The following is a 144179-nucleotide window of genomic DNA, read 5'->3' as shown; positions in this document are numbered from 1 at the left end:
AGGACGAATGTCTCTTCTCCCAGCGATTTCCAATTATGATTGCCTTGCGCTAGCTGATTCCAACTTGCATCTGCAGAATTCCTAAATTCATCACCTCACCAGATTTTCTGCCGTCCTCTACTGCACTTCCCTTTCCTTGGCACCAATTCTGTAACTCTAACGGCCCACTGGTTATCTGCCCCACGCATTACATGGCCTGCCCGGCTCCATTTCCCCCCTCTTAATGTCATCTAGAATATGGCCTGTCCTCGTTTGCTCTCTGATCCACACCGCTCTCTTCCTATCTCTTAACGTTAGGCCTAATATTTTTCATTCTATCGCTCTTTGCGCGGCCCTTAACTTGTTTTCGAGGTTTTTTGTTAACCTCCGAGTTCATGCCTCATATGTTAGCACCTGTAGAATGCAATGATTGTGCACTTTTCTTTTCAACGGCAGTGGTAAGCTCCCAATCATGATTTGGTAATACCTACCGTATGCGATCCAATTCATTTTTATTCTTCTGTAAATTTCCTTCTCATGATCAGTGAGTAATTGACCCATATAAACGCACTCATGCACAGACTCTAGAGGCTGACTGGCGATCATGAATTCTTGTTCGCTCGAATGGCTATTGAACATAAGCTTCATGTTCTGCATATTAATCTTCAACTCTACTCTTACGGTTAAAGGCCTCAATTATTTGTTGCAATTCATCCCCATTATTACTGAACAGGACAATGACATCTGCAAAGTGAAGGTTGTTGAGATATTCGCCGTTGATCGTCACTCCTAAGCCTGCCCAGTCTAAAAGCCTGAATACTTATCCTAAGCATGCCGTGAATAGTGTTGGAGAGGTTGTGTCTGCTTGCCTGACCCCTTTCTTGATACGTTATTTTCTACTTTCCTTGTGGAGGAACAAGGTAGCTGTGGAATCTTTGTAGATATTTTCCAAGATATTCATGTATGCCTCCTGCACTCCTTGATTACGCAATACCTCCATGACTGCTGATATTTCTAATAAATCAAATGCATTTTCATAATCTATGAAAGCCACACAGAGAGGTTGATTGTACTTCGCAGATTTCTCAATTACCTGATTGTTGACATGGACGTGATTTATTGTAGAATATCGCTTGCTGAAGCGATCCTGTTGTCTTGTATGATTGAAGTGTTGCCGTGATTTTATTGGAATTTATCTTGGTGAATATTTTATGCAATATTGAAAGCAAGCTATTGGACCTATAATTGTTGCATTCTTGAACGTATATTGTGCATTTCACATATTTAACAGATTTTGTGGATATATTTTATTCTTCATCTGCGTTCCACTGAAGGTCTCGGCCATCTTCTCGGCTGCTCCGGATCACGCAGTCTTTATTTTCGATCTAAATATTTCCGCGCGGAATTAGGCGGCGCTAAGCCTGAATACTAACAAACCAATGTGATATGTCAGTAATTACTGCGATACTTACGATCTTATGATACTTACGATACTTACATGTAGGGCTGATACATTGTTACTGCGGGGGTCTTATGTTTGTCCTTATCTGTTCCAAGCAATATACATGTGATAATTAAACTAACTTCGACGAAGCAATCGTGGCCTGTCATCGTGAACTTCATAGTGCTGGTTTAATTATTTAAGTAAAATAAAATAGGCGTCTGGCCGATATATCAGCCCTTAACTTTGGGTCCCCTATTTCTAAACGGCCTAGTAAATAACAAAACAAAACAAAACAAAACAAAAAGCAATAAAAGAAAGCAAACGTGGGCTTAGTCACTGGGTTTCGTTACTAGGCAGAATACGTTTGAAGAGCAATTGATGAAAATGCAGTATAGAACTCAAGTAGTACCATTGCGCGTCGAGACAGCATGACGCTAGAATTCGAATAAAGTGACTTTGAATAAGAAGGCTTTCTGTATGTTCAAAACGCATCGTAGAATGCATTTGTGTCCATGTCAGATTTTAGATATATACGAAAGCGAGCACATGGTTTGAGCTACAACTTTTCGAAGCTAGGGTACACGCCGTTTATATGAGAAATTAATCGCCTGAAGCACTTCACGAAAACCTATGTGAATTTAGCTGACGCGTGAGTTGGTCTGTTTTTGCCATTATTTGATAAGCTGCCTTGAAATTAATGTGACTTGACAGTGCCTAACAAAATTAGGAAATCGCCCGTTCATGTATGATCGACGTCTCTAAAGGCAGGGCGCTGGCATTGCCTAACTAGGTTCATTGAGTGCCTCCACAATTAAGGTAGACTTTGAAAAGTACACTACTGTGAGGAAGCACATGCTAGGGAACTAGCACATGGAAACTTGTATGAACTGTAGAGCAGGACAAAAGTGGAGTCCCAGGTGGGTTTACAACGTTCCAACCGAGGCACTTGTGCTCATCGAGTAGGCTTCTTCGGACCAATACATGTACCACTTGCAAAAGTTTAGCACCAAGCTGAGACTGCACCACGTCTTATCTCTATGCTTGCCAAGAGAAGCTTGTAAGACTGTACGCTTGCATCGAGGTTCTCAAGTAAACACGTGCCATTAATTTCAGCAATTAGCAGTTTCGGACACTTCAACATGGCATTTTAACTGCCTGTTGAATTTTAATTTTCATTTAAACATACGTCTAGAGAATGTTGGGTGGAAAAGAAGAGGTCCGATAGCTTTTGAGATGTCACGTAAAATAAGTTATCTGTAAAAAGAACCATTGCACCATCTTATGTTAAAGTTACAGCCGTAAACACAGCTCCGTTTTAAAATGGACTGCCTGCTCCCGACATTTTTGCGTATCAGCGCGTAAGCCTATAGATTGATTACAGTTCTCTTTTGTATGATCGTAAGACTTCACTCACGGAAGAATCCAGTCGGTACAAGTATGTAGGTGTGGCCCAATACAACCCAGAATGCCATAATGACTTTCAGGCCAGCCATAAATTTGAGCGGTTTGCGCTCTGGCTTTACATCCATCCGTAGCAGATACCACGTGTTCGTGATAGCTGAGAAGGACAAGATGAGTCTCAGAGGCCCGCCTGTTAGAAACGAAAAAAAAAAAACGTAAGAGGCACAGCGAAAATGAAGGTTATCAAGCAACAATCGGCTTTCGGCAGTTTGCTCTTGTCAAATTACGTCAAGTTATTTATGAGGGCTGCAAACATCCCATTCTTGGACTGTAGCGCGAAGTGACAGACACAGAAACTAGAAACAGACAGGGCGAGCGCTCGTCCTGTCTGCTTCTAGTCTCTGTGTGCGTCACTTCGCGTTACAATCCAAGAATATGTTACCGTACCAACTCGCCCAACTTTCCATCCTTCCACAAACATCAGCCTCCACATCGACAAAACTGTAGCTGATTCGAATATTTTTTAGTGTCGAATGGGTGAAGTTGGTTGTCTATTGTTAGCTGGTTGCCCGTTAGACGTGGATGTTCTGTTTTAACTTACTGATAACATTAAGAAAACAGTACTCTATGCGAGTCTACGCTTAGATGGTAATGTACATTGATTTGAGTGGGGCTTTAAACTAGCGCACGTTCATAACCAGTGGAAACATTGTGAACGCTACACACGAACTTTGAGAACTCGCAGCGTCGGCTAAATATCATAGGTGTATACCGGTCCGCGATCCCTCGATTCTTTCATTCTGTAGTCTAATTTATATCCACTGTATATTTGTATACCCCCGCGTATCATGTGCATTGTGGCGAACCGTGGACGTACAAGCTGTTCTCTTGTTTCACGAGGATCACGTCACGCTAGAGACGAAACAGAATGTCAGGTCACATTTTACTGGAATCTTTGCTCCAGCTCTTCGATAGCATATTTTCTAGACTTTTGTCGCCTAATTAGCAACAAACAACACCTATAGTGTTACCCGCGTCAGTAGAAGAATAATATATGTCTCACTTTCTGCTTTAATTTATGGCGATCATTGTGAAAACATTTGAATAAATTGCAATGCAAAATTCAACGGCGCACGGTTACTGCAGGTTTATTTGTGTTTGCTAAATTTGGGAGCACTACGGTCCGCAGAAAAAGCATGTTTTCAATAGGCAGTGTTAAGAGGTGTCCAACTGGAGGTACTGGAAGGAGTTCGCCTCTGGCTACATAGTGAAAGTATATAGATTGGCTTACAGAAATAAAGGAAATAAAATGAAATCAAAATAAGAACTAGGATAATTTTAATATTATTAGCACATGCAGAAGAGAGCGAGAGAAAAAGACAAAACAACAACAAAGGCATATTCTTTTTAGCACGCAATGAAAACTGAACAGGGATATTGGAACAACTTCAGTATCACCCTGAAAAAATGGGAAGCAATGAAAACAAAACAGCGCTTACCAGCAGAATGTTTCTTTTTTGGGCATCTTTTCATAATTATGAGCTCAGTCCCTGTGCCGACAAAAACTAGCAGTAGTAGAAAACCAAGGATTGATCTGAAATGTGCAGAGAAAACAATTAGTCTAGAGGTAGCACTCTCGAGTAAGTATTAAAAAAATGAATTGCGCCAATATTCGCAGTGTTGACATGAATGCGGAAGAGTAGCTTTAGATGGAGTATGACAATACAGTGTGGACAATGAAGCAGCGCTTGACGAGAAATGGGACTCTCTTTGTTCTGTGAGCTTATGATTGATCCGAACATACCATTTAAACTAAGTATAACTGTGTGCGTATGACCGTATATAAAACACTCAGTCGTGAGCACATTTTTGCAAAACTGTCTATATTATGTAACAATGTGAGCATGCGTATGCCATTAGATCTGTTCATTTAACGGCGCGTAACATTCATTTTTGGATGGCTTCCGTAAGGAGTACATTCGTTGATGCGCCGCTCCCCTAAGCAGTACATTGTGCTGATTCCAAAGGCAGTAATGGCTCAACCTTACAAACTGTCATAGTGATGAGGCCGAATAATCCCACAAACTGTCAAACGTTAGTGAAAAAATAATGCTGAGTGCAGAAGCTGTCTTTCATGTCATATATTTAGGGTTTCCTGCATCCGCGTGCTGCCATTGGTCTTGCTTATGTGTTGTACTGCCAGTATCGTGCATATTATATGTACTGAAAACAATTTAAAATGCGATTGCATTGTCAGTATATTTAAATTAAATTATGGGGTTTTACGTGCCAAAATCACTTTCTGATTATGAGGCACGCCGTAGTGGAGGACTCCGGAAATTTGGACCACCTGGGGTTCTTTAACGTGCACCTAAATCTAAGTACACGGGTGTTTTCGCATTTCGCCCCCATCGAAATGCGGCCGCCGTGGCCGGGATTCGATCCCGCGACCTCGTGCTCAGCAGCCTAAAACCATAGCCACTGAGCAACCACGGCGGGTCATTGTCAGTATATTGTGAATTCAATCTTGCACTTGATTCTTGCAATGTTTTGACAGTCCATTCTGCTTTAGCATTGTCTATATCTGCATATATTAAGCAAAAATATACGTGCGAGAAACGTATAACGAAGTTATCGATACCTACAGGCAAATGATATGGACTGTGCTCAGTGATTTTGGGTCGTCTGTCCGACAGTGCATCACGGTGGCGTTTCCACCATACAGGGTCAATACTGAAACAATAAAAAAAGAAAGACCATGAGAAAGAAATGGCTGAAAGTTATTAATCAGCATGTGCCTGTGACGTGCTATATTAAGTCTGTTACGCCCTTAACAACGCCGTGTTGAGGAATCGAGCAGAAAACGTCGACAACGCGAGTAAGCCATTACGTTTATATGCAGGCATAGAAATACTCGCACTTCAGCATACGTTCATGTCCTTTCTATTTGGCTGTACAAGAAATCAGCTATATGTATCGGTAGCGAACAAGCAACATGAGCGCAAGTTATCAGGCGGCTAGCCACGGGTATCGACAACGATTTGAGAGCTGCTTATGCGTTTGTATATTGACAGTTTTTGTATACTGTACGTAAAAGCCTTGAGTGCGTACTGCGCGCGTGGAAGTTGTCGAATGGCGAGCGAGATGTCCAATATAGGAGAGAAGATAAAGCGGATTGGTCGGTTACCAGGAGTTCGCCCGTCAGCTGGGTTTCGGTAGCGCGGCGAGAAAGTTTGGGTGTGTGTAATGTAGTAGTATGGGACCTGGCAGAGCGTTGTGAGCGCGCACGGAGCAGACAGATGGAAAGCCAAGGTTTTCAAACTTCCTGCGGACGACGACTTGAAACGGAGGGTAAGTTGGCGGCACGAACGTCCTACAGAAGAGTGAGTAGCTGATGACATCGCTTTCAATTCACAGCGGATGAGGCATGCCGCGCTTTTTGTTGGTGGCTGCTGGTGTGGCGACAGTGGGTCCAAGCATGACTATATCGCAGCAGTATTCGGCAGCATGGTGAACTGGTGTGTTACGTGACGGTTCTTGGCTTGCTCGCTACGTCGACATTCGGTAAAAATACATTGAACTATGGCATAATTTCTGAAAACCGAGAGATTGAAAACGTTGTCTACAATACTCTTGAGTATGCACCCGAAATTCTCAATTTTCGCCACCTTATCGTTAGCTTTCCTGCAAAGAGCCAGCACGTCATGTATATATGCTATGTAGGGCTCCATCGATGTTAAACAGGAGACGCACGATAGTGCTTAGCCGCCGTCTGGATGTCCAACGCGCTTCTGTATCAGGTCGAGGAATTTCTGCTTGCAAGTCTCCCAGCTGGTTCAGTCATTTTCATGTTTGTCAAGCCAAGCATGAGCCGTTCTTCGGAGATAGAATATTACATTTACCAGCATGAACGTAGCGTCCCACCTGTTGCGACTGCTTACATGTTCACACATGACAAACCCGTCTTCCACGGCCACACCACTAGTTTTAGAAAACGTTCGTGAGTCCTGGGCATGTGGCAGGATGATGGAGCCAGGGAATGGACTCTTCATGCGCCAACATGACAGGAGCAAGGCGTCAACTACTGCGAAGTTTCGTGCCTGGTTAAGCTGGCGGCGGCAGGGTTACCAGTACCTCGAGAACAATGCGGTGTAGAGATTAACTATATACAAGATATATTAAAGAAACCCTAAAGTGGTTTGTTGTCATTTCCTATTGAGCATATTTGTTTTGTCTTTGGTTTGTTTTCCTCTAAACTTATGGCCCATATCCACAAGGGGAGATTGGCCAAGACTCAAGCAACTGAGGTGGATAAAGCTACTGACCATAGATTTTAAATTTCGCTTAGAAATTTGTGAGAAAGAATAAATCCAATGTTACAGATGCAAGAAAATTATTCACGTATTATGAGCACTGAAAATAATGTAAAGAAATTACAAAACTAACATTTCCCCGAATTTATCCCCCTCGTCGCTCACCGAATGCCTTCGTCTTCCGCAAGGCCGGTTAGCTGAATTGCTCCGCGACAATGTTCTCTGCTGGCGTAGACGATCATTTGGCGTGCTAAGAACGTTCTGCAATTGTTTAGTGCACGCGCAGGTTTAATTGTATACGCAAGCGTTTTTTCGTACGCTGAGTCGAAACTGTTAAACGAAACATGGTTTTATTGTTTACTGAATCCATAAATAATAATATATGGGGTTTTACGTGCCGAAACCACTTTCTGATTATGAGGCACGCCGTAGTGGAGGGCTCCGGAAATTTCGACCACCTGGGGTTCTTTAACGTGCACCTAAATATAAATACATGGGTGTTTTCGCATTTCGTCCCCATCGAAATGCGGCCGCCGTGGCCGGGATTCGATCCCGCGACCTCGTGCTCAGCAGCCCAACACCATAGCCACTGAGCAACCACGGCGGGATACTGAATCCATAAATTGAACGCACAGAACAGGAAAAACTTTGAGCTTCACGCGCATCAATGCAACTAACGCCTAGTGTTGTAGGTGACTCGGACCTAACCAAGAGAAATGGGGCTTGCGAGTGCTGATTTAAATGAATGTCAATTCTTGAATCGTAATGATTTCAGCTCACGAAATACGTCGTCTCAAGATATGCTGACGCAGACGCCCATAGGTCCATCCTCAACGCTGTATCTCATAAGCCTGACGCGTAGAAGGCCCAGTCTATGAGTCTTACTTTATTTACTGTGTTGTGTCCGTTTTTCTTTCTGGCGTCTCTCACAAGGAATCGTACTCAAAGGACGTTGGTTTAACGCTTCGCGCAGCGAAAGAATAGCGCAAGCCACGTCGATGTTTAGTCAGCGTGCCTTACTGGATCGGATAATGAAAGTCATGTCTTCTTCAGTGCAGGTTGAGGGTGTACAGAGGGCGCCTCTCGTGTCGACACTCTGAAATTCATCGGCCGATGTTGCTGTGAGAGGATCCTTCCGGCCCTGTGGTGGTGAGATGAAAAAGCAGACGGTTACGCACTAACAGGCCCGAGGCAGTCACTTTGATGCACATTATTAATTATCTCCTTGGTGGCGCTGATGATGATGCATAGCTCTCTCACGAGGTTTTCTGTATTCTTACACTGTCTGGAACATGCGTTGGTGTGGTTGTTGCTTCAATTTCATATATGACGCAAATAAACGCAGTTGAAATATTTTCGGTGTATTCCTCATCGTGCCACTTTTTTTCAGTGTTCCCACTGCTTTGCTTAGCTCTAAGAAAGGCTGTTAAATTATGCTAATCTAAATTTAATATCTTCTTTTTTGCTTGGTACAATTGGTACTGCGGAGCATGTTTGCGCGATATTCTGCCTTATTTTTTTTCAAGTGCGCACTCTGCAAAGCTTGCACTCTGGGTCCTGAAAAAAAAAGAAAGAAAAAACACTTGGTTCAAACCGACTACGGCGCTGAAACAGCATAACACCGTTTGTGTCTAAAGCTCATGGGGCAACCTAACCTCACAACGAAGGTAATTGACAAATCGAGCTTTCTGCCCCAAGGCAATCTTAAAAGCACCGTTGACGAAACAGTATGGAATCATTCGGCTGAGATGTCAAGCGCTTGCGTATGTACCTTTAGCAAGATCCCTGGCACGTAGGTATTCTTTATAAGTAGAACAGGGGCCGAGTCACTGTAGTAAAACGTCACTCCTAATATTGCAATGACTTCGGAGCTGTTACAATGGAAGTCAGAATTCCCGTGGTTGAATTTCGCAATTTTTGTACGATTTCCAGTGATAGGAGAATGTGAGATTTATTCCGCCAGTGCATTATCTAGACGAATACAAATAGGAAAACTTCATTCCTAAATGGGGTTTTCTAGTGTTCAAGAAGAACAGAAGGGCTCTGAGCGACGCCGGAGGGTTGGGCTCCGGATTAGTCCTCACCGTGCGGGGTTCCTCATCGTGCACCCGAAGCACAGTACATGGACATTCTTGCACTTCGCCGCTGTTGGAGGGCGGCTGCTGCGGCCGGAAGTGGAACCTGCCACCACGTGCTCAGCATCAGGACGCCACATCCACTGAGTCACGCTGGCCGGCATTAGGAAAACTTATACATGTTTAAGTAGGACAGCCCAGTCTTCAGTATAATAAAGAAAGCATGTTGCAGGTTTATTTTTTTTTACGTGCCAGAACCCCGATTTGATTACGAGGCATGCCGTAGTGGGGGACTCCGGGATAATTTTGACCATTTGGGGTTCTTTAAGGTTCCCCTAGTGCACGGGGCACCGGTGTTTTTTGCATTTGGCCCCCCATCGAAATGCGGATGCAGCGGCCGGGATTCGATCCCGCGACCTTGTGCTTAACAGCGCAATACTATAGCCGCTAAGCCACCGCGGCGGGTATGATGAATAAAACGCGTTGACTAACGTACAGTGTGTCTGTAATTGCTAAAGGCAACTTTGCGGCAAGACACAATTGCTTCTTTCGGGTTATCAGAACGTGTCACCTAGAGAAAAGCAACATTTTTTTACTTTGAATGGGCACCACTTTCTGCAGTAATTGAAGGAAAAGCAAGAGGGACTCTATGCACACAAAAGTGTACTGCTGGCGCCACTCGCCTTCCACGAGTTGCTTGCAGTGGCAGGAGTTTTGTACAAACTTTGGCTGAAATCACGCCGGCGCTACTTCATTATTAGCTGTCAATATTTAGTGTCAGTCTCCAAGACTAAGAATCTCGTGAATCACGCTGACCGTATTATTAAGTTCTAGATAATGTAAATTGGCTGTCGCAAATTGTTGCGCGATTGAATGTCCACAAACAGTACTTACCGTCAGCTCTCCAATCTCGTGGAAGCGTTTGATGAATGTCTCGAAGTACGCTGGCGGCAGCATGTAGAACAGCGAACAGTACTGACCCTTGAAGTCCAGCTCACCGTCGGACAGGTAAACGCGCGTGCGCAGGCACTGGTCGTAACCTCCCATAGCCACGTACGTTCCCTCCAGAGCGTTGCTCGACAGCATGGCGTTGGACAGGATCACTGCGCAAACAACGAGCGGCTGTCCCGTAAACTGATATTTCATTGTAACGAAGATTTTAGGATTTAAAAAAATTATAAAGGGCAATCAAAAAGACAACCTCTGTGACTTCGTTAACAGCGGCGCCTGTCCCTCTCCGTCTAACAGCTTCCACAAAGACTCATTTAGATGACTCGGTGCTATCCCTTGTCGTTGTGACTTAGTTGTAGTACCTTAAAGCTGCTGTTAAAGTTGTCTTTGAGGTTTTACATACATATGTCTGTGTGCACTTCTATTTCACTCTAGCATAGTTGGATTGTTTACAATGTCCTTTATAACCACTACCTCTTATACAAGATCTATCTAACATAGAACCAAGATTTGTTGTAACGACGATCACAAGGTGAAAGAAATACGCTCGCACTAGAAGCCTTTGTCCGTGTACATACACATATTAACTACGGAGGTTGTGTGACGTGGCTGGGATTAGGGAATAAATACCATAGCAGCTACCATTGTACATTCAACGGCTGAACAGTGCAAACGGCGTCAGACATTTCCGTCTGCCATACGGGACGCGTTTTTCATGCGATGGAATTTGTCGTACCATATTTCACGACACTGGAACAGAAAGGAACAGAGAGACCAATGTGATCTTCTTGTCAGCGTAACAGACATGAATCTATTTCTGAATGCTGCTGGTGTTTCAGAAGCTGGGAGCAGCTGTTGAAGCTTCGTGAATAATATACACAGGATATCTTTCGTATGCTTTTACGAGCACGCAACTCTTTCAGAGGCAGTTATCTTAAAACTGCGTCGGTATATAGTTTCCGACATGTACTCCAAGTGGGAAATCCTACGCCGGTGCATTAGTAATGAGCGTCTTGGCTGGCGACAATTTACGCGCATAGACCGGGGGCTTCCCCGTCCGGTGAGCGAGCTCTTCAAATTGCTTTATGTTAATACAGGGCTGCGGCGGCATAACATGAATCCAGAGTCGAGGTATTCATTATTCCGGGTACGAACTTTTGTCCCCTCTACAAGAAGGCCCTCAGGTGTTTTCTACTCGCTTGATTTCTCTGACGTTCGTTATGACCCTGGGTACGCCACTTGGCATGAAATATGGCGTGAAGTTAGAAAACAAAATATCGCATGCGGTAACTGCATGTACAAAAATAAGTAGCGGGCTGTTTGCCGCCGACGGAAGCTTCATGCATTCAACTATCAAGTGGCAATAACCGGAACCTCGTCCAACGGCGATGAACAGATGGGTCCCGTCACACATACACCGCCATATCGCCTGCCTAGCTCGTCATTTTGAAGAAAGCGGATATCGTTGGAGGTGACACCGCAAGCGACGTGTTGCCTTCCCACCAGATGACAGAACGTTTGAATGCTTGTGGCGATGGCTCGTGTATAAAAGCCCATGCGCTTGATCGGCTGGTCAGATTTCGACGATCGCCAACTGTGTTCGGGGCTATCGTAGTTCTTTAAGTGTAGCCTGTTCTTGTGGGCACAGGCTCGCCCAATAACAGTTAGTTTTGTCATTGACAGTATTGATACAGTGTTCTTTACCGTCACTACCACGTGACAATATGTTATTAGGTGATACAGTTTAGAATGTTGTGATATCATTCTCATTGCTTAGTTACAACGTTGTAAGTTCGATACTGCATTTTTCATTATTCTAGCAATATTCAAAAATATTTATTAACAAGTCAGCGGCCTCTATAAAAAATCTCTTACAGTCCCTAGACGTTAACTTTTTCTTTTAAACGCAATAATCGTCATCACGTTTGGGGCAGTGGTTGCCGAGAAAAACGACATATTCTTTCCCATGTATTTAGATAGGAGTCCCGCGAGCTAGTACTTCCTTTTAAGAACATTTTACAGGCTCTGGAGCTGAGCTCACAAAGCATTTTGTTCATAAAACCTGTTCGCCATTTAACGGCTGCTTTCCCTCATGAAACTCATGATTGGGGGGAGCCTGCTCTTATGAACCTCTTACCCTGAGCTTGTACTCTCGCAGATATTCTTACGGTAGAAGTAATCGCAGGAGCACTGTCACTCTATCAGATGTCAGAATTATCCAGCTTTACGACTGCCGCCTGTTTGCACAGATCGGACGCACCACCCAATGCTTCTGGGCATCTACGTATCGCAGGTCCGTCTGCAGCTCTGTGCCATTATAAGACGTTGTCCCATGCATCATTATTACGCCATGCCCAAAATACTGACATGTAAGGATTGTGCCTTGCGGAGAACAAGACCTGTTCTTCGCGCAAAAGCAGAGGGAACGTTGTCGCCCGTTCACGTTGTCTAAAGCTAGATTCGCAACTGATTCGCATTCTGAAGCCCGTCCAGCCCTAGTGCAGAGATAATTCAATGCATTCAGCACTTGCATTTGGCGTAGAACGAGTCCTTGAGTTCTCGAAATTCCTCAAGACCAAGTGTATATACGATGTGTACGTCACCTTGAAGGCGACAGAAAGTGATATACAAAAAAGTCATGAAGCCCGAGTCAACGGGCTGGTGATGCGCACACAGCGCCCTTGGAGCAACTTTATTTGTGATTTCCACTGCGCGGACACAAGGTCTGCGAAAAATGGCTCCTCTTCGTAGAACGACAAGCCATGGTGGTGTTGGCCGCGCCACTCGCGCATATGCAACCCCTTGTATTTTGCACGGGAGTCCAAGTTGAGCTTGGAATCGGCGCCTCCGATTTGCGTGCACCATTCTTTTCCGTGCGAAGGCCGGCATTGTCAGATGGAACGCGAGATTTCCCCATCGCGTTTCGTTTGCTCGGACGGCACGAATTATGAAACGAGTCGAAACAATGCGCAGTCCTAAATCACTTCCTTCTCAATTATCCTTAGTCCGAAATTTCTGCGTCGAGTGCTTCGCTCTAAAAAACAAAACAAAACAAAGCAAAAAAGAAGAAAATGAAAAACCAGCAACAGGTACCTTCACCGAGAGCCACATACACTTAATGCGCAGTTTTGTGTGCTACGTGAGACTCCAGAATGCTGCGTTAACTGACTCGGAGCACCTACGCTTAATGACCTTTAATAATTTCTGCGCAGCCAGTTATTGTTGCTTAACTTTAGTTCAAAGCCATTGTCGTCCCTTCTTCGTAATCTCAAGTGGTCGTAATCTCTATATAGCCAGGCACTCACACAGTAGTGTGAAAAACAAGATGGCTCGCCATTGGGATGACCAATTTTAAAATTTTCCATATTACGACTAAAAAAAGTTTCAAATGATCAGATGACGGAACTCCGGGAGAAATATTCATGTAGAGTTTTCGGCGACACATACTGCTGCCTGGGCTCCTCAAGATTGTACGATTTTTCGAGTGCTTAATTGTAACACCGCGTAATAGGCATATTAAAAACTACACACCCACTATAGTATCAAAAGCAAGGAAAAGGAAGAAAAACGCAGGAAATGGCCATTAACAAACGCAAATTAAGAACTGTCACACAGGTTTTGTGGGTGGAGGCCATAACCTTTAGCAAACAGTGAAATTATTTAAGGAAACTTGAGGTCGAATTCACGAAGATGTTGTTCCTAAGTGCCCTTAACCATTCGTCAGCTGCCTTCGCTACTATATATCCAAGAAGACGAATGCATGAATTCGATATTATCAGCTGTTACAGCGACTGTTTGTGTCGATCTGGGCTCCCCATTGACACATATAGTAAGATGACTTATGTAATGTCAGTCCAAAGTGCGTTGATTTGTACATATCTGCGCAGCATTATAACAAAATCTGTTTTGGATGTTCGGAGCTTCTCCTTTGTCACAACATCTGTGTATGCGCTGGCTTTCCAAAAAAGGAAAACAGATAATTTCAGCGACGTTAGTTTAGAAAACAACCACTAACACGCTGCTGCGTATCACCTATCAGTTCTTGCTGCTCTGCTACCAGAATCCAGGCCCAGAGAGAAAGAGATAAAGACAGGATGGCAAGAACGTTAATCTTTTCAGACAAATGTTGACTGATGAACTTTGACAAAAGCTGTGCCAGTGACTGTCAGTTCATAGCAGAATGCAGACAGATGCCTGGCAGACCTTTCTGACAGACAACCGGCTTAACGCGGTCTGGAGGGAGACGGGCTGAACGTCGCACCGAGGACAGGTACACAACAGGGCCCGTATTCAAACACATTCTTACGCTAAACCTGTCAGATACCAGTCGATAGTAATGTCGGAGATGTCAGTGAAGGCGGCCGGTCAGTGGCACAGAGCCCTTACGAATTAAAAAGCTTTGTACATTCAGCGCCAGCTTGATGCTCTCTTGACATCAGCAATAGTCCCACATCGTACTATCAGCCATTACAATACGGAAAGAACAAGCGGCCGGAAATGCCACTTGGTGTACCGCCAGCCATAAGGCGGTACTGAAATGACATTGCGCAGCGGGAGAGGTCAGCTGGCACTTGCAGCATATTTGGCATACTTGCCATATTGTCTTCATTGGCAATGACGAGCGCCGAGCCGTTTTACTGACCGATCTATCTCAGGCTTATGTAAACTGTTGTGATAAGTCATTTTCTTTTACAATGCCCTACTTTCAGCCGTTCTTGCTTCGAGCTTCTGAGCAAGTTTCAACACATTGGTCTTCTATGTTCTTTACATCCTCTCATACACTCAAAAGCGCAAGCTTCAAGTCGACACGAGGCCCACAAAACTGCTGTGGAATTATTTTTCAGCCATGGGCCCGGGTCTCGTCTGTAATGTCTTCGTGATGGGCTCAGTCTTCGTGATGGGCTGTGCTGTGCCCGCATTACTAATTTCTTTTCATTCTTTTGTCCTCTCCGAGTAAGCGAACGTCCTGTACCTCTCAGAACATCCTTAGTGACGCTTTTTGTCGGTGATTTTCAGCCGGGTTCTTTGTTGTCGGGTGTTTAATGTTTCACTGAAAAAAAAAAAAAACACTTGATGATGAGAAAAAGACTACTGTGTTGAGCTGATATTTACATTATTTTTTGTTCTTTCCTCTGTTTCACCGCAAGTGGTTACTTTAAACGCCCTGGTGCCCGATGTAGCTTTCTTTTGTAAAAAAAGAGCCATCTTTTCAATTTATAAATGAATAAAGAAATTTGCAAGGAGTATATAACAGAATTCAACTTGTTCAGTCGTATTACCTGAATTGGCGGACTTTACTTACAGTATATATTGCAGTTTCGAGGTAACCTGTGACCAATGTTCACTAATAACTTTTTCATTATTCACCTTAGGACACAGAAATTGCGAAATCGAGGCCAAGCAATTATGAAATTACGTCTGCTTAGCAGAAATCATAAGACTATCAAGCCTTTCGGGATAACGGCCACATAATCTGCCAGAGAAGGCATCGGCGTTCCAGTTAAGATTGTTCTGAACTGCTAAAGAAACGCCTTTAAAACGTTAACTGGAACGCCAGCGTATTCACAGGCGGACGGTAACCTGTTCTTTTCTTTATGGCTGTGGCTACTTCGACTTCCTTCAACTTTTTAGAGTTCAGTTCTTAATGGCCTGTTCCTGTGGCGAGCGTCGGCGGCGGCGTAACCAAGCGAACGAGTACAGCAGCGAAAGATGAAAGAGCGAACGCGGAGCGGCAGATGAAAGACGCGAGCCGGGAACGGCGGAGACCAATGAGAGCGGCCCCTGCGGTGACGTGGGCGCGGGAAACTGATTTCATGCGGACCCGCCCAACAGCTCGATGCGTACTCGTATCCGGTCTCAGCCGGACCACTTATTTCGTACTTTGATCTGCTCGCGTCAGCTGTCACTCCCGCTTGTTTGGCTTGCTTGGTGTGGTCTCGTTCGCTCTTGTTTCGATTTTCATGGTTCGCAATTGTTTTGTAATCTGCTTGTATACGCGGCGCGAATTGTGTAGTACTTTCCAAGTGGCACCAGCGATTACACTGGAACCTTCGACGAGTCATATATAAAAAGCGACGCGCTATATCAGCAGATTTTCGATGATTGCCAACTCTGCTCCCTGTCTCTCTTAAATTATTTGCCTCAGTATATCGCGAAATGGAAACACCTATAGGGCTTCGTTCAAATTTCGCATTAGGTAGCATCGTAATCGTCGGTGAATTGTTTACAAGTACATTAGATAATAACCTGTTCTTTTATGAATGGTTGTGGCTAAAGGTTTGTTTGATTTATCAGTTAACTTTTTTTACAAGTACATTAAATGGATCCGGCAGTTTTCCTTATGAGAGTATGTCCGACGTATCTCGTGGATTTCGGCCTGTCTCAGCAGACGTGCACGAGAACATTTATTAAAGATTTGTCCAATGGAAACCTTAATATGTCTTTATGGTGCGCTCGGCCATCTCAAAGATGCGGCGAATCCATAAGGAGAAAACACTTCCACAAAGCCCACAACGCCGTAGCTTCACACTACATTAGGAATACAGTGGTGAGAACACGCACAGAGCTGTCCATCATGCACGCATATCTTACCGTCATCACGACATTTGGGCAGGATTCTGCGCATAGAAATGGGAGAATCCACGTGCAGTAGCTCACTTCGATGGCACTCAGTGCCAGCGCTGCTAAGGCTCGCTTTTCTAACGGCGTTTAGAAGTAAGTCTAGTCGTTAAACACGTCATAGATATATAGTGTGTGCGCCAAGCGCATAAAGATTGTCCTTCAAAAACACCGAAATCAACAAAATTCGTGCGGCCCAAAGAGTTTGCAGTCAGTGGTCAATATTTCAAGAAGCAGCTGCGCATTGCCCCTGCTGGCGTTTCGGCACAACTTGGTGTCCACTTATCGAGTATAAGGAACGCAATAAAGAGTCGCAAGGAACAGCGCATCTACTGTTGTAGTAGACAGTTTCTTTTTTTTCGTGAAACAATAAAAATGCACTCCATGCTGAAATGAACTTAAAAAAAGGGAATGTCTCAAAAACCTCTTGAAGAGAACCCGAAGAGGCATCTGGTACGCGCGCAAAAGTCGATCTCACAACCAGGTCGAGAAAGTGTTGAACAAGACGGAGCTGCAACATTTCAATAGGATGGATATGTGGGCTAGTTGGTATTTCAGTCACGCAAAAAAAAAGAAAGAAAACGTTGAGCGCAGGAAAGACGAGATACGAAGGAATGAATGAAATACTAACTAGCCCACCAGTCCATCCTATTGCAATATATTTCTGTTACACAGCACTCTTTTCCACGTGAGCGCTGGTGTTGTGTGTCACTTTATTCGTCTCCCGTCTTTCCGGTGCTTCAAGTATTAAAATGTGTACTTGTTTAGCTTTCGACGGTGACCGCTTTTCACCGGCTAACAAACGTTAAACGTTATCGCAGGGCGCACATGCATAGAGAAAGATTGAACAAGAGCGGACACTCCCATAGAGTTGAGCGGCCGAACTGACTGTAGCGCACCAAGCGGATGATATGAGCTCCTTCCGGTTTCCGTTTGGGGCGCGCGCGTTTTGAACGCCAGCTGGTACAAGCCACCCATGGCGTGTACCAGCTGAACGGCGAGCGGGAACCCCAGGCACGGGGAGCATGCCTCAAAAGTTTCCAAAATGTTACGAAATTAAAATAATTTTGAGGGTCAGAGAATGCGTCACGAACTTGTCCCAGTAAGATTCAGCACACGCGAAACTGCGGCACATAGCCGAGCTGCATTTCGCTAACTGGGTCATGTAGCCGGATGGGTGCGGCAAGCGTGCCCAAAAACTACCTACATAAGTTACAATAATGTTGGGGCTCATGGAAAGCATCGCAAACATTTCCCAGTACGGTATAGTCTCGGTTTTGTGCCGTAAACCTATATTTGCTTGAAATGCGTCGCAGACTGTCAAACAAAATTTCTTACCTTGCCGTAGTTCAATAGTGCAGTGGTGCCGTGTCGAAATGCAGAAGGAACGCAAGAAAATGCCGGGAGCCAAAGAAACGGGCTACATCCAAAAGAGACGGGTCGCCAAAAAGACGAACTTAAGATGCGCAGCCGGCCTCGCTCGCATCGGTGGCACGTTTGGCGATGACGCATCATATGGCGCATCTGGCGTGCCGCTAGATTGTTGCTAGGTAACGCAAGAAAAATAGGTCGCGAAGTATAAGTTCATTTATACGCAAAGCTTTTTAGTTTTAGCGGGAAAGAGTAAAAAAAATAAAACGTTCTCTGTAAGTTCATTTCACTTCTTTTTTCTCGATGCTTGCGTCAACTAACGGATGGGATTAGCGCTAGGCGTGACGTGTTTCCGGTTGCCAGCTTTCGCCGAGTGTCCCCTCTTGTTGAATTTCTTTCTCTATGGCACATGCATGTATCGGAAATTTCGCGAATGTTTTCGATGGCGCTATCCGTTGTCTCTTGTCGCCGAACTTTGTGTAGTCAGATTGTATGCACGGCATCAATTGTGTAGTACTTTCTGGAAGGTACGCGGGCACCAGCGATTACGCTGTAACGTTCGACGAGTCACATATAAAAGCCGTCGCGCTTGACCCCCAGATCGGATTTCGACGATCGCCGACTGTGCTCGCCGCTATCGTTGTGCTTCGAGTGTCACTTGCTTTTGTGGGAACTGATTCGCCCAATGAAGAATTAGCTTCGTGTTTCACAAATTTGTTGCTGTGTTCTGTACCATCCCTACAACGTGACTGTATGCAGCATCTCTCGCAAGAACGGATGCTCAGCATTACGTAGGAAGGACAAGCGGGAAACTAGCGGCTTGACAAAAGATGGACCAAGCCTAGGCCACCGCGTTCAACCGGGAGAAAGAGATTGTCCCGTCTCATTGCTTCACAACGACAGCTTCAAATGAAGGTGGTAAAAACACGATGTAGCGTCTGTAACTTCAGCCTCGAGCAGCGCAACAGTTGTAGCACATACGAAAGCCGAACTACTATACTCGCGGACACATTTTCTTGGCTATGAAGCGAAGGCTACGGAAGCTAAGCTCGCCTTTTTCACCGCTGCTGGAAGTAGTCCAGCAGTTTTGTTCACGTTTTCTTACGTGGGAAATAGAAAACAATATTCTTTTTGTTTTTTACAGCACCTAATTTCAAACGACACGTAACATTCACCAGTCAGCTATTGGTATTTTATTGTATTTTTAGTTTGCTCTTTCGAGTTTTCGCACAACCCAAACTGTCGCACGTTTTGCACATTCATCAAACGCAAAATGGCGCCCGTGTCTTTTGGTCTGTTTGTCGCTTGCTGTCCCGCCAATCAACTCCCCCGAGAGGCCTGTGACCAACTTCAGTAACAAAAGGATATTGGAGCACGCAAAAAAGTGTTTGCAGCGTCTGCGTGGAAACGAAGCGAACCCATCTGGAAATCGCAACCTTCGGCATCTACAACCGAGTGAGCGAGCTGACTGCTGCGCCTGCTCTACCGACGCCAGCATCGGAACACGTGGCACAGCTGCTCACCATCGCCGCGCGGACACCAGTCTCGCTCACCACAAACACGTCGCCATCTTCCTGTTCGCCGTAGCCACCTCACCTTTCGTCCCTTGTGGCTTTTGGTGGCACCTTTTCGGAAAACTAGGAAATGCAGCCCTCGGAGGTGGTGCTGCATCGCCGACTACTGCAGCAAATCCTCTGTCTGTGCTCACAAGGAGAAGTGTAATTGACGTGAAAACAGACGGCGTACCTGTCCAAGCACTCGTCGACACTGGAGCCCACGTATATGTTATTAGGGCTAGCCTGCGTAGACTTTTAAAGAAGGTCCTCACGCCAGCAGCTGCCCGAGTGCTTCGTATGGCCGACGGCGGCATCTGGTTGTTCTTGGAATGTGTACTGCGCGTTTGATTTTAGCCGGCCGCCCTACTTCTGTTCTCTTTGCTGTAATCGACAACTGCCCTTACGACGTTATCCTTGGATTGGAATTTTTATCCACTCATTCTGCTTTCATTGACTGCGCGACCGGCGTTCTTCAATTAGCACTGCCTCAACTCGCCCATTCTCCGAGTACCGCTCCACCGCGCTTGTGCTCGCTTCAAGGTGTGCGTCTGTCACCCGAGGCAGTTACTTACGTCTCTTTGACCGCCCAGCCACAGGTTCCTGACGGTGAATATATGCTTCACCCCATCATCGACGTGCTTTTGAACCGGAACGTTGCTGTTCCGCATATTTGGGCCACGGTTACTAATAACGACGTCGTTCTACCACTTCTGAATTTCAGCCTGTGCCCTCACGTGCTTCCGGGCGGCATGTTCTTTTTTAGTAGTTGCGAATGGAATGTTCTTTTCTAGTGGTTTCTAGTGTTTCTAGTGGTTGCGAATTTGGCATTGAGAGTCTGAATGCCGAGAGTGGCTTATTAGCCTCAATTGCAGCTGACATCTCTGGTTCCTTAACGGCTGACTTCGGGATAATGATTGCCCCTGAACTCACCTCTGCACAAGCCACGGACATACGACTCCTGCTTGAATCGTACAGTGAAATCTTCGATTTCGGCGACAGGCCTTTAGGCCAAACGTCTGTTGTTCATCACCGTATAAACACTGGAGACACGAATCCTATTCGTCGGTGTCCCTATCGTGTATCACATGCTGAACGTCGAGTCATCCAATCAGAAGTGGAGAAAATGCTCCGCAAAGCGGTCATCGAGCCATCAGCTAGCCCTTGGGCTTTGCCTGTCGTCCTTGTGAAAAAGAAAGATGGCACCTGGCGTTCTTGCGTCGGTTATCGCCACTTAAAGAAGGGGCGGTATAACGTAAAACTATTCCAAGCTTTTCTATTCCAATTCTGCAATCAGCCCACCGCGATTGGTCAAAAACTTTTTTGGACCACCCCCACTGCACCTGTCTGTCACGCGACGTCACGAAAACGGCGATACCTGCCCATCTGATATGACGTGTACACACTGATTATGCATAATTTGACTGAACAAAACAAAAATAGTGATTTCTGATTCGACGCCTTTTTTGCCATTAGCCCTCGGCTATTGGTCAAAAGTTTTTGGGCTGCACCCACTTCACCTGCCTCTCACGCGACGTCACAAAACCGCAAAAACTTACCACGTCAAAGCGACGCGTATGCGTTAAAGATGCATTAATATGCCGAACAAAACTGAATTTTCTTCTGAATAGCCGCAGGCTGCCCTGTTCCGAAAAGAATAAAAGATGGCTGCCGCCGATCGCCCCGGCACTGACTACTCGCCCCTGCCGGAAAGCATGGGTTTATTTGCGTGTAATAAACTTTTTGCGTGGCCGTGTAACGTTTTCGAGTACTTTCGGCACGTTTACGACCTCGTTCTGCCAACTCTTCTTTGATGAGGATCCGTTTTAGCGTCATACTTAAGCTTCCGTTGCATGCCGCCGCGATTGTCGACGAGCCACCGCAAGCTAAGTAAGAGAAAGCGGACCAATCGCAGATGCCGGCACCACCCCCTTCATCCGGTTATCGATGTTCAGTGCAGTGGCTCGGCCCCATCGAATCCCTCTCCACCTGAACATGCTCCTCGCCTTTTGTGAGTCAATTAGATAAGACAAGCAGCTCAGTGCAGGCAATGTTATGCTCAGGAGCTCAGGAGGCAAAGTGACCTCCTAGCATTTGATTGGTTTGTTCAGACAACCCTGCGGGTGACCGCCCGATGCTTGCGTCGGCGGTTACGCAAATTTGACGTCAGGAGATTGGAATAAAAACATATTGGAATAGTTTTACGTTATACGGCCCAAGATCATGCGAAAAGACGTCTACCCACTACCAAGCATCAATGACGCCTTGGACTGCTTGCACGGAGCTAAATACATCTCGTCCACCGATCTTCGATCCGGCTACTGGCAGATTTCAGTTGATGAAATGGACCGCGAGAAGACGGCCTTTATCATGCCGGATGGATTATATCAGTTCAAAGTCATGCCCTTTGGCCTATGCAATGCTCCTGCGACATTTGAACGTATGATGGACTCTCTTATGCGGGGCTATAAATGGACCACCTGTCTTTGTTACCTTGACGACGTTATTGTTTTTTCTCCTACATTCGGCAGCCACCTTACCCGACTCGCTGCAATTCTTGCGGTCTTCCGAAAAGCCGGCCTTCAACTGAATTCCACGAAGTGTCAATTGAGGCGCCGTCAGATCACCGTGTTGGGACACCTCGTTGACGCATCTGGTGTCCAACTAGACCGGAAAAAGTTCGCGCCGTTCTCAGTTTCCCTGTGCCACGTTCTGCTTCTAACGTGCGCTGCTTCATCGGCCTGCGTTCTTACTTTCGCCGTTTCGTCACAAACTTCACCGACGTTTCTCGGCCTTTGACAGATCTTCTAAAGAAGAACACGCCATTCTCATGGGGTCCGGAGCAGGCTCACGCTTTCGCCGCTCTCATCCTGTTTCTGACCGCCCCTCCCATACTTGCCCACTTTGATCTGTCTGCACCGACCGAAGTCCACACTGACGCAAGCGGCTATGGCATCGGCGCCGTTCTTGCCCGACACCAGAATGGTACCGAGTGCGTGAGAGCTTACGGCAGCCGCCTGCTGTCACCTGCCGAGAGAAATTACTCCATCACCGAGCGGCAGTGCTTGGCATTAGTTGGGGCTATCGCTAAGTTCCGGCCATATTTGTACGGCTGCACGTTTTCGGTCGTCACAGACCACCACGCACTCTGCTGGCTGTCTTCCTTGCAGGACCCGACAGGACGGCTTGGTCGCTGTGCTTTGCGGCTCCAGGAATTTTCATTTAGTGTCCATTACAAGACTAGACGCCTCCACAAGGACGATGACTGCCTCTCGCGTCACCCCGTGGATCATCCCGGTCCTGTTGCGCATGTTCCGAAGACCTGCGTGATGTCTTTGACTCGCATGACCAACATGAGCGCTGAACAACAACGCGACGCATCCTTACAGTCCACAATCGCCGGAGTGCAATTTGGCAGCACCGACGGCACGTGCTGCATGTTCGTGCTGCATGACGGCATCCTCTACCGCCACAATATCAACCCTGACGGCCCTGAGTTGCTCCTCGTCCTTCCTCGTCATCTGCGATCCGTCGTTCTCGAACAACTTCATGATGCACTGACCGCGGGGCACCTTGGAGTTTTGCGTACATACGACCGCGTACGACGCCAGTTCTGTCCGGTATCTACCGCTCTGTGCGTCGTTATGTCGCAACTTCCGAATTGTGTCAGCGCCGGAAGAAACCTCCCCTGGCACCTGTCGGACGACTCCATCCCTTTGAAGTTCACTCTGAACCGTTCTTTCGCGTAGGCCTTGACCTGCTTGGCCCTTTTCCGACAACGACTAGAGGGAACAAGTGGATCGCCGTCGCTACTGACTACTCGACACGCTACGCGATAACAAAGGCGTTGCCGACTAGTTGCGCAACTGACGTCGCCGATTTTCTCCTCCACGACGTCCTTCTCCAGCACGGTGCACCTCGACAGTTACTTACAGACCGCGGCCGCTCGTTCTTATCTCGAGTTGTCGACGACCTCCTCCGCTCTTGTGCCACTGAGCACAAGCTGTACACCGCCTACGACCCACAAACGAACGGTCTTACGGAACGTCTCAACCGAACAATCACAGAGATGCTGTCGATATACGTCTCCAACTATCACCGCGACTGGGAGGCCACGCTGGCTTACGTGACGTTCCCGTATAAGTCATTCCGACATGACCACCGCAGGATATTCACCTCTCTATCTCTTGTATGGTCGCGACCCCACACTGCCGTTTGACACCATCCTCCCTTCTATGCCACGTGTTGCAAAGGAGTACGCTCGTGAAGTCATCGATCGCGCTCACATGGCATGTCAAGTCGCCCGATCTCGGTTATTAGCCTCCCAGCATATACAAAAAGAACGTTACGACCGCTGCCATCGCGATGTTAAGTTCGCACCAGGTACTTGGGTGCTCATCTGGTCAGCATGTCGTCGGGTTGGCCTCTCCCAAGAGCTTCTCTCTCGCTACACAGGGCCTTATGAAGTCCTACGCCAAGTTAACGACGTAAATTACGAGATTTCGCCGCTACACTTTGATGCATCCTCAAGTCAGACGCCTGTTGATGTCGGGCACGTTTCGCGGCTGAAGCAATACTTCGCTGGCAATTATTCGCCTGCCATGCGCCGAGACGGCGCTTCGCCACCCGGGGGTCCTGTTACGGAAGGATGAAAGAAGAGAGAGGAAGAAGATCGGAGACACTGGCTGCTGCGTGTTGTTGGTGGTCAGCCATCTTAACCACTCTGACTCATCCTGTATATATATTGTAAATATAATTTTTCTATACTCGCAACGTCCCCGTAAGAGTATTTTGTTGATTTCGGCGTTTTCGAGGCTAATTGTTGCGCACTTTACGCATATTATACAATAACGTTTTATCTATAATGCATTGAACGCCTACAGTTACTTATGAACGTCTGTTTTGTTAGAAAAGCGAGCCTTCAGCTGCGCTGGCATTGATCGCTATCGAAGTGAGCTGTACTGCACGCAGACCTTGATTTGTGCAGAACCTTGCAGCATTCCCTACTAACGAAGGAGCATCAAAGCATAAGTGTTTACGAACACGTCCGAGTATGCTTTTAAACGTATCCAATAACACGACGTCTCACTCGACGCCATATGCACGCTCTACCTACCAATTTTATAGTTTTTATGAGTGGTATGCCGAGAGGTCTAACTAAATCACAGTTTCTCGAAGAAACGTCGCGGAGAAACTGCTTGTAAGCTTCAAAGCAAACGGTACGACAAGGGTCACTCGCGCCTGTTCGCGAACGAAAACTAAAAGGCGACTTGAAGACTCGGTCAGCGGAGCTAACTGTTCTGTAAAAAGGCTCGCTTCGCTCCTTCGGGTGAGTTAATTAGTGGATAGCTGTGTCAGATTGAATATCCCTGTGATTGCAAAATGTAGGAACAACAGTTTGAACACGGCCGCGTTCCCAGCAATCACGCAAGCGGATTGGTACTAGAGCGTAATTGCATCATTGGTCAATTTGCGATAAGCACACCGCTGTTTTAGCATCGCGTCGAAGCGCGCCGAATGGAACTTCGTCCTTTTTTTCTTTTTTCTTTTTGAAAGCGTGCATCAACTCTAGGGTAGCGGATGGCAGATGTTGCACCAACGATGGGCAAGCCTGTGTGCGAAAGCTGCGCTCACCCCAGGCGCACTCCACCGCAACACACATAACAGGAACGTTGATGTGAAGGAAGCGCGTATTTAGCTGTTCCTCTTGCATATGCCCGATGTGCCTTAAGTGGAGGCTGTAACTGAAGGTATCACCACTTGTTGCTGCGCTAGATGCTTCATACGCATTCCATTGTATTCCTACGCGAACCAAAGTAAAAAAAAGAAAAAGAAAGAAAAGGACACGGACAGGAAGCGCGTTCTTACCCGTCCTTGTCGTTTTTTCACTCTGGTTCGCGTCTTAACACATCAGAACAGGGCTAGAGGTGCCTGCGACATATTCCTTCATCTTTTTTACAGGTACGTTAGAGGTATCTGGCAGTTCTTTATGGAAGTACGTCCTAGGTATCTCGTTCGTTCCGCCGTGTTTCACGTCAAGACACGCAGAACTCATTTGCTTACTATGTTTATGAAGCTGATAAACTCAATCAAAATGATGAGAGAATTAAGGGTGCAAACGCAGGACGAGCTATATACAGAAAAGCACACAAGTTTCCGTTGGGAATAAAAAATACAGCTTAATGGAATTTCATCCGGCATTATGAGTATTATCGCCGTTCGGAGTCAGAAGTTCTAATAGGATCCCACGGTGTCGCAGTGTTGCATTATCTCTAACGATTAATACATGCAAAAATTTGGGTCGTATGAGAGGTGTGTTCGCAACACAATCATGCCCCTCACTGCGCTCAGCAACCTGTAAAAGCGGCTTTATAACAAGGCATAGAGGGAAGGAAAAAGAAAAAGATCAATCGGCAAATGACACAAACTGCGGCAACGACTGAACGAAGCTAGTGAAGTATAACTAACCATAAATTCAGCCTTGCAGGTTTTCTACACTTTTATTTTTATATTACGAAGAACGCAATAAATCTACTGATAAACCATGATATCTGTTAATTCTCGCATCGATGTCATCGAGAGCTTGCTTCTGTCGCGACAGAAACTGAGAAACGATAGCTTGACCTTGAATTGCAGTTTTGTTCCTTCACAGTCCTCCTCCCTTTTTGCTCGCCTTACTTTCGATCAAACGTTGAGATGGCTCCAATAGCGTAATGTTCCAGTCTATCATGATTTAGTGTTAGCGTTTCGCTTCTCTGTAAAGCGGCAACGAGGCAACTAGATGGGATGCGTATTTTAAATGTGCTTTCATAGGGGGCACAAATCAGCGTTGTCATATCCACTTAAAGACCAGTTTTTATTGCGATAGCAGTTATGTGGACACTCCAGGCCCATTTCCGCCGTCGCCGTCACCCGTCGCCGTCACCGTCGCCGTCGCCGTGATGTTCCGTATAAAGACCAAGGGCATTAAAATATTGGAGGACGCTTAAGCTTCGCCTTCAAGAGTGGAACGCGATAGCGTTCCCGTCGACCCGCCAAGGGGTGTAAGACATTGCGCTACGGCGCAGCGATCACTTATGAGGCGCTCCACATCGGACTTTGCACCCACCAATCACGCGGTGAGCGCCGAGCAGCGCAGCGTTCGGCGCGGCAACGAAACGTGCGCCTGAGCAAGCGGAACGAACCAAAGAACTCGGTGTCTCGGAGGGAGAAACGATCTACGCGAGCCAAACGTCGTGATCGGCACGGAAAGCCGGGCCGCGACGTGCCATGAAGGCCGACGCGATAATGAGGCTGACGCCTCGATGGGACCGTCCTCTATCTCGCTTGGGAGCCCCACGCAGACGCATGACTCCTCGGAAGCAGCTCGGCATACATCGCAGGGGCATCGCAGGGGACGCTTTCCCACCAGACGCGCTACGGCGCAGCGATCACGTCAGACGCGTCCCGCATCGGACGCTGCACCTAGGAATCGCGCTGTGAGCGAAAAGAGGAGCCACGTCGCTCAAACACGAGGGTTCGATTGACGAGTGAAGTTAGAAGGGGAGAGAGCGAGAAAACTTATTAAACGCAAGGGTAGTGGGGCATCCTCGCACCGGTCCCCGCACAGCCCGAAGGGGAGAAGCGGGCGAGTGGCGCGCCATGTGTCGGGGCAGCGCCGCAAATTGCGAGGAGGGGGTCTTCTGTGTTTGCCGCAAGATGGCTCTGCGTGTGCGCAGAGCGCAGAAGAAATGTAGCGGAAACGTACTTCGCTACTCGTGTAACTGCGACTTCTGTAAGTTACACGCTCATAATTACCGATATACACCGCAGTATAACTTTCTACGGCACGTTTCTAAAGCAACACCGCATTCACTGGAGGTGCTTTTGTACCGCTTTGAAGCATCGAACTCGTGGCTGAGTGGTAGCGTCTCTGTCTCACACTCAGGAGACACACTCAGGTTCAGGTTCTCACACACAGGTTCCATTCCCACCCGTCCCATCTTGCAAGTTGTTTTTTAATCATGAAGTGCCTCCCGGGATTTATCGCTCACGGCCAACGCCGCCTACACCGACGACACCGGCTTTTCTGCGACACGAGCTCCTTAACGCTATCGCGTTAAAATCGTCGCCGCGTGCCGTATGCTGTACGTGCGAGTGAAAGCGTGCGAGGGTAAGCTGGCGAACGCGGCTCAATCTAGCGTGTGCTAGCGAGGAAGGCGGGCTGCCAGAAGCGCGCTCGCTCCTGTCGTGCGCGAAAAGCGATTTGCGATGTTTGCAGAGTTCGCGTAGTGCCGGTTGCTTCGTACGTGCTGCGCTTTCAATGTTTTGTTCGCGTTAAAGCGAGAGATGCACGATGGTCATTTCGATCGCTGCTGCTGCCGCGATTTTTCACTCCAGCATTTTGACAGCTGCTTTCCGCGCTCATCGAGCGAGATGTGTTCATGTTTACCTGTGCGCGCGTGACACCGTGCTTGTTAATCCAGTTAAAACACGTTGACGGGCTAGTTGGTCGGAATACATGATAGATGTGTAAGCGCGACTGAACGAGGACGTAGAAAGAAATAGAGACACAGAGACAGCGCTGTCTCTATGTGTCTGTTTCTTTCTACGTCCTCGTTCCGTCGCGCTTACACATTATATCATTGTTCATTTAGTTAGTAAGCAAATCTTTACCATTTTATACGGTCGATAGAACCGCTATCCTTACTTCGTACAGCCATCTACAAATTTGTTATCGCAATCGATGCTTCGCATTTCGGGCGACACTACGACTTCTTTTGTCAGGTCCAGTACACGTGTTAGTTCTTTTTGATACAACAGATTTTTCTAAATGCATAATCACTCAGACCACGTTCCGGCGTTAATTGCAGTGTCATCAACGCGCGGCTGTTGCCGTAAGATGCCCGTGTCGAAAATAGAAACGAAATGAGTCGCATATGGTTGCCATTTTACCGACGCATTCTTAGACCCAGGGTCCGTGCTTTTTCGTCCTTCCTGCTATGCGGCCTCGGCGGAGTGCCGGTAAATCCAGACTAAGCTGGAAGCTTTTATCCTTCTTGCTTTTTTTGAACGGTCGTGTCATGTTTGTGAAGGATTGCACACCTTCCTCGTGTATAAACGCATTAAAGAAACAACCCAAGCTCTCACCCTTGTTCCCTCGGCCCTCTATACTTTCACATAGTACACAGGAAAATTATTTTCCAATTCCCATGCTCTAGTCTAACACAGCGCTCGGCAAATGTCTTTGCGCGTTAGCACGCGCAAAGACGTGCCGCGCCTTTCGCCATTAGAAAGTATTTTATGAATGCATGCAATGAATACTAATTGCCTGCTAGCACTTTCGAAGCTGCCGGCGCACCGCTGTGGAGTCGGGGGTTAATGCTGAGGCTCTTGAAATGATCGTTGAGGCGTAGAAATATTCAGAAACGACTATATGTTGGAAAGAATATCTGGCGGCCAATTACTCCAGATGTCCTATTTATGGATACAATAAAAATTACCTTGTTGGTCGCCAGGAACAAGTATCTTTCAAAAATTCAAATGTTGGCCACTATCTCCAAATGTACCCAGGCCAGACTCGATTATATAAGAGAGCAGCGAAATATAATGGAAGCCTTGAATCCGCGGCCGGAGTCCATCTCGGTCAGTGGGCGAGATGGGCGTTCGAGAAAGGTGCCTTCAAAGGTGACTCTTCAAAGCTGATGCACCGCGTCGGCGGCTTCCTGTACCCTTGAACATTGCTCACGGAAGCCTTTCTTCTTCTTTCTCAGATCCTTGAGGTCGTTGTCTCCATTTTTTGACGGTGTTTGGTGTGAGGGTGGTAATGGTAACCCAACATCGTGAAATGAGGGCACACGCGTGTCATCGTGTCCTCAGTTGGCTTTTTTTCTTTTTTATTCTCTCAGCCGAATCAATTCCGGGAAGAGGTTGTGTCCTCGAGAACGTCCATAGACGCACATAGGGCGCCCACATGTGGCGCCCAGAACAATTTCCACAGGTGGCAGCCAGAAAATGCTGACCATGCCAACGAAACCTTATAACTACGAAAAACTTCAGTCGGGCAATTCGATGTTGTTTGCGCAAACAAGCTTTCGAAGTGAATTTGGACGTACACACTCCTTATGCGAGCCCTTGACTCCTGAAGAAAGCCAAATGCCTCACTGGCAGCGCCTACGTATATTTGTCGGCGGGCGACCGGCAGCTACAGCCGAGCTATGCCGTAGCCGAGGAGTGGGGCGCTCAACTATGAGGACATGGCTTTGATGAAGCGAAAAAATACAAATTTTGCACACCGTTAACTCCCAGGGCTCGTAGTTGTGATTTCGTCTATTCCCGCCAGTGCTGCTTTATCGATGAGCCTTTGGGTTAATGGCCTCTGGCGGTCACGCTAGAATTAACAACACAAACCTGCCCGGTACGTTTATGCTCTAGCGCGCAACCCCAGATATCGAGAACCGCATCTCTCTGCGTCGCTTCAAGAAACTACAAGGGGCAGACTATCGCTGTAGTTCTACTTTTCTTTTTAAGCTGTCTGTAAAAGTTGTCTGTCCTGTCCTGATTTATCGCTTTTGAATACATACATTGTCGTTGACCTGTTGCTCAGCGCGTTATGCGAGTGGAAATGCCGCGGACGTGGCACTGAGAGCGTCACAACCGGTTGCATGAACTTAGTGCCGTTCAAACAGGTGAAGGTCAAGTTACGAGGGAAACGAGATTTTGATTGGTGGACGTCAAAGGAAGGCAAGGTTCAGCGCGGAGAAAGAAAGGGCACCCACGTGCTACCCGTTCTTTCTCATGCGCGATCTCCATTTTCGCTCCGTCAAGGCACTCAATTAAGTGAAGCACTAAAACAGAATGTGTTACTCCAAGCATCAAATAAGAAAAAAAGAGAAAAAGAAATGTAAGCATGCGCGACAAAGTGGTCACAACAAGATGGGAGCTTCAATTGTTGTTCAACAGTGGATGAACAAGTGAAACCTTAGCCAGGAGCCAACGTTTCAACAAGGGTACCTGTCTTCGCGAGAGTCTAAAAGTAGTCTCCAGGCTACGCCTTCCCCTGTTCTCCCACTTTCCAGCAGGCACAGAATGACCAGGCAATGCTTATAAAATAAAATCATTCGTGCGGGTTTTACTCACTTCGATAGGCCCACGCTTTGTGTTGCCGCAGTCCTGAGAACGTCTTCAGTAGACTCGACGAGCAGTCCACGGATAACTCGGGGCTCGTCACGAGCTCCGAGACAATGGGAAAGAACTTTTTGATCACCACTTGCCCGATGTCTCGCAGGTCCTCCTCGTAGTTCCTCGTGGCACTCTCTTGACTCCACACACCGAGTACGAGAACGCTGAAAACCAGCGCTGTCAGAGTGGCTCTCCTCCCTGATGCGTGCATGTTGTACAGCTTTCTAGAGTGAAATTCTCCGCTTGCAATAGAGAATAAAGTATTCGAAATGAGTACTGGAGATAAATCTATGCGAGGACCAGCTCGTGCAGCATGAGGCGATCGCTTCCAGCCACGTTGCCCCTCGAGTGGTGCGGCGTCCGCGGTGTGGGCTGGCGTGCGAACACCCGCGGCTCACGGCGACAGACACATTACTTTTGTTCCGGCCTCTTGGAGCGTCAGGGAGCGGACAAGTATGACGCCGATGTGATTCCTCGCTTTCCAAAGAATCCGCATCCACGCGCGCGCCCTCCGCTTAATTGGTGTGAGTTGCCGGCCTCCTGACTTAGTGGAGAGCCACCTTTTACAGCGTCGAGTTGTTTGAGAGGGTTTTTATCCCAACCAGCGCACAGCGCCAAGGCGGTATGCTCTGCATGGAGCGAACGCACCGTCACTTTCACTCTTGGTGCACTGGCTGTGTGTACGTAGTGGTCACCTTGACCTGGGGGTACTTTCCACTACCGCAAAAACTCGTTTCAGCGAGCACCTGTGAATGCGTTATTTACTGGCGCGTTTCGTAAGCGGCCAAGAGCTATCGAAGTGTTCATTCGCCCTCAACACATATTTCACCTTTCACCTCTTTCATCTTTGATTACTTGATTGATTGAGGGCGTTTATCTTTATTTTTTCAACGCAATATATGAGTTCCTAGGAGTTATCTGCGCGAGATAAAAGAAGACAAAAAAAAAGGTAATAATGTTGAAAAGAGTGTGTGCTCTTCCAAGGACATGTATACGTCATTTGTCGTTTTGCGTAACATTACTTCTTGCAGCAGCGCCTGACAGGTTGCTTCGCTCTGCATGGTTATACAGAAACTAATGATCATCTTGAGGAATCTTGATGCTGCAGATTTCCTTGAAGAGGCTAATTTCTTTTTCTCGAAACAATATGTATAAACTGTTGATTTAGTACTTCGGTGTTTTAATAGAACGATGCCACCATAACGACGTTACAAAATGTCTCTGTGATTGACATACACCATTTATTCTTGTCTGATGCGTTTTCTTCTGGGTAACTTTCATTGCTTCATTTATAAACGTACAGAAGTCAATGCGATATATTTTAATTTTTATGTGAATTGAACACGTACAAGCGTCCAAGGGTAAGAATTTTTTTTTTTTTTGCTCACATCATTTTTTTCTTTGTAGCACTAAAAAAAAAAAATAGAAGTTTCGCCAGACATGTGAAAAAGAGAGAGAATGGAAGAGACCAATCGAGTGATAGATAGGGCAATACCATACACAGTATAACTTACTGTGGGCATTTGTATCGCCAGGTGAAAAATATGTACTTTAAAACGGACTGAAGTTCATCGGATGTCGTCGTCCTATCCGAAAACAAGGAAATTTAGTCCGAAGGGGCGCCAAACCTGAGGCAAAGGCGAGTTGGACGACCTGACTTCAGCCCGAGTACGAGGTACGGTCTTTTGGTTCATACTCTTCAGTGACACATTCCTACATCCTGAATTTTCCTGTGCAGTAATATGTATTTCTTAAACGTGGGATAAGCACAATATATTTGCAGCAAGGACAAATAATTTGCATCTTTGGCCAGTGCCACTTAGCCTACTTTTCCTAATACAAAAAATCTAAAGCTGCAGATAGGCTATTGTTTACTGAGAATAAACGTTGCAAAGTCTCTCTTTCCTTTTTTTTTTGGGGGGGGGGGGTAGGGAGTGAGGGGGGGGGGGGGGCGGGGTTCTAATGGCTCCGCTAACTGCTCCGCGAACGCTGCTCGGAAGTGCCAGCAACAGTTGTCGCTATAAGGATATTTATGTTCTCTAAATCGCTGTTTCCAGAAATAACCTATTTAATTCTTTTCTGGGGGCGGGCGGTACGGCCGCAGATTCAGAAAGCCGTTTGCTCACCGCGAGGGCTTTCAAGAACAGGCGTCAACAAACCGCCGTGGTAAATCAGACGATTGCAAATACATGGGCCGATCACAAACTGACATCCCGAACTGCAGGCTCTGTTGCCGCTCAAGATCTGGACGTTGCGTCGAAATGCCCACTAGAGGTGTGCAGAAAACTTGACGAAAGCATTCACTGCAACAGTGTATAACCCATACGCTTCGAACGTAAGCTGCGTTACCAGGATGGTAGTGCTACTCGCGGTGCGGTGTTAATTGCAACTCACGCATTAGCGAAAAGAAGGAAACATTATTTACATCGTTCCTTCTCACAGGCCCATCAAACTGATTCGGCACAGAAGCAGCAAAGGTAGGAAATGATCACGCACAGTCGACTTGGTTAGTCCCTGAGCTAACGTGCGTCCCACAACTATATAGACTGCCAGAGGCGCCATGCTTCACACAAATGATAGTACGTCGCATCCGCAGATGCGTAGCTGGTATACAGCCACGTCCGATCCCGGTGAGCAGCGGACATAACGTCGCGGTTGCAAGGGCTATACCCTTCCCTGCACCTCCACCTCCCCCGTGGCACGCTGGAGAGGTCGATCGCAACGCAACCTTCACACTCTCACGCACCTGCGTTCAGCGTACCATTGGTTCTTTGCACTGACTCCCTTTTCCTCTTCCGCACACAGCGCAGACACGCGCACACTTACTACGCTTACTTACGTTAGCCCACAGCGCAAGGCCGGCCGCTTAAGACAGAGGGAAGGCAGAGAGAAAGGGGAAAGAGGCTGCGCGGCCACTGAAGGTTGTGTTTAACACCGCGTCTCTGATTTCATTTTCGCGCAGAGAATGGAGCACACAAAAACACCGCGCAAATTGGACATGGATTTTTCGCGCATAAGCGCCCGACCCCGTTACGAGGGAAACAACGGAGAAGGCGGGGATGAGAAAGCGCTATTTAGAAACGTAAACCACCCGCGACAGGTTGGCTTCTCAATACGCGTGTTGTGAAGAACAAAAATAATAATAGTAGGAAAAGAAAATCCCCTCGGGCGTAGTTGGCAAGAAAGGCGCTTGGTAATGACCCGAAAAGGAAAGCGCGGCTTTCTCCCGACTCCTGTAAAAGCCACGGCTCACGCGATGCGGGGATCGCGCGAGAAGATAAAGTTGTTGCCTGCTCGCTAGGAATCCAGCGTTTTGTTTGTAACCAAAAGCTCGACGAGTGTAGCTCTGAGCACCTTGGAAATAAGTTTTCAGCTAAGAGCTTGTTTGATTATATCAAAAACAAACCACACGTAAACGACATATCAGGTAATTGCATAATAACATTAAGGAAAAAAAGCAATGTTCGGGGCACGTATGTGTGACATTCTCGATCGACGCTAACGAAGAGCATATTGCATTCGACAACTTCGTCTGTATCCCTGCACTTGCTTTGTCTGCAATTCGCAGTAATTGGGCTTGTGCACCTGTATATACTGCATATCGTGGCAGGAAATTATTAGGAAGTTATTGGAAATAACTAGGAATAATTGGAGGTGACTGAGCCATCTCACTCGGTATTTTGCGCCTGTCATGCCACCGCTCCATATATCGACAGAAAGCGTTAGGCGGCGCTGATATTTGGAACCGACTGCAACCATCGAGGGGAAAAAAAAAAAAAAAACTAGGAGGGAGCATTACATCACGCTGCCCTATTTTGCAAGCCAACTCTCCGTGAAGCCATCCCCTTCGCTTTTTTTTGCCCTCAGAAAATCGGCCCAAGGTCACGCTGCTCGGCTGACTTACCCATGCAGTGAGCTTGGTTCGTGGCAGGTTTCAATCGGCACGCACTTCTTCAAGTGTCTTGCGAACCACTCTGTAAGGCATGGGGAGATGGTATACTCTACTCCTCACATTTAAGAGTTGGGGAAAGGAAGCAGTACCTCATCCCCCCCCCCCCCCCTCCACCCGGTAGGTACGCCTATGATCCTAGTTCATTCCTTCCTCTATGGCTGCAACACTGTAATGAACGCACCATGAAAACTATTTTTTTTATCCTTTTCACTACCTTTGCTACAACTAGCTCCTCTTTTTCTCTTGCTGACACTTTTACATTCCTCTCCGGCCTTTTTGTAGTTTTTTCTTGGTTTTTCTTCTACAAGACCGGTTTCGTGCATTAAAGACGCCTCTGCTTACTGTGAAGATCATCGGCGCTTGCGCAGTATTCAGCCATTTCCTCTGGCCAAATCATTGTAGGCAGCAAGAACTCCAGGCATCAGGTGAACCTGTCGGTTTTCTTTTCAATAAACTCTCTCCCTTTATATTGTTACGTGTGGAAAGACACAGACGAAAGAGGCTATTTACAGGCTATTTACACTGGAGCCAAACATCCAGGCCGACACTCGCTTGCGCCAAGGCACAGACCAACTTCGTCGTTCTCGCGGCGGCTCGTCTCTTGAGCATCTCTCGATAATATCGTAATACTACCCCCCCGGCGGCAAAAGCGCCGTCATGGTGCTGTTAAATATCCAAGGCGCGTGGAGAGTTGCAGGGCTTGAGTCGGGCGACGTGGACAATGTCACTGGTTGTCACAGCGGAGGACGTAGTGGGCGTGGCTAGAACGATTTCATAGGTGACATCGGTCACTTGGCGGAGCACGCGATATGGGCCTGTGCAAGAGGAAAGCAGTTTTTCACAAAGGCCAACTTTACGCGATAGTGACCAAAGCAACACGAGGGTGCCGGGCACAAGATGGACATCACGGTTAAAAAAAAATTAAATTATGGGGTTTTACGTGCCAAAACCACTTTCTGATTATGAGGCACGCCGTAGTGGAGGACTCCGGAAATTTCGACCACCAGGGGTTCTTTAACGTGCACCTAAATCTAAGTACACGGGTGTTTTCGCATTTCGCCGCCATCGAAATGCGGCCGCCGAGGCCGGGATTCGATCCCGCGACCTCGTGCTCAGCAGCCTAACACCATAGTCACTGAGCAACCACGGCGGGTGGACATCACGGTGACGGAGGTCGTAGCGTTGCTTCTGTTTGTCTTGAAACACTTGTAGACGAGCGCGCGCAAGTTGACGAGCATGGTCAGCACGGGCGATTGCATCACGGGCATAATCGCTAGTTGAAGCTGTGGTGGACGCAGGCCCAGTGTCTGGTGGTAGTTTCGGTTCTCGGCCATACAAGAGGTAAAACGGGGAAAAGCCAGCAGTTTCGAGACGAAAAGAGTTGTACGCAAAGGTAATGTAAGGTAGAGCCAGGTCTCAGTCACGGTGGTCGTCTGAAACGTATTTCGATAGCATGTCACCAAGGGTGCGGTTCAAACGCTCAGTGAGGCCGTTCGTTTGAGGGTGGTAGGAGGCGGTAAATTTATGCTGTATTGAGCAGGCACGCATGATGTCGTCAATGACTTTGGCCAAAAACGTACGGTCATGGTCTGTTAGCAATTTACGCGGAGCACTGCGCATCAAAATGATATGTAGAAGGAAGTCCGCAACAGCAGTTGCGCAACTGGTCGGAAAAGCGCGGGTTACGGTGTAGCGGGTTGCGTAGTCCACCGCGACTGCAACCCACTTGTTTCCTGATGTAGATTCCGGAAATGGGCCGAGAAGGTCTAAGCCGACACGATGGAAAGGCTCGGCAGGGATGTCGAGCGGCTGCAGGTAACCAGCAGGGAGCTCGGAAGGCTTCTTGCGTCGTTGGCAAAGTTCACAAGCGGCGACGTAACGTCGTACGGAACGGGCAAGGCCCGGCCAGAAAAAACAGCGACGTACACGCTCATATAGGTTCAAGATACGCCGAGGTGTCCTGCCGTTGGTGCGTCGTGAAGCTCTTCTAGAACGGTTGAGCGGAGGTGTTTAGGTATGGCAAGTAGGAACTCAGAGCCGTCTGGATGAAGGTTACGACGGTACAGAGTACCGTCGCGGAGGACGAAGAGGCGTATAAAGTAGGATCGGCCGGATAGTGTTCAAAACGGTCGATGAGTGCTCTGATGTAGGCGTCACGACGTTGCTCGTCGGCGAAATGAGGCAGCTGTGATACAGAGAATACGCAAGCAGCACTGGCAATATTGGTGGAGTCAGAGTCATCAACATGGCAACGCGACAAGCTGTCAGCGTCTTGGTGCAGGTGGCCAGACTTGTACACCACGGAATATGAAAATTCTTCTAGCCTCAAAGCACATCGACCAAGCCGGCCTGTAGGATCTTTTAGCGATGAGAGCCAGCAGAGAGCGTGATGGTCAGTGGCTACGGAAAAAGGGCGACCGTAAAGGTAAGGACGGAACTTCGCAACCGCCCAGACAACAGCAAGGCATTCTCGTTCCGTAATGGAATAGTTGCTCTCCGATGGTGCTAAGAGCCGGCTCGCATAAGCAATAACGTGATCCTGGCCACGCTGACGCTGGGCTATGAGGGCACCTACGCCATGACATCTGGCATCTGTACGCAATTCTTTAGGGGTATCAGGGTCGAAGTGGGCGAGAATGGGTGGTGAGGCTAGAAGAGTGAAAAGACGAGAGAAGGCGGCGGCTTCTGAAGTACCCCACGAGAATTGTACGCCTTTCTTCAAAAGATTAGTTAGGGGTCTAGCAATTGTCGCAAAATCTTGAACAAAACGACGAAAGTACGAGCATAGCCCTACAAAACTTCGAGTGTCTGCGGCTGTCTTCAGAACCGGAAAGTCTCTGACAGCGTGAGTTTTGTCTGGATCAGGCTTTACTCCGGAAGCGTCAACGAGATGGCCCAGAAGATTAATTTGGTGGTGGTCAAAACGACATTTGGACGAGTTAAGTGGCAGCGTCGCCTTTCGAAATACATCAAGTATAGTTGTTAGACGCTCAAGGTGAGTGTCGAACGTTGGCGAGAAGACGATGATGTCGTCGACGTAGCAGAGGCATGTGGACCATTTGAAACCTTGGAGCAAGGAGTCCATCATACGCTCAAAGGTGGCAGGGGCGTTGCATAATCCAAACGGCATTACTTTAAATTGGTATAGCCCGTCAGGTGTGAAGAACGTGGTTTTTTCTCTGTCCATATTGTCAACAGCAATCTGCCAGTATCCAGAACGAAGATCAATAGAAGAGAAATAGGTGAAGAAATAGCCGTTGCAGAGGCGGTCTCATCACCGGGAGGCATGGTGACAAGCTCTATGTACCGACCACTTCGGAGTTCTGTGGCGAGGACGGGGATAACTAACCTCCACCAGAATGTTGCGTGTGAAAAGACACAGACGAAAGGGGCTATTTACGGGCTATTTACACTCGAGCCAGACAGCCAGGCCGACTCTCGCTCGCGCCAAGGCACAGACCAACTTCGTCGTCGTTCTCGCGGCGGCTCCTCTCTTGAGCATCTCTCGATAATATCGTAATAATATCATTAAGGGCTTCAAATTGAATTGCATTTTTATTTAGATTAGCGACATGATGTACGGGTTATCCTGCAGGTGTGAGTCCCGCGAAATCCCGTGCGGCATGTATCACTGCCTCTATTCATCATGACCAAGAAAAGTGTAGTGAGCTTATTCCAATGATATTTTATTGCCGTAGTTCATCAGCGGTCCGAGCCCTACCTACCGGCTTCGGCCGGCCATAGACGACGGACAAAAACAAAGAAATAGAATCGAGCAGAAGGAATTGATCCTTACATACCGACCCACGTGTCACATGGTGCGCACCATGTTCGACAGATTATGACTACTGAATGAAGTCACCATTTCATTTCGCTTTGTTCCTACGCGAACAGTGGTCAATGACGGACGCATTACGATGGGGCTTCTTCTGGGTGACATTCAGACGTCAAACGAAGCACACGATTTTTCTTTTTTTTTTTGCTATACAGGCTGTTCAAAATTAAGATTTATGGTTTTCTTAAAATTAGGCACTGGGAAGCACGCGAAGACCACCTCTGCAGATAAGTTATGTGGCCAGGGGGACACAAAGTGACATTATAGTTATCGCTGTCTGCAGCCGAATTAACTAAAATTGAATAATTAACTTTTATTGATTGCAGCAAGTGTGCAGGTTTGTACTCAACTGTTTGAGGCAGTCGTGTTTCTACACAGTTTCACTTGGAAGAATTCTTCTAGCATGTCTATGCTCCGAGATATACGACTCCAAATTTTGATTGTCGTTCGCACAATTACGCATGCAAGAGAGTGAGGATCGGCGCAAAGCTCCTCCCTGGTGTGACGCGGCTGTTGCGTGCGGCGTTTGGTTTGACAACAGGGAGGAGTCATAAGCAAAGATGATAACTGTTCCCCTTCCCCTCTCGGCTGGCGAAATCAAGATATGATAGCGCGGTGTGCCGTGCACTTGTTGCTCTTGATTTCAACAAAACTTGCAATACTTGGAAATCAGGACCATGCCTGCTCGTCTAGTAACCATTACGCAGGCGCACTGCCCTGCGGCTTCTCCGTTCGCGCCATTATCTCGGCGTGGCAGCTGCCGCCATTGTTACAGGCTGCGCGGTCGCGTGTTACGACAGCGGTTCCGGGTTCTTCGATTTTTATTTCGGCCGCCGAGAGGGGAAGGTGGAGAGTTATCATCTCTGCCAATGCCTCCCCCCCCCCCCCCCCCCCCCGTTGCCAGACTAAAAGCCGCACGCAACAGCCGCGTCACATCAGGGAGGAGCTTTGCGCCGATGCTCACTCTCTTGCATGCGTAATTGTGCGAACGACAATCAGAATTTGGAGTTGGATATCTCGGAGCACAGACACACTAGAAGAAGTCTTCCAACTGATACTGTGTAGCAACACGACTGCCTCTAACTTTTCAATGAAAACGTTCCCACTTGCTGCAGTAAAAAAAAAAGTTAATTATCCAGTTTTAGTTAATTGGGCTGCTGACAGCGATAATTATCATCTCACTTTGTGCCCCCCTGGCCACAGAAGTTATTTTCACAGGTGGTCTTTGTGTACCTCCCAGTGTCTAATTTTAAGAAAACCATAAAGCTTCATTTTGAACACCCTCTTTATAGAGCGCTGGACTTACACGCCTCCATCTGTGATTGGCGGACCAACTCGCTTTCGAATAGCTTAGACAAATGGCCTGTGAACGAGAGTAGAAGAGTATTGCATTGTCTGAACGAATATCCGCGAGAGAGAAAGAGCTATGCAAATGCACTGTGCACATGTTCTGAGCACGAGCCCAGAACCGATGGCCATTGTAGAGTCGTTGGGAAACACATCGCTTTCGGCTTTCGTTGGTATAGGCTGCAGGTCGACCACAAGATTGCGTAGTGTAGCTCAATATTGCACCTGCCAATCGCCAATTCTTTTGGCCAGCGGAACCCGCTGCAATGTGTGTTCTCACTCGCGAATGCTTTCACCACGCACGCATTCATGAACTCGAGGCCGGTCTGCCGACTTCATTGTTGCATTGCATCAGAGGCCTACAGCGCACATCAGTCGGTAATTATAGTATAAGCGAGGCAGCTTCCATAACGCCTTTCTTTTTAATTTCTTAAATGCAGCTTGCGCAAATGTCGCGGGACGAGTTGCGTAGTGTATATATATGGATACATCTTAAAGAAGTTAGCATGAGATTTAACGCGGGTTAGCTTTGCTTGCGGCCATTGCAACCTGACGGGAATGTGGGGAAGTTATGACCGGCTCATGTTACCCAAGTATGAATGTACGGTTCTCGTTGCTGCTGCCCATTTACAAAACTAATTCCAAAGTGAGAAAGAAAGAAAGAGCAGCGGGAAACAAAACGAAAACGCCGATTTATATACTGTAGTGCAAAGTCACGCGCACTGAGTGAGTACATTTGTTGCCTCGTTTTTCGGTCTCGTAAAATTGGCGCCGTCTTCCTGATACGACAGAGCTCTTACTGTTAAGAAAATGACTAGTAATTGACAAACCACCACACACATTAAAAAAAAAAAAAGATAAGGCAATATCGTCTAATGTACGGGACAGCGGCGAAGGGCCCATTATTATCAGCCTCTTGCACAGTGGTTGAAGCATCACTTTGCAGATGAGAAAAAAAAAAAAAATTGTGGTTTTACGTGTCAGAGCCATTACCGATGAGAAGGTAGGTGAGATTAGGTGCAACTCAGGTTGAAGTGCCTTTTATTTCTTGAAATCTTTATAAATATAATAATTCATTATTGTCGCGGCCACGGGGCGTTGATTATTATCGGGTAGCTACATAGGACCTACGACAGGAACCTGCGCCGCCAACACGAATGCGGCTCGAAATTCTTTGTAGCAGCTATCGCTGTAGCTGTTAAGCACGTGACTCCAGTTCTGGCTAAACCACTTTTTCACGTAAACTTGCTTCGAGCATCCACGAACTTGGAAATTATTCCAAAACAGCGCGCAATACGCGTAGGAAAAGAAAGCGAGTAACGAGGTCAAGGCGAGGCAGAGAAAGCGATCGCAAGACGTGTGCCCTTAGGTTTTCTCTTTTCTTCTTTTCCCATGAATCAGCAACCTTAGAAATAAGCCGAGCATTTCGCACGAACGCAGATTAGTACACACTACACGAAACAACGCGTCGCCGCTTCCACGCGCTGGTACTTCGTGCAAGATCGCCTGCATTCATACTTAGAACTACGAGATTAATTCCAATCTTGAGAGCAGGATAGAGATGTAACAGCGACAACGACGAGTACGAGTAATCCGTACATGTGACGACCCCTTTCTTTGTCGCTCGGCGCTGACACGTTTTTCCTACTCCATTTCGCAAAACTGGTGTTACGAGCTAGTCATCAGCAACCATGGTTTCCTTTTCCTGCAGTAAAATACGCCTACCAAAACTGCGCGGTCATTGTTTTCGTGAGAGGAGGCACCATGTTACACAGAAAAAAAAAAACAATATAGCAAGAAAAAAAAATGTGATAAAGAGGAATGACGGATCTTTTAAGTAATTGCGCTCATTCTTGCAGGGCTTAGCCACGTGCTCGCTTCCTCCAACGATAATGACATTCAGTAGGGCTTAACAAGTAGGCTAAGATCCGGAAGGCCGATTATATACGCCTAATAGAGGAGTCAAGTTGTTACCGTCTTTCCACGGACGAGTTAGCTCCTTTGAAGCGACATTTGAAGGAAGCGAACCGTTGCGCCTACGCAACCCTTTGTTTTGACGGCCGCGTTTAGAGCCCGTTCTCGCGCGCGTGTGCGAGAACAGAAAGCAAAAAGAATAGAAAAAAAAAACGAGTGCCCTCCTCTGCAATCTCATTTGCCATGCACGAATCTCCGACGAGCACAACATGTTGCGCAATTATCGCTTTCCGCGATTTGTTTCGTACGCAGTTAGCTTCACGCTCTCTCATCAGCCCCCACCCCCCTTTCCTCTCTCTGTTCCTCCCTCCTCGTTTGCGCGATCGTATTACCATACATTCATGGCCTTTGGTCACACCAGGAAGCGTAGCCGTGAGTTTTTTGTCACGCGGTTTTGCTAAGACGCATTCAATGCCTCGCGGCAGCCTGTGAAGGCCACTCGAATACGCGAACCAACTACCTATAGTCAGTTACGCGTAACCTTTGGGGCTCATGCGGTAGACTAGTCAAAGCAGACAATAATTATCTATTTTTTATAGCAAGAAAAGCAATATGTAAAAAAAAACAAGAACAAAGCTGTATCTGCATATTGAGCGAACTGAGGCGTTTCGTTGCGTGTAGTTAGCGCTCATAAACGAGGCAGACAGCTAAGGCCGTCTGCTTATCCCAGGGACGAATTAAAGCTTAACAATATTTTGCAACCTGCGATTAAAGTCACTCGCCTTAAAGGGCCCCTCACCAGGTCTGGCCATGTTGAGCAGACAAGTGCAGAGCATACGTTGCTCGATAACGATCGCGTCTGCAACATATTACATTGCTACGCGCCGCCGAAAGACCTGAAATTTCAAACCAAACGCAGTTTTTCCTTCTCCACGCGGCCGCCGCGCTCCAAGCCGGAGGATGACGTACACGTGCTAGTGCGCCTACGTACACGTGTTTACACTGTGACATCGCTCGTGCTGACACGCGACTTCGAGAATTATTCAAGGCAACATCTATTATTTGTGTAATATGTTGCTAGAATGGACGAATTAAAGCTTAGAGAAATAGTAAAACACACAAACCGTATGTCTGCTTGTATTTTGTTTTACTTCGCACCGCAGCAAGAGAGTTGTACTTCCGTCTCATCTGTTCCCACGTCATGTAGTCGCGCGCGCACATACCGAAACTATGTCATTTTCTACCGTGTTCCAGCGCGGAATCATTCTCTGTGATCCGCTTGTGTCTGCCTCGGTATTCGTGTAGCACTGACTTATACCGCTAGTTGTGTACCGTCGTGCACATCGCGCAAAATCGTGCACTGCGCGAAACTAGACAATCACAACAGCTCGCGCGCGATGCCCTCAGCGGAAGTGAACCGCGCCGCAACAAAGCGAGGAGAAAAAATATAATGAAGGTGGGGCCTGTGACATATGCGTCACGCGGTCCTCGAGGTCCAGTATGGGAGAACGCAGGGAAGGAATTTCGCTTGCGGAGGCTAGACGGGGCAAGTGGAAAGAGTGTCTCACTTGGCAGTGGAGCTCACCTGCTGAAATCATGGGTTCGCGGCACTGAAATATTTCTATCTCTACTATTAATGAGCCGATTTGAAAACTTTTTGCAGGAGAATGCTCCCTAAAGGGTACGTAACAAGTTCCAGCGTATAACCAAATTTGCTTTGGGGCCTGGTGAGGGGCCCTTGAAAGAATAGCGTAAATGGCTTGTTTTCGCCGTAGGCGTACGTTGTGGCGCGTTGAGCATTGCAAGGAGAAGGCACACGGTGGCGGTTTCAACGTCTGCATGTCGGCAGTTGAAGTGATGCTCATTGCTGGTGCGCGTGCGTCTACTCTAGACGGTTGATATTGCAGGCCCATTTATTTCTTTTTTTCTGTACAAGACACGTAGGAGCAAAACACACATCATGGCCTATACACCAACTAACCATACATACGCGTAGAAATAAAGAAAGGTCAGCAGAAAAAGGCGCAGATTGACGCAGCTTTAAAATCTTTTTTTGTCTTTAGCAAAACTTAATGCGTAACGTTGATAACGTAGTCATGTACAATATAGAAGTTCAGATCGAACGACAAAAACTATGGGTAGTGAAGATAAGGCCACTATTGGACGCTAAGGCAATAATTATACTAAATAACTACATATATACCAGACGTTCCAAAGGGTGAACTGCCCATAACCAAATAAATATTTAACTCTATGACACCCTTATGCTCAACAAGTACTTACAACAGTGTCGTACCAACTAGTTCTTGAGTTGGAGGGGTGATGCCACAAGCCCATTAGGAACCACTAAACTATAATACTTTATCCGGACGCGTATTCCGACCTTAAGTCAAAAACATCAACGCTGCTTTTGTGTTTTCAGAGATGGTTAGACGGCCCCAAGGAACTCCGAATGTTGCAAGTGGCGCAAGCTGAAAATTATTTTGGCGGGAACCGTTCCTCGGTAGCCTCCTCGGCAGTGCAGGCATGCAAGACGCACCGCGGCGAGGTACGTAAGGCAATACTTGTTGCCCAAGCAGGAGATACGTAACAAAAAAGCATTACTTACGTATCCGCTGTTCTAAATCGAAACTTGGCATCATTGGTTGGTTGTTTTGTTGGATTTGCAGGTGCGCAGCCGTCACTGCCAGCTTTCAAAAGTGGGGAATGGGGGCGGGGGCAAAATGGCCTACTTTGCCCCTCCCCCCCTTTTTTTTGACAGTAGAGGGCACAAGTGCACCCCCCCCCCCCCCGCCCCATGCCGACTCTCCCCTCCAACGGTAAATACGCCTATGTCTTAAGAGAAGTTTGTGAAATGCAAATGAGGATAATCGCAAAGATCTTGAAATATGTTCACGCGGCAGGAACCTGTGATCACGACGTCGCATTCCGGCTTCGGGTGGTGCGGTGGCGTGTGCGGTGTGGGAGAAGAGAGGGTGCCTTAGCCATCGGGCTTTTAAGGGATGACACAAAAGAATAGATTAATTAAATGACAAAAAATGTGCCCATAAACTCGGATATAGCAATGTGTCATTCCACTCACAGCCACATTGTTAGAAACGCTAAAAAAGAAACTTTCGGTAGAAAAATGACCAAAGTAAGGGTCCTCCTCCGAGGCAAGAAAAAAGCTATATTTTATTAAGCTATATACGTTAGAGGGCAATTTAGCTCCATTTTCTCGTTGCTTGTGAGTCGTGACTTGGTACGGCTTTCACAAAGAGCTATTCGTTCCTCATCAGGATGAGTGAAACACCTCCACGCGACAGTTGCGCGTGTGATCAGTCTATACTGTCTCTTCTGCATCTGTCCCCGCCATGCCAACGAGCGCCTTCTACACAGCACCATGTTAGATCATGTGGATTCTGGGACACTATTCACAAAAAAGCTCATGCGCTAAAATTGTTCGTAAGAGGAAATTCCAGCTACTCCTGGTGCTGACATATTATTAGCGAGGGTACACATGATCGGCCAATGACAAGAGAACTTACGAACGAAAAGCTGTGTTAGTTCGGCTCCTGGATCATTCTCGGTTACAAAAAATACTTCAACGCGGGCCACAAGCCTCACAAGCCCAAAGTGATACGTGTGTTACTGCAGTTCCTGAAGTAGACGGACCCCACTGAGCGACTGTGGTTTCGATGTGCCCCTCTGAACGAAGTGCTTTCTCTGATTTCCTTCTTTCTCTTCATTCTTCAACCAGCTTCCCCCTGTGTTGCGTAGCTAACCGGACGTGCCTTTGGTTGTTGGAAATAATAATTTATATTTAAATCAAGTTAATTTACTGACATAGACATAAATGTTCAGACGGGGCAATGACGAGAAATTTCTTAGTGTGCCGTTTCCAACGTTTCATGCTATTGAAACTGAGCGAAACACTGCGAAGCGTGCGCCGCCCAGTATACTGTGCGTACATAAAAATGCAACTTTCTCCTTTCCGTGTTTTAATATTTTCCTTTCTTTTATATTTCTCCTTTCTAGCTGCTGCCTACTGTCTGCTGGCTGCTGCTGTCTTGCACATTGGGCCCACCCTGGCTATAGTGCAAAACCAGTCGTCTGGGGCGGCAGCTGATCTGTTACGTAAGCGCAGACAAAATATCCAACACTAATACGCATTCGTCGTCAAGCCGTGAACGTAATTCCGTCGTCGTCATTTCGTAGCCTTCACTCTGGCGTCGTCATTCAATCGTTGTCGTCATGCCTTGGTCATTAGGCCATCGTCATCGTCCCGTCATCGTCACTCTGGCGCCGTCCTCCCGTCGTCGTCAATCGATCGTCGCAGTGACCTCGTCATTATGGCGTCATCATTTTCTCGTTCTCACGCCATTGTCGCCAAGCTGTCGTCGTCAGGCAGTCACCATCATTTCGTCGTCATCTTTCTGTCGCCGTCAATCCGGCGTCATCATGCCGTTGTTGTCGTGCTGTCGTTTTTGTTCCTTTGTCGTTATTCTAGCATTGTCACCCAGATGTCGACGTGCCGTCGTCGTCATCCCTTCGTTATCTTTCGTCATCATTACATCGCCTTCATTCCTTCGCCATCCCGTATGGGATCCTCTTGTTGGAGTTCCACAAGGCTACGTTGAGTGAGGCGCTTCGTAGTGAAGATGTGTCGAACTTACTCGTGTGGTTTGTATTAGTAAATGATCCTAAAGAATAGCAGTGTTCTTATTATTATTAGATCTGAAAACATATATTCACTTGACAGGAAAAGGAAACCGAGGGCAGGCTAACAACTGCCATTGGAGGGGCACTACGCCTGCCTACACTTCAGAAAGGAAGAGACAGAAACATAGAAATTGAAGGTAAAATGAAGGGGAAGAAAGAGGAAAAACTGAGCAAGATGAGAAATCTTAAAGAATAAAGCAGGACATACACAGTGCCGGTCACGCACAGTAGTTCACGCTACTAAAGAATGTTAAAATAGAAGAAATACCATGCGAAGTCTTATCATAAGAAACCAACAAAGACACCAAGGACAGTTTGTCGCCTTCTTATGATGTGACTAATAAAAATCGGGCCGCTCGGTTTCCTTTCTTCTCGTTCATTATCTGAAGTCCATTATTCATTATCTCAAGTTCATTATCTGAAGTCTTGTCATTTGAAAACAGAACTAAGCTACAAACGTGAATTTAAGTTAGTTACTTCTACAAAAGTAAGGAGAGCGCGATGAGCCTGATCGCGTCGAGCCGCACAACCACTGGGGTACAAACATTCTTCGAGTGTCGTACACCGCAGGCCAAGGAGATGATAGTCCCCCACTAGCGACGCGCGCTGCGCAGTGAAAGTGGGACACTCCAATATCAGGTGCTGAAGTGTCTCACAGCAACCGTAAGACGTACACGATGGACTGTCCACACGTCCCTGCCGGTATAAACATTCGCACACGTTCACACAGCCAACCCTAGCTTGCGTAGATGTGCTCTAGCGGGACGAGGTGTACGGGGCGGGAACGTTCCATTTGTGACACGCTGGTCTGGATTATGCTTGAGTAGGTGGCGACGAATCAGCCGACGAGTGTTCCTCGCAAACATCGACGAAAGCTTCGCTTAAACTGGTTCTCACAGTGCTTGGGATATATATATATATATATATATATATATATATATATATATATATATATATATATATATATATATATATATATGTGTGTGTGTCTGTGTGTGTGTGTGTGTGTGTGTGTGTGTGTGTGTGTGTGTGTGTGTGTGTGTGTGTGTGTGTGTGTGTGTGTGTGTGCTGGAAAGAATAGAAGCACGTAGGAACAATAACAGGACTTTACTGACGTTTCGGCCGCTCCTGTTATTTTTCCCCACGTGCTTCTATTCTTTGAACTATTTCTGTGCCGGACTCTGTGATTCTATGCTTCTCTGATATATAGTCACAACTATATGAAGCCAAGTAAGACATAGGGGAAGTTATTTATAGGTTTCATTGAAGTGTAGAAATGATAAGTTAAAGGAAATGAAAGCGGTCCAAAAAAGAACTTGCTGCCGGTGCGGCGGTAGGCGGCTGTGGCCATTTTTGTTTCCCTTTAAGCTTATCATTTCAACAATTCAATTAAAAACCATAATTAACTTCCTCTATGATTTCCTTGGCTTCATAATATGTTGGCTTCATATGGTGGTGCCTAACAAAAATGGAACTCCTCGGTTCACCTTCTTCTCTTTCATACATACGTACATGTATATCGTTTGTTGATACAGTAGTTACAGCATTTCTGTGGTTTGTTCATTCGCTTGGTTAGATTTTCTTGGGCTGCGCTTATGTTTCTGTTGACACTCAATAAGGTACAAGTCGCATTTACCTGTTAGCAACGCAGTCGGGCATTACCAATGTGCGTTCATAATGGTTCTCTTTTTAACCTATAGCACTCTCATCCTCATTTGAAGAAGGCGCCACATCGCCAGAAAGCTATACATCTTAAGGCTCGAAAGCAATTCTATGTATCTTCTTAAGAAGGACATTGCTTTAGTGTGACAATGCCAGTTGCCACGGTGCGTGAGAATGAGATAAATGAACTTCCAAACTAAAACATTCCCGAGTATTGTTGTCTGGCGCGGTTTACAGTCATGGTTCGACGGCGAAACGGGTGAACAAGATTTTTGCTGGCTGTACAAACGCCGATCCAAGGCAAAAGTCTAACTCTATGCTTGTCTTTGTTTTATTTTTTTTTCCGTAATGGGCAATTGCCGAACTACACTTGTTAGTTTGCCTGATCACCTTACATGCTACTCCAGATGCTATGTGTGACACACACGCACACACGCACACACACACACGCACACGCACGCACACACGCATGCACACACACACTCACACACACACATGGACACGCACGCACACACACACACGCACGCACACCCACACGCACGGACACACACGGACACTCACGCACACACGCACACACGCACGCACGCACGCACACACGCACACACTTCAAACAACGTTGCGGGTTACCGCAGTGTTGAAGACGGAAATAAAAACAAATTGGAATAGTTTTATGTTATAGGGTCCCTTGTTTCAGTCCTCGGTGAATTTCCACAACTTCATTGCATTTCCTGCCTTCCCATACAACTTGTACTCGGCTTTCCCTCTATATCCTCTTTTGCTGCTTATTGAAGTCCTCATCTATGTTCTCGTTCTTGATAATATTCCATCGCAATTCCCTATCTACGTTGTTATAAGCTCCCTTAAGGGACACTAAAGGCAAATACTAAGTAAAGCTAGAGTGATAGACTAGTGCTCGAGAATCTCTAAAGCGTCAATGTTATCGCGAACAGAGCCTTAATAATCGAGAAATCGAGGTAAATGCAGGACATGATTAGAGACTCCCCCGGGACATTCAAGCACTTGCCCGATGACGAAAGCACTCCTCTGTTAAATTCTGTCACTAGTACTCAACTAATCGTTGCAGAAAACACCCTCGCATTGTATTATAACATCAAATACATGCTATTCGTCCAGTTCCATTTCATGTTTGGAAAAAAGAACTCAATGAATTTACCCTTGACAACGACGCGGGCGGTCGATAGGTTTCGTTTTCACTCGACTCTGCGCCGATCACGCTTTCGCGTTTCAGTACTTTCCTGATCGCGTACTGCTCCAGTGGTTTTTCTGGCTCGCGAAACTCGGACAAACTGCAAGTAGCAGAGAATTCAACTTCCATGTGATGTCGCGGGATGCCTGACCGGTCTACGCCACTTGACCAAAACGCAGCTGCAGCGGCGAACCCGCCGCTGTCTTGGCTCGGTGCCTCCGTCTGTCGGGTGCCGTTTTACTCACTGACGGCAGCAAAGGGCGGTGATGGCGTATGGAACGTCACCACTCCCCGGGTCGGGTGGCGGGAGATTTGAATTTCGAAAAAGGTATTCGGACCCTTCAGGTACAATTTTCTCGTAAACTAAGTCTTTTAATGGCCCACAACAAGCGTTCCGAGGTTTCTGGAAAGGTATCTAAACAGTCCACGTCGACTTAGTATTTGCCTTTAGTGTCCCTTTAATATATAAAGAAGTTTGAGTGGCGCCTTCTCGGGTGTGACGTCAGCTCGGAGACATCGCTGCCATGTCGCGCTCGCTCGCTGCGTAGGCTGCTTGACACGGTTGGTCGACCTGCCATCCCGGAGTTTTTAAAATCTCGTGAGGCTACAGTCTTGCAATAAAGTTCGGAATATTCTAGAACGCAATTCAATGCGAGATTGAGTGAAATTACCACCCGACGGACCGTCGGAATTAAGTTTAATGTGGATCGTCGTCTGCTAGCCATTAGTGTGTACAAGTGCGTGTGCGGAGTAAATATCTTGTAAAAACATTATTTTCTTGGTTATTACGCACTTATTATAGCTTGGCCGCCCTTTTTGACGGCGATCTGCAGAACTGGGCTTGCGCCGCCGTGTTTTATATGTAATAAATTCAGAGTTTGCCTGTGTCCAGCGCACCCTGCGTGGTCGGTAGCATGCTTTCATTTTGGTGCACAACTGTGGCGTTCATCATGTCAGTATTGACACTCGCATTGATATATCCTACAAGAGTGTCTTGTGTGTCGTCGGTGCAACTGAGGCGGGCGACCAGTGCCGTTGTCTGGCGAGAGACCGGGTGATGGAGAAGGCCAAGTGGCTTGTTGTCCGTGAGTCGTACTCGATGCGACGGAGGTACAAGAGTTGTCATGGTAGTGGGAGTAAGTACTGCGCATCCCATGTAGTGAGCTAACGCAGTAGCGGTGTACAAGGTTGAAAGCTTGAGTGTGCGATAAGAACGGCGTTGATGCGCCAGCTCATCAATCGGGCTGAGTTGGAACTGCGTTTGTAAAGTCGGAGCAGGAGTTATGCATGTGCGCCCGGTCATAGCACACGCAGCCTCCCGATTAATGAACGCAAGACGTACCCATTCTACCATCGTGATATGGTGCAACTGAGCTTAGCACAAGAATCGTAGCTGGAGCACAGACTTGACAAGGTGGCGTGCTATTGCGGCGCATGCTATACGCCCGACTTTCTAGCAATCTGACGTATCAGGTGTATCGTCTCTGCAGCATGCTGCTTCGCGTTCTTGACCCACGGGGACGCAGAACCAGTCTGAGAGATTTCGAGGCCCAGCACACGAAGAGTTCAGACCTCCTGTATAGGTTTCTGACTCAAGGACAGGCGAATGGCCGTTTTGAAAGCAGACGGCGCCCATACTTGTTTGCTACAGCCACGTGTGCTGCTTTGTCCTTCGATATTTCTAATCCTGTATGGCCACACCAGCCATTACCCACACATAAGACACGCGTCCCAATTCCATGAAATTACACGTTGCCTTCCGTCGAGTCGACCACGTACTTGCGTGTCGACTGTTTTCCAATCGCGCGCAGCTTTCCGCGCGAGCATGTCGCTGTTTAATTCTTAGTATATATGTTCCTATGCATTTAAATTATGTGCCTACAACTCGTACTAATTTTGCGGAGGCAGTACAGGCAGTCCGTGTTGCCCGGTATGTTTTTGCGCCCTATCCCTTCTTTTGTAACCCGTCCTTAGCTGATAATGATTAGAACAAGACGTCACAGGAAGGTTAAGTCACCGAAGTCAAACATTCACTTTTTTATCACCCTGTACGCACTTGAATACTTTTCTTAGGTGAAAATATTTATACATGCCATAAGGTTACTGGGCTTTTTTTTTTAATGTGGCGCCGCCCCCTGCTTTCGTCTTTGTTTTTGCTGGTTTACCGGGCCTGTGGGTACATAACCATGGCGTTTTATTGTTGTTTAATTGTTTCCTGTTGCATACTTCGAAAGAGACGAGTAAATGACTACAAAGCGACACCGTCCGTGCCTATTTGCTGCCCGGTATGCCGCACCACATGGTTCGTACACCTTATACGCGGAAACTGACCGTGAACTTAAGCTAAATCATCAGGACGACAATTGTGGTGAGCGTTCCTCTTAAAAGAACAGCTCTTCGTTATGCAAAATATCAGTCAGCGAAGTATCATCGTCGCCGTCGTTGCCGTGTCATCATCATCGTCATGTTACCGTATTCGTCGAAGTCATTTTCGTGCCTTCGTCGTCGTGCCACAATTGTCGTCAGTATCGTGACGTTAACTGCTTTGCACGCTAAATGACTTCAGTGTACCAAAGGTGCCTAACCGCGTAGTTTTTCGTTTTAATGCGTCCTTTGTGAATCCTTGCGAGATTATAACTGCGAAACACATGACACGCGCCTTAACTTTCATTAAAGATAATATTTTTTTAATGTGCTTCGTCGGTCATCGCATCAGCACTGTTGAATGATGTGATCATTAATATTGTTACGGGGCGTTTGGACCGGACGGTGCGCGCACGAGAGACGAAGAAGTGGTAGACTCTCCGCTAAATAGAGAGAGAGAGAGAGAGAGAAATAACATTCATTAGTACCAAAGGAACAAAGGCACCAGTGTGGGCCTCCTGGTAGGCCTCGCACGTTATTGATGTGCTACGCCAGAAGCAACCACTAGCGTTTTGACAACTTTCGTGCGGGAGTGGTCGACTCTTCCCGGCTGCGGGGACGCTGGGAGGGCAGTAGTCTCGAAAGAATTGTTTTTCCCAAGGTGGAATTGGCGGGGCACTCCCACAAGTGGGAGTGTTTATATGATGGGTAGGCCCCGCAGTGTTTGGCGGAGCCGGGGTCACTGTTAATATAACGTGTATATGGTGGTGTGAGTATTGTGCGTGTTTTTGCTTTTCGTATGGTTGAGGCATCTTCTCTCGAATTCGACTAGGGTCGCTATAACCTAAAGCTATTCCAAACTTTTATATTCCAATTCTGCAATCAGCCCTGCACACTTGTTAAACATTTCAGGCCAACACCCTTCGCCTGTCTGTTATGCGACGTCACGAAAACACCGAAAACGCCTCATCTCATATGATGTGCGCCCTCTGAGTATGTGTGATTAGACCAAACGAAAGAAAAGTAATTACTTCTGATTCGAGGCCTTTTTCGCCATTAGATCTCTGCTATTGGTCAAAAGTTGTAGGACCATGCCCACTTCGCCTGTCTGTCACGCGACGTCACAAAACCGCAAAAGCTTACCACGTGACGTGTACGCCGACAAGTGACGTGTACGCGTTAAAGATGCATTAATCTGCCTAACAAAACTGATTTTTTTTTTGTTAATAGCCGGAGTCTGCCTTGTTCCGAAAGGAATAGAAGATGGCTGGCTGACGATTGCTCTGGCAATGGCAACTCGGAGCTGCCGAGGAGCATGGATTTATTTGTGTGCAATAAATTTTTTTTTGCTTGGCAGTACAACGTTATCGAGCCCTTGCGGCACGTATACGACATCGCTCTACCGACTATTCTTTGCTTAGGATCCATTTTAGTGGCATTCTTAACCTTCCGTTGCACGCCACCGAGATTTTCGGCCAGCCACCGCAAGCTAAGGGGAAGCGGGCCAATCGCAGACGCCGGCATGCACCACCCTCCTTAACCGGTTATCTACTTTCACTACGCTGGCTCGGCCCCTTCAAAACCCTCTCCACTTGAGCGTGATCCTCGCCTTTTTTCAGCAAATTAGATAAGAAAAACCGTGCAATTTAGGCAAAGCTATTCCCTTCGAAAGCAAACAAAAGTGACCTATAAACGAGGAGCGCATTTGATTGGGCTTCTCAAACAGCGCTGCAGATTACCGCCCGATGCTTGCGTCGATGGTTACGTAAATTTGACGTCAGAAGATCGGAATAAAAGAAGCTTGGAATAGTTTTACGTTATAGGGCCCTAGGTTGGTCTATTGAGAAGTGTCGATGTTGCCCCGCGAGACTTCAAAATATGCAGCCTTTCGTTCCGCTGCACCTTCCTCTTTTTCTCGGGTTGTGGTGTCTTCGACCGGCCACAGGTTAGCAGGTCCCGAATTCCCTGCACGGGAGAGCTGGTGTGCTCCTAAATTTCCTCGCAATCCTTGATCGCCTAGAATCCATTGTATACGTACGTGTAGAAGGAGGTGAGCATGCATGTCCATAGGGAGCTTTGTGCGTATATGTAAAGTCATCATCCGGCATCCAATTATAATCGTGCCAGATGCATGTGTCATTTCCCTTCTGGCAAGCATTATCACCACCAATTCCCTCGTCATGAGGCGTTGAGATTTTAAAGTAACTTTTAGCTGTGAGCGCTGTTAGCTGTGTACCATCCTGGCGCGTCTACTGGTAACCTTTAGATGTAAATATAGCTGTATATATGCTAGTGGCATACGCTTCCTCGTCGTGACGCAACGATATTACCCCAACAAAATAGACACTAAAAGCATCCTTTGTAAAGAGAAAACAAATGTATGTGGCTTTTCCTTCCGTCGCATCGAGTCGTTCACATGATCCACAGTTTACATCTCCGCCGCGCCTATACTTCGGTATAGATGCCAATGTGACCAAAAGCGACTGCCTAGCTAGGAAGCCTTTCCTTTTATCAGCGATCATGTAGATCCCGCACCGCCGCGGAAGGCTCTGACGGCCAATCTTAAATGCTACGGGCAGCGCTGAAAAAAAGTTATTAATACATATATATATATATATATATATATATATATATATATATATATATATATATATATATATATATATATATATATATATATATATATATATATATATATAAAACTGGCACGGTCACTCTAAAAGGAAGAACAGGCCCGCGTACTTTTACAGATGTGACAGCCACAAGAACTCCAGTTCCTGGGATGACCTTAATAACATTCATTGCTATTGGTAGCTGCATCTACAAATGAATGTGGCAGTGGCAGTTTGTGCATGCTGATAATTGAAGATGACACGACGCCTCGCAGCGTTTGCAGGGAATTTCTATGGGGGGGGGGGGGGGGGGGGGGGGGGCGTATCAAGCTTTCTTTCATATGAACATATCACTTATTTGCTCTGATGAATGCGTTAAATATTCAATGAACACCCAGCTCCCCACTTGCGGCATCTTGTATGGTGCTCAGCACACAATAGACGTCTGCTTCATGCTATGCTGTAGAGAGCCGTCTATTCGGAGATTCCTGTAGTCATGAGACCTTGAAATATCACCGAAAACGTGCGCTGTTTTTGCTTTTGCAAAGCGTGGCGTCAAGTGCTGCACGTCTAAGCTGGCAGGCAATCCCATATGCTACATTGAGGGACAAATTATTAGGCATCATAACCCACAAAATTATCATCAGGTCACCGCATGTGCGGAATTGAAAGCAGAATAGCTAATGGCCTCCAAGTACCCAGCGTGCTAGTCCTCCTTCTGCGAATGCCGACACCACGACTTCCAAGGCAACATTTGGCGGACGAGCGCTGTCTTCTACATATACAATAAAACCGCGCTGTTTTGCCGTGTGATGGCAGTGTTCGGACTCATTCCTGCGCTAAATCATATTCCAAGAGTGAGTGCTGTTTCAGCGCAAAACTGTGAACAGTGTGTACATGCTGCAGCATATTCGGATTCGCACGGTGGAGGAATGCATTTTCGTTCTTCTACGGAAATCAAGATTTTGTGGGAAAGTGGTGCTCGAAAAAAAAAAGATGATGTCTACAAACTAGAAAATAAAAGTCAATACGCTTGCTTGGCCTGCTGTTTCCACTCCTCGTGACAGCTCTCACGTGAAGGACTACACGTGCAAGTGGGAGCTAAACCGAGCTTGTCGCTGAATTTTCGGTAACAATAGTGTATAATACAGGCTGGTCGCGCAACTGTAACTGAGTGGAGCACAGCCTGTGCACTGTTATAGACTGCGTTCGTACAATTTATTCCATGTCAGGACGTACGCTTTCACAGAAGAAGTCAGCGATGTATAGATGAACGAAGCTGATGTGGCTTTCGTTGAAAGTGTTAAAAAAAAAAAACTGGGAAAAACCTCGGCCGTTAACTAGCGTCTTGTCAATTTTTATTACAACTATTAAGCTCGTCTATTTTCCTAGTTTACTTGTTTCCTAGTTTCCCTAGATGTTTTCCTAGAAGCTTTGTATAGTGCAAGGTTTCTGAAAGAGTGGCCATAAATACACTGTGAAATGGGAATGAGGCCGACGGTCACGTTTACCACGGCGGTCCACAAGGTACAAGAAGCTGTTTCACTGTAATGACGGCGACACAGATGGTACATTTACTTTTTTAGCAAACACGTACACATCCTAATATGCGCGTACTTATATCGCTGTAACAGATCCCCACAAGTTGAGCAATGCTCCATAATTTTTTTATGGGCATTATTAATTTGTTTTGCTACCTAAATATGAAAGCATGTGGTAGGGAGATGAATGGGCATATTAGATCCATGCAGCATCAGATTCGCTATAGTGCAGTGTGTGTCTGTATTCGTTTAGTAAATTACAGTGTAATATTGTCCTAACTAAATGCTTTATAGTTATCCTCTGTAATATTATTAGTTTTGGGAGCCACTCGATCTTGCTGGCACTGTTTTATTTTTTTTTATCAGTGCTAAGTGCACCAAGCCTAACTTTTCAGAGAAAACAAAACGCAGAGTTCAGGTTCAGAAGTACGTTTATTTACAAGACGAAATGGCGTACACAAAGATTTCATTGCACAAGTTTTAGGTGCCTTGTTAAAATCTCGTGAACTGTCCATTTAATATTATGTAGAGCATTTACGCACGCATAGGGCTAGTTGTGACACTCAAGTGCGACGAAGATTCCAATATACAAATAAAATAGGTTAGTGGAGACTGGTCAAACCGCGCTCTGCGATTTCAGGCGCCACACTTCACTCGGCTCTAATAAAACTTCTTCCCTTTTAACGTAGAACGTTGCTGGCAGTGAAACGCCACGTTTAGCCAACCCGAACGAGTGAGCATAAAGATCTACCATTCGCTTATGCTGAAGTTTAGGCAGAGGTGTTGCTTTCACTCGCATGCAAGCCTGGTCAAAACAGGTTACCATGAAGTAGGCGCAGCGCATTCAAGTGTAAATTGGCCTTACAGCCCACAGACAGCTGCCAAGAGTGAACACACTACTTAAATCGGTGTGATTCGTAATGGCCGCTGCCCTCTCGCAGCGTTCGTGTTTGCTAACCTTGTGCACCTATTTGGCATGTATGACTCTATGAGAGCTGGTGTGAAACAGACATCGACTGGTCAAAGATGACTCCTCTGCGTGCTTTCTTCGGTCGCACCATTCCTCATGGGTGCGGCCACACTAGCCGGGACTTCGCACATGCTGGAGCTGGTTTGCGCGTGTTGATCCGAGGCCTTGGGAACGACCACGGTCAGGGCCGAGGTGGCAGATGAGGCATCGCGGCGAGGGTTCCCGATGCCTCCCAGCAGTGTGCGCTCGAGCGTCGCCACGGGAGCTTCGCAGAAAAGGTACAGCAGGTAGGCGCACAGGTACGATGCCATTACCACCGCCAGGTAGTTCATCGTCTTTAGAAAGGAGGGATGGTGATGCTTTACACGAGTGGGCGGAACTGATACGGCACACACACACGCGCACGCACGCACGCACAAATGCACTCTATCTTTCTCTCTCTCTCTCGCAAACACACTCACTCACTCACGCTTTCTCGCTTTCACAAACACATACACATAAACTCACTCTCTCTCTTTCACACACACACTCACTCCCTCTCTCTATCTCTAATTCCCACGCACGTGTGTGTGTTAAAGAGAGAAACAGTGAGTGTATATGTGTATACACTCACTCTCTTCCTTTAACACACACACAGATACACACACACTCTCTCACACTCACTCGCTCACATTTGCTCTCTTTATCTCTCTCACAAGCACACTCTCTCACTCACTCTCTAACACTCTAACACTCATTCTCTAACACACACACACACACTCACTCGTGCAGCAGCACATTGGCTTAGCAGATTCACCAGCCGTACTAACGCCTGCCTCGATTTCATTTGTTGAGAGAATCAGAGCTCCAGAACTTGTCAGAAAGGTAGAGTTCTTACACACGACAAGGGAAAATACGAGCGTTGTCGGGTTAACATCCGATATAATACAAATAATAGAGGCCTATGAAATATGTTTCCTTTTTTGAATACTACGCAGTGAGAAGGGAACATGTAGGAGTGCTAGTCCTCCGTCTTTCGTATGCCCCATTTCTATCTGCGCAGTATTCTAAGATTCAAATTTCTTACGTCGCCCATGTGTTTATCCTTTCTCTTAAGATATTACCTGTACCTTTGACGTAGTTTCTTTGCCGCTGTCTTGACGCGCATTACTTGCATTTGTCTAGGAGATGCTGGATTCAGCCAGCATCTAATTATGTCAGGTGGCCCAGGAACAGTGGGGAAATGCTTGGATTGTTTTATTGTCCGTGTGGAAATATCGTCCTTTGTAACGCGGCTTCAGAAAGGCGAAAACATGAAACATCATACCTAGCTGAGGCAAGGTGTGGCAGCGTCAATCCCTTAGTTACTCAATAACTTAACAACTTTGATGGCCTTGGAGGCGTTACGTGAATGTGTTGCTGAATGGCGAAATGACAGGACGTTCTTTCGGTCATTCATTTGTGAGTAATTTTTTGTTACTCAAAGGTTTGCAAAACAATATCTACGCTGGTAGTGTAATTCCGTTAAGGTTACCTCTTCCGTGCATGTACCATCAGTGGTTTAAAGAATTCTCTCCTTGACTGACTTTCTGTACTAACAGGGTAAATGCTGAATATTTATATCCTTCAGTATATTTAGCTCAGGCGTAAATGAGGTAACTTAAAATATATGGCTTATGAACGCCGATGCAAACTACATTTTAATAAGTGTAAAGCATAATATAATAAGCAATTTCATCATCTTCACGGTAGTTTTTTTTGAACTTACGTCTTTAGGTTTTCATTGTTTTTCCTCATGTCGTCAGTTAGCTTCCAAAACCGGCGTCATTTAAGAAATGCAGTTGGTAGTCTGTCCATTTCGTGTTTTTTTTTTCTAATATAATAGATGCGGTAGAAAATCTTCTTGAGCATTGTCGACCTTTCTATGGCCAGAAATTTCTTGTAGGTCCCTTTGCAAAATCAAAAATGGGGCTGACAGACGGAGTAAAAAAAGAAATGGGGCTTTACGTGCCAAAACCACTTTCTGATTATGAGGCACGCCGGACATTTTGACCACCTGGGGTTCTTTAACGTGCATTTAAATCTAAGTACACTGGTGTTTTCGCCCCCATCGAAATGCGGCCGCCGGCGCCGGGATTCGATCCCGCGACCTCGTGCTCAGCAGCCCAACACCATAGCCACTGAGCAACCACGGCGGGTACAGACGGAGTAGAACATTGTGGTATAAAGGGTATAAACAGGGATAAGGTTCGTTATCCCTGTTTATAATCTTTACACCACAGTATAGATGCCTTTGGCACTCATACGCGAACAAAGGCTGGTGGCATTGATAGAAATGCACCGGCTTTGCTAGGATACGGGATGGGATAAAAGGCGCAATTTCACGTATACGTCTAGTTACGGATTAAATGCTACAGAAATTCCGAGAATTGTCTACTAATGCGTAAGCATTCTTTGGCTCGGCTACTATTTGGCTTTTGCTTACTTATTTGGCTAGCTTGTGCATGTCTGCCGATCGCTACTAATCATCTACTATTACACTATTATGAAGATTACATGTGTTCACTTCTTTATTTCCATTTTTTGTTACGACCTTGACGCGGCGATGATGACGTAAGCAGATTTTTTATTCTTCTATTTTGTTTTCTTTTCTAGCGCAACCAATAATCTACTATTACACCATTATAACGATTGGACGTATCAACTTGACAAATTATACATCTATTTTGCATATATAAGTCATCACGAAACGAACAGACTTTGCTGGGGTACTTGCCAAAGAATGCTTACGCATTAAAAGCTTACAAAACTCTACTGATATGATTCACAGCGACGTTTGAGGCATCAACCCTTGTCCAGTCATGGAAGAAGCGTGATAATCATTTGAAAGAGGCAAGAGGTACCCATAGATACACCGACTGAAGAATTCTAAAAGTTAACCTGAGAAACACCGTTCAGTTTGCGTTCAGAAGTCAACAGCTGCAAATGTTCGCCTTCGGCAAAAACGCGCGGCCCGCGCCACGGGTTAGGCTCGGCGGGACTCGCATCCCGTGCGTCTCGGTGGAGCACCGTGGAGCAGCGCACCTTGACCGCATAGGTGAAGGCGATTCTCTCCCGGTTGGTCATCGCCTGCGCCAGCAAGATCACCACGTGTGACAGGAACGCTCCGTACGACAGCCGGCTCAGGGGCACCAGTGCCGGCCACGACAGCAGCGACATCACGATGCCTGCACGAGACCAAGTTGGAAGTGAATGTACCGCCACCTGCTTGCACAATGGGCACATCGCAATCAGCGCAACGTTAATGAAATGTGTAGTACTTCTTTATTTCTTTTCTCTGTCTTCGTGGAAGTGAACGAGATAGAGCAGCCGGGATGTTCGTTTACTCAACCTAAGAAAAACAGCGACGACGACACGGAACGTGTTCCGCAGAAGAACTAATTATAACTGTCGTTAGTGACGTCTGTGGGCAATCTGGCCACGGTGGTGCTATACGGTGTGATCGTTTTTAAGATATCGAGAATTTTTAAATATAGTCTCTGGCAGACAGCATAATTTTTATCCTTGAGCTAGATTATTCAGAGTCGGACATTACGAGAGAAATCAAAGCTTATATTCAACTAACTAAAAAATTTTAATCAATTAACTTCTTAATCAGTTCGATTACGGCACATATTGCAATTTACTGATTGCAATCGGCGAGTTTGCAAGACGTATCCACTTGAAATGAGTCTCCAGCATGATCCCAGTTTCGAGATATTATTTCCCAAAGTATGGGCCAAAATAAATGGGCATTCCATTTATTTTTGTGCATCAATGCATACGAGAGCGTTTTGTTAAGAAAGTAAATTGAACAACAGTACATTTTCACTGTGAATGTGATGGCGCATGTCTCGAAACTGGTGTCATTTGGGGAATTCATTCAAAGAGGACACGTCTTGCAAACTCGTCGGCTGCAACGTATGAATTGCAATATGCGCTGTAAAGTAATCAATTGAGATAATTAGTGATTTAAAAAATTACTTGAATACGTGTTTCAATTTCTTCGTGCAAGTAATCTTCGCCTCTCTGAGTAATCTAGCTGAAGAACTAGAATTGCGTTAGCTGTAACAGGCGATTAAAAAAAAAATGCGTAAAGCTTAAAAGTAATCACCCCGTATACTGGCCTTATCTTCAAAAGCGCATCGCACTAGCTCACATGAGGGGTTGCGGTCAACTTGGCACATCGGCTCATATTCAGACGTCTCTGTAGAACTTGATGTGCTCTACTCCGCCAGTTTATGAATAATTTGCAGTATACCCTCGAATAGTATAGAACACGCTTCGCCAGTATGGCGTCCGCATCACTCCGCATTAGTGTAGGAGTGGAGGCTGTCTAAGAAGTAAGAAATCGTTACGCCCGTTCATACGTTAGCGAAGAACCCGCAGCGTTCTCAAGAGGCGTCCGTGGATGCGTATCATTCATAAAATACATTGTCATAACGCCGCTGCCCGGCCCTTGCTAGTTCATCTAGTGCCATTCCATTCGCTCCGTCTCAATAGCCCCCGCAAGGACACGGCACCGCCTTTGCGGGATCAGATTGGACAAGTCTACCCGCCTACAGCCTCATGTAAAACACAAGAATCAACCATTTCATAAAACCGTTGAACCAGTTGGAATGAAATATCTTTCATCTAGGATTAAAAATAAAATGTTACTGATGAGAAGTAATTTGCCATTGAAGCATTTAAAGCGCTGAAAAAAAAAAGAATGATGGCAATCGCAATAAAAGAATGATGCATAACATTGACATCTATGCAACCGCTATAAACTTCGTAACTGTTTGACAACTGTGTAGCAAGTATGCAACTCTATAAAACGCACGTATGAAAATCTTGCAAACTATCTCTGTTGGATATTGCAAAGCGGCAAGAGTGACGAAGGATATGCGTCGCTAAAGCACTCAGATATTCTGCCATTACAACTTTCGCAAAACTTAGGTAACCTAGAGAGCAGTTTGATGCAAATTGCTTGTCATGATGGTTATTAAAGGATCCACTTGTAGAACTTAAAGGATTCCGGTGTGTACTTTTGTTGAAGAGCCATCGAGTTGGGAGTTTGATGTAGGAATATTTTATTGCTTTTGTGTTTACTGCGAACAAAATTATGCTCGCAAGATCGACGGTGAAATTGAGTAGTCTTTTTTTAAAGTTGATACGAATTTCGTTCCAATTGCTTCATTGAGTTTACAGTAATAACAGTTATGCGCTTTACGTGTATTTGTATATAGGAACGACCCATGATAATGTTCCTTTTAAGGTTTTTTTTTAACCTACAGCAGTATTTTTACACTGTGAAAGCGACAGAGTAGCCTCCGGCACTCTCTGAAGCTGCGTCTGCGTTCCTGGAAAACGAACCAGCGATACTTTGGATCGTAACCTATATAGCACATTTACTGACACAGCCGCCAAAATTTGCGGCGTTTCAGTAAATTAAGCGTAATTAAAACTTTATACAACCCAATTCGCAGTTTTATTTCTGTTGTGCATGGGGAGCCTGGCAGTTCTGATGTTTACGACGTGATACATATCGAAAAATAGGTCTGCTGGCTATCCTAGAAGTTCATCTGTAGTAGTGTAACACGCAGAAGAGTGATCGTTTGACGAAATCAGCAAAGCAAAGGGAAAACGAAAACAAAAATTATGTACTCGCATAAACAGGCACGCACGATACATGAACGTAGCGTAGCTGTGAACCAACATCTATAAATTTTATCATACATGCGCAACCAACTGGGACAATTTGCCGTCGAATAACGTATGGCCGCTGCATGGATGAAATAAACACATTTTCAAGAATTGGTCCAATATAGTGATCGCTGCTCTTGTTCAGTAATTTCGGTGCACAATCGTGACAAATTCGTATTTCCTAGCTTCACACGAACTCATGACGTTAATACGCTTCTCACTAATTTTCAACCACATTATTAATTGCGATACGTGGTGATGCCAAGCGTGTATTTAAAATTAATCGTGATTTAAACGCTTTTTCATACCAGGAACGATGTATTGTTACGAAACTGTTTAGTGGGTTTCTTGTATAAAATAACTGAATCTTGCCTCGCAAGCGCATTGCCGGCATCTGCTCCACCAGAGCACTATATTGTAGTCGTGTTATTTTTACCACTGACTATGAAGGCTAGTGTAGCCTAAATACCTTAACAGGTATGCATGACCAGATCATTTCGGAAGCAGCTTTAGCATTCACTGGTGGTGTGATCGCGTGCTGTGATCATGTACTCTGAACGTGTGCGCTGAACGGCTGCGATCGCGCGTGTGCTCTGCGTCTATCCACTTCTTTCTGCTTTCTGGTCTCACGTTCCCCAGTGTAAGATAGCGAACCGGAGTTTTTGTTCTGGTTGGGCCTCTCTGCCATTTTGCATCCCTTCTCTCTCTCTCTTCCTTCTCGAACCACGAGTGAACAACGAAAAGTGCAGCCATATAATGGTTCTCGTATGGACTCGTTCCGTTCCACAAGGCGAGAATATATCAGCAGTGTGCGCCCTAGAGTACGTGCGGGAAATTCACCCAGAAATCTCGCTGGAACGCCAGCGTTTGCGTTGCAGGGTCAGGAAATCGCCCTGCGCGCGAGACAAAAAAAAAAAAAAAAAAGCACAGCGTGGGCGTGTATACGTACCTCCGCGCCCCGTGGCGCAGGCGAGCACAAGCCAGGCGACGCCCATTGTCCAGGCGACGCGATGGAGGGCGGCGAAAAGCAAGCACTCGGGCCGCTCGATGGAGTACGTGTGGTCCGTGTACCACTTGTGTGGCGCGAACACGATGGCCAGGTTGCACGCGATGGCCGCGCACCAGCACAGCGCCTGCACAGGCTGCGGTCCGGCGGCGCAGCCACGCGGCCTGTGTTAGCGGCTGAAAGGGGCCGTCGGTCACTTCGCACCCTTTTTCACGGAGTTTTTTCCGCGATACTCCAAGGCAGGAACCTCGATTTGGAGACGGGATGTTTGGGTCGCGGTATCGACTAGATCCGTAATAGAGAGATATGCTATAGCTGATTCAACATTTTCAGTACACATACAAGCAGGCCTGCATGCTTAAACCACTATAAGGCTTGAAAGACAGTAACCAGCAATGGTAAATTATTCAAGGCAGAAAACAGAGGTTGGGCTGATGTAAATCTGCCAAAGTGCAAGCTTGAGCGAGTTCGTACAACATAGTTCATTATTTTCTGCCGTCGTCAGCTGCTTTTGTTTCCCTTGGCACCCATTCTGTAACTATAATGGTCCACGGATTATCTGCCCTACACATTACAAGGCCTGCCCAGCTCCATTTTTTTTTCTCTTAATGTCAACTAGAATATCGGCTATCGCCGTTTTCTCTCTCATCTAGACCGCTCGCTTCCTGTCTCTTAACGATTTTCGTTCCATCGCTCTTTGCGCTGTCCTTAAGTTGTTCTCAAGCTTCGTTGTTAACCAACAGCAGAAAATTAGATGGGGTGATTAAATTAAGGAAATTCGCGGGAGCAAGTTGGAATCAGCTAGCGCAAGACAGGGGTGGTTGGCGATCGCTAGGAGGGGCATTCGTTTTGCAGTGAACATAAAGATAGGCTAGTGATGATGCTGATGATGGCTGCATTAGTATCTACAGCACGACAAAAAGATAAAGAACATGAACGAAGTGAACGCACAAAGCGTTGTTAACAATAAGCCCATATAGTCGCCCAGTCCACCAAGTATGTCAACGTACTTGGTCGTTTTGCGCTCTTTTAAAATACAAAAGAATTAGCTAGACTCCTCTCGTGTTTCGTAGTCATACACAGTAACATTAAACAGCGCTGTGGTAGCGGAAGGGAAGAGGATAACGAGGATTGGTGATGAGAACGGAAAGTAGGCATGGAGTAATAGAGCGCATATGATTCATGGGCGTTATCGCGGCCGCGAGTCAAGATCGGTGCTGTTCAGGAATTCAGGTAGTGGCTTTACAAATTCCACCACACGTCCACAGTCGCCAGCCGATTACCAACTAATGTCAAGGAGGGAGCGAACAGCTGCGTCTCGGGAGCATTTTGGGCAAGCACAAAAAATGTGGTGCATATGTATGGGGCATGCCACTCACATGGCAATCTAAAGAGTTTACATGTTATTAAATAAAATGCACAATTCTTTTTCTGAGAGTATAGAAGTCACTCCCGATCGCAGTTTGTGTACAAGTCGCCCACTGCTGCGAAAGCTGGCATTGTTGCATCCGAAAATTAATATTAGGATCAATAAGGGGCTATTTTGGCCGGTTGGTGATCTATTACGAAGCAAAAGACGCAGCGCGTTGCGGATGAGGAAGAACGAAGGTGCATGTCCGGTCATTTCTTCGTCTGTCCTCGTCCTCAACGCGGTGCGTCTACTGCTCGTACTAAGATCAGGCCTGCCAAGACGGCTGCGGAGAGATGAACTCGGAGATGAATGAGTTGGCGTCTGAGCTGGAGAGTAGCAAAAATGCACGGATGTTATAACTTAGCCTTTCTTGCAGATGAAGCTGTGCGGTCGCTCCAATGCAACCCGTAGCACGGCCGCCTCAATCACGCGCGCACGGCGGCCCCGCGGTGCGCGCCTGATCGAGGCGGCCGTGCCCGTAGTGTCGAGGAATCCAGTCATATCTTGTATGCGTATGAATAATTTTGATTTGCGCAAAAGCGTGCTGCAGTACTCAATATTTCATGTACGTGCAGTACATCAAAACTACAGTTTTCACAAATTTTCCATTCTTATGAAAGGTTATCGAAAAGTATAGCAGAAACGCAAAGACGTAACCGTTTTGTGGCGCTTTTGCGCGCCAATGTAAGAACATCTATTATAGCAGTGAATGGCTGATGACAACGAAAAAAAAAAAAAACACGGTTGGCCAACAGGCTGCTGAGTCTGGCAAAGTGAGTGAATCCGACATTCGAAGGAGTGATTTCCTGTTCTAAGCCGCTCTGGTACTCCTTTAGGCTCCAGACTCGCCCTTTTGGTGTGCGCCATAGTTAGCAACCAAATAAATTGAAGCCGTCAGCAGTGGAGAAGTGCCATAAAATAATACGTTTCTTTAGTTGTGCGTAACACATTCATAGGAAACAAAGCACTACAGTGAGCTCGCTTATGAGAAAGCTCAAGTTTCGTTATAATTCAGAGGCCAAGCTCGCTTCGTGAGAAGAGGGCGAAGTTTTCCAAATATGTTTTCTTTTTTTTCGGTTTTGCGATATCATTATTCCTTGTTGCGATGCGCGCCTTGTGAGCACAGCGTAATGCACAGAGCTCTGCCGGAAGGTTCTGAACAATGCCGCGCTTTCGCTGAAACACCCAAGCGAAAGGTCAGTGGGCGGCACACCCGTGTTCAAGTTTTTCAGCGGTACTTAGACCCTCTACACCACTTTGTCCTCCACGGTCCGAATACGACGGGCGCTTCCTTAGGTCGAGGGCAGGGCCTTCAAGGATGACAGTCATGTCTCAAGAAACGCGCGCACCGCGTGGTGCCTTACAATAGTAGACTTAACAAAGTGTTCATGGTTAAGTCTGTAGAGTTACAAGAACGCCATTGTTTTTCCTTTGTTTCTTGTTTCGTGTAAGGCAACTCTTCGAAGGAGAGTTCCCGTTAGGACAATATAAATAACAATAAAAATGAGACACATTTAAAACGCCCAGCCTTTCGATTTTTCGATGTCATAGTGCAGTGATCTGACACGACTGTGTCCAGGGTACATTTCTACGCAGATATTACTAGAGATGAGATAAATATTGCTGTGGTAATCGTTCATCTACCATGTGCATTGTGCATTGTATATAGACTTTTCTGCTGATTGACTATAGGTTTTTTTATTAGGTCAATTTGTATTGCTAGCTTGAAAATCACGGGTTTTGGTATGCCAAGTCAACCATAATAACCCAAGGAAACGGAATATGTGCTACATCACAAGAGGACAAAACAGGTGCTGCAAGCCAAAGAGGACGAAAAATATTGCGCAGCAAACACAACGACTAAACTAAATTTCGCGACACAATACCAACAAGTAACGCTTACAAACAAAAGATATGGGTGACTTAAAATGCATTTAGAATGCACTTAACGATTATCTTAACACTTAACGATTAAAGTATCTCGTTGAGCTTACAGTTAGAAGTATCACTTACGTTTGCAAAATGAGAAAACGTCTTTCCCTATGGCTTCTATTTTGGTGAATGCATTTATCAGAACATACCATTCAGGACGTGGCTCTAAATTGAGCAGATGTGGGCAACAAGGTCCCACAAGCCACGGTGCTTTCACGCGCCTCACGAAGTCTTTCGACTGGTGCTTTCAACGCTATGTGCTGCGGCGCCATAACTTCTATCTACTTTGACAGCAGTTAGCAACTGTAAATTGGATATGCTTTAGGCCCTCGGTCCGCACATTCCGTGACGCTGACGACGAGCGTTGTCGTACGATTACAAGCGGGCAAGTTCCCTTTATATCAGCACTGCAAATGCAGAGGAAAGTAGTTCATCCTTTTGCATAAATTTAGCAGCACTGCGCCACTGCGCCATTTCGCTCGGGACATCTGTTGTAGAAGCTATGGCCTCCGAGGATAATTCCCAGCCGGGGACTTCCGGAGAAGCTCACCGAGGTTGAACAGCACGCCAGGTATAATAACTTTCATTACCGAAGTAATCTTGAATACCCCCCCCCCCCCCTCTCCTCCCGTCCAAAACCGCTACTCATAACACCTGGATTATTGGCGTTTTTTCTCCTAGTGGGTGAGCGCCATTATTTAAGCAACAAGCGCTACACTCCATTGATCCTCACCAGCCTTTCTAACTCGCAAAATTGCTGGGCCCATGGCCATCAGAAATAGCACAGCGAAAAGCATTGAACGCACTTGAACATTTTCACGGAGAAACAGGCATCCTTAACAAGTACTACATATTGCTCTGACTAATCACACGATGTTACTATAACTTGCTTCTATTATTTGTAATTATTAGTGCTTGTATATTACGTGTTATACTTTTTTGTATTCTGTAAGTGCATGCTTTTACCTATGTGTAATTCATCCGTGTATACGCACATCGCAGTCCACATCACAGCCATTTGTGTGTGTTTGTGACTTTGTTTACAAGCTCATTGTGGTGCAACTTGCATTTGACGTTTATATTGTTATGTTCATGGGTGTATAGGAGTGTGTGCTGTGGATTTGTGACCGAATGACGTGATTTCTTTTCATTTTCTTACCTATTTTTTTTCTTATATTGTCGTTTCCGCTATGAGAAAAGGAGTAGCCATCACCATCATAAGGTGACTACGTCTCTCTCTTTTATTTTCATTTCAATAAAAAAAAAAGCAAACAAGCGAGCAAGATGGCGGTCTCCACTGGGAGAAGATGCTACTGTCGCAATAAATGAATGCAGACCCACAGAAATCGCAAATATTCGATAATTTATTAGTTCGTTTCAAGCTGACAAAGGGGCGCCCCCACACGTATGCAATTAATTTGTCGGCGAGGTCGGTGTATAGAGAACCAGCGCTGAACACTGTCGCTCTTAGAGCAGTGGCGCGAAATGCAACCTACAGAGTGCCAAATAAAACTATGAGGTCACAGTAACTTTAGGTGTTCAACAGTGCAAAAACAACATAAGTGTCAACTTAGAGCCAAGTTTTTGACGAGGGAAACGGCCTTTGTTATGGCTACAACCGCTTCATTGTTACATTGGCAGCAGTTGTTACCCAGACGAAGAAAGTCCCCTTATCGAAACGCTGAAGCCGGGAGGAGGCTTCTCTTCTTCTTCCACTTTTGATCAACCTATAGCGTCCAATCTTTGTGCCCAGTATTCACAAAGCAGTACGTATACGCCTGAACGGTAAGTAAGAAAACAGGCACGCTCAAGCCACGATAGCAAACAATTATTAGCTAAGGTAGCCGACCAATGACAAACAGCTTTAGGAACGAAAAGCTTCACCAATCCGAATATGAAGTTCCGAGAAGTTTGCGACGCCGCTCGCCATCGTTTCGCTTATCTGAAAGCGGCAGCTTCCCGTTCCTGCCAACCTGTGCCCTGCATAGCCAGGCACGGTTGCGCTCGAACGCGGAAGCAGAAGCGTTCCCGCGCACGGCTGCGGCCGTGAACTGGCCGAGGCTGCTCGCGCACGCGTGGCCATCAAGCGGCCGTGCAGTCTCCCTGCCGTATCTCCTCGTCCAAGCCCACTCGGCCGGTGTCGGTAGCGCTGAGCGGGGCAGTGAAGCAATGGCAGAACCACAGAGAACGGGCAAAAATAGCTTTCACCAGCCGCGAACCTGAAACCGAAAAAAAAAGAAACGCGGAGAAGAAGAAAACGACGGCCAGCAATCTACACCGTTCAATCTAGAGAGAAGGGATATTCTACCAAAGAAAAAGAAAGCCTTCTCCCCCCTTCTACCCCACTCACGAAGAAAGGGAAACGAAGAAATATAAGAGGGAAGCGCGAAAAAGTACGCAACGTCAAGACGCTGAACGTCACCCTGGAAAAGGCGGCTTCTGTACGTTGAAGTTAGCTCATTCAAAGAAACAGATCATCCGTTACTGCATGCCATACCTTGGTCTTCTCATAACAGGTCGAGTGAGCGTGGTTTTCAGTGTGACAACTGTAAGATAGGCTAACATCTCCCAGATATTGCTAAACTCTCTCTCCCTTAGTATATAGACCATCTTGGTCCGGGCGGCGCGAGCGGCGTTCTCAGGTGGCCCCAGGAAACATCCGATCCATATACTCGTGGCACTCGACTGTGCCCGTAAGTGTATGCATGTTACGTCAGGATCGACTAGTTGGCATGTGATGATAAACTCTGATTAGCTTTTTTGTCATAAATGCTGGCAAGAATTGCTTTGGTAGACTATTAAACATTTCCATCTTTTTTTATTTGCCAAATCCGCTAAATTTTGCAGGTGACTCTGCAGGAAGGACGGAAGTTTTTCGAGGTCTTCTGTAAACAAAAGAAAAAAAAAATACGCCTGCACGAACAAACACCCGACCTCTGTTTACATTTCTTGGAGTCGTATACATGTGTCGTAACGATTCATTTTCCACTCTGCTTCGTCCATCGTCGTTGGCTCAGACGCCGCCGCGGTGCCGTTATCGCCGGGATCAGACACTCGGCTCGACGCATGTTAAGAACAGAAGTGCGGGGGAAAAAAAAACGAAACGAATTGTTACAAAATATCACCACTGAGCGAGCGCCCTGCCCTCACAGGTGCTATCCAGCCTGCAACCTCCAAACACAAACACACCGATATCTGTTTCCGTTCAGCTTCTCTTTAGGCGCTTCTGCGGACACACCAACCACTCTGTATTTGAGTTGTGTTTTGTGTTTGACCTCAAGCGACGCACGTTCAAGCTTGTCAAAAGACAGAAAGAAGGAAAAACACAAATGTTTGGCCGATTTATGCGACTTCGTAGAATTATTAGTCAAAGTCTAGCGAATATGTCGCATTTTCTTGTCAAAGAAATTGTGCCCTCTTGTCACAATACTGTTTCCACGACGTGCGCAAGTCACGCGCTGCTCGTGTGGCGTCTTTTTCACCGCCGCCGCTGAATGCACGCCACTCTGATTAACGCGCCTATTCAAATACTTCAGATCATTTAAATCAATCTTCAATGACCACATCGGATCGTATTCAACTGTACTTGTTTAAAATTTCAGCTCGGAATATTTATATCCATACTATGTACTTGCTTATAGCGCTTCCTCGCAATTTTAAAGATCCGCAAAGCGAGAAAGAAGTTGAGGAAATATAATACCTTGCCCACAAAAGTAAGGAGATAGAAAATAAAATAAAGAAATACTATTATTTCTTGCCAGTCAATAAGGTATGCCACCAGAACTTTGAAACTAGCAAACGTCGACGTGTGGGAATGTTGGAGCAGAAAACTTGGGAAGTACTGATAGTTAGCGGGGTTTAATAAACAGAGAAAAACGACTTTAGAATGGAACGTCAAAATCAAAGACAAAAATTCGAGGTGAAAAAAAAAATCAAATTGAATAATAAAAAAAAAACGACTAAAGAAATGCAATGACTTCTCAGTTTCCCGTCGACTGGGAACATCATGGGGGTGTCACAGGAGCGTCTAAGGAAATACTAGGGTGGGGTGAATACTTGAAGTTCCGTACGTAACAAAATAGCAATACAAGAATTTCTCATGCAAAAAAGAAAGAAAAGAAAAAAGCGGGATCAGAAGAATAACAGTTCACCTTTCCCACTCGCATACAAACATAAGGAAAATGGCTTCAGGTCTAACTTTTGTGTCTAACAAGTGCATCATCGGAACGTATTGTTAACAAGTTTTAACACCAAACGGTGAAGAAATAAAAACTCGATCATAAAAGATTGCAGAACACGAAAAAATATGAATTTGGCGTCCCCCCTCCCCCGAAAACAGAAGAATGAGACGAAGGAAAGATCATAACAAAACAGCTCTCAGGTAAAAGTCGCACACACGAAGGCTGATAAAATTTAATGGGGTGTAATGTATTTTCACGGCAGTTGATAATTAGGGTCTAATCACTCGTATTCCTAAAGAATGTTCACGCTTGCTTAAACATCTGTATATAGCTGAATGGAATGCGTTACCTTATTCGTACTTCGCGCATAAATGCTTTCTGCACCAGGATTTCGAGGAACCGCACATTGCGCAAGAAAGATCAACAAATAATCACGGGAAGGCGCTAGAGGTACCACGTGTTTGAGAGATACGAGCGTTGAACCACTACATGCAGATTTAGGCTCGCGTGGCGCCGGCATTTGCCCATCCCGAGCACTCTTTTTTGCAATTAACTCCATCAGTGTGTTAATAACTGTCGAACGGGAGTGTCAGGTCTGTCTACTGTACTGCGGAGCTGTGACGAAGTAATACAGTATAGCCGGCCTTAGGGCTACACCCACTGTGCCGGTTCCTCAGAGCCTCCTCTGCCACCTTTCCCCTCCCAAAAGTCAAAGGTGACACTGATGGCTCTTGAGCAGACAGTGTTTGCCTTCGCATTGCTGATATTGGGCGATATTGGGCGATATTGGGGAGAAAAGTAGGGTTACTCTGCCATTAGCCCTCACGGTGGTGGTATAATAATAATAATCCTCATCATCATCATCATCAGCAGCAGCCTATTTTATGTCCACTGCAGGATGAAGGCACTTCCTGTGATCTCAAATAATCCCTATCCTGCGCCAACCGATTCCAACTAGCAAATCCCCAACAAAATCAGCGACATTGTTACGCCGGCAAACATCCCAAGAAACGTGCACCCCGATTACAACCGAGGCAGAAGAAAGGCAAGAGCTGAGGCTCTGTTCCGTTCACTCGACAGGGAGAGAAACGCGCGCTTTGTCGACGCACCCGAATATCCGAACGGCGCTGGAGAGATTGTGTTCCTTGTCTGACCCCTTTCTTTATGCGTATCTTCCTACTTCTCTTGTGGAGAATTAGGGTAGCTGTGGAATCTCTGTAGATATTTCCAAGATATTTACGTAAGCCTCCTGTACTCCTTGACTACGTAATGCCTTTATGACTGCTGGTATCTCTACTGAATCAAATGCCTTTTCGCAATCTAAGAAAGCCATGTAAGAGGCTGATTGTACTCTGGAGATTTATCGACTGGCTGATTGATGGCATGGATGTGATCCATCGTACAGCATCCCTTCCTGAAGACAGCCAGTTCTACTGGTTGACTGAAGTGTTGCCCTTTTTCTATTGGAAATTATCTTTGTGAATATTTTATACAATACCAGAAGTAAGCTAATGGGCCTATACCTTTTCAGTTCCTCACAGTCTCCCTTTCTGTGGATTAGTATAATGTTGGCATTCTTCCAGTTCTCTGGGACCCTTGAAGTCGTGAGACATTTAGTATAAAGGGCCGTAAGCATTTCAAGCATGATGCCTCCTCCATCTTTGATTAAATCGACTTATTCCATATTTTCCTGCAGCTTTTCCTCGTTTCATGTCTTGCAAGGCCATTCTAACTTCATCGCCAGTTATATAGGAGGAGCCTCTGTAACCTGTTCATCACTGCTTTTAATGGCGGTATCGTGGCTGCTCTGGGTATTGTCTAGGTCAGTATAGAATTCTTCCGCTGCCTTTACTATATCTTCGATATTGCTGATGATATTACTCTGCTCACCTTTCAGTGCATACATCTTGGCTTGTCCTATGCCAAGTTTTCTTCTCTCTGATTGCATGCTGCGTTGATGTTTTACTGCTTCCTCAGTCTTCCTTACGCTATAATTTTGAATATCCCTTATTTTCTCCTTGTTGATCAGTTTTGACAATTCCGTGAATTCTATCTATTCTTTGATGTTTCTTTATTAAGTCCTTCGTTGCCTGGGAGAGCTTACCTATTGGTTGCCTTGGTGCGTTACCTCCCGCTGCAATTGCTGCTTAGCCTGCCTAGTTACGGTTTCATTCATTACTTCTATGTCACATTCATCTCGGTGTTCTAAAGCTGTATATTTGTATGCAAGTACCAGCCTGAATTGATCTGCTTTTACCCTTACTGCGTCTAGGTTGGCCTGTTTCTTATTGACCAATTTTACTCTTTCTCTCTTCAAAGTGAGGTGAATCCTAGACCTCACTAACATCTGATCACTGTACTTTACCCTACCTAACCTTTCTACATGAAGCACTATGCTGGGATCGGCAGAAAGCATGAAATAAATTTCTTATCTTGTTTCACCATTAGGGCTTTTCCAGGTCCACTTTTTGTTGCTACGATTCCTGAAGGTGTTCATTATTCGCAGCTTATTCCTTTCTGCGAATGCAGCCAACATCTATCCTCTAGTGTTTCTAGAATCGACGCCGTAGTTGCCAATTGCTTGTTCACCAGCCTGCTTTTTCCCCACTTTTGCATTGAAGTCTCCCATTACTACGGTATACTGAGCTTGCTCTTTTCTAATTGGTAATTCAGCATCTTCATAAAACTGACCTACTTCATCATCATCATGACTGGAGGATGCAGCGTAGTCTTGTACTACCTTTAATCTATGCCTCTTATGAAGTTTTATTGCGACTACTGATATCCTCTCATTGATTCTGTAGAATTCGTCAATGTTGTCCGTATGGATTAGGAATCCTATTCCATGCTGCTTCTTATCTAGAAGTCCACTATAGAAGAGGACGTGGCCATTAGTCAGCAATGTATAAGCCTCACCAGTGCTTCTAACCTCACTAAGGCCAATGGTATCCCAAAGAATGCCTGACAGTTCCTCAAAGACACCTGCTAAGCTAGCTTCACTTGAGGGAGTTCGGGTGTTAAATGTTGCCAGGGTCAGTTTCCATTGGCGGCGTGTCCAGGCCCAGAGATTCCTAGCATCCTCTGCTACGTTACAGGTCTGACCGCCGTCTTGGTCAGGTACTCCGCAGCTGCTGGGGACTGAGGGCCATTGGTTGATCGAATGAGTCATTTAGGAGGGAGTGGCCGAATACTGCACCAGGGAGGCCGATTCCTGTTCGGTGAGCGAGTGCCTTTTGCTAAAGCTTAGTGGGTCTTCCTAATTGGATTAGCATAGCCCCACTGGCTCTCGGAATTTTTTTCGGTGTCAGGCGCCACTACAAGGCTGGAGATGTAGTGTACTGGAGAAGGTGACTTCGAGCTTACGACCTTCAGATTTAAAAAAAAGAAAGAAAGAAACTCGAGGATTCGAACTTCTAACTATGGCAACCGAGCATCCAAGCTAGCTCAGTCAGATAACCCTGCAGGCTGTGAGGCCACTTTATGGCGGAGAGTTTCAGCACAGAGGATCTTACATGCGTAAAAATACGCTTGATTTATCCGCGATGGACGGGTGAAATTATAGTCGCGAAAGGTCAGCTAGCCTTGACTGTCATTTTGCCAGTCACAGGTGCAGAACACTATATATCATGCATATTGTTATAGTAGTGCTGTACGCAGACGACTCACAGCCGTACAACAGTGAAACATATTCTAGCCAGAAGAAATTATCACCGGCTTCCAGCCGAAGACAAAAGAATGCTTTAAAATATGCGCGCTTATCAATAACGTCTAGCGCGTTGCTCGCTTGCTCCCTTAATAACACTCCCCTTGAGTTTGTGCCGTTCAATATATGATTATCGTTCGCATTACAACCAGCCTCCTTTCGACCATTCACATTGCTTACATGGTTAATACCACTAGAAGAATACTACGATATCTCTGCTGTTAATTCATTCAGAACTATTCCGTTCGTTTAATTCTAAATACAATAGAACTGGACGCCAGTCTATAAGTGTCGTGAAACCAAGCCTTCACCTATCAATCGGCTTCTTTCTTCGCAAATTATATTATGCACGTTTCACGCATTTATTTCTCGTATGCTCACCTCCGCAATGAGGAAAATATCTCATCTCAGAATCAGACTTTATTTAACGACGGCGGAAAACGAAGTACCTTTTTGCAAAACTGACGATTTCGTGGCGTCATTTATTCCACGGATATCACGAGAGCAACGTCGCCGTCCTGCACAAGCAGTCGCTATCACTAACCACCGCCTGTTCAAAGACCTGGTTTAGCTAAGCTTGCATAATTAGAGATCACTTCCTATTCAAGTTAGTGCTTTTATTTTGTTCTTTTCTCTAACGCGAACCTCTGCCCTCCTTAAGCTAAATAAATAAATAAATAAATAAATAAATAAATAAATAAATAAATAAATAAATAAATAAATAAATAATTTCCCTGCGTCCTCGGCAGGTGTTAGAAATTTGTCACCGCACTTGCAATATCATTCGTGGAAACCATCGTGCCGTGAGTCGAACAGGTCTATGCGGACATACTTCGTTAGACGTCGTTTACCTTGGAGAGCTTCATCTTTGGGGCGACGTAGATGTAGTAGCCCAGCAGGACGCCAATGCAGAAGGAGCCGACGTGAGCGAAAGGCTTGAAGTAGATTTCGTTAGCAGTGGCAATGGTGTGGCTGCGCAGTGACGACAATTTACAAATAGGGATCGGTTATTTATGCACTTGAATGTTTTCATGTCTTTCTTTCGCTTCTGTTGCGTAATCCTATTGCGCCACGAAGTCGCGCTCGGGCTTCGAGGGACGTCAAAAGTGAGGAATTCCGAGTTATTATAGACCAATGGCGGTTCTTCAATGTGCATCAGTTAGGAAGTTTATAAGATGTGCTCTTAAACTTCTGTACTATAGAATCCTCGGAAAACACAGTAGTAATTACCACTGTACACCCTTGTCAAATGTTACGCTCTCCAGCTGTGTTCTGCTTAAAACTTCCTGCCTTTCCTCTTTTAGCTCTCTCCAGCTGAATACGCTGTCATTCGGAAAATTCACCCACGATAATAATCAAGCCCAAATTGAGTCTCACGCGGGCGCGCCTAAGCCCGCATGAGTGAGCCGGTGCTCCGTAACCAAGCGAATGCTTTAAAATTTCGGCGCATCCTTGTGGCATCAAAGCTGGGTGCTTGAGCGCAATACTATAAAAAAGAGTGTATTATCTATAGCAAAGAACAGTGCTAACCTGACGTCCGTGTGCGTGAAGATCACAGTGGGCTGATATCTGTTTAAATAACTTACTACACCAGTGTAGGCGCATGACACTACCGTCGCTAAGGCAGCGAGAAGGGCTCCGAGATAGGGTCGTCTGGAATAAAAATAAGGAGAAAATGTAATCGAGAGTACTACAAGTATACTTTGCCCACGCTAATGGCATATTCGACTGGCAATTTCAGAGCATTGCGGTAGCGCTTCGCAGATCGTGTGAGGCATCAATTAAGCTTTACTGAGTGGGCTCAAAGTGACAACCATGAAGCACGAATTACGCTGTTTGGGTCATCAACGTAGCGCAGCTTTAAAGCTGTCTTTCCCCACCTTAGTATGCACTATCAGAGCGCTCTGAAACGACAAGTCCAGCATGCCGTAAATTTGTGCGCGCTCGCACAAATTTAAGAATTAGTCTTTTTTGTTTCTCTTACCGAATCATAACCAGAGGGATGAACAGCAAGGCTACGTAGAGCTGAAAGTCGATGTTGATGTACCACAGATGTCCCAGGCACTAAAAAATAATGTTTCATTTTGATTTTTGTTTTGCTTTACAACTGTGGAAACGACGCGCCGCTATTTACTAGCGCTGTATAAGAGTGAATTGAAATAACAAGCAGTTGCAGCGGCTCGTATCGTTGCAGCGTCTGTATAGTTGTATAATTGCAGCGTCTGTGCTTTTTTTTTTAGTTAATCATCTGAACTCCCAACTCACTTCTTGTGCAGCGTCACTTCTTTTTCTTTACTCGAGTGACCTGCTTAAGGCATCTCTTTAGACAGCGCACTGGTGCAGTGGCGTTAGCCTCAGTAATGTATAGTGCCGACGTTCTTCACATCTTATTGCATCTTGTGTTAAGGGCGGCATAATGGATGGTGAAAAAACTATACAGTTAAACTCTGATAGGATTTTAGTTCAAATTTTATTTACAGGCCACATACAGCTTCAGCCGCGGTTAACTTTTGCAACGGGTGTCTCTAGAAATATACTGAGCGTTCTTTTTTCTTTTTCTACGTGGTTGAAACTGTGCTACATAATAATGGGGAAGAGTATGTGAATACCCTATACAGGATGTTTCATATAAGAAAACCCGAACTTTAACAAAAAGTAGCACATCGTCGTCACGCGTGCTAAGCAGTTTTCTCGCAGTTATTATTATTATTATTATTATTATTAATATTATTACTATTATTATTTGCAGGTTGCTGCAATTTTCATGAGCTACCTCATAATTTGTGTGTGTGTGTGTGTGTGTGTGACACGCTTATCTTTTAGTTAAATATACCTAAGTTCATTCCTGTGATTGATGCAAAATTTTGAACGTTCCATTTTTTTAGGCATAACTAGTACTTGAAAAAGCTTTCGGGCCTCTTTAGAATAATCCGGTGACCTTGTTTTCATGGCGGTACCCTTTATGTGGTTCTTCTCTCGGGCTTTGATGACATATTGCAGAAATAATAATAATAATAATAATAATAATAATAATAATAATAATAATAATAATAATAATAATAATAATATGACTATTACGTTGCTACGTGCTTACGTACCTAGGTAGCAGTGCTCGCGATCTTGTTTATTACGTAAGAAGCTTGTATGACTACCGTAGCGTAATTCTCACCCGGGCGTCCAGTGTAAGCAAGGCATTCACGTATCAGCATCTCTGTGAAGATGGACGACGTTGCGAAGCAATGGGCAGCGGTCGAAAGCGCATCGAAAGCTCCGGTAAGCTTACAGAGTGGTCGAGACACATCGGTGTCCTATACATTATTTTCTCTATAGAACCATTCTAGCAAACTTCAGGACAATACTACGCAAAAGAATAGCGTATTTGACCCAACATTTTGGACACTCAAATTTTGTAACCCGCGTTCAGATGGCTTATCGCTTTGGGTCGCACAAACAACGCGCTGACTTACCATCTCAAGAAAAGGGGAGAAATTATTAGTGTGTAGCAAGATAGTCCACCATCCTCGCTGGCAAGTGTCCAGGAACGTGGCCTTGTAATCATTGAGCACAGGGCCATCCGCCATGAGAGGCAGTAGGAGCCATATGCCCACCACAAACATTGCCGGCACTGTGAGCCTGCAAGAGATTACGTTGCGTGGCATTACTCGCATTAAGGAGACACGGCTAATCAGTATTCAGCGATCCCGGTAGCTTCCATTTAGAAAAATAAAAGGCCTGCCGATTAACTTTCATTAATATCGTCACTATCGGCGCTACGTGTCACTTTCTCTATTGCACTGGCCACATTTTTTCGACAAAGGATAAGGATTGTAGAAGTTAGGTCGGGTCGAACACTGATGTGGTGCTTCTCCCAATAGTGGATGACCTTGTATACCTGCCACTGTGCACTCAAGAAAGATGAAAGCAGACTCAACTCTAGTTGACATCTATGTAATGCGAAGCGTCCTTGGTTTGACTGTGGCATGGGTTGTTATGAAACATATAACTGGTTCGGCAGCAAACGATTAATGCTTTTGCGATGCGGAGTACAGCGCATGGTGTGTGTTTGGGGTTGTCATGATATCCAGTGACTCAAGTTGGCGTCAAAGAGGTTCATTAAGAGGGGCACATACCCAGTGGCACATAACCACTGGAACGACCAAATTTTTAACCTCCACTAGCTTCGGGATCGGCCAATATTTTTAGGCTGTACAATCTTTAGGATCGGCCCATACAAACGACCACATGGTGGTTAACAGAAAACTGGGTTGAACTCGCCAAGAATGCTTGGCATAAAAAAAAAAAAAAAATACCGGCAGGCTCCCGGGATTCTTTCAGCTGCAAACCGCAGGTCTTTTCTCGCGCCTCTTTTCCGTTTCCGGTTTCCTTCCTGCTGCACATTGTTCTCGAGGAATCTGCTAAGGCGGAAACGCACACGTTCTGACCATCTTAGAGCGTTTTATCGCAGTAGAAGGCGGACGTGGAGTGCTGCTTAGAGCGCTCGGCTTGAAGAAACGTGAGCGCTGTTTGGTTCCCCACATCGACACGCAATTATTTGATGTTTGAGAATCGTTTAAAATTTCTGAAGATATTTAGACACGTCCAGCCCTTTCTCAAGCTAATAACTCTCGTTCGGAGTAGGAGCAACTGCCTGATATCCAGCAAAGCGCATCGTTAATGTTAATAAATGAGCCAGCACCTGCTTTCGCAAAACTCACTTAAACTGCATCGAACGATCTGGACAAGCTGAAGAATTGACTGAAGAGCAGACATAGGACCTGACCGCCAAAAAAATTGTGCTGACTACTGCAGTGCGAGCGTGGTTACGTAAACTTCCGAATAATATAAACACATGACTGCACTGATCTGCAAAACTGAAAGTTCAGGAGCAAGCGAATATGGCTTCAGCCTGATTGGTAACGCTTCTTCATTAATCCATAAACGTACCTGATGTAGCGACGAAGGATGATCAGTGGAACCCAAAAATACAGCCTCGTCTTTTTTCTTAACGATTTCTGTACGTTGTACGACACCAGAAAACCACTGCAAGGGAATAAAAAGAATGTATTCATTGGTTTTAACTTAAAAAGGGGCTTTCAGTGCTTTGGTTTTCCAAGGACACTTTATCCGCACAAGTTCGGTGCATACCTGATAAAGAGGAATGTTTCAACTGAAGGGAAAGCGTTCGCTATGAGTGTCGTCATAAAATCTTCCACGAGATCCACGACATTCATTATTGACCCTAAGAGGAGAGAGAGGTACGAGGGAAATGTAAGAGTGCTTTGCTTTCGCTAAGCGCAGCAGAGCGTATATAACTTGTGCTTACGAGCAATAGCTGCAGTGCGTAAGCGCGCACGCAAGCACACACACACGAACGCATGCACGCACGCACACACACTAAATTTGCATAGCAGATCCTACAGAAACCAGGTACGCTACTTTTTTATTAGAACGCAATCTTTCAATATAGTCTGTTGGGGGATGCGCTCATTGGCGTTGTAAAAAAAAAAAAAATTACCGACGATTACGTTACTTCCTAATGCGAAATTTGAGCGCAGCAAATAAGCTGTTTCACCTTTTCGATAGATTGAGGCAAAGAAATCGAGCAACACATGTATGCGCTATCACAGAATTTTTTTTTTTTTTTCACACGTATTCCTTTAACAAAGACTCCACTAACAGTTCTTGACAGTCATGAAGGAAGCTTTGTGGTCGGAGAAATAGACTGATATATGTTCGACTTGGTACACCAATGCTTGATTCTCAAAGACGAGATCTATACAAGTGCCTCGCGAGGTTGTCACAGCCGTGGGACGCGTTACGAGCGAGAGGAACGGGATGTTCTCCCGCATAAGTGTTAGGAAATTGCTGTTTGTCTTTATGTCAACATTAAAGTCCCATCGGTCGTCTCGCTCATGGCTCAGAAAGAACTGGCAGATAATTTCGCAGTGGCGAACGGCAGCGGCAATTTCGGCTCGGGCGGTGCACATATACAGATCCGCCGCCACCGATCTGGCTCTCTGATTGCCACCGCACAGGGCGAACGGCAGCGGCAATTTCGGCTCGGGCGGTGCACATATACAGATCCGCCGCCACCGATCTGGCTCTCTGATTGCCACCGCACAGGGGTTGCATTGGAGGAGGAGCGAAGAAAGGAATTAAGTTCGAGCCGGCGCTTTGACAACCGGAGACTCGCAGGAAGAGGGGGGAGGGGGGCGGCGTGTACACCCAGCGGCAAACGATGGGGGCAGAAGCGCGCGCAGCAAGCGGACAACACGATAAAGGGAGGAGGGAAGAGATAGCAGCGACTGACTGATGCCGCTGACGCCGATAGTGAGTCAACCCCAGCTGCGGAGTTGGTTTCAGGGACAACGCCGCCGATGCCGACACAAACAATAAGATACCCTCGCTTCCGCAGCGCTAAGAACCAGGTCTAGCCGTGGGAAGGTGGTCACGTATTCGTCGACGTGCCGGGGCCTACGTGAAATAACCGGCGCGTCGGCAACTGAAGAGCACCCTATCCGCCACACAAGAACAGGGGGGGGGGGGGGGGACCCTTTCCTCCTCTTTCTGCATGGCGGCGACGGTGTTCTATGCAGTCACGTTATCTTGACTCTCTAGCGGCGTCAGCGGCATCCAGCGGTATCAGTCGGTCGCTGCTAGCGCTGGGGGGATGAAAGGGGGGCGGAGCTGGTTACGAGGCCGACGACAACGCCGACGACGACGCGAAACCCAGGAACGGACGCCAAAGAGCTGCGCTCTAAAAAGGTAATTTGTGGTGTTTACCATTCCGACACTGCACAGTCGGGTTTGAGGAACGGAGTAGTGGAGGGCTCCGGATAAATTCTGATCACGTGGGGTTCCCTAACGTGCACCCACAATGCGCGGTAAACGAAGGCTTTTTGCACTGCGCCCCACTCGGAATGCGGCCGAGCTGAGTGGCTGTGGCACGGAGTTACTGAGCTACTGCGGGGGTCATTCGCGTCCTTGTTCTGCAAGGAGCTGTACATGCTGGATTGCTCACAATTATTAATTAGATCGTTCATGTTTTAATTACTGATTTACATGCAACGCAGAGCCGAAGATTATCCTCTAACAAGGATATTCCCACGCTACATAGTTAATTTCTACCAAAAATTGTGCATCGAAATGCCCGATATTCATTTTTAAATTTTTCTCCCCGTACTTTTCGCGTCAGAGACAACGTTCAAGAGTGGTACCAGTGCCTGTCGGGTCCGCGATGAGAAAAGCGTGGCCTAGCATCACCCACGTTGAGCTGTAGAACCGAAGCCCGTGCACAAACATCAGCTTTGAGTCAGCGGGGTCGCTTGGATCCGTCTTGAGCAATTTCTCGGTGTTATAAATGATCGAGAAACCCAATACGATGTTTTGCAGGTTACCTGTTATTTAAGAAGGAAGACAGCAATAACCGAATGTAAAGGGCACTCTTAAGGAAAGAAAGGCGACGAACAAAATGCTCGTTGCTTTCATTATGAAGAGCATCACAGCAACAAAACGTGTGTTTCTCGGACATAGCAGATATACTTAGATCATTTCAGTTTATTCATGCCTGTTTTGTATGGAAATATTTCACTGCCTTTTCGGCAACAATCCGCATCAAATTCAAATTGAAGTCTGGTGTTGGCTGTGATAGGAGTGCCTCGAATAGGATGCTTGTAATCAGTCCGACTGTCTGAAAAAGAAGGCATAGAAGCAAACATAGTGGGCTTCACAATAAAATTCTGTGAATCATTAAGTTTGCGCATTACAAATACTTATTAGTCAACTTCACCCACAACCCTTAAATAGTGGCCATGAAGTCACCATTTGGTCAAAAACAAGAGTTGTTGTTGTTGTTGCTGTTGTTGTAGATGATGATGATGATATTTGGGGTTATTGGCGCAAGGGCCAGGGATAGCCTAAGAGCGTCAAGAAATGGTATGAAGCAGTCCATCACGTGGTTTGGAACAAGAGTTCCTCGGAAGTTTCAGGACGAACCGAGATAATTCCATTATTGGTGGGGAGGAACCTTTGGTGTCACGTCATAATAAACATGTGGGAATTGTCTGCACTTCTTTCTACCAAGCAGAACGATCTGCTTTCGTACACCATATTGACAGAATATTATAGAGGGTGTTTCAGCGAACACTTTCAAAAATCCTTAAAGGTTGCCTGTGGCAGATATCACAATTCTAGTTCATGAGCTGGTCCACTCGAAGAGGCGGACATTACTTGCACAAAAATTTAGAATGCACAACCTACTAATCAACAAAAATTCACTAATTAAGTTTTTAACCAATTACCTCATGGCTAATATTGCAATGTACTAGTTCTAGCCATGGATTTCGCAAGGCGGATCCACGTGGAACGAATTCTGAGGATGACACCAGTTTCGAGATATTAATTCCCGATCTTTGCGAAGAAATGCATTGGTGTCCAATTTACTTGATTAACCAAACGTCGTTTAATGCATTGAAGCACAAATGTAAGAAATGGACTTGACTGAAGCTTATCACATCTATAAACTTGGCTCCGAGAGTGTGTGTAAGCACGCCATCGGTGTTCCTAACTAAGAAAGAGTTTGAATTCCTTGATCAATGTCGCCGTGTATAGTTAAACTGACTATCGTGTATATGATACGTTGTGGCTTGCGCATGTTCACTACGGACGTGGGGGACGTCGTTTTCATGAATAACCTTGAGTTGTTAGTCCAGCCACCTTCCTGTAGCTTTGCCTATGTGTTCGTCTCAATTTTTTCCCTTTTTCTAGTTTCCTGGAATTCTCCTACTTAACTCGTGCTAAGCCTAAGAAACAAAAAGCAAGTGCACGGCACGCCGATGCAGCCAATTCACTCTCCTCTTGAGCAAGCAAGAGTGCTTTTGCGATGAGCCTAACTGACTACTTCACAATCTTTTGTCCTCTAAAGGGATCGATTTAGGCGCCAGACCTGAAATGGAGAAGTTGCGGAGCGTAAGAAAAATGAAATTGATTTGTTTCCACGAAGGCAGATGCTCTAAGTTTATTTCTTTCCTGGGCACTAAAGTAAGCATGCGAGATTTTCAAAAGGAGCTGCTCGACTAAGCACTGGCGTGGAGCGACGTAAGTGCCCTCTAACTACTTGCAAATGAAGGATGTCTATTGTGCGCAGAATGGACGTATGAACAGGCGACGGTCGCGAACGGCCTCTGGTATGCTTTGCCATCCGCTCGCGCAACATGCTCGTCCTTCAGGCATTCTTTCAATAACGTGAACGCTGACACAGACTCGGGAGTTCTCGCATGTGGTCGCCAGGCAGATTCCTAAAATTTTCCATTGCCGTCACCTACGACCCGATCATACGACTGCATGCAGCCGTGATCAATCTTCGAAGCGTGTTTGCGGATGTTAACGTTGCTTTGCGCAAGCAGCTAGTCATATATAGATATATATATATATATATATATATATATATATGAATTTTGCATTAAATGTTCTGCCTTATAGGCGATACTTAAAACCTGCATAACATTTCTTTTCGAATAGCCTATTAGCCTCAATGGGAAAAAAAGAAAAGATAGTCTGAGTAGCTCATAGAATAGTGAACAGCATTTCCCGTCCACATAGGGCACTCGTGCATATTTTTTTAACACACGGCCTAAATTGCGCGTCACAATAAACGTCTGACAGAACATACGCAATCACGACGCTTGTACTGTCGCGCTAGAGTGCGAACCGACCCCGGCAACAGAAGAAGACGATTTCCATAATACGGAGGCTACCTCGCTACGTTGAGCTGCATGAAGGCCTTCGCCAGAAATGCGCCATTCAGGTTATATACCGTGGCCCATTTGTTGTAGGATTGTCCGGCTCATTCAGAGGCACGCTCACGGCTTACAGCCAAGTTCCCACACATAAGCCGAAAAGCATCGGAGAGTGCGGCCTGCAGCTTAGAAGAAATAAGTGGGCCAAGCCAGGGTGGCTGTGTGCGGTTCTGTCAAAGATGCCGGCGCGGACACAGGCAACTGCTATTTTCGTCGTGGGGAAACCACTGAGAAATGTAAACCAAAAGTCGTCCTTCATGGCACTAAGCCAACAGCAAACATCTGTTTTTATCTTTTCTTATCTTTATACCAGAATAAAGAAAGCTTAAGGCAAAACGCACTATTCTCGTCTATTAGAGGAGTGCAGCGGTTCGGGTTCGGCATTTAATGTGACAAACGTGAGCATTAGAAACTTCACTGGAAGGTTGCATACATTTTTTACAGCACCTTTTTTTGTGTCTTTCGGAACTCATGGCTGTTGTACGAAGTCTAAGCAACGCAACCATCGTGTATTTTTTTTCCTTTATTTGCCTTCGAAAAGTGAAGTTATGGAGTGGCCAAAAGCCGACACGGAGGATAATTGCCAAAAAAGCCATAAAGCTAGTTTCCTTTCCAGGTAGGTGCACGGGTATGTTACTGCTTTAATGCGACAGTATACCGAGGTTAGGAGTTGTAGTCGTCTGCCGTTAAAGAAAAAAACCAGCTTTTTATCGCTCGGCTTTTTCCTGTCAGATTGCGACAATAACCCAGCCGGAGTGTAGCTACTGTAAATGCTTGACAACGATGGAGGTTTGGAACTGCCTGCTCCACTTAAAGAATTGGAGATCACTGGGAAATGTCTTCCTCCTGCAGCGGACGTAAATAGGCCATTGGTGTTGCTGATGATGGAAGTTTTGGTCACAGTAAAGAAACCAAATTAGGATGCAAACCAAAATTCTGAGTTTCCTATCTTTATTGTTCATATTAAGACTTCGCAACTGGGGCGGTAGCTTTCGTTATTTATCTGTAGAGTTCAAGTTTTTCGCAATCTAATACGGCGTGGAAACATAATTAGGTAGTCATTATGAGACATGGATGAAGGAAAGAAAGGCCAGTGCTGTCTCATCAAGTGACCCTGCAGGGAAGTAACATTATTTTCATCACAGACCTTTCTCTTTCCCGTGCATTCTTTTCTTGAGAACAGTCCGTAACGCAACATCAGCCATCGTGCCCAACAGTACTAGAACTGCAACAGTGGCCAGCGTGTACCTAAATGGCAGGGGAAAGAAAACAGCATGTACATCAGCCGCTGCGCACTAATGTTTATTTATATTTGAGGTACGTTATCTAAGTCACGTGATTACTCTGATACTATCAGCTAGCGCTTCTCGCAGCCTAAAAAACGCGCGTTTCTCCTTTTCAGTGTACACTGGAAATTAGCCTAAAAAGCAGGTGTTCTTTTCTGGTAAATTGCCTTCAGGTTTGAAAGGGCACTGCCTTCCATTTTTGGTGAAATGAATAACGTTTGCTACGTTTTCAGACAGACAAAGGTATGGTAGCACCAAGGGATAAGCACTCCGTGGCTATCCGGCTGATAAGCAGAGGTCAGCGTTCGATTTACTAAATTTCAGCGCAACTCCACTAAAGCACAGGCGCGACACTTGCGAGGGGTAAACGTTGTTTCGGCAAACACCGCGCGCACGCGCGCCCAACTCACAATATGCCGGCCTGCCAGCCGAGGACCTTGGTCTCGCCCGCAGCCTTGCAGCCTCGCACGCGGGCCTTCATTCCTATCTTCTTGCCGACTGCAAAATAAATGTCGCGTCAGCGAGGCGCTCATTCCTGGGAGCACCGGGAGTGCACGAGGAAAGTGTCCAAAACAAAATAAAATAATGAATAGATAAGAAGGGATGCTATACCGCTGCAGAACACCTACCTATACCGAGCACGTTCGCAGTGCTTTCCGCGATTGCGAAACGTGGCTCCACCAGCAACGTTTCGCAAAGGTGTCCCGTGCTTGCCTAGTTTGTGCCCCGTTCTGGCTCTTTTCAATCGCACTGTAAGACGCCGTTAGTGGGTTGAACTTCCGCGTCGTATATAACACCGTTTCGAAACACCTGTTGCCGGAATGAAGGGCCGCTTATGCCCTTGGCTAATCCCACGCTATACCTCGCTGCCGTTTAAACGACAGCACCGACCAGTTATTCCGTGAAACTGATACCTTCCTTGGTATCAGGGTTTCCCGCTTTCATTTTAAACTGCTTATCTCGTTTGGGTCCGCGTGTTTTCGCGAGTGTAAACAGCGCATTTCACGTTTCCTCTCTTTATTTGGTTATTTCATTTACCGCGTATGTTAACGTTTGAAAGGCGCACGCATAAATCAAAGACCAAAAGCCCATTTTTTTTTTAAGTAGTTACTTGATTTCGTTCAACAATTTAGCGTTATGGAGAGACCGGCGACAAAATTGTTGCCCCCATTTCGATTATTATAAATAAATAAATAAATAAATAAATAAATAAATAAATAAATAAATAAATAAATAAATAAATAAAATTACCTTTGTAGGAGGCCTACCCATACATATCGTTGTAAGATACAAAAATTCTTATCTTGTGGACACATAATTGCCCCTCTAACTCGAATCCACTTTGCTGTAGTCAGGGTTGGGGAAACAGTGCACGGAAAACGTTAAGGAAATTAATTTGCCTTACTAGGAGTGCTTCATAAGCGAGTGTTTAACTACAGCGCATAGACGGCCGGTTTGTTTGAGTAAGAATAAAAGTACCATAACACCATTGTTTTTGTCTGATTTCCACTCACTAGTTTTGGCATGTCGTACCATGCTTTGAATGATAATAAGTTGACAAAAAAAAAAAGAAAGAAACACATGCTTTCGCGCCATAAGGCAATGAATACTAGTACATTCAACGAGCACCCACCAACTACGTTTTTTTTAGGCACTTTACAAATATGAGCCTACAAAGGATGCTCACCGTCTGCTACAGGAAAATGGGCCCGTATTCATAAAAACGTTTACGCTAGAATTGCTCGTAAAAGAAATTTCCGGTCAATCCTGACGCTGGATACATCATTAGCGAAGGCGACCGGCCAATGGCAAACAGAGCTTATGACACTATGAATTCGTAAGTGGTTTCGGTCCACGATCTGGTTATTGTGTGTAATGTAATGAGTGTTTTGTTGGTTGTCACTTGTACATGCCGCAAAGATCTCTGTGTACAGTGTCTTGAAGATTTGCTGTGTAACAAGTGTTGTCCTATACGAGTGTGTGGCTTTCTGCATATTTCTGCATTGTTACTGTACCTCGTAAAGTATGTTTTTAATGTGCTACTTTGGTGTCCAGAATTAGTATATCTTTCATGATGCCTTCTCCATCACAATTTCTGTACAGTGTCGGCACTGTATGCGGAAAATAGACTCATACGGAAACGCTGTATGCAATTGCTTGCTCCAATTCGGCGACGAGCAGAACCTAAAAGGAGTAAGAAAACGCACACACATCGTTATTTTTCAAGACAATTTACTTGTTTCGTGCGCTTCTTACTGATTGGTGTTCACCACACAAGAAAAGTTCAGGTTGGTTCATTCGTTATCAGCAGTACAACTGCCTTCAGAGCTGTACGTATACACATTGAACAACGGTGATCCCTGGCGTTTACACGAATTTAGAACTAACGTATGTCACGGAGTAGTAGTTCTCTTAAGACGCACCAAGGCGTGAATGAAAACATAAATCGTGGCTACATGAAACTTCAATAGACTGACATTCTTTCTTAAAGCCGGGGAATACAGCTCAACGTACGTGTGTTGATGATGTACGCAAGGTCTTCTGCAGAACAGGTGGACGGAATGCATGCCGACTGCCGGACGCCGTGGGCCATCTTGTTCTTAATCCATTTCAGTGGGTTCCTGTAGTCCTGCGCCGTGAGGGGAAAAATACTTCGTTTGAACCTAGGCTAGAATTAATATCGAGGTCATTGTGATTCTTGTTTACCGTAGCTATGAAGTTCCGTCTTCGCGACAGTAACATGAAAATGCCAGACCGAGTTATTCCCGTGATTAAGAATTCAGAAGCGTGCATGTCGGGCCACAATCGTGCGTGCCAGAAAATGAGTGTATCTTGGCAAGGAAGGACTAACCATCTGAGTGAATTGGCGACCAGCTATTACAAGGCGTACTATTTAAATGCAGCACTTAGAAGACTAACAAGCACAGCATGTCCAACGCCGCACTTGCATACCACTTAGGAACAATTTGCCGCTGTCAGCAACCTATAGTTTGAACAAACAGAAAAGAAACTAGTTAGTATCTCTTCTTATTTTTAAGTCTGCGCAAATTGAAACTCTTCTGGATCCAGTTCACATCAGGTCCATAAGAGAGTGCAGAAAACGGATGGCAGTAAGTATTCGAAGTTCCTAAGTCTGACGTTCCGTAGTGGTGGGGGCTCACTATGTAAACGTTCGCCTCATTTAACCAGAAAAGCGAGCCTCAGGACGCTTGTACGAGCATCTACCATTTAATCGCAACATCAAGCCTTGTTTCTCAATTCTATATACAAATACAGAAACGATACAAAACTTACTTGTGCAAACAACACTATAAGGAGCGTTTGTTTCGTTGGTATAGTCTATAAAAAGTTGGCGATTAGTGGCACTCTTGGAATGCGCATTTATATTGCTGAATGACGCAATTAGAAATAACTATCTCGATGTGTGGTGGACATCAGCATCAATAACCATTCATGGGTAAATACTTTGTCTTTAATTCGAACGCCGCTATAATTTTACGACTGCGCCCATATTAATCAGAAACAGTGGATTATCACCTTCTGTTCATAACTTATTTATGTGCAGAGTAAAATAACCTAAAGCAGGCGCAGATTGCAACAAAATAGCTATAATTCGTTTAGCGAAAGGGTCCGATGAGGCGTAGCTCTTTGGCGCACGTGATGAGGAAGGAAGCATACAGCTGAAATCCCTGGGGCATGGAAGCGCTTGTAAGGCAATACCGCACTGCGTTGCAACACTGCACGTACCAATGTGCACAGAAGCTTGCAGCGGGCCACCCCCGGCAAAGCAGGCATTGTGACTTTGCATGGCGGGCATTTTTCCTTCCGCAGCCTGTGACTCGAGGAAAAAGGAAACGCGAACGCAGACATTTGTGCCACCTCGATATGTGGTGTTGCTCGTTAGGGAATTCTAGATAGCTGTCCTTCGGGGAAAAAAAAAAAGAAAACTCTCTTCCAGTTCGAGGATCATTAAGGAGGCTTCAGGTTGGAGGAGCTCCAAGAATATGCGCGCCCACCGGGCAATGCGGGCCGCGCACGCAAGCTGCTGAATTAAATAAACCCAAGCCGTGATTGCGAACGGTGCGCTTTCCTTTGACAATTATGCCGATAATAACCCACCATGTGCTGAGTCGTGAGTAGCCTGCTCGTTTGCCTCTTTGTTTTATCACGCGCGCAGACTGAAAAGAAAAAGAAAAAGAAAAAGAAAGGAACAGAAGAAAGGAGACAACAAAAAGTAGAAGTAAAGCGAGTCCGGCAGGTCGCGTGATTTGGCGGATTTCTTGATGGCACTATTCAGCAAGCTATAGTCGTGGCCGCGGATCACGAACTGTAGCTGGCGCGGACCTGCATGTTGAATAACGACCACGTAGCGCCGTTTAATGACGCGGAGGGGGTGGGGGTGGCATCCGCGCGGCCCGATAGGGCCATGTAACACCATCCATCTCGTCCAGACTGGCACACGTGCCATTGTCTTGAAAGGCGAAGAAAGAATAAGAGGCTCGCATTTTGCTTCTCTGCTTATAAGTGTTTCCTCTGAATGCATTTCGCAGGTGACCAAGAGTAGCCGTGTGTATTCCGAGCGGTAGTACTCTGAAGGGCCTATCTGCACTTCGTCAGCGTATGAGCGAGCACGGGTATGCGGTCCAGTTTGCTCGTTTCTGTGCAGTCCTGTTCAGGGATGTGCACTAGACCGCAACATGTGAACCGTGCAACTTGTCCTTCTTTTGATCTTTTTTTTACGTATCCGCGTTCAGATGGGCCACATGTAGCCTACAGCAATGTAGTGCAGCGATGTTAACCTTGGGATTCCGCACGAAGGCCGGGCTCATTAGGAGGCTGCAAGGGCACCAAATGCATTACCTCGGAAATGACGAAGCCGGCCGCGGGAGTAGATAAAGTGAAGTAGTAGTTTTCAGCAGCCTCGAAAGCCAGCGGAAAACCAAGCGCCGACCTCAGGATACACAAGGTGATAGCACATTTTAACAGCTCGTGTCGTCTGAACAGCGCGCTCAAGACGAAAGGCTACAGTATAAGCGGAAGCTCCTCGAGGGGCACAGTTTTTTCCCATGACGTAACAGAATTGCATCATTTGTGCTAATCGTATAGTCACGTCATGCTCTTTACGTTAATTGTGATAATTGCTTGTATACGTTTCTGCATGCAAAGCGCAGACGCGGTGACTGCTCCAAAGTGCGCTTGCGCGGCCAGTTGAGCGCAGCCCCCCCCCCCCCCCCCCGCCCTCCTTTACTCGCACTGTCCAGTATACCTGTGCAACACCTCCTGATCAACGACTACACTCAGCGCCATTGCTTCAGCCATCGGGATTGGAGACGACGACAGCCACTCGTAACCCCACGTGTGTCGTCATCCACAGCAGCACCGCCATTTCGTTGCACAGCGAGAGGCGTGAGTGTAGCTGCTCGCGCTCAGAAGCGAAGTTTCCATAGATTGCCCCGGCAGAGAGCCAACACAGCGCATAGCGAATGCTAAGGAAGCACAGAGACCCCTTTGGTATTTCGGTTATAATGAAGACGAAAAAAAGTATGTCGGACATCTAGAGATTTAAGGAGCGAAGCGGTCGCTCATTCAGTTGAGAGAAATATCGATACATGATAGGACGAATGATACTCGTCGAGCCAGTAAAGCTGGGAAGCCGGGCCCACGAGCTATACTTTATAACGTTCCCTTAGCCATTGGCGTTTGTGTAGAACTCTGGGCGAAATATTTTCCAATTCAAACAAGCGTTTTGGCTTTCCGAAGATTCCCACCGAGACCTCCAGCTACTCCACTACGCGGCGGTCGCCACAGACCGCGGTACAGGCACTGACCCTCAGATATCCCTTCTCCTGGAACCTGGCCACCATTTTGGTGATGAAGGTGCTGTTCTTGAAGTTCATGTAGACGGTGCAGAAGCGGCCGGTGAAATCTCGCTCGCCGTACATGTTGTCGACGCTGGTGGCGAGGCACTCGTCGAAGTTGCCCAAGTCACCGATTGTGCCCACCAGCAGACCCGACGCCACTTTGCCCGAGGCGTCCAGCACTGCGCGGGAGGAACGAGAAGGACGCATGTATACAAGTATGGGTGCAATTCTCTGGTGACAAACATACCAGGGGATTTTCGGTATTAGAAACAGACTTACATGGATCTTCTGTGGCAGACCGTGCGATTCTGTCGCAGCTGAACTACATGAAGAGGTGGAACTTGCACCAGAAATAGCAGTGCGATGCTAGATGATTAACATTTTCACTAATGAACTATTTAATAATATTTTAAGGGCAGGGAGAAAAAGACTGTACGTCATATGGGTTAGTAATTGATCAAGTCCCTCATTTAAGATGCTCGCTGGCCGGCTCACCATTGCCGATTCGATGTAACCGGCCAGGTACTGTTGATCGCCAGCTTATATTGTCTGAGTCAGCCACTCGCACAAGCCGCGGGCAGGCTGACCTTGGCTTCGGAGGGTAGTCATGGAGGCTGAGGTACACATTTCCATAAATTATGTGCTCTTAGGGTGCCCATTGCAGTTGTTTGCACTTTGGTGGGCGATCTGTTACCAATGTGCCCATGAAGTGGTTCCCCAACGACGTTAATAAAGTATTCGTTAGTGCGAGCCTGATACGTGCCCCAGCTGCGAAAGTTAAGCCGAGCAGTATTGAAGTCCATATCTAGTTAACAAAAATACTGTGTTTAGCGATAGTTTCGAGCAATATGTCCTCCATGTTAGTGGCGAAATTTCTTGATGTTCGAGTTAACACTTATCTGCGCTGTATTTTCAGTGCTTATAAGTGTTTAATGAAACACTGCATTCCGAAGATATACAAGTTTCTAGAAACTGGTGCGAACCACAGTGTTTCTGCTAAACGGATATTACTTCGTTACTGCTCGACTTAAATTCCGCAGCGGGGACATGTCGCCTAATATGAATAATCAAAGTTAATTAATGAAACTATGTTAATTAGTTAACATCGCACTCCAATTTCTCGTGCAGGTATATTTGCCTGTTTATCTAATCTAGCTGTCACATACAACACACACACACATGTGATAGTGCTACCGTCTTTGGGCATTTGTTTACACTTCACCGCTACGCCCTCTGAGCATCATGCATTAATCCAACGTTGCGTGTAGTTGCTCAGCAAATTACACGTTTTCAGCACTAAGAATAATGGCGACATCTTTGTTATTGAAGTGATTATATACGGGGTGACCTTCTTTTAAGGTTTCGGGAATATTTAAAAATCGCCTGTGACCGATACAATGATTCTTCTCCTTGAGCTGGGTTATTCGAACTGGCGGACATTAATAGAACAAGAAATCGAAACACTAACTCATAACTACCTTTTTAAATAATTACGTTACGGCACACATTGCAGTTACAAATTGTAGCCGGTGAGCTGCAAGACGTATCCACTTGAAGTGAAGCTCCAGGATGGCACCAGTTTCGAGACATTATTTTCCAAAGTGTGGGGGGAAATGTAGGAACGCTCCAGTTACTTGTCGACTTCAATACATAAAAGAGCGGTGTTAAAAAAGTAAGTGGAACAGCAGTGCATTTTTACAGCTTGTTTGGCGGTGCATATCTCCAAACTGGCGTCATGCTGGAAAGTTATTTCAAGTGGATACGCCTTGCAAATTCACTGGCTAGAATTCATAAATTTCGAGATGTGCCGTAAATTAACTAAGAAGTTAATTAGCGAATTTTTAAAATTAGTTGAGTAGGTGTGTCGATTTATAGTGCAAGTAATTTATTTATTTATTTATTTATTTATTTATTTACACGTACTGCAGCCCAGAAGGGCTATTGCAGGAGTGGGTGAATACAAAATGTGGAAAAAAACAAAAAAACAAATCACCATACAAAAGAAGCATATGTGAGTAACGTGGCTAAAGGGAGCACTCAATAGCTCCCCAAATTCTCTATGTGGTAAACAACGGATAGAACCAGGCAGGTCATTCCAGAGTTCAATTGTCCTAGGAAAAAAACTGTATTTAAAAGTATTGGTGCGAGCGAAAATGACAGATAAGTTTAAGTCATTGCTGTTTCTCGTGATTAGGGGCTTTGCACGGGTCAAATATGTGTTTGGGAAACATAATGTGGAGAGTAAAATAGAGAGTGTAGAAGTTTCAGGGAATTACTGTGACGACGGTGGGAAAGAGGGTTTAAACCGAGCATATGCAGATGAGATGACGGTGAAAACATTATCTCATAACGGCGGTATATGAAACGAACCGCCTTTTTGTTTACAGATTCAATTTTGTGGATGTCCGAAATTTTGTAACTGTTCCATATGGTAGCCGCATATTCAAGAATAGGTCTTACAAGCGTTTTGTATGTAATGAGTTTAGTTTCTTTGGGGCAGCACGTAGGGTTCGGGTTAGGTAACTAAGTTTTTTTAGTGCTTTGGTTGCAAGTTGTTAGAATATGTTCTGACCAGGATAACCTTGGAGTGAAAAGGAGGCCTAAATACTTATATTCATAAGCGCACTGCAGAGAAGTGGATTTATAGGAGTAATTGAAATATGAGCAATTAGCACGCTTGTGAAAGGACATGGCGACTGTTTTTTTAAATTTAATGTTCCCTTCCCTGAGTAATCTAGCTCAAGGACTAAAATTATGTTATCGGCAACAGGTGACATGCACGAGCTCCATCGCGGCGTTGCTGCCAAAATTAACATTAAAGAACAGTGAACAGTAAAAGACAGAGGCTAGAACATCTATCCTGCCGTACTACCGGGACAGAAACCAGCCCAAAACTCAGTCGTGTCCAATGAGAAAGGGCGTTTATCAACAAGATTTATATTTATATTTATATTTTATTATAGTAATATTGTACGTTCCAGCAAATACAACATAAGTTGTACGATACAGCGTCCCAAAGTTAACCACTGTCAGGGGGATACCCTAGGAGGCAGCAGACATAATAAAATAATTAATTTTTTTCTTGACTCAGCGATTATCGCATTCTGTTTCTGACCAAAAGGCAAGTGTTGGTTCCCTGCTGCGCAATTTGAAAGGGGCCGCAATTTAGGGATGTTCAAATATTTAAACTTGGGTAGCGATTTCGGCTAGTTAGCTTTCAATTGTGTATCTTTGACATTAGCGCAACTCAGAATGAGTGCAGGAATATAGAAGAAAAATAATCGGTACAAAGGAAGTCGCTAAACTTTCAACTGTTTACCACGTGACATCTGAATTGCCTTTATACAAAGTGAACAGAACTTTAATGAGGAAATTTAAATTGCACAACGCTGCTTTCGCCATATTTTCTTGACAATATTGTTACAGGAAGAAAGCAGGCCCACGAGTGTAAAATAATGTATATTTACAACTGAGGTATATGGCGTTCAGGCAACTGCCAGACTTCGTCTTCCTCTAGCCCAATTCAACTTCTTCCTTCTCTTCACCGTAACATCACCCTCCCGGCGGAGTAGCTCCGTCCCGGTGCAAGTTATAGAACCTCACTTAATGGGGGGACATAGGGCTTGAGCCTGACGACGTGAACAATATCGCTTGTGACGTTTGGAGGCACTGAAGGCTGACCGGCTGGGGCGATCTCGTATGTCACGTCGGACAGTTGGCGTAAAATCTGGTACGGACCAGACTAACTCGAAAGTAGTTTTTCCGACAAGCCGACGCGACGTGAAGGCGTCCAGAGAAGGACAAGGGAACCAGGTGAAAAATGGGAGTCTCGGTGCCGAAGGTCGTAGCGTCGCTTTTGAGAAGCTTGCGAGACTGTGAGGCGATGACGGGCGACTTCTCGGACCTGGGCGGCTAAGTCAACAGCATCGCGAGCGTAACCAGTGCTGGGTGATTGTACTGCGGAAGGTAGCAACGTGTCAAAGGGCACGTTGTGGTTGCGGCCACAAGGTGGGGTTGCGGCCATACAACAGGTAAAATGGTGAAAATCCGGCAGTGTCGTGACGAGACGAGTTGTATGCGAAAGTGATGTATGGTAAAGCGACGTCTCAGTCGCGGTGATCGTCGGAAATGAACATGGACAGCATTTCAGTTAGCGTGCGGTTGAGTCGCTCGGTGAGGCCGTTCGTTTGAGTATGGTGCGCGGTAACAATCTGGTGTTCTGTAGAACAGGAGCGGAGCAGATCATCGATGACCTTCGATAGAAAGTAGCGGCCGCGATCCGTCAGCAACTGGCGAGGGGCGCCGTTGTGCAGGATGACGTCGTATAGTAAGAAGTCGGCGACATCTGTAGCGCAGCTGGTTGGTAGCGCTCGCGCGATGGCATATCTCGTGGCATAGTCGGTTGCTACAGCAATCCATTTGTTTCCTTTGATGGAAATTAGAAAGGGGCCAAGGAGGTCTAGGCCCACACGGAAGAAGGGCTCTGTAGGGATACCAATTGGTTGCAGCAAACCAGCGGGAGGCATAGCAGGCGTCTTCCGGCGCTGACACAGGTCGCAAGAAGCGACATAACGGCGCACAGAGCGATAAATGCCGGGCCAGAAGAAGTGGCGCCGCAGGCGGTTGTATGTACGAGTTATGCCCAGATGTCCAGCAGTAGGAGCGTCGTGAAGTTGCTGGAACACGGCGAGTCGAAGGTGCTTGGGAACGACTAGGAGGAGCTCCGGGCCGTCAGGACGAACTCTACGACGGTATAAAGTTCCATCGCGCAAGGTGAACATCCGAAGGGACGGGTCATTGGGCGAGGAGCTTAGGCTTTCCACAAGTGTTCGAAAAACAGGATCTTTGCACTGCTCGACGCCAATATGGAGGAAGCCGGAGAGGGATAGAACACTGATGTCAGAGTCTGCATCGGTGTCGTCCGGTTGATCCACGGGATTGCGGGACAGGCAGTCAGCGTCTTTATGCAGGCGCCCTGACTTATACATAATAGAAAATGTATATTCTTGTAGACGCAATGCCCAACGTGCAAGTCGTCCAGTTGGGTCCTTCAAAGAGGAGAGCCAGCAGAGGGCGTGATGATCGGTTACAACGCAGAAGCTCCGACCGAAAAGGTACGGCCGAAATTTCGCGACCGCCCATACGAGCGCGAGACATTCTCTCTCAGTAATGGAGTAATTTCGCTCGGGCGTGGAAAGAAGGCGGCTAGCGTAAGCGATGACACGGTCTTGGCCCTGTTGACGCTGAGCGAGGACAGCGCCGATGCCATGACCACTCGCGTCAGTTCGTACTTCAGTGGGCGCAGAAGGGTCAAAGTGTGACAGAATTGGGGAAGTTGTAAGCCGCTCAATCAGGGTAGAGAAGGCTTTCTCCTGCAGAGGTCCCCAAGAGAAAGAGACGCCTTTCTTGAGAAGGCCAGTGAGAGGGTGAGCGATGTCGACAAAATTTTTCACAAATCGTCGGAAATAAGAGCATAAGCCCAGAAAACTATGGACATCGTTTGTTGAACAAGGTACAGGAAAATTTCGCACAGCGTGAACTTTCTGTCGATCAGGTTGGATTTCGGCGGCGTTTACGAGATGGCCGAGTATGTTAATTTCACGGCGACCGAAATGGCACTTGGAGGAGTTTAGCTGAAGGCCAGCCCTGCGAAACACGGAGAGTATGGTTGTGAGGCGCCGCAGATGGCTATCAAAGTTCGGCGAAAACACAATCACATTGTCGAGGTAAGAGAGGCATGTAGACTACTTCAAGCCGCGCAAGAGAGAGTCCATCATGCACTCGAATGTAGCTGGCGCATTGTACAATCCAAAGGGCATGACTTTAAATTGGTACAGACCGTCCGGTGTGACGAAGACGGTTTTCTCGCGGTCCATCTCATCGACGCTAATCTGCCAATAACCGGAGCGGAGGTCAATTGATGAAAATTATTGGGATCCGTGAAGGTAGTCAAGAGAGTCATCAATGCGAGGCAGGGGATAAACGAGTGTGCGAGCAGGCCCACGAGTGTAAAATAATGTATATTTACAACTGAGGTATATGGCGTTCAGGCAACTGCCAGACTTCGTCTTCCTCTAGCCCAATTCAACTTCTTCCTTCCCTTCACCGTAACAATATATCGTATACACTGCGGCTGTATACAGATGAGTAGCATACAAAGTAAGAGAAAAAAAATCGTGTGTCGGACTATATGACAGCTTTATTTGAAGTTAACGAACAAGTCACAGGTTGTGCAGACTTGCTTCCAAAAGTCCTCACACAGCCATTATCAGACTGAGGCCGCATGGAAAACACATGAAGTAGTATATATATATATATATATATATATGTACAAATGAAAACGACGAAGTACGTTAATAGTGCTTACAATATATATATATATATATATATATATATATATATATATATATATATATATATATATATATATATTGTAAGCACTATTAACGTACTTCGTCGTTTTCATTTGTACATAGCCATCATCATCTTCCCTGTTCTTCCAATTCTTCGCGCGTGAGCTGGGGCGTCGCCTTTTTTGGAATAAACAGCGCTGGACAGCTTGATCGGTCTCGGTATTATAAAGTGGTGGAGGTACGTCCAGACCCCGACGTCCTCTCGCGTTCCCGTCCTCCCTGGAGCTCCGTTCCGGTCGCCGCCTGCACCCAGCTACCCCTACAACAATGGACACTTCCAACCGCGGCCCTTCCGGCGCCTCTAACCCTACCACACAGACGACCCCGCCTGCGGCGCCCTCTTGGATTGTGACGAGCCCTCAGCGCGATCCCCCTGTCTTTGCGGGACTCCGCGGTGATGACGTCGACGATTGGATCGACCACTACAACCGCGTGAGTTCTTGCAACAAGTAGAACGACACCCAGAAATTGAGGCACGTCGCCTTCTACTTGACCGGTGTTGCAAAGACGTGGTATTTCAACCACGAATCCGACATCGCGGATTGGTCCACGTTTACCTCCAAGCTGCGGCAAATCTTCGCTTCCTCGTCTGGCCGTGCAGAAGTCGCCAAACAGAAGCTGGGAACGCGCCGCCAACTTCCCCAAGAGTCTTACACCTCATACATAGAGGATGTCTTGGCTCTGTGCCGCCGTGCGAATCCTAGCATGACGGAAGTCGAACGCGTTCGCCACATCTTAAAAGGCATTGGGCCTGTCGCGTTCAACGCCTTAATCGTGCAAAATCCGGCTTCTGTCCAAGACATCACTTCAACGTGTCAACGCCTCGACGAGCTGCAGTCTATTCGTCTTCCACATGACAGCAGCGATCCTCAGGTTCCCCATTCTCCAGATCTACGTGCTCTTATCCGCACCATCATCCGCGAAGAGCTTCAACTTCAAGACCTAAGGCGTCCACCTGCTGCCTGCGCCCCAACCCCCACCTTCGGCTTGCGCGAGGTCGTAAAGCAGGAGTTGACAGCGATGACTACACCCACGACGCATCTTGCTCCGGTAGCGCGCTCCACACCTACCTACGCGGATGTTGTTTCGCTACCCACCCCTACCGTGACCTCCGTGCCTACTGGCGTTTCCTATGACCATTTGGCTTCGATGGGAACCAGAGCACTTGCTGCGCCATCGTACCCTCAGTGGCGTCCACCTCGTCCGGTTTGTTTTTACTGTGGTATACGCGGCCATATATCTCGCTTCTGCCGCCGTCGCCAGCAGGATGAAAGACGAGGCTATGCTGAGCACGAAAGAGACCGCACTCGCCGATCAGACGACTACTATCCCGGATCGTACTCGTTCCCTCAACAGCGTTCTCCATCTCCTCCAACTGCTCCCAATCTGCCTCATAGTTCCCGTTCGGCCAGACGTCGTTCTCCATCGCCTTACCGGCGCTCTACATCACCGCTTCGCCCCACTTGCTATCTTGTCGACCAGCACTCGGAAAACTAACTGTTGCAGTTTTTGGAGGGGAAACTGCTTCTTATCGGTCTTCAAAAATTCCTCCTGTTCGCCCGGCCAACATGCTTTCTGTGACTGTCGAAGGTGTTCCCGCGTCAGCTCTCATCGATACCGGTGCCGCGGTTTCTGTTCTTCGAAGTGATCTGTGTTCCCGGCTCCGTAAAGTAAAAATGCCTTACCTCGGACCTATCTTGCGTGGTGCTAATAATGCATTCGTTCACCCCGACGGACAGTGTACTGCTCGTGTTCTCATCGACGGCATACGCCACCACATCGAGTTTATCATCCTTCCAACGTGTATCCATGAACTTATACTGGGTTGGGACTTTCTACATTCTGCTTCATCCGTCATTTCATGTAGAGAGGAAATTGTCCACATCACGGATACAGAGCTTGAACCTGTTACGGACTCTTCACTTTCATGCGTGAACTTGGCCATCGCTGCAGACTACGTCCTGCGTCCTGCTCACGAAGACGTTGTAGCCGTAACATCCAGTCAGATCGCCGACGGAGACGCCCTAGTCGCACCTTCTTCTCGCTGTACTTCTCGCGGAATTCTCATTGCCACCTGTCTCGTCCGGTTTTCACGCGGCCGCGCCCTTCTGTCTGCTTGCAACACGACCGCAGATCCTGTGATGCTGCCCAAAGGGATGACTGTGGCAACCCTCGCCGACACTCAACCTATCTCTATAGTCACGCTTTGCCCTTCATCGTCAGCACCAACCTCAGGTTTGGATGATTCTTTCCCTCCTCCAGCCGTTCTTGGTTCTGACCTAACAGCCGCGCAGTCCGAAGCCTTAATGGTGGTCTTGGCAAAACACAAAGCCTGTTTCGATAGCTGTTCGCCTGTGTTGAGCCAAACTCCTGCGGCTACACACCGCATCGAAACCGATGGTTCCGCTATAATACGACGACGCCCCTATCGTGTATCGCCATCCGAACGAAAGGTCATTGAACAACAGGTTGCTGACATGCTTGCGCGGAAGATAATACGACCTTCATCTAGCCCATGGGCTTCTCCCGTGGTCCTGGTAAAGAAAAAAGATGGCTCCGTTCGCTTTTGCGTCGATTATCGAGCGCTCAATAAGATCACACGCAAGGACGTATACCCAATACCTCGAATTGACGACGCTTTGGACACACTACAAGGGGCGGAGTACTTCTCCAGCCTTGATCTTCGATCAGGATATTGGCAAATTCCGATGAACGAGACTGACAAAGAAAAGACTGCATTCGCTCCACCGGATGGCCTCTATGAATTTAACGTGACGCCTTTTCGCCTTTGTAATGCTCCTGCCACATTTGAGCGCATCATAGACAACGTGCTTCGTGGTCTAAAATGGAAGACATGCCTGTGTTATCTGGACGATATTGTCATCTTTTCGTCTGACTTCAGCCAACATCTTCATCGATTAGACGAAGTTCTCAAGTGCCTTGCGAATGCTGGTCTCCAGATCAATACAAAAAAATGCAAATTTGCAAGCAAGACGATAAAAGTATTGGGTCACGTCGTCTCAAAAGATGGCATCCAGCCTGACCCCGAAAAGATTAGTGCCGTTCTCCAGTTTCCTCGCCCCCAGCAACAGAAAGATCTACGTAGTTTCCTCGGCTTGGCGTCATACTTTCGTGGATTTATACGCAACTTCGCAGCAATAGCAGCTCCTCTACACAAGCTACTGGTTACCGGTGCCTCTTTCACGTGAACTAGCGACTGCGAGTCGGCTTTTCAAGCTCTTAAGCGGCATCTTACTTCCGGACCAGTGCTTCGCCACTTCGATAATCGAGCCCCCACCATACTCCATACTGACGCAAGCGCACAAGGTATTGGCGCAGTACTTCTGCAACGTAATACAGCATCTAAAGAGCAAGTCATAGCATATGTCAGCCGAACACTTTCTCCAGCTGAGCGGAACTACACCATTACAGAGCAAGAGTGCCTGGCTATCATTTGGTCGATTCAGAAATTTCGCCCATACCTTTACGGCCGCCACTTCACCATCGTCACCGACCATCATGCTCTGTGTTGGCTGTCATCGATGAAAAACATGTCAGGACGCTTAGGACGCTGGATACTCCGCTTGCAGGAATATGACTTTACTATAACGTACAAGTCTGGAAAAAGTCATCATGATGCAGACGCATTGTCTCGCTGCCCACTCTCGCTCTCTCCCGGTAACGCGCCGTCGTCTTCCCCACCAAGTCACTCCGATGCTACGCCTGCCTCACACCAGCTCTCGATAACGCTCCTGGACCAAGTTACGCTCTCATCACGCTATGATTTCGTCTCGCTCCAGCGGGCCGACTCCTACTGTCGAGCTCTCATGGATCGCCTTAGTGGGTTCGCCGAACCACCCAACAGCCGCTTGCGACGCCAACTTCAACAATTCCGCCTTCAAGATGGCGTGCTACACCGCTACGTTTACCACCCAACAGGTCACCGGTGGGTCCCAGTTCTGCCTCGCTGCCTTCGCCTGCGAGTATTAGAGGCACTTCACGACGACGTATCGGCAGGCCACTTAGGCTTCCACAAGACTTACGACCGCATAAGGGCCCGCTGCTTCTGGCCTGGCCTATCCACAACGGTGGCCAAATACATTGCCTCTTGTGCGTCATGTCAGCACCGCAAACGCTCGACATCCCCTCCTGCCGGTTTACTACAACCTCTCCCTTGCCCGGACGCACCTTTTTGAATTTTTTGGCATTGATTTATATGGTTCCTTGCCGTTGACACCCTCCGGTCACCGTTGAATTGTCACTTCGGTCGACCATTTAACAAGATATGCCGAGACTGCCCCTCTGCGATCCGGCACAGCTTCTGAGGTCGCCGACTTTTTCTTGCGTGCCATCGTCTTGCGCTACTGGGCTCCTCGAGTTCTTCTCAGTGACCGTGGCAAGGCGTTCATTTCACAAGTTCTCGAGGAAGTTCTTTGGGCCACTAATACCGTCCACAAATCTACTTCTACTTATCATCCGCAGATCCTTTCTTCCTTTTGTATGGACGACCTCTTTCCACCATATTCGACAGAGAACTCTTTTTCGCACCTTCTTCGCCTAACGCGTCGCTTCCAGAAGATTTTGCTGCCTGAGTTGCACATTGCCGTCAAATCGCCCGGCAAAGCACAGAAGCTACCCAAGCTGAGCGCAAGCGTTACTGCGACAACAAACGCCGTGACCTACGTTTTCACCCTGGAGACCAAGTCCTGCTTTGGACTCCAGTCCGCACCCCAGGCCTCTGTGAGAAGTTCCTTCCATGCTACATTGGCCCATACACCGTTGTGCAGCAAACATCTGCAGTGAACTATCTCGTCCGCCCATGCAGTACACTCCGTCACTGACCGGCGCCACCGGAATGCCGAAATTGTTCACGTCTCGCGGATGAAGCCCTTCACTCCCCGTTTAGATAATCTCTAATCTGCGGCCAGGCTGGCCGCTTCCATGACGGGGCGAAGTTAGTGTAAGCACTATTAACGTACTTCGTCGGTTTCATTTGTACATAGCCATCATCATCTTCCCTCTTCTTCCACTTCTTCGCGCGTGAGCTGGGGCGTCGCCTTTTTTGGAATAAACAGCGCTGGACAGCTTGATCGGTCTCGGTATTATAATATATACATACATACATATATATATATATATATATATATACATATATATATATATATATATATATATATATATATATATATATACATATCAGCTCTCCTGGTGCGGAAGCTGTAACGTTATGCATATAAGTGTTATGTTTAAAAATTAATAAAATGTGTAGCACAGCCAGAAGCGATGGACCGACAAGCGATGATAATAAGCTACCCGTTTGTCCGTTGCGACGTCTACGGTAGCTTGGAATCTTTCTGCGACGTAAATGCGCCGCATACAATTAATTTATTGTCGTAAATATGATGAACAGAGTACTGGTTTGGACGAGTTGGCAAGGCGAATCCAAAGCAGAATTTCAGCGCAGAATAACAGAAAAATCACGGGAGCAAAAACGGACAGAGCGCTCGGTCTAAGTTTTCCTTTCCGTAATTATTGTGTAATTCTGTGCTGAAACTCTGCTAATGATTCGTGAACATGTTATTAATGGCACAAATGTTTTTGTTGCAGCGTATAATTAGGAATAGAAAATGCAGAAACTTCCCTGTTGGCATATTCTAAGAAATAGTAACGCGGGGTTAGACATCTAACTCGTTCGTCTAGCTTGCAACGCCGTAAGACACGCTGTCTGCTCGAGTATAGTAAGCCAATGACAATCGGCAGAGCCCTCCATCTGTGCAAGCGTGTCTTTCTTATTCGTTGTTTTCAATTGACTGTGCTGTAAAAACTGCGATGAACACATACGTGACGTGTCCCATATCTTGAAGCTTGCGGTGCAATGGACCAGCGCCACTATAGCCTGTTCGTCGCGAAGTTGAGGGCGAGGAGCCTTTACCTCGGCAATAATAGAATACCCGCGCTTGAGACGGTCAGCGCCTGCATCGCGAGGCCACTGGAATGGCGGTACAATTCACAAGCAGGAAGTATAACGACGCCTCAGAGGGTGTCACTCGAGAAGGGCATGAGGAACTGGGTCTTCCGTCTAGAGCGCGGTTCTGGCTCAGGCGAGACAGGAATAGCTTCATTTGCAACCTTGAGTCGCTCTTGTGCACGTAAGGAGTCTATAAGGAGACACAAAGTAAAATTAAAGACATGCCGTGTAATTAATTATCGGGGGATAATTGCGCTCCACATTTAACTGCTCGACCATATTCGATGGCGAGGAGCCTGCCATGCAACCGGGTCTCTGTTACGAGGCGAATTTTGTCTGCTTCTCTGTCGTGCCGAATTGCGGTGCGCTGTGTCATGGCTAATATCCCTGTCGTTTACCTACGTGCTATGCTCCACTTTTCAAAGGACGCAGATAGGAAGCGATATTTTTTTTTTCAGCCATGCTATAATTTTCAGTGCCAAGAAAGACTTGGGTAAATAGACTACCATGGATCGCATGCACAGTTACATTTATCCACAGTAGTCTATTTGCCTTATTAGTATCAAGGAAATGGAACATTTACTCGAGTTTATCGAGAAAAAATAAAGGTATGGCTGATATTACGCGTTCGATAACAACGACATGTCTCAAGCCAGATCAGTCTGGAGGCCTTCACGTCTAATCTGAGCTGAAGTCAACACGGGAATGCTAATTGTGCGTTTAGGCTTACTTGGAAAATACTGTACTGAGACCATACGACAACAATGTGTCGGGGAACGATCGATGGTCGCAAAATTAAAAGGAGAACGTAGATTTTGTTCTTGTAGCGACGAATATAACAAAAGTTCTTACAGCCTTCGCGAAAGAGCTCATGGACGCATGCCAGCGCATATCCTCTCATTACTTATCACAAATATGCTGACTATTCTGAGACGCCACTAAAGACTTTCGCTCTCTGTAGGTTGTAAGAGTGAATACACCATAGAACATTGAGGCGCAATAACCAGAAGTGTGATAATTTGCCACTACGCTCTTTAATTAACAGCTCACACTAACTTGCCGGTAATCCTTGTTTATGGTTCGCCCTTGACACCAACTACCATGTGAGGCACCCTACAAAATCTCAGTAACTATTATAAGTTTCTAATCGTTTAAAAGTTATAACACAATGACAATGGAGCAGTTGCACACGGGGTCCTAAAGTATACATCGCCCCAGCTTTGTTCACATGCTTGCGCAAATATCTAGGTGTAGCCTCCGCAGACTTGGGCACTTCGCACAGAAAATGTGCTGGCACGTTCGTTCGCATGCTCGAAATCAGGCCTCCGGTTGATTCAGGGCCTGCTGTCGGGTTCCACAGACTTGTCCTTTTATCGAGCCTCTCAAGAAATCGCATGGCCTCAATTCAACGTCTGCTAAGGAGAGCAGTTGTTTTCCTGAAGACGACAACGCCCTCTGTCGAAACGTTGGCTACAGCTACATTCCTTGATCAGCCAGTGTTGATTTTACGGGAATGAGGAGGAAGAGGAGGTAAGAGAATTTGTTAGTTTCAACGGAAGTAAGGCTCCAGTCTGCGACTCCTTTGGTGAGCACATGCTGCCTATTGCCTAGCGCATTCCAAATGTGCTGTACCAGGAACAGCCATTTATACTTCTCCAACCACTCCCGGGATTTTGGTCCCCTCCTGTATCGCTAATGTATATTTGCATCCATTAGGTATTGCTTATACATATAAGGTTCCCTACAGTTGTGTTGTATTCCGATGATAGACCCACTTTCCCCGTGTTTACGGTTCTGTGTCTGAGGCAGGGGCGTAGCCAGGGGGGGGGGGGGGCTTATGGGGCTTCAGCCCCCCCCCCCCCCCCCCGAAATTTTTTCGTGCTGTCATGCGCCGCCGACCAAAACAACTCCCGGCGCCGGAAATCATGCTTGATTTTGTCTAGAATGTCCTTAATTCACGCTCGAAAATACATTTTAGCGCAAACATTGCGAAATCGGGCTGGATATTGCAGAAACGCCCATGCATCGGGAGTCACATATCGTAACGCAAGGAGCCCCATCGAGCACAAAATTTCAAGGGCGTTTTGATGGCGAGCGGGCTCGTCTCGGCATCTCGCAGAGGCCGCGGAATCTACGGAGCGCTTGGATTTCAATTCTGAAACTTTGTGGGTATAAAGTTCTCATAACATTTTGATGGGAAAGGTGCATTGACATTTCCAAAGTCGTGCTTTAGATTTTCAATTCCGGAACTTTGTGGGTTTAATGCTGTTGTAAACATTTGACGCCAAAGGTGCATCGACTTTTCTAATGTCGTACATCGGGCCATACAACGAGACAAGCCAAATCAACATACTATCAGACAAGTTGATAAAGCACGCAGCGAGGTGCAATGAGACAAAGCGTTGTGGTGGTTCATTTGTGCCGTCAGGTCACAGACAAGAATATGAACATTTTTTCTTCACCTGCGCCAAAGCATCCATGTCAAGACACTAAAGCCACCATTGTAACTGAGTTCTTATTTATTTTTCTACCTAGAATTTTATTCGCGAGGATACATTGAGCCTCTTTATTTATTTATTCATTTATTTATTTTTTGTTCTCGCAACCCGCGGGCTGCCGATACAGCCAGAGCGCATGCGTTTTTCTCGTGCTGCATCGACAACCGCGCGGCGCACTTGAATGCGCGTTCGTTTTTTTCTGTCCGACTGCATTTTCGCCTGGCAGAGTTTTGGACGCTTTCTGGCTGGCAGACGAGAAAAAGAAACAATGCATAGTCGCTCGCCGCCAGCACTGCGGGGACTCGACGGATTGCAACGCGTTCGCTTGAGCGCAACCTCTCCGGAAAATTTTGTCTCGCCGGTGTAGGATGCCGAGCAGTATGCGTATGGCTTTCTGTGGACCAAGCGTCACACGTTTTCTTCGATATTCCTTCGGTAGCCACACTAGGTGCCCAAAGTAGGCATTCGATTGTAGCCAACATGCTTTCCTTTGCGTTATTCTATTTCACCGCCCCCCGCCCCACAAAAGAAAAAAAGAAGACATTGTTGCGGCGCAGCGAATTGTCGCATGGTGAAAGTTCGATTTTGTTACTTCTTTTGCGGAAAGTAATGGGCCACGGTACGCTTCAGTTGGCGGATACTGTAAAATTATTGCAATAGCAGCTATATGAAGACTCCAGGCACATTCCTGCCGTTGCCCTCATGTTCCGTATAAATAAAGGCCAAGGGCGATAACATCGTGACCGCGCGCCGCATGCTCTATGTGCGAGTGAAAGCGTGGGGGGGAAGGGGGAGGGGGTTAGCCGACGATGGTGGCTCAGTCTTGTGTGCGCAAGGGAGAAAAGCGGGGAGGAAGCGCGCCGCCTTCCGTCGCACGCGATACATTTTGGGAGTGGAGGGAGGGGGGGGAGGGTGCTGTGATCTGTGAATCTGTGGTTGCGCAACCTGTTTACTTGCCTTGTTTGACGCATTATATATAGTGACTTTTTCTTAGGTACGTAGATTTATTGGAGACTTATACGTATATTTAAACATCTTGTTGCCAGGTTTTGTGTATATGCGCAGTGAACTTTGTTTCCAGTGACAATTTTTTGCCGTGTATCAAGCTGTATCTTCACATTTGTGTATTCCATTTTATCTTCGCAGTTCTAATGTACGAAGGCGAGTCAAATGAAAGTGAGACAACCCGCCCCGCGCAATAATGGTTCGGTTCATTATTTTCGAGTCATGCGCGTAGCACATACGCATCTCATTTACAAGTGACATGCAGAGGTGAGGTTAAATGATCTTTAATGCTCTCATACACTGAATTGAACATGGTTGCGCGACATAATGGACACTCCAAAAGTTGAACAGCTTGGTGTCGTGAGGTTTTTGACAAACCAAGATGTTTCCCAAAAAGAAATTATTCGCCGTATGGCTGCCGTATGCGTTGAACATTGCGTTTCATTGGCCACTGTGAAGCGTTGTAGCAAACTGTTCAAAGAAGGACATGAAAGTTACAAAGACGATGCATGGTCGGGCCAAAGCGACCGTGCAATCACCCCCAACACAATTGAAAAGGCCGTGGTTGCTCAGTGGCTATGGTGTTGGGCTGCTGAGCACGAGGTCGCGGGATCGAATCCAGGTCACGGCGGCTGCATTTCGGTGGAGGCGAAATGCGAAAGCACCCGTGTACTTAGATTTAAGTGCACGTCAAAGAACCCCAGATGAGGGTGACGATTTTTTGTCTGCAATTGTGAATGGGGATGACTCATGGTGCCGCTACAATTAGCCTGAAACACTACGGCAAAGCTTACAGCGGAAACATTTGAATTCACCACTCCCAAGGAAAACAAAGGCCGTCATTTCTGCCGGAAAAGTGTTGACTTCTTTTAAGATCGTTAGGGGCCATTATTGATCGAATTTTCTAAACCTGGAGAGACTCTAAATCGTTTCAGATTTTGTGAAAGGTCGGATCGGCTGCGTGTCGCAATCCAGAACAAACGACGTGGAAAATTGAGCATTGGGAACATCTTGCTTCACGACATTGCCCGTTCCCACGTCGCTGATGTGGTTAATACAAAACTGGCAAAGTTCAAGTGGGAAACGCTGCAAAATCCCTCATGCAGCCCAGACCTGTTGCCTTGCGTCTTCCACATTTGGTAAAATTTGAAAAATCTGCTCAAGGGAACCAGATTCGTGTCGGAAGATGACGTGTATTCATTTACAGATTTTTGAGGCAGCAACCCAAGGAGTTTTATGAGACGGGAATTACGCGACTCGTTAGTAGGACAAGTGTCTAAATACTCATGGTGACTACTTTTAAATAAAGTACCCCGTTTGTCATATGTTCCCATTGGCTCACTTTCATTTGACTAGTCCTTGTATATTTTGCAGAACTCCTGCTTTTTACATGTGCTCTCTGTTGCGACTATAATTTCGGAGCAATTACTCGCAATACACAGCCGGTGACAGCTGCTCCTGCGGAATACATTATAACAAAGGGCAGCATCATTGAGATTTTCCCCTGATCGTTGCATATGAACGAAAATGTAAACAAGGTTGCTGAATCACACACACACACATATATATATATATATATATATATATATATATATATATATATATATATATATATATATATATATATATATATATATATATATATATATTGATCCCTCGACTAATTCTATAAGCAGGAGACCGAGCTGCAAAGTGAGCCCCCCACGAACGAAATTTCTGGCTACGCCACTGGTCTGAGGTGGTCAGTTTGCAGTAGTTTATTGGCGTTGCTTCGATCCCAGGGACGCTACAGTGGGGAGCGTACATGCATAGCTGTGTTTTTAGTTCGGCACCCGTATGGGTAACTTGTTATAGTGTTAAGCATACAACAATGCAAAACAAGTACACCCATCTTGGAGCTGTTGCGAACCATAAGCTCGACCACTTTGTCTCTGTTTTGTTTTATTTCGCTCATGAAATTCTCAACAATGTCATTACAATTTTTCCACCCCTTATAGAAAGGCAGGAGGCATCTACTACGCATGCTCCAATCGTAACCTAAACGAAATTAACCGTAAATACAGAAGGGACAAACGTCTGGTGTCGACGAAAACGCACTAGAACACAGGAACTGGTCTTGCATATATTTGGTAGCAGACGCTTTTCTTGCTCTGTAGCTCCCTCGTTATAGCTTCCTCTTGACTCATTACCATGGTAGTACTTAAGTAGAATAGCGAACACCTTCGTATGTGTGAAATTTTTATGCAGATGAATAACTCATTTATATTCAAATTGTTAGTAATCTTGCAAACTTTCGTCACCGGCAGATCCGCCACGTTCAACTGTCAAATGAATAGACAGTAGTGACAAGAGGAAATACAGAAATAAAGAAAACATATGCAGGTGCTATGAAAAGTACAGTTGTGATAAAATGCATGAGAAAGTACGACGAATCGGGCCATCCACACCATCGCTTCGCCGAGTAATTAGCGCCATCTTTTTTATCTCTGCCTACTCCAGATGCTTTTCAGATAAGGTATATAGCTGCAAGTTTCGATAATCCGTCTCTGTACGTATACACTCTAAGAACAGTTTACACCCTTTGGAGTGCCCCTTCTGCCACACAACGATAATCGTCATCTGCCTTGATGCGTTTCCGTTCTTTAACGCTGCCAGCCCGGTACTTTCCAGTAACGAACGGCATGCGCGTTATCAGCATGATAGAATTTCCTGTCGGCAATACCATGGTGATAACGCACGTGCCGTTCGTTACTGGAAAGTACCGGGCTCGCAGCGTTAAAGAAAGGAAACGCATCAAGGCAGATGACGACTATCGTTGTGTGGCAGAAGGGGCACTCCAAAGGGAGTAAGCTGTTCTTAGAGTGTAGAGTCACCTCAGACGTCTAAGCAACTGCATGGTGAACCTTTCATGTGGGCGGCTGGCATATAGCGCTGCACGCAACTAGCTAGTTAAGACATCCCGGATACGCGTACGGCGCGCAGGTAACAGCACTGCGCAGTCTTGTTACGCAAACCGTGCGTGCAAGGCCGATTCCTTCGGATTAGCCTTGCGTAATTACGAGTGAAACACGGTAGCGAAAGTGCGCCGCTTGCGTCTTCCTGCAACCCAGAGTGCGAGAGTGGTTACGCTGAATGGCCACTTTAAACTTGCTCTGGTTCGAGCGTACGTAGATGACTTCGGGCGTTCTCTGTTGGGCGCGTTCAAATGGGCTCGAGATCACAGATACGGCCACATTCAGGGGTCACACAGAGAAGAGCGGAAACACAGAAAGGGCGTTACGGCTCAACGCAGTGACGTCGCCGTAAGAAGGCTGATGTATTCTATCGGTACGTGACGTCACGTACGCACGCACGTAGCGCGTGCTCTTCCAAGCTATTCACGTATGGCATAAATAAGTGAATGAGCACTCATCCTCATGACCACGTAAGGTGCGAAAAAGAAAAGCAACAGTAGATAACGACAATATAGTCTAGATTTCAGTACAGTTGCGAAATAGGTGCGTCAACAGGCTGGCGATTGTATCGTCATGTAGTTGTCAAGCTTACTGGCTTCACCGGATGGCTTAACTTTTTTGTGCCGCTGTTATCTTTCCGCTGAAAGTAAATTCAGCAGAAGGAAAAAAAGAGACCACTTACTGCGCGTTCGTGCTCTTACACTGTGGTGATCTTAAACGATAGCGCAAATAATGTAGTCGGCCTTAACTCTCGAGGGCTTTTGTGAAGTGTGCTTTCTGTTTCTGTCGGTGTCGAGATAGGCGCTGAAGCTATAGTGACGCATAGTGGAAAAAGTGCAGCATACACAAACGTTAGGTCCCCTTGGACAAGCGCGCATGCTATACACTATTGTTGTCTGCTTTCAGACCACTGATATCATGGTCTAAGATTTTGTTGTGAACAGGTTAAGTTCTCCATTTCTCTTCCTTAATAAACATCGGAAACATGTTGAGGCTGTCGGAACAGCAAAAAAAAAAAAAAAAACATGAAACATGGGGTTTAACGTCCCGAATCAACACACAGAATACGAGCGACGCCATAGTGGAGGGGTTCCAAATGAATTGCGACCACCTGGGGCTATTCAGCGTGCACAAATAGCACGGTACACAAGCGCTCTTGCTATTCCTTCAGAATGCGGCCGCCACGGCCGGGAACCCCACCCGCGACCCCGCGCTCAACAGCAGGACACCATAGCTGAGCAACAGTAGCGGGTCTCTCGGAAAAGTTCGATCGGGTTTTAAGACAACGTTCCCCGAGCCTTTCTAATTAACGCCTCTGGCCTTTATTATAATAAGTTATTGCCAGCGTGTACCAGCACGTCGTGAGTGAGTGAGTGAGTGAGTGAGTGAGTGAGTGAGTGAGTGAGTGAGTGAGTGAGTGAGTGAGTGAGTGAGTGAGTGAGGTAACCTTATTTCGGTCCAGAGAAGACGCAGGGGGGACCCCGCGCCACGCGGCTAGTCCCACGTAGGGACCGCCAAGCCGAGCTTGGCGGCCTTTTAATTGCGATGACAATTATATGGACTCCCCAGGCACATTTTTACCGTCGCCGTCGTCGTGATGTTCTATAAAAAGTCCACGGGCAATAACACCGTCGCCGCACGTTGTATGCTGCATGTGCAAGTTAAAGCAGGCGGCAGGAGCCGACGATCGCTGCTCAGTCTGGCGCGCGCGAAGGAAGAAAGCGGCGAGCAAACGCGCCTTCATCCGTCGCGCGAAAAGGCCGTGGGAGAATGGGAGGGCGGGAGGAGGGGCGGCGTTGTGCTCCGGCAGCAACTGCGCATTTCGCCACCGGGCGCAAGGGGAAATGACGATCGCGGCTCTATCTCGCCAGCCATTTATGGAGGAAAGCGGGGAGGCAGCACGGGAGGGAGGAGGTCTGCTTCGACTCCGCCAACAAGTGCGTACTTTGCAGGGACGCGCGCGCTCGCGGGCGCCGTCTCTTGAAAGGGATCTGCAGACAGCTCATACCTTTGTGCGCGCTGTGTTCTCGCCTCTACTGCGTTGAAGCGATAGACCGCAAGAGGGTCACTTCGCTCGCTGCTGCTGCCGCGCTTGCTGACACCAGCGTTTCGGCAGCGAGTGTCCGCGTTCATGGAGTGGTATGTGTTCCTGATTGCTTGTGCGCGCTGGCACAATGCTTGTTAATTCAGTTCGTAAGCGAATGTTTCCAAGTTTATACGGCCGATAAAACTACTATCGTTAGTTCGTATACACTCTCAGGCAAAGTTACACCCTTTGGCTTGCCCCTTCAGCCACACAACAATAATCGTTATCTGCCTTGATGCGTTTCCTTTCTTTAGCGCTGCGAGCCCGGTACTTTCCAGTAACGAACGGCACGCGCGTTATCAGCATAGAACAGTTTACACCCTTTGGAGTGCCCCGTCTGATAACGCGCGTGCCGTTCGTTACTGGAAAGTTCCGGGCTCGCAGCCTTAAAGAAAGGAAACGCATCAAGGCAGATAACGGTTATTGTTGTGTGGCAGAAGGGGCAAGCCAAAGGGTGTAACTTTGCCTAAGAGTGTAGCTGTCCACTAATTTGCTATCGCAATCGGTACTCCGCCTTTCGGGCGAAACTGCGACTTTTTTTAATCACTATTTCACTTATAGGGCCAGAGCGAAAAAAGAAAAAAAAAAATGCGCATCGGACACAGAACTTGGAACCTATGTGATGCGAAGCTTTGGCGAAGCGGTTACTTCAAATGTTACAAAATTGAATGCGATACGTAAAATTATTTTTATTGCCATCGTACGCAACGTCCAACCTCGCGTGATATTTAGGCGCTATACCGTTGCACAAGCTATGCCGAAGTGCAAACAGCAGTTCACGCGAACGCACACTGTGAAATTTCGACACAATGATGTAACGAGGACAAAGGCGGTGTCTGATGTTTGTCGACGGAAGCATCGTGACTAGAGGCGCATGCAGGAAGAAGTACGACGCGAAAGACAGATGGTAAGGTTCAATATTATTCACCCGTCTGATTACAGCGTTCGTGGTCGAATAATGGTGACGGTGAAAGTTTTTTTCACACGGATGACCTCGAGGCCGGTGAAGGGATGGGATAAAAAAATGGCAAATCTCATATCAGGGAATCTAAGTGGACTTTCTGTGTGTATAAGAGGAGCGCGCCATAGGATGGACGATTTATTCATTTTTTGCAAGCCCTTTTTATCTCGAGTGGTGACAGCAACTGAGGCGCGCACACGTGCTTTTCTAAGTGACATATGCACCAATCGTCTCAAAGAGATAATTGGCGTTGGAACAATGGAAATACGCGTGCGATCGTGGGCTAATGATTTGAGCACCAGGCTTTTGTGCTGTGCGATCCCGACTTTTGATCCCACCATCAGACACGTATTTTTTTTCTTCTTCTCTGTGTTGGCTATTTCGCAAGAGAACAGCAGCCAGCACCCCCGCGCAGCAAAACCCAGGCAGGTTCGCAACGAAAGCTTCCTTTGAAGATTATGGAATTCTTCAATGTGCTTCCATATCCTCCTGAAGTACAATTATCGCTGACGGGAGGATCGCTTATGCTTAGGTCGTTTTTGAAACGTGTCTTCCGTGTTCATTTTCCTGTGACATCCACGTAATTTTGCTACGACACTGAATGAGACAACATTACAGTGTGACAGCCCCTCTTTCTTCATTCAACTTCTGCGTTACCCGGCACATCTTCCCGCACTATGTTCCGCGCAGCTCTCGTCGTTGAGAGATGACAGTATACATAAAATCACCATGTAAGTAAAAAGCAGGGCTTACGTATTCCGCTTTCGGTCCTCTCTCAGCATAATATGATGACAGATGAGCAGAGAAATTAGCGTTTGAAGCATTTGAAGGCCAACTTTCCTTCCTAAATTTTATAGCTTGCGCCAGAGCTGGGGGGAGGCCAATATGTGAAGCCACACGCGCTCTCGTGCGCGGAGCTTCGGGCTCTTCTTAAAACTCCATGGGTGGTGAAAATTAATCCGGAGCCCTCGACTCTCATCTACAGCCTCTCATACAGCGCTTGCACCTCTTTAGGACGTCAAAACTCATCAACGAATGACGGCATATTTCGCAGCCTTTTCGCGTGCCTGAGCTCATGTTTCTGCTGAAGAAGAAAACTTGTGTATATCTTGCTCGGTATAATTTTTCTTCTTGTTTTTAATTTCCATGTGGGACGTGAAAAATACGCCACAATGACAGAAGGACAGCTGCCATGAATAGACAAACAACTGGTTCCCGCGCGGGAAACAGCTTTCTTTTAAATTACCTGCATGCAGGACACGGATTTGAGCTCCACATGGTGACCTTAGGAGTGACTATTTGTAATTGTGAGGTCTGTGTCTGATTTATGTGATTTATTTATTTGAAGTGTCGCTACGGTGGAGCAATTGCCGGCAGCCACTGCAAGGCTAATCCCACCAGTAGCCTACAACCACTCAACTCAACTCAACAACTAGACAAACATGGTATATAGTTGACTAACAGCGAATCTTTATTGCGTCTTGATGTCAACATAGAGACAGTGCAATTAATAGACGGAACATACGAATAAAATATACGATATCACTCTTACGGGGATGATCTCACGTGCTGAATGGGCCTTCATTGCGGTGCAGCGATAGCGAAGGCATCCTGGTAGACCTTTAATTACTTTTACGAATAGAAAAAAAATTCGAAAGTCTTTCTTTCGCGTTGCTCGTGGTGTCTGCCTAAATTGTGCTTTCAGTAAACATGAGTCAAAGTGACATATCTTGCAGTGTTTCTCCAAATCATTGCAAAGAGAAACAAAATACTTTAACGAGTGTGTATGCTCCCTAAGTATTTCATTAATACAGCGGCTCGCTCGTCCGAGGTAACAACGTCCGCAGGAATGTAATAGCTTCTATATTACTGTACCTCGAGAGTCAAAAATTGTTTGGCAGGTTTCTTTTCATGACGTCGTGGCTATTTACCTTCTCTGTTAGTCTTCTTGCAACCAGGAACACTTGCTGCATTCAATGAAGACATTGCTGCAACCTTTGGGGTCATTTTATTCACGTTGCGTGAGACCTTGTTGATGTAAGGTGTGACCACAGTGACTGAGCTTCACAAGCAACGTGAACACCAGATTTTCAAAGCCTTTGCCATTCATAAAGGTGATAACACTTGTGCCAGCGTGCCTTCCCTATTACTGCACTGCAATGAGGCCGCCTAATTATCCATGCTCGTGAGCTTTTGACATCGCAGTCACCGCTGTGGTATCATATGTGTTTGTTTGTTCTTTACAACATATCATTGCGATGCCTATATATCGAAGTCAATACGCAATAAATATTGGTTGTTAGTTAGCGCTGTATTTGTCTAATCTTAGCGTCATTCGGTCTGAATGATTTTTTCTACCGGCCCGATTATATACGATACTGTAATTGCGATGTATTGACAAATAAATTGCCTCCACCAGGAGGGAAGGAAGCAGGAATAGACGGAAAGACAGGAAGGTGTTAGCGCTGTCTGCAGTGTTACAGGAAACTCTTGTGGAATGAAAAGGTGGAGTCGTCCATCAGTTGCTCGTTTCTAACATCAGGTTTGTCGGCATACTATAAATAGGTCCATTCAATTTCACCTGCACTTCGTGAGCCGGGTTCATGCCAGCACAGTGCCAGTTCCGCGTTCGCACAGGGCGATACCAGCAGCCTCGGAACGAAACCTGCACTACGTCTTTCGCGGACGTATAGGGAATACTGTGAACTCACGCTGTACTGTGTGAAAGAATAACGAGAAACGGACGATGCCATGTTGGACTGGTGAAACAAACAGCGAAGCGCAGTACCTTCTGATTTAGTTCTGTGAGTGTAGGCTGAATTAAATGAACCTAAAATATCTGCTTTTGCTAAAATGACATGTCGTTCCCTATTTCACTTCTTCGATATGCCAATGCCGAACTTGTCTCCCGGCCAGTTTGTTTAGGTCTGCCGCGTACACATTAACGCAAAGGTAAAATAGGGCAGATAGGGTGCGCGCTACTTCCGTACTTCGTTTTGTTCGTACTTCGTCTTGTGTGCCGTCTACCCGTCGCATTACACTGAATTCAGCTACTAATGCAGCTAAACGACATGTATTTTTTTCGAGGCCTTCTTAGCAAGAGTGCCCCTTAATGATGCCGGCACTTATGGGGTGCATTACGTTCACGTTCTTTGCGCCGTACGACGACTATTATACCCTCTGGCAGCGCGAAAGTAATCGTTGTGGAAAAGTAGCGTCAACGCCAGTAAATCCACATTTGTTTGTTTGCTTGTTTGTTTCTGTGCCCAATGTGAACGAAATCAGCGTATTAGGAAATGCCTGGCGCTATATAAGGCGAGGAATCTCAGAGGACAGGTATACATTCCGCGTATACGTTCAGCTGCACGAAGAGAAAGCATCGATGTGATCACAAAAGGTAAATTCAATTTAGGCCCTCACATCGAACGCTACTTGAATCCGGCGGTGGGAACTTTTCTTTGAGTACCACTAACATGAACGGCAGAAGGGGACACGGAAGTCAATTTTGACTGAAGGTCACGGAGGGCAAGTGCGAAGATCAGGGGTTCCTTCAAAATGCGTATCATTGAGCGAAGGTGCCAAGTCCTACACGCAGTGGCATTTCCCAGTGAGCCAACGAATTCACACGGGAACTTTCCAGAAGTATACTACATAGCGTGCTGTTGGCGCACAAAATTTGCACTTCGTTAATCAAGCCTTGTGGGCACTCATCCCATTCTCGGAACGATAGAATCACAGTTGGGTTCGACCAGAAAACATTGGCATGCAACACAATGAAGTAATGGGATTTCTATCGAATAAACAAACGATCTTAAGTTCAAGAAACAACGGTCTGTCCGAATTATCTACTGCAGCAAAGAGCCGCAACATTCCTGGTAACCGTTTTGTACGCATCCACCTTGTAAACCCAGTAGGGCCGTCTCTAGACCTCGCATGGGAATACTGCTAGTGTACCTGTGCACTGTGTGACGTATAGTGTAACATTAGGTGACTGTTTTGAAAGTGACACGTACGGCACTATAACTGCCGATTGCTGTATTTCGGAGACCACACTTCCTGTAACCCTAAAGTTTGCGTGAAAAGAGAGTTTGTACGTAGATCATCAACATTAACTGCATGCGGATCTTTGAGGATATAATAATTTAATTTTGGGTTCTCCGTCCCGAAGCCGCAATCTAGCCATGCGAGACAACATAATGAGAGACCCCGGATTGCATTTTATCCCCTGTGGTTGTGAACGTGCTCCTAAACCGGTGTGCACGGGCGTATATGCATTTTGTCGTCATCGGAGTGCAACCTTCGCTGCTGTAAATCGTCACAATAATCTTCTACTCGGTAACAAAACGCCATAGCTATTTAGCCGCTGTGACGAATAGAGATACGAGGAACTTCACGATGCCAATGGCATGTTTACTTCATGGTACCATGGCAGGTAGTGACATTTCGCGATCCTTGGTCACAACCGGCCAAACCTGAGCATTTCACATCATCAAGCTTTCTTTTTTTTTTTTCATAATATCGTTGAGAATTCGTGAAAGGTGTGATTTATCGCACATTCTTATGCAATATATATATAGCCAGTGTATAGACAGGCAGCTACTATCGTGCACTAAAATGGCACAGTATTAATCTATTTGCGACGTTGCACGGAAGGCGGGCTGCGAGAAAGTACTTCGAGCATTGACACCGTGACGAATGACTCCAAACGGAGTGCATCATCCGTTAGCTCGGTGTTTCGATTGATCAACGCATACGCCTCTGATGTGCCTTTACGCGCGAAAGTGACAAAATGAGCCGAGCAAACGATAATCCACAAAAAGCGCAGATCTCTAGACACGATCATTCACATCTTTAGGCCGCGTTGTCCGCATCTCATTTGCTACTTTATATGAAGCAGGAATACATTCGTAATGTGCGTGTACCTCCCTTTCCAGCTTGGAATACCTCTGGCTTTCGGAGTGGCGTAAAAGTTCTTGTTGATATTCATATGGGTCTGTTCGTTACTTTCATTTTCAACGCTTCCTTCTTTGTATAAGACCATTCCAGCAGTTTAGGATTGTTTCTCATTTCTTTCTCCTTCCTCTACCATCCCCCAACCACTTTCTTTCTTCTTTGTCTTCTTTATCTTCTGAAAAAAAAAAAGCCTCCACATAGCAAGACTGACTCTAACCGCAGGTTCATTCACCATCATAGTCCTCTCAATAATCACCAGTAATGGAACCCCGCCGACGGCACTGTTACAACAGCCACCGGCGTGCTGCAAAGAGATGCGCCACTAGAAACAAGGGTGCTCGTTAGGACGCCGCAGCGAGACCCGCTTTCTTCTCGGCAGCGCTCTGTACCTTCTGTCAGATCGAAGTTATGATCGCCCCGTGGCCGTCTTAGATCACGTGATCGTCTCGAAGACGCTCTGCCCGGAAGGACGACAGGCACGCAAAGTGTACCGCATGGACGAGGGGACGAGGGGGCCGGGGGGTCCGGGGTCCGGGTGGCGCATGTTCTCCGCGCCAGCGGGACCGGGCTATTTTTGAGGCCCGATGGCGTCCTTCGGAGCGTTGCGCGCCGCCGAGCGGAGGCCGTCGCTCGGCTGCGCTGATGGTGCATAATGAACTTCACGTGCTGGCGCCTTTGGCCCTCTTGGTGCCGCTCTTATTCGCCGCTCCTTTTTCTTTTCCTCTTGCATTGCAGTGGAAGCGCTTAGCGCTCACCTGCGCCAGCGTCGGCTCGCTTTTTTGAAGAGCGTGGCTCGTCAGCGACGCTCGAATTCTTTTTCTTCTTCTTTTTCGGCTTTAAAGCATCGCGCCGACTCAGTGTCACTTCCTAGACGGTCTGTTGGAACTTCCATGTCGGGTGCGGTATGCGCGCGCGGTGAAGAGACTGTTAATGCGTTTCGTCACGACAGGCTCTATTCGAATTCTCATGATCATGCCATGCTTCTTGTTTTTTTTTTCTTTTCTGTGACGCCATGGCGCAGTTTTTACAAGGAAGTCGCGTTTCATACAGGCAGGCAAACTCGCCGCCATTGAAGAGTTTATGCTTCGTACGTCTACACTTTCTGTAACTTTTTTTTATTTATCGTTTTTCCTGGGTTTTCTTATTTCTTTCTTTCCTTTTTTTTGCGAGATTCCCGCAGGAATAGTAATCAAGCTTTGAACGCAACTCTGGTATGTCCGCTTCCTCGCAGTGCGCCGACGACAGTGATGACCGTTACCTTGTCATGGCGCTTTACGTCCTTCGTTTTGTTCGAGTTTCTTGGATAGGCAACGATAAACATATAGCCTATGTATTCAACGTTTGTTCAAGTGGACAGTTTCATGATCTCTTCCTCTAAGTGATTGCTGAAAGGAGCGCGGTCTTCACAGCGGCCACGAAACCATTCGACTCATTCGCATGCTAAGGCGTGTGATCAGCCTCAGTGAAGTTCACACTAAGAAAATATTCATCAAGAATAATTCTATAAGCGGCCACCTCGAAACATGCGAAACCCTTGTTAACTTCTCCAGAATAGTATGTAAGAGTCACATTGAGCCATGGCGGTCTTGCCAAACATTTTTCCTCGCCAATTACACTCTTATGCAGTGGTAGAAGATCGCGTATAAAAGGCGTAAGCGCAATTGTCGTAAATGTATTTAGGAGATAGTAACTTCGTGTGGCATACTTAATTTGGCTCAGTGCATTATTGGCCTTACTTGTTAGGTTATTTTCATTCGTATATAACATTCTTTTTAGTGCGTCGATTCACGCCGGATTTCGTCACGACGTAGGCAATTATCTGCGCCAAGTTTCAGCTGGAACGGATGATACGAAAAGCGACGCAACTACTCATATAATCGAAGCCTATGCTCGTGATGGTCGCACAAAAGATGCTGCGCGCCCTTACGCTTTTGTTCTAAAATACCGATAAGGTCCGGCGAATTCCGTCCGTGCTTTTGCCGAAAAGACAGAAAGTTTGTTTGTTATTTCACTGAAGAGCAGTTGGCAAACGACAAGGAGAGCTCGTTTCCACTCGCTTCACAGCATTTCACCCAGAACACGTGCACCGTGAAATGATGAGTTTAGGACCACATCCAACGCATGTTCAACATGATTTCGCCGTGCTGTCGCCCGACATCAGTTCGTCGAAGTTACGCTGCACTATGGCAGTGCTATAATCCTAAACAATATGTGGCTTAATAGGGTTTACCGTTGGGCGAGTTGGTATATCATGAAACAATATGTTTTAGCCAAGAAAAAAAAATAGACGGACAAGAGTTTTTGTGTGGCTCATTATCGTCTTAAACTTGTGCGCGTCTTTTTTCCCCTTTTCTGCGCTAAAGACTCCTTCATTCATAAAATGTGGCCATTCCCCCCCACCCCTATGCGGATAGGGATTGAAGCAACTGCTTCATGGTATAAGCTTATCCGCCATCATAGCAGCATGGTTGTTTTGTGCTGTTATTAAGCGGCGGAAAATGGGAAGGTATATAGGCCACTTGGTAACCACCTCGTACCGTTTTTTGCTAGAAACCCACCACAACAACAAAATCAGCATTAAATATTAAAGTCTGGTGTTTCACGTGCCAAACCTACGATATGATCACGATATTATGAGGCACGCCTTATTGGGGTACTAAGGATTATTTTTACCGCCTGGGGCTCTTTAACGTGCACTACACCTAAGTCCACGAGGGTTCTTTTCTTTTTTTTTGCATTTCAAACCCATTGAAATTCGGCCACTGCGGGAGGGATCGAACCCGCGACCCCGAGCCCAGCAAAAACCAGCGCGCATAATAAAATCTGATTGAACCTTACCGGCACGAAGCGCCATTCGAAAATTAACAGTCAAGAAGCTTAACCTCTTCGACGAAAATAGTGACAGGAGGTGCGGTGACACATGCTGCTCCATTCTTATGTAGGATGTACGCTTGGCATGTTTAGCGCGCACGCTTCGTGGTCACGATACTCCTTTGCCCAGGTTAAAATGTTATGGAGCGTACACGAGCGTTTTTCACATTCGGCCCACATCAGAATTCAGCCGTCGCGGCCTGGAATCGAACTCGCAGCCTCGCGGTCAGGTGCGCGACGCCGTATAGCCACTAAGCGACCGAGACGGTTCCGCGCAGCTATAGCTTACAGCTCTGGTTTTATTGCGATAGCAATTATATGGACACTCCAAGCGCATTTCTGCCGTCCGCGTCGCCGTCGCCGTGAGGTTTCGTATAAAGTCCAAGGGCGATAACCGTCACCGCGCAGCCTGTGCTGTGTGCGCGAGTGCAAGGGGAGCCGACGATCGCTGCTCAATCCCTCCCGCGAGAAAGAGACGAAAGCGGGGAAGGAGAGAGGGGGGCGGCGTTGCCACTCCGGCTGCAACTGCGCGTGTGGCGGCCGTATCTTGATTGCGATCTGCGTTGGGCGCAGAGTCTATAGGTGCGTCGGTGGTTCGTGACTTTGTACGTGCTGCGTTGTCGGCGCTCACTTTACGTTGAAGCGACAGACAGCACGAACATCACTTCGCTCGCTGCTGCTGCCGCGTTACCTCACGCCGGCGTTTTGACAGCCAGTCTCCGCGGTGATCGAGTGAGATGTGTTTATGTTTGCCTGTGCGCGCGTGACACCATCCTTGTTATTTTCATTAATATGCCTATGTTTACAAGCTTATAGGGCCAATTAAACTACTATCCTTACTTCGTATAGATGCCCACTAATTTGCTATCGCAGTCGATGGTTCGCTTGCGACTTTTTTTCTCTCCCTCTTCCAACAGGAAGAGACTAAAAGTACGGAGCAGGTTTCTTGCAAGCGCGCTGGGGGCACCGTAACTCTGCTATACGGGGTCATCATTTTCAAGCTTTATCGAAATTTTTAAAATTGTCTGTGGCAGATAGACTAATTCTTATTCTTGAGCTGGATTATTTGAAGAGGCGGACATTACTAGCACGAGAAATGTAAACACACATTCAACTAATTAACAAAAAATTCTCTAATTTACTTTTTAATAAATTACGTTACGGCACATATTGCAATTTACAAATTGTAGCCGGTGAGCTTGCAAAACATATCCACTTCAAATGAGTTACCGGTATCGCACCAGTTCCGAGATATTTTCCAAAGTGTGGGACGAAATACACGGGAGTCCCAGTTACGTTTTTTTTTTCCAATGCATTGAAGAGCGTTTTGTTAAAGAAGTAAATCGAATAATAGATCATTTTTATGGCGAGTTTGATAGCACATATCTCCAAACTGACGCCATTTTGCAAATTCATTCCAACTGGATACACCTTGCAAACTCACCAGCTATAATTCGTAAATTTCAATACGTGCCCTTAATTACTAATTCAATATATAATTAGTAATTTTTCTGTTATTTTGTTGAATATGTGTTTCGATTTCTCGTGCAAGTAATGTCCACCTCTTTCAGTAATCCAGCTCAAGGACTAGAATTATGTTATCTGCAACGGGCTATTTTTTAAAATTCCATAAAACTTAAAAATGGTCACCCTGTATAGGGTGTCCCAGCTAACATTAGCCAAGCGACTCAACGAAAAAAAAAACGATTAAAGAAACACCGTGCAGATTAAATTTTCAGATTTATAGCTTTCGGTCGTCAGACGATATGTCTTCAGTTATACGATTGAGCACCGCAGGTGTTATAATTGTATCTTGCACTGCGTTTTTTTTTTATCTTTATTTTTCGTTGAGTTGCTTGGCTACCGTTTGGCAGACACGGTATACTCTGGTGTAATAAGACACGTGGACTCCCTCACACTCACGCCTTCTCGCAATTCCGCGTCACGTTGATTTAATGGCGAACTCGCGATAAAAATTTATTCATAGCTCGGGAAGAGGTGTCCGGGCTTCGAATGAAGGGCCACGCCTCCTGCTTTAGTCAAGCAGAACACCGGACCCATCTCTACCACTACCACCACCATTCTATACCATCCTTTACAATACTGAACCATGCAACGTGGATTCCGATACCCAGTTTATGTCCCTGCAGAAGAGCGCTTTAATATAATTAAAAACTATTCTCGAAGACAGCGGCATTGTTGGCCGTTATTTAACGCTTTTAATGTTCCTTTTATTTCAATGTCGCTGTATATATGTATCTGTTGACTGTTCTGTTCTGACTATATGTGATAATGCATTTACACGATGTATGCACCACCCGCTGAATAGAGATTGTATTGTTAGGTGACAGCATGATTTGCATTTTTGAGACTTTCTTTCAGAGTGCGGTGGAGTTATTTAACTTGTGCATTGTATGTACCATGTATTTTTACGTCATAGTATTACTGTGAAAAAGTTGCTTGACTAGTTCTGGTGGTTGTATAAAAAGGTTGTTTGACATGTAATCTTGAACCCTGTATGTTGTAGGTTAGACCCATTCAAAAGCTAAGGAGTAGCCTGCGCCTTAAATTGTGCGTAAACATCTCCTTACATTATCTCAATAAAACAAGTGGGAGGGATTCGTTTGATGACTTAATGCAACCTATACGACACGCACTGTACAACATTGAGCAAAGCAGTATCTCCGACGTGCAATATTTGCGAGTACACAAACAGCATGTTTCTCGCGCGTGCAACAGCCTATCATGCTTTCTTTCGTAAAGATGCACTGCGTTTACTAATTCTTCGACGCCCAAACTGCCAACACCTCGGGATAGGCCGTGGCATTCGCGGCTTTCCTTCCAGATAATGGCCTAAATAAGGCGCTGTAAGTAGCGCTTTGCGTGTTAGTGTTCACTAATGTTTACTGCGTGTGTGTCCTTGTGTACGCATGGGTGCCGCGTGCCTATGTAGCCTTCGCTCATTCCTTCCTTAATGCATTTTATGTAAAGAAGTAAGAACGTTCTTCCCAACGCCACTTCAGCAAATAAAGGCGTTCAATTGTTACTCCTCATTACTAAATTTTGCGTAAGTTTCCTTGGAAAGTCCATTTTGTTGAATCACAAGAGTCTGCCACTGGTTTTCTTTTTTGACTACATAACACATTGGTACCGTAGTTGAAAGCGCATGCATCGTTGGCCAGCTGTAACTACCCCGTCAGTTTCCTTTCTGTTTTGTTTTTTCCTCAGCTGCCGACGTCGTGTTAGTGCGTCCGAGCGTAACTGGTTGTTCCACCCAGTGTACGCACGCAATGTAGCAGCTAACTCGAGGAGGGACGAAGTGCTCATGGTTGTTCACAAGTAAAAGAAGGACTTGGCATCCCGGCGCTGCGAAATTGGATGCCCAGCGATGCTTTTGAAAGCCACCGCATATACAACAGCTGACGGGCTATGCAATGCTTTATTGCTTTAGAGTAATGGTAGTAAATGTAATTTTGACAACACGCCCGCGCCCATAGCGGGGTCGCAAGAACGTTGAAATCAGTTGCTATAGGCGGGCTCTTTCATATACGAAAGGCTACGGACGTCACTCCCCACGTCGCAAGCTGGCGTCGGCGCGGTAGCTTGCGCAGCAGCAACCTTTGCCGGGAAACGTACGCGGGGAGCGCTACGTGCTTCGCATTGTTATCACGAGCGCCTTAACATCAACTACGTGTTTCAGATAATTGTTTTGTATTTGTTATTTATTAATTTTTATTAAAAATGAGGTATTACCTGCCAAAACCACGATCTAAGTGTGAGGCACGGCATAGGGGAGGACCCCGGAATAATTTGGACCACTTGGGGTTCTTTAACGTGCACTTAAATCTAAGCATACACGGGTGTTTTCGCATTTCGCCCCCATCGAAATGCGGCCGCCGTGGCCGGGATTCGATTCCGCGACGTCGTTCTTAGCAGCCCAACACCATAGCCACTAAGCAACCACGGCGGGTTTGTGTTTGTCCTTTATTGAAACGTATGCTGTTCTGTATGCTGTATGCGTGAGTCCAAGCAATGTATGCATTGTTCGCCTCACTTTGCTGACTGCTTGAAGCCTCTGCCTTACGGGGGTGCGAGCCGCTGCTGCTGGTCATGCACTACCGCCGGAATATCGGCCCAAATTTTTGCTGACGGGCGTGGACACGGAAAATGCCCACCAACTAGAGGCTCACAGCTTGGCTATAAAAATAAACAAATTATGAGGTTTTACGTAACGAAACCACCCTCTGATTATGAGGCACACTGTAGTGGAAAACTCCGGATTATTTTTGACCACCTGGGGTTCTTTGCGCACGAACTTTTTTGCATTTAGGCCCAATCGAAACGCGGCCACCACGGCCGGAATCGAACCCGCGACCTCGAGTGCAGCCATTGCCACTAAGATATCGCGGTGGATTGCTGTTCGCAAGTGCAACAGATAGTGTATAGCGCTGCTATCGGAGTCCCAGTGACTCTCAGCCTCACGTGAGGGACGGCGAATGTATCGTAGCCTGTCCTCATCTCCATTTATTGTGAGAAGTGAATGACGGACCCGATGACACTTCAACGCGCGCTGTCTAAAAGTCTGACACCCATGTTCTGATGCACACTATACCAACCGACAAAGGTAACTTCCTTTAAATAATTTTTCCACGCGCTCTCTCCCAGCCAGAGTATTCGTTCCCAGAAGATTACCTTAGGCTTGTTTCCGTACATTGGTTCTGAAATAAAGGCGTTGCGATATCAATCACAGGAAGACATTACACAGATATGCGTAAGCTACAGCGAATCACTGGATGCAACGGACGTAGGCAGGGTCACGTACGTTTTTTTTTTCTTCAGATCTAGCCCTGTCCGCCCTATACGATATGCTCCCCATGAGAAGGGTGAAACGCAGCTAAGGACAAACGAGTTGGCGCGAACCAGCCTTGAAGCAAAGCGCAGTGCTTGAGGCGCCATCGCTTAATTAGTCGAGGCTTACAAGTTAGCCGAGGAAGCCGGCAGATTTTAGCTCACTAAAGCTGTATTTTTCCGAATTTTAACTGAGGCGCGAATTGTAAAGTTGTATAGAAGTAGGTGACCCCACTTTAAGCCTTCTTGATTTATTTTCATTTCGCTAATACAGAAACAAAAAATAGACCGTGCACTGTGCATTTTGCATCAAGGTCTCTTTGTGCTTCACGAAGTGATTCACATTACATTAGAAAGTGATGCTGCTGCCGCCTATTGAGTGCCTTTTTCGTGGGCGCCATGTTCCTAGTGCGTGCCTCGAGACCGTGGTCGACACAGGCAGATACGTTAATGTAAGCAAACTACATGGACAACATAGTAGAAAGGTTCATAGAAACGCCTAACATTTCCTTGATAAACGTTAAGTGTGTAAATAAAGCAACCGGCGCTTGACGGGTTCTTGCACTCTACCAAACTAAACTATGTTAAGAGAACCATAAAAAAATAATATGAAGAAGAATAACTAAGTAAGTAAGTAAACAAATGAAAAAAAGGAGACACAGAGGGAAATAACCAGATTACCTGCTCTATCAGAACTGGGTATCTGATTGTTTACCCTACACCGTGGGATTATTATTATTATTATTATTATTATTATTATTATTATTATTATTATTATTATTATTATTATTATTATTATTATTAGATATGAAAACATACAAGCACACAAAGGAAACAGGGAGGGAGCAAACTGACAACCGCCACCGAGAGGGATTGGGAGGGAGAAGGAGAAAGAGAATGCAGACATAAAGAAGAGAGATACAGGCGTAATAAGGGCGCCAGGACAAGCCATTTAACACTATAGTCAATATAAGAGCTATCTACACGTTACTTGAAGTTAGAAACTACAATAGAGCCTTCGTTACCTCTGCTGTGACGAGTAATGAGTTAACCACTCCGAATCAGTATGTTCCGAAAGAGGCCAGTCGTCAAGCCGAATAAGCAAAGTTCCGAGTGACGTTGGTTTCCGTGTGCTGTAACGAGGACAGCGGTTGAGTGGGTGTTTGATGTGTCTGTGTGCTCGAGTGTTGTAGGCTATTCTAATATGGAAAGCAAAAGACCGTTTAAGCGGCATTCCAATCCATTGACAAGTGAACTTCAAATAAAATCAAACCAAACATGTTTATTTTGCAGGAAGAATACGAATTTCCCTGCGGGAGGCACGTCATCTTGGGCACAACTTGGGCACAACGTCGCAACCAGGCCTTACGCAAACATATTCGCACAAAAAAGCTAAAGGCAAACAAGGAAGACGGCAATCTCACTCCAGTGGCGACCATTTAGACTCGCTTTGGTGAAACGTTTTCGGTACGTTGGCAATGGAATGAGATCGCCATCTCCTTTGTATTGTTGTTTTTCTTCAACTTCTTTAATTCAAGCCCCTAACCTCCAAGCGCTTTTGGCCAACCTTGAATCTTAGTTGAGTTAATCCAAAATAAGTGGCTGTCGGTTAACTCTTGTTCACAATCTCTATTATCCGACTATTTGTGCTGAATATTTGTCGAAGTCGGCAACCATTTAGGACAATGGCATCTATGGCTTCAGTGGATGGAAGAAATACACGAATGAGCGTCCTGCTGCAGCGCCCACCGTTTCCCTGCATAGTGCGTGCACGAAACGCTTTTGGTCGCCGTTTGTTTCCCTTTTTGTTGTCGTTCTTGTATGCGCACCTTGGATTATAATGGTTGCCGGCAACATTGGCTCTGCCTAAGCACCATGTATATATATATATATATATATATATATATATATATATATATATATATATATATATATATATATATATAGTCATATCATAAGAGGCCAACAAACACTGACACCGAGGAAAACATCGGGGCAATTACCTGAGCTTAATAAATGAAATAAAGAAACGCTAAATTAATGGAACTGAAAGTGGATGAAAAAACAACTTGCCGCAGGTGGGGGACGATCCCACAACCTTCGCATTTCGCGTGCGATGCTCTACCAATTGAGCTATCGCGGCGCCGTTTCCCCATCCACTTTCTTGGGTATTTGTTTCCTAGTAGAACCCTAGGAGTGTTAGCCAGCGCCACCACTCACAGACCTTGGCGGCGGACGTGGAACATCCTTTCTGCCGCAGAATGTCACGAGAACGTTCTCGTGACGCCAGGACTGTGTGCTCCGAAAGCGGCCGGTCGTCAAGACGAGCCAGCGCGGTCGCGAGTAACTGTCTGTGTGCGTTGTATCGGAGACAACGGCAACGAACGTATTCAAAAGTTCCTCGCGGCCGCAGTGGTAACACGCAGCACTATCTTCCATTTTATGCGGAAAGTGAAGGATTCGGCAAAAGCTACACCAAGCCACAGTCGGCAAAGTACTGTTATCTCTGGTCCAAAAACTCCAGGTGGAGGTCGAAGTCGAAGACAGGGGTCCAGTCGATGCCGGCGTGTGTGCTGGAAGCTAGGTGTGTTCCACAACGATTGTGCGACCTCATTTGCAAGCACCCGTAGTTTCGCGGCTACATATGTTCTTCGCGACGGGGTTGGTTCCTGCACACCGTCTTCATTAGCAGATCGAGCAGCTTCATCAGCTTGTTTGTTGCCCATTACGCCACAATCGCTAGGAAACCCCTGAAATATGATGCCGCGTCCTTGCTGGACGAGGTGATGAAGGAGCCCTCGGATTTCTAGAACTAGTTGTTCGTAAAGTCCACGGCGTAAGGCGGAAAGCAAGCGAACTCGAGCTGCATTGGTGTCACTGAAAACGCTCTATTTTTGAGGTGGTTACTTACAAATTATGCGAAGTGCGCTACGAAGAGCAGCAAGGTCCACGGCTGTCGATGTCGTCTGGTGGGATGTTTTGAACTTCAAGGTGGTGACTTTCGCGGGAAAAGCCCCTGATCGTACAGAACCATCCATGGTGGTTGAACCATGAGCGTACAGATGGGTATGACTGTTGTATTTTTTCTACAGCAGGAGCAGCGAAAGCAGCGAAAGTTGCTTGAGAGCTGGCAATAATAGGTGTGCTTTCGTTCGAAGTCCTGGTACTGTTAGTCGAACTTGTGGCTGAGCCAAGCACCAAGGGGGAAACAAAACTCTCGCTGCAGCTGTGCAATGTGATGGCAGCTATACACGATAAGGCAGTACCGTCTGACAAAAAGAGGCGCGTGATCAGTCTTCTGGCAGGGAGGCAAGATAGTGGAAAGGGGTGCGAGCAAGGTGCCTGACGTGTGCTCTGACCGCTTCCATAACAATGTGAATCTTGGCTGGGTAGTCATGCGCAATAGCAGTGGTTTCATCTGTTGATGTACAGGCGCCGACAAAAGTGGTAGTATACTCCACGCAGCGGGAGCCGGAGCAGCATCGCGACGCCATCTACATTGACACGAGTCAAGCGACATGCCTGCAGATAATAAAGGGCACCACGGAGGAAGGAAACTCAGGAGAGGCCCTGACGTCACTCTTTGTGAAGCTACAGTGAAGCCGGAAGTTGGCGTTGCTCATGGCATTGCTCCGCCTATCGGGCCAGCTCTCCTCTCTTGTTTACATTTCTCGCGAAACCACGCCGCGCTGCGCGCAACCGTGCTGCTCGGACCCGCGCGCTCCGCAGCAATACTAAGCAATCGTTAGCACGTTAGCATAATTCCGCCAAACAGGGCAAAATTTCCCACGGATATTCCTTCGTCCGTAGCCATTGCCATGGCACGGTACATTGCGTACAGCGTTGCGTGCGCGTTCATTTCACGAACTTTAGTTCCTCCTGTCCCACCTGGCCACAGCAACATCCGGGAGAGCACGGTGCAGATAACGCAGCGCAACAAAACACGGAGACCAACGCAAACCTGCCCGCACGGCGCCTTTTCCACGGTACGAAACCTACGGAGCAACACGTGTGAGCGCACAGAACCAAAACAAAGCCGCCATTGTGGCCCGAAAGGCGTGGCCGCTACGGCAAAGAAATAAAAAATGAGCAAGAAAGAGGAAAACCTACTACGTCATTTCCTCCACACTTTTCTCCTAGCGCGCGGCGGGGATAGGGCCTCTCCTCAGTTTCGTTCCTCCATGAAGGGCACCCATTGGCTGTCTCGATCCCAGATGCTGCCTGTAGATGGCCTTGCGATGCAGTTTGCCGTTGCTCCGGCTCCCGCTGCGTGGATTATACCACTTTTGTCGGCGCCTGTACATCATGTAACCGTAGACAAACCCAAAGCGCCTGAACTTGAGCCCTTCAGATTGTACGGATGTTATCGCTGCAGGTATTGGTCAGCACTGGCAAGCTGTATCTCAGATCCCCAAGAAAGAGCGTCCTGTACAGTTGCATCATCACGTGTACTGAAGTATCCAGGTCTCACCTCCAAGAAAATTGAACATATGAGATATGGCTGTCAGGCGCTTTTTCAGGTAGGCGACATGGAAACTCCAACAGAGGTCACGATCGAGGATTACCCCTAAGAATCTCTGCGTCCTGACGTAAAAGAAAGTTTGTCCATCGATGGATATGGCGTAAGAAGGCATTGATTTCCGGCTAAACGCGTCCAATGCACATTTTTCTGGGGAAGTCTTGAGGCCTTGTTCGCTAAGGTACATCTTTCTGGGGAAAACTTGAGGCCTTGTTCGCTAAGTACCTTAGCGAACAAGGCCTCAAGATTTCCCCAGAAAAATGTGCATTGGACGCGTTTAGCCGCAAACCAATGACTTCGTAGATATCAAAGCTGCAGATTCTTGGTGCCTTGCACGTACTTGAGGACGTGTCATGCCAGATGCCCAGATGCAGATGTCATCGGCATAGATCGACAATTTCACCTTATTTGGTAGGCATTCTATAAGACCAGTGAGCCCAAGGTTCAAGCGGTACTCCACAGTGCGCGGTACTCCACAGTGTGTATAGTGTTGAGAGTTGGGCCGTCTTAGGTGTTCACAAGGACAGACCACATTTGCAAATAACTTCGTGTCCAATAATAGTGTCGACCACCGAGGCCAACCATTTCCAAAGCCTCTAATACAGCCTCATGCAGAACATTGTCATATGCTGCGTTGATGTCGAGGAACATAGTGACAGATAATCGCTTACACGCCTTTTGATGTTGAACGTATGTAACCAAATCGATGAAGTTGTCAATGGAGCATCGGTACGTCGAAAGCCAGCCATGGCGTCTGGGTAAACATCATAGTGTTCAAGGTACCATTCAAATCTGGCGAGGATCATTTGTTCCATCATCTTCCCAATGCAACTAGCCGGCGCGATTGGGCGGTATGAAATAACCTCTAGAGGAGACTTGCCAGGTTTGAGGAGCGGTACAAGGCGACTGGTCTTCTATTCTTGAGGAACGTTTTCGTACTGCCAGGACTCATTGAATATGGGCGGCAGTGCACTTCGGCCCTGTTCAACAAGGTGGCACAATATACGGTAAGATATACCATATGGCCTGGGTGATGACGACTGATTACATAAAACAAGTGCCGTGTCGAGTGCTTGAGTAGTGAACGGCAGATCCACGCGTGAATCCGGTGTGCATGGAACGTATTTAAAGGTAAATGGACTTGTGCCAGTTGACTTGCCTGCAATCATAGCACAGAAATTTTCCGCTACATCGAGGTCTTCTCGGCGTTGGAAAAGTGCTAGGTTCTTCAATGGAAAAGTTGTTCTGGACAGAACGTAGGCGTCTCACAGTTCTCCTCATTTGAGATAGTGGTTTACGGGGGCCAAGGGACTCAGAGTATTTTGTCCATCGCTTGGACTCTAGTTTATCTACGCGACAGTGTTCCTTCTTTTGAGTGCGCCGGGCTGTCCTTAGATTGCGAATGGACTCCTTGCGTCGGTACCTTCGTTCAGCGCGATGAAGCATCACACGAAGTCGCTCCAACTCCAGGTCGAATTGTGAGTACTTCGGTTAGCAGATAAACCTGGACATAGCGGTCTGCGCAGCTTCTTTAATAACTTCTTGCAGTCCAGAGGTGAGACCTTGCTGACAAGCGCCCTCCAGTAGGTTTTTAAACACAATGCAATCTATTCTTCGTTGTTTGTTAGGCGGATGAGTGTTGCACATCCCGTTGATCTTAACGTAAGCGGGGACGTAATCACTGCTGTGTATCTCAATATAAAAAAAAAAACTTAAGAGGAACTCGGGCCGAACTCCGATGCCGCCTATTAAAATACATATAAAACACAGAAATAGTTTTCTGAAATAACTACTTGGCCAATTTTGATTACATGTGTTGAATTTGAGAGAGACAATTAAATTCTAGTGATTGACGCGAAATTTCAGTTTGAGGCCTGAAGTTTTGAAAGGACGTCTTCAAAAATTGGTTAGTTTAAAAAACATAGAAGCACAAAGTTTACAAATTCGTAGCTCTGCTCTATAAACAGATATCGTAGTTCTGGAAACCACATGCGTTAGAGCATCCAAAGCGGACAAATTCGATATATCAATCGATATCTTACATGAATTGGTTACATTGTTTACAAGGGTTTTGCAAAAGTCCTACACAAGCATTAGTGGCCTATTTGAAAGTCTTGTATAGTACATCAATTTTGTCTGCTTTAGATGTACTATTAGATGCAATTTACAAAATTGTGATATCGTTTTTTATTGCTGATTATAAAGTTGTAAACCTGGTAGTCTCGTTCTCTGAAAATTTGCGATTTTCAACAATTTTTATTAAGACACTCACCACTTAAATAAAAGATTGGCTACCAAGAGTCACTAGAATTTAATGTTATCTATTAAATGCAACAATATTCATCAATTTTGGTGCAGGCATTGCCGAGAAAAACAAATTCTCCTTTCTCATGTATTTATATAGGAGCCCACGAGCGAAGGCTTCCTCCTAACGCGCGTGGCAAAGCGGCGTGATACAAAGGTCAAGTCCAGGCAGCTGCTGTACGCTGTAACCCGTAGAATTGCAGGACGAGCGCCATTCAGCAGCAAGAGGTCACGCTTGGAGACGAATGAAGCGAGTCGTCCTCCCGTTGCATTAATTCCTGAGCTTCCCTAAATAGTGTGGTGGGCATTAGGGTCCCCGGTAATAATCTAAGGACCAGGATATGCTTTTATTATGTCTTCCAATCTTTCGTTGTCCATCGGGCTTGATGGAGATAAGTACTGACCTACGAGGGCAAAGGTGACCTTTCTATTTTTAACGGTATGGCAGACATACTGATTGTCGTCATGATGTTGCACAGGCGGGACGACGCAAGCAAGCTCACGGCGAATAAAGACGACGACCGTGCTACTTTCGGTGTTGCTTGAGGACGTGATTGACTCGTGATGATTGGGTGTGATAATGTTCGCAAGTAACGATGACTGTAAATCGGGTAACAAGTACGAACTGGCGAAAAATAGCAATGCGAGATGTTAGACGTCTGGCGTTCCATTGAGTAATTGATGCTTCTCTGACCTCCTTACGAAATAACTGGTTATTGCCAGTCATGGCTTTACTCGAGGTTTGCTGGGACTGGGCTCGGCGAGTCCAGCCCTTGGAGTTTCAATGCTGGTCATCATTACTCTGACGACACCGCTTATAGACCGCAGCATCGGAATAATTTGGCGGTCTATTGTCACATAATCAGTTAAAGTATGCTTCATTGGAGACATCAAGCGTGTAGGCTCTTTGGAAGGCTGAGTGCTCGGGAGCGCCGGCCAGTCTTTCACAGGGGACGTCTTTTCCATTTGATGCCCCCTAGTGCTCTCGTGTCTGCTTGTACTTGAAGCTGATCTCATTGACACAATCTGTACACGAAGTACTCCTTGTGCTGAACGCTTCCGTCGATCATGACGTCGACCACGGATCCTTTCAGAAGCTTTACTATGAGATGAGCTGTCCGTAATCATTTGTTTCAGGATAGCAAACTCTTTTTTTGATCCGTGGGCAGTCTTTATGAGACTTCATGAGAACCATCACAGTTGCCGCATCTACTATTTGTTGCGCGGCAGACGTCTGCACTGTGCGACTACGCGCCACACTGTAGGTTTTCCACAGACGCCCTTGACATGTCCGATCCGGAAGCACTTGTGGCATTGAAGTGGCTTGGGGACAAACGGTCGAACAACGTGCCGGAAGTGACCGAGTTGGCCATGAGAAGGGCTGGAGTCGCCCTTGAATACTATCTTCACGCAGCGGCTGTTTCCGAGGCGACATACGTGCGTTATGACCACTCCTTCATACGCCTGTTTAATCAGAATATGAAGATATGCGTTCGTGATTGACAGTTCAATATCGTAGATTACACCGGCAGTACAGGTTCTTTCCATCGGTATAACCGGTCGCACTTTGATGTTCCTCATTTCTGTTATCTGCCGCAGCTTGTCTAACGCATTTCCACGAGTCGTGTCGACAGTCAAGATGTTCTTTCGGATGTTTAGTCGGATCCACTTAATTTAATTTGGTGCTTTTGTCTCAAGGAAAACAGAGAGAGCTTGCCTGTTCAGTCCTCGAAGGCTGATGGAAGAACCCCAGGTGTGAAGAGGATTGTGTGCGGCCGGCCAGCGCTTACGTTTTGCCTGTTTAGTTGGTGTACTACCAGGTAATTACGTCTTTATGAGTCTCCTTTTGGCCTTTCAGCTTCTCACCGACACAAAGCTTTCCTCCAATGAGCCATCACCCGTGACTGAGTAAGCCTCAATGTCTTCGCTGGTGCTGGACCAACTGCCTCGCTTCCTTGAGGAACTTGTCAAAGTAGACTTCTGGCCTAGCGGGATGGCAGGCTCCGCGTCCATGGTTACGAGAGCAGGAGTCTCAGTGGGGTGTTTACTACTTCTGGATCAGGTGCCCTGTGTCACTGAAGAGCTCACCGTAGCAGGCTTTTGGCCGTACGCGCCTGTGGGAAGCTCCGCGTACATAGCCGCAAAGCAGGATGCATAAAGCGCTCCGGAAATCGGGGAAAATTGGGCGAAATATAGCTAGCAGAGACAGATGCGTTTTAGCATATAGCAACTTCGTCGTCCCTTCTCTCCTGAAGAGCCAGTATCCTTGTGAGACTGTGTATTCTGGCAGAATGCGAAACCACTCTAGGCTCAAATTCTCTGAGTCGAACCATTCATTATTTAGCAACACCTGTGAAATCCAGAAAATAATCCTGCACGCCACTGTAGATCTGGCACCTAGCACAACGGTGATACGGGCTGCTCTACCGAAGGCAGTGAGTCTTTTTCACCAAAGTTGCTCGCTTTTCGTACCTACAATCCAAAGCTAACTATTCGTATTTCTGATCCTTGCAAGAACTGAGCTAGTAAGTGAGAGAGAAGCTGGGATGACTGGTGGTGGCTGGGTGAGTTCTGACGTTATAGGTTTAACTGTGCAGCCGTGGTGGAGGGAGGTAGGGATGTGGTGGAGGGATGGACACAAAGGCGCACTTCACCTTCTTGGAGAAGCAGATATGCATCGTCTCTCCCACAATTTGAAAAATATTACCAGAAGGGCGAGAGAGGAGGTTATTTTTTCCTCGCCGAATCGTTTAACAAGATGATGCTGTCATTTTAGCGATGAAGTTAATGTAGCCCGATGCTGCACTGTAAGCAGCATCGTCATAGGTTTCTCAGCTGCAGTGAACATGTCGTTTATTTTAATCCACTCTCCTGTAAAAAATACTGCACGTAGAACAAAGTAACCGTTGTCTTAAGGAGCAGGTCAGGGAACGTAGAGCGCACCTGCTTCTAGACGTTTAGCCTTCCACTGCAGTGAATGTGGACGCGTGCCAGAGTTCGATAAGACAAAGACTGCGAGCAGCAGCCAGGACCAAATAACACACGTAATGTTTTTGAAGCTGAGGAAAACTTAAGGCTGGAAGACACTGTTGGATTTTTGGGATAAGGAACTGCAGTTCCAGCGAACGTGTAAATAATATGTCCACGCGTTGTAATAGATGATAGCATCAAAATGTGTTGTCATATCTTAATGGTTTGTGTTTGCGGTTCTGCTCTGCATTTTGCCGTGCTCTTTTCATCGGCATTCTGTGCCACAGTATTGTCGCTTCTTGAGTAATATAAATGGTTGTTATAGTTCAGGCGCTCGTGGTTTCAGTTCTAGATTCTTGTTTCCATTTCCCCGCTGCTGCTATAATTTTAAAACTAAATCAAATTATGGGGTTTAACGTCCCAAAGAAACACGCGGGCTGTAAGAGACGCCGTATAGTAAGATCTCTGTATCACTGTTCTTTTTTTCTTCAGCTTCCGCGTTTGCATGCAGTTTGTCTATAGCTGGTGATTCTTTTACTTTTTATCAGGCGTTCACTTGGCGGCGCTTGACGTAATTATCGCGCTGTTCTGGTTTGACGTTTTGAATCGGTAATACGTATGCTTGGGCTCAACTATTTACATTAGCGTTACGCAACATCATCCGCGTGGCGCTAAATAATTTGGACGCAGTGATATCAATTAGGTTGGCAGCTCGGAGCCGAAAGAAATACAGGATCTGACTAAGCTCTTGGCGATTAGCACGCGCAAGCACCCGACAGTGAAGCATCGGCCACCACATCTCACATTTGTGGAGTGGTGTTGGCGCCCCCGCCCCCTTCCCCCATCCCGCTGCCAATCTATAAAGAAATCAAAAGGGACAGAGAAAGGGCGGAGAGCAAACAGTTATGATGCCCACAGCTGTGTCTTCCCTCGTTGGATTATAGTGATATCGTCAATTAGTGAGCGAGATAAAGTTTAATGATAGCTTGTGATAGCTTAATGATAGAAGAAGTTCTACATCCTAGCGACACACTTTAGCACGGTACTCCAAGGGTAATACAGTGAAGAGCGCAGAGGTTTTGTCTCGTTAGCAAGATGTACTGGAGAACGTTCAAGCGCTTCAACGTTATTCAGTTATACTCTGACATGCGTCACCAATTCACATGCAGTGTGTATGTCTCAACCATTCAAGTTCGAAGTTAATTGTGAATTTTTGACGATACATGATTGCCATGGTACCGGAGGAAAAGGCGAGACGCTGCACTCTTGAATAGACTCCTGGCGCTCGCACGCACGCACACGCACACACGCGCGCACACACACACACGCACGCACTCACGCACGCGCGCGGGCGCACGCACACACACACACACACACACACACACACGCACGCACGCACGCACGCACGCACGCACGCACGCACGCACGCACACGCACACGCACGCACGCACGCACGCACACACACACACACACACACACACACACACACACACACACACACACACACACACTATCATTCCACCTAATTAAATAATTAGTCTTACTTAATTAATCAACTTCTCAAATATATTTAGATGAAAAGTGTCAAAGAGAAAATTGTAGAGCGACATGAAAAACTCCTGATACAGCTTTCTGTTGCTCAATACGTGCTACATAAAAGTGTTTTTGCGAGCGTGAAATAAGCCCGCGAATACACGCAAAATTGCCGCGTGACTGGCCACTCGAGGCACTTTGCGTGTATTCGCGGGCTGCTTCGCGAATACACGCTTCGCTTTGCAGGCTGACGGTTAAGTCTTCAAGGAAACAGCATGCGATGCTTATTAAGCATACTGATTAATTGTGGTATGTTACGTTTAATATAACTTACATGAGGCGTCCACCGTAGGTTTTCAATGAAGAGTACACCCATGAAGTTGTACTGAGAAACACTTTCAAGTAGTCGCCACTAAAATATTACAGAGGATGCAAGCTTAACTAGATTGTTAATAGGAGCAAGAACAATGTGAGTCGTCTTTTAACGTTAAGTTTTAGCTGATGAGCGGATAAACACACTGAAAGGGAATTTATCCAGTTATTAATAAGAGGAATGAGAAGAGAGACGTTGTCAGAGGGAAAAAACATTTGTATTTTCGGCATATAATACACTGTCGGGTGTTTCCTATAGTGCAACGATATCATTGATATAAAGCAGAGAAAGCGTAGGACCTCAAATAGAACCCTGCTGGACGCCGTACCTAATATCTGCTAAACCTGATTTTATTTAATAGAGTATGAAGGACCAGATGGTGAGCGATCGTACTGATGAAGCAGCGCACTTGAAATAGACACTTTCACGCCCACATGAAGAAGGACATTGGCAAAGTAAACCATGTGTTTACTATGTCATATAGTCTTTCTGTGAAAACGTTGCGTGATAAGTCCTGGTGCTTCCGTGAAAAGATTATTTCATGTGTAATCTTGAACCCTGTATGTTGTATGATGGAACCATTCAAGATATAAGGAGTAGCCGGCGCCTTAAATTGTGCGTCAACATCTCCTTATATCATATAAATAAAAAAAAAGAACATTGGCAGACGCTGGTATGTGCCCGTGCATATCTTTTTTTCAAGTGTGCGTGAACATGTCTGTTTCTAGTAAAAATGATATTATGGGGTTTTACACGCCAAAACCACGATCTGAATATTAAGCACGCCATAACGGAGGACTGCGGATTAATTTTGACCACTTGGGGCTCTTTGACGCGCACCTAAATGGAAGTACAGGGGTGGTTTTGCATTTAGCCCCCATCGAAATGCGGCCAACGTGGCCGGGATTTGATCCCGCGACCTCGTGCTTAGCAGCGCAACACCAAAGCCACTAAGCAACCACGGCGGGTTTTTTCAAGCACGCTGCGCTTCACCAGATTATATGTTGGCAATTTCTACAAATTGGGAGCGATGTAACACAGAGCTACGCAGTAATCCTAGCGCAGTGCATTTGATTCCATGAAAGGGTACCAGATAAAAGTATGTTGTGTTTAAGTGAATCAAATGCTTTAATAATGTATAAAAATATGCTTATTATGTAATGTTGATCTTCTATCTGGGCGGCAATTTTATCACGCATTTCAAGTAACGTAGATTCAGTGGATTTACCCCTTGAAAGTCATACTGATTCGTGGATATGAGGCTATCCCTTTGCAGTTGTCTCGTTATTCTAGAATTTAGGGCTTTTTCAGTAATGTTAGAAAGAAACTGCAAGCATGGATATCGGCCGATAATTAGCGATGCACTCAGTGGCGCCACCTTTATGCGAGACGGCAATCCTAGCAATTTTCATGTTATCCGAAAATTTGCTTGTATAAAACACAAGGTTTGATATGTCACAGGTAACATAAGCCTAATAATCCGCAGCTGTACCTTCTTCCTATGTGAAATTGATTACGTGCCCACCTGAGTTTTGAGTGACGTAAGAAGTTGGACTAGCTGGCATGGATGCGTGCTCTAAATCAGAGCGGAACATGACGGCAACACGAAGAGAAAGTACGAGCGCTGACTAAGGACTGAAGTTTATTAAGAACAACACTTAGTATACAAAGGCAGTATGATGATAGCGCATCAGAACCTTCCATCTCTTCGTTAGATTGTGAAACGCAGCTGCTTGCCGATTTATTCGATATGTCACGTAATGCCATTTGTGTGTTGTTCTTGATAAACATTGAACCTAATTCTGGGGTTTTACGTGCCAGAACCACGATTTGATCATGAGGCACCCCGTAGTGGGAAACTCCGGATTAATTTTGACTACCAGGAGATCTTTAGCGTGGCCCCAAAGCACGGGGCACAGGCGCTTTTGCATTTCGCCCCCATCGAAATGGGGTCGCCACTGCCGGGATTTGATCCCGCGACCTCGTTGCTTAACAGCACAACACCATGGCCGCGATAAGGCACCGCGGCCGGTCTTGATAAACTTTCAGTTGTTGTAGATAGCGCTCGTCCAGTGTCTTCTCTGTGTGGCCGCCGTCTTTCGCGCCGATTTAAGGTATGCTGAGTTTTGATGGTGAGGTCAAAGTATTTTTTCACTACATCTGGGTGTTTGTGTTATATGTGACGCAAGACGTGCGACTGCAAATGTTACAAACCGTTTATGGAGCAATGGCTAGGGTACTGGGCCATGCCTGCATTATGTCGTGCTAATGAGCGCACTTGGGCGGTATTTTTATTTTTTTTTTTATTTTTTTGCTCTTGGCTGAGCATCTTTCGTGTTTGTACTTACGGTTTTCTTTCTTTCTTTTTTATTTTGCAGATGGCGAAATAAACGACTAGAGAGGTTACATTTTTGCGGCGCTGGCTTTTCTGGAATTAGCGGGAACCCATACTAAGAGAGCTAGATGGCACAGTTACCGTTTTCACGCCATAGCAAGGAAATAATATACCGTCCACTTCTCTTTAACATTTTGCAAAAAGAAACATATTTGAAGCAAGCGCTCATCGACCCACGCCAGCACCAAGGTAAACTGGTAGCGAAGCTTCATAGAAGCCCACATGTTTAGAAAGTGGCGGCGCGTTGCAAGCTAAGTGACAAGTGATAATATGTGGCTATTTCATGACATATGACATATGTGGCTATTTCATGACATAAACAACCATGACAGGTTGTTTACTGAGCTCACTAGTTCAATTTTCTCCGAATTAAGTGTGATATCAGCAGGCAGCGTGGCATTATTGTTCTTGGCTTGGAATAATATCGCTTTAGTTTTAGTAGTGTTAATAAATGACACCACTTTTAACGGACCACAAATGTAGTTTATCTAGTACTGCATTAGCAGTCCTTAATAAGTCTGAAGTATGACGAGAGGAAAACAGTAGTGTAGTGTCATCAGCATAGATGATGTATTTCGTGTCATTGTCAATATTGACAATATCATTAAAATAGATATTGAAAAGGAGAGGGCCAAGTAGGCTCCCTTTCCGGCACTCCTATCCTTCTGTTCCTTAAGTGAGAGGAGAGGTTATTGACGTGTATAAACTCAACTCTGGAGTTTAGATATGATCTAATTAAATCAAGGTCAATGCCACTAATTCCATAGTTTGTCAATTCATTGAGTAGAAGTTAATGATTAATGCAGTCGAACATTTTCGTAAAATATAGCATCACACCGGAAGTGGAAGTGACGGCGACATCAAATGATGCTTGGCGCTAATGTCTGACTTTTTTTTAGGGTCCGGTGTTTTTAGCTCTACGCGGAGCAGTATATTTTTCTTCTTTGACCTTGCAGCTCGATCGCCCCAGCTGATCTGTCAACGTGTTACTAAACTACAAGGCGGGGTGTGTTTTAAGGTGAACATCGTTAGGCTGCTATTGACGGCAATCTCTCTTGTACGTTCCTTAAGAACGTGAAGTAATAGGGTGGAAATGAATGACAGTGCCAGAAACGTTTCAAAAGTTGCTTCACTTTTATTCGCCTAGAATTAAGCACCCAATATACATGGCCAAGCAAAAAAAAAATATGTTTCAATGGATTAAAGGAAGTAGGGCCAACACAGTTGTTTTCCGAAATGTATGCGAAACTTCTTTCCCAGAATCCCTGAAGCATTCAGAATTCTGTCCAACATCATGTATTTATATGCAACAGTTATCAGACAAGACAGCGTTGCACCATATTATGATTTAGAAAGCATTTCAACCTACCAACTGTGTTGTCTGTAGGGCGCTCAGAGCCTGTGGAACGGAGGGGGAACGAAGGTATCGCGACGCTTCTTCGCGTAGCGGAGCGCTACGCGAAGAAGGCCACAGCGGGACAGAGCGCGCGAGTGTAGCAGCGTGAACATGCACCATAACGAAGAGTCTGCACTCACACGTTTGGCAATAAATCCCGTGCGCTAGCTGAGGAAAAACTTCAAGGGACGCAAACACCACACCTCGAACAAACCCGCAAAGGAATGAAAAAACACGGACGAAACCACCACGTTCAAGTGACCAACGCCATTCCGCACAACATAATAGCTGTACAGAGGCTGGCACAGATGGCTGGCTCAACAACTGCACGTGACGTCACTGCACTGAGCCTTTAAGACTGACATGCCGAGAATGACGAGGCCGCCTTTGACGAAGACAGGTCCTCCTATCGAAACGTTGGCCAGCCTTTCTGAGACACCTTATCCCTGTTTACAAACTTTATACCACAGTGTGCTATTCCATCTGTCAGCCCCTTTCTTGATTTTGGACGCAGGTTACGTGTAAGCCGGCACTGGGTGAGCGCAGTCTGCGTGCCACTTTCAGTAAAATTTCTGCGTGTGCTTTTTGCTTACCATTGTTAATTCCGAAAATAATTCACAATAGCTCACGACACGGAATGCACAAAACTTGTTAATGCACTACACGTTTCTCATGCGACTGATTTCATGAAAAGAATATAGTCATGATGCGTCAGGTCGGCCAGAACTGCCCCGCACTTTTGCATGGCCTTGTTTCCTTTAGTGGTAACGGTCAATTCAGCCATTGAAAAGGCCCCCTCGAGCCCGTTCTGTGGCTAAATTATCAAGGCTACCACACACATTACCTCGTTCCGTTCAAGTCGTTTCCCGCGGCCTGCAAGAACCTTGTGGCCTCACGCTCGAGTGAGAGAAGTAATCGTGCAGCGGCACTCCGCTGGCTTCGCGGCCCGAACGAAGGAGAAACAGGAGTAAATGAAACATCAGTACTCACTGCGTATCGCCCATGGTTCCAGGCGGCGGAAGGCCAGGGCCATTTTGAGTAGGCTTTGCGAGCACTCGCCCGAGACAGCGGGGTCAAAGCCGAACTTCGTAACCATGGGCAGAGCCTTTCTGTATGCGGCGTCTATGGTGTCCTGCACGAAGGCCTCGGCGTTCAGTGCCGGCTCGTCCTCCGAGTCGCCATCAGCACCGTCCCCACTCTCTGATGTCACTGCAGGCGCGGCGACACCTTGGGAAGCGACCGGCGAAGTCGGTGACTCTCCATCAGAAAGCTGGCCGACGACGCCCGCCTGGCTTGCCAACGCCTGTTCTGAGAGACCGCCGATGGTCCGCTGCGACGTTACGATCTTGATGAAAATCATGGCAATGACAAGGACCCACAGCGCCATACTTGTTCATTCAAAAAATTCAGCCGAATTCTGGCGACACGAGTTGCGGGAGTCCAAGCGTTAATCCAGCTTTGTTCCGATATTCGGCGGCGGCAAAAGAAAAGCTGGACTGCTTTTGTGGAGTAGATGAGTGCTCGTGCAGAAAATGGACGCGTTAAAGCTCTACACTTGCTACTGTGATGCGGGGAAGCGAAAAGAGAGGACGAGTTCGTAGTGAACAGCGAAATCAGGCTGCTACTTGGCGAAGCTGCAGAGCACCAGCAAGGCACCGCATGTTAGTGCGAGGGACGCAGGCATCACGGCAGCATCGTGTCGTCAACTGAGAGCGCGCTTGAAGGAACTGCACGCAGGCATTCACTGGCTCGCGCGGCCGAGTTGCCAGGATCAGTGATCGCGAGGCATGCTGGAGAGCGCGCGCGCCCAAATTTCGGAAGCGCCCCCCCCCCCCCCCTCCCTTTCCGAAAGAGAGGAAGCAGATGCGCCCTGGCACAGTTTCTCTCGCAGCCGCTTTCCTCGCAACGTTGTCCAGAAAGGAAGAGGAGAAAGTGGTCCCCGAAATGCCACACGCCACTTGCAGCTGGTGCTTAGAAAAAGTTCCCTTTAATAGCTGCATGCACAGGGTGTCAGTTGCTCTGCTTTACTTTATATATTCTGCTTACGCTACTTATATATATATATATATATATATATATATATATATATATATATATATATATATATATATATATATATATAAGGACTCGAATCGGGTAGCCTTGATGTACCATATGAGGGCTTGTTAGTCACCTACCTGCTGTCGTAAGTTCACGTGTTACGTGACGCGATAGCACAAAAAAAGGTTCAACATCGGCCCACAATGGCTTTGAGTGGCACTGGCTAACACCCCTAGGGC

The 144179-nt window shown here is 46.4% G+C and overlaps 2 protein-coding genes and 1 long non-coding RNA gene across 3 annotated transcripts in view; 1 reads left to right on the top strand and 2 right to left on the bottom strand.

Moving 5' to 3' along the window:
• The window catches only part of LOC140219528 (uncharacterized), a 19969-nt gene extending 10284 nt beyond the window's left edge, over positions 1–9685 (top strand). The window contains exons 2-3 of the long non-coding RNA XR_011895865.1: positions 8191–8286; positions 9158–9685. This is a non-coding gene — a long non-coding RNA (uncharacterized lncRNA). The remainder of the gene's footprint in view (positions 1–8190; positions 8287–9157) is intronic.
• Positions 1–31393, bottom strand: part of LOC126547813 (nose resistant to fluoxetine protein 6-like) — a 47596-nt gene extending 16203 nt beyond the window's left edge. Inside the window, exons 1-6 of the mRNA XM_050195803.2 lie at positions 30824–31393; positions 10107–10315; positions 8158–8278; positions 5470–5557; positions 4324–4418; positions 2838–3014 (exon numbers count right to left, since the gene is read on the bottom strand). Coding sequence (XP_050051760.1) covers positions 2838–3014; positions 4324–4418; positions 5470–5557; positions 8158–8278; positions 10107–10315; positions 30824–31076 — 943 coding nt within the window. The 5' untranslated portion in view covers positions 31077–31393. The remainder of the gene's footprint in view (positions 1–2837; positions 3015–4323; positions 4419–5469; positions 5558–8157; positions 8279–10106; positions 10316–30823) is intronic.
• Positions 31394–56413: 25020 nt separating this feature from the next.
• On the bottom strand, positions 56414–143287 carry LOC126547811 (nose resistant to fluoxetine protein 6-like). The gene is made up of 15 exons (XM_050195798.2): positions 142891–143287; positions 91821–92032; positions 88507–88621; positions 86403–86490; positions 85854–85954; positions 82127–82306; positions 80055–80148; positions 79854–79949; positions 78377–78542; positions 76894–76973; positions 76440–76562; positions 75761–75881; positions 63626–63818; positions 60034–60176; positions 56414–57305 (listed from the first exon to the last, which is right to left on the bottom strand). Exons 1-15 carry the CDS (start codon positions 143285–143287, stop codon positions 57021–57023), a joined length of 2394 nt encoding a protein of 797 aa, XP_050051755.1. The 3' UTR covers positions 56414–57020.
• Positions 143288–144179: the final 892 nt, after the last annotated feature.

The sequence above is a fragment of the Dermacentor andersoni genome, chromosome 1 (assembly GCF_023375885.2).
Source record: "Dermacentor andersoni chromosome 1, qqDerAnde1_hic_scaffold, whole genome shotgun sequence".
Classification (NCBI taxonomy): domain Eukaryota; kingdom Metazoa; phylum Arthropoda; class Arachnida; order Ixodida; family Ixodidae; genus Dermacentor; species Dermacentor andersoni.
This window is presented reverse-complemented; position numbering and strand designations above follow the sequence as displayed.

Excerpts from the sequence above, each read along its gene's own strand:
- LOC126547811 (XM_050195798.2), bottom strand. The coding sequence starts at position 143,287 with ATGGCGCTGTGGGTCCTTGTCATTGCCATGATTTTCATCAAGATCGTA. Across the intron at positions 88,622-91,820 it reads AGGAGAAGGGATATCTGAGG|GACTACAGGAACCCACTGAA; the intron begins GTCAGTGCCTGT and ends CTCACGGCGCAG. Across the intron at positions 80,149-82,126 it reads CGCGGACCCGACAGGCACTG|GGTCAATAATGAATGTCGTG; the intron begins GTACCACTCTTG and ends CTCTCCTCTTAG.